Raw genomic sequence first — 144,179 nt, forward strand, 5'->3', positions numbered from 1 at the left:
GTGTGGCTCCTCCACAAAATACCGACTTCTGCGGTTTCAATCGCACTGTACATGTGCACCCACACGTGGTATTTTGTGGAGGAGCCACACTCAAGGGGCCCAAGAGCCACATGTGGCTCGTGAGCCTCAGTTTTCCGACCACTGGACTAGACAAAGGCAGTTGGGTTGCAAGCCCAGTAAGGTCTGAGTGAATCCTGCCTCCTCAACTTTCTAGCTGTGTTAGCTTGGGCAAGTCACTTAACTTTTCTATAACCTGTTTTCTTGTTTGCAACATGGGGAAGGATAATAATGATCTCCAGGGTGGTTGGGGAAATTAAGACAGTACATTTAAAATGTTAGAATCATATCTGACACCCAGTAGGTGCTCATCAGCTTCACCTTCCTTTCCTATGCTCTCTTCTTACCATTTCTTGCTCATTATACCTGATTATCGACACCTCTCTGGGGCCTTGGGAGAGATGATCCCTAACAGCCATTAGCTGTTGTGAGTCTGTAAGAAAGTGTCCTTGGGGAAACTTTAATCAATACTCCTAAACTGAAACTCTTGCTTGAAGCGTTTACAAACACTTGGGGCTTTGGAATATCTCAATAAAAACAATACATGCCTGTTGAATATACTTGCTAGTTGAGCATTTGAAAGTGTATATGTGTGAGAGAGAGTGTGAGGTGGAGAGGAGGAGGGAGAGAGGGCAAGCCCTTGGGTATCGCAGAGTATCTCTAGTGTATGAACAAAAAACTGGTAACTGTACACTCTTTTCTCATTTCTTTTTGTATATTTTCTTTTAAGTTTGCACGTATTACCTATTCAAATATTACTTCAAAATTTCAGTGAGGTTGGAATAAGTTCTTGATTTTTATCAGTAAATACTCTAGAAAGTTCTCCAATGCCTTGAAGGTTAATAGAGCCTCCAAAACTTTCTAATATATGGGCAAGGGAAACTGTGGCTCTTGAAGAAAACCGCTGTCTATTACTGGCCAGAAGAAAAGAGTCTAATCCTGTGGCCTCCTTGCCGTAGAATATGCTGGAACCTCTCTCCTCAAGATTTGCAAAGTAGCCAAGCACTGTTCAAGGTACATTTCACACATCAACTCAGGTTAGTTTTCACAACAATCTTATGAGGTGAGTCATTATTATTCATAATTTACATATTATAAAATTGGGCCTCACAGAGTGTCCTAACTAGCAAGTGAGAGCTGAGATTGAAACCTGTTATACTCTTTTGTTTCTTTTTTATTTATTGAACTAGAGACCCAGTGCATGAAATTTGTGCACTCGGGGGGTGGGGGAGGGCATCCCTCAGCCCATCCTGCACCCTCTGGCAGTCTGGGAGCCCTCAGGGGGTGTTCGACTGATGGCTTAAGCTGTCAGTCTGACATCCTTAGCGTTGCTGCGGAAGCAGGAGCTACCACTGCACTTGCCAGCCATGAGCCCGGCTCAGGGCTTCTGGCTGAGCGGTGCTCCCCCTGTGGGAGCTCACTGACCACCAGGGGGCAGCTCCTGCATGGAGCGTCTGCCCCCTGGTTGTCAGTGTGCATCATAGTGACCAGTCGTTCCACTGTTTGGTGGATATGCATATTAGCCTTTTATTATATAGGATAATTAAAAATATTTTGAAAAGTTTGGCATGGAACATTGTATAAATTTAAGGTGTATAGCATGTCACTTTGATACATTTATATACTGTTATATGACTGCCATTGCAGTGATATTTATCATGTCACACAGTCACAGTATAAAATTGTCTATATTCATTATACTGTACATTAGATATCCATGGCTTATTTACTACTTGATATGAATCTGTCCCCTTAAATACCATTAATCTTATCCCTCCACCCCACCCCCTGGTTACCACCACTTTACTCTCTGGTAGGTTGGGATATTTTGTTTTGTTTTATTTTATTTATTTTATTTTATTTTATTTTTTATTTTATTTTATTATTTTATTTTATTTCATTTCCAGCCCAACCCTGTTATAGGTTTGTTATAAGGATCATAGAACTGTCATAAGGCTAAAATACATTAATGCATTTAAAGGGCTTAGACCCAGTATTGTGTGCAGTAACCCTCCCCACAAAGGGCCAACATTAATATTCTGGAGTCAGGGAGGAATTTTGTAAGTTAGAAACATGATCAAGTCAGCAAAAGCATGGAATTCATTTTAATCATCTGAAATGTAAGGTAAGGCCCCGCTTATTCTGTGCCTAGGAGCTCTGCTTTTGCAGATAGCTTCCCTTTGTCGTTCCTGTGTGTGCCATTCCCTCGAAGACCTCCTGCCACCAATTCTAAGTTGTGACCCCCACCCCACCCACCATTTTTATGCTTTTTCATCAGAGAAATTTTTAACATAAAATCAGAGAAAAGTAACATTTTAAAATGTAGCCATTCGGATTGACCACCTACCCAAGCCAAAGTTTTATTGGATCTTTCCTTTGTGGTTTTTACTGGGTTGTGTTTCTACCTGTGGGAGGTGAGAGCGGGTGAAGCAGGAGACTTGCAGGGCAATTTATCATTCCAAGTGCTCAGTGCACAAAGACAGTTTGAGGTCCTCTGTTCCCAACGTGTACAGGAATAGCAACCACATACCTGCTTGCTATATAAAGCACAGGAACCAGCAATATCTGAGCCTGACTGACTGAAAATACACCGTGTTTCTAGAGGTGAATGTCAGGCTCACAAAACCATAAAACAAGAGAATACCTCCTGATTGAAACCAGCATGCACTGCCCAGTATGATAGCCACTAGCCACGTGTGGCTATTCAGCTCTTGTAATGGGGCTACTTTATTCTATAGGTGTGAAATACAAAGAATTAGTTAAAAACACTACAATGTATCAATATTTTTATATTGATTACATGTTAAAAGGATAAAACTTTGGCTACATTGGGTTAAGTCATATAATTACAATCAATTTCATTGCCTTCTTTTTATTTTTTAAAATGTGGATACTAGAAAAATTAAAATTACCCATATGGCTTGCATTATATTTCCACTTGGTAGCACTGCTCTAAAGTCTTAACTCTACCTTGATCTGACATGTAAATCTCCAGTACCTTAGAAACAATAATATATAAAGTGACTAAATTCAAATCTAGAACTAAGTACATTTATTATGTACCCACTAAGAGTTCTTGTCCTTAAGAAAAAGAAAGGGAACTAAAATTTTTTGAGTTCTATATTGTGCCAGGCCCTGGGCATCCTTACCAGCTAGATATTATAATTTCTACTACACAACTAGGCTCCAGCTTCAAGCCTTCCATATAGTGGGGAAGAGGGAGGGAGTTTCTTGAAACTGATAAAAGCATAGGCATCTCTCCTCCATGATCTTCTCTACACCCTTATTCATAAACTAAAGGCCCCACCAATTCATGTACAGGTGGGGTCCCTCGGCCTGGCCAGCAATGAGGGCCATCATGCCCAGTCCCGATTGGGGCCAGCTGGCTGGGGGTGCAGGGGGAGAATGGGATGGGAGGGAGGGACCACAAGAGGTTAGCTGTTGGGATCACACTGACCACCAGGGGCAGCTCCTGCGTCTGCCCCCTGGTGGTCAGTGTGTGTCATAGCTACCAGCCAGTCATCCAGTTGTCAGTCATAACAGTCACTTAGGCTTTTATATATATGACTAGAGGCCTGGTGCACAAAAATTTGTGCACTCAATGGGGGGGTGGGGGGTCCCTCAGCCCAGCCTGTGCCCTCTCGCAGTCTGGGACCCCTCGGGGGATGATCACCTGCTGGCTTATCCACGGGAGGACCCGATGGTGGTGGGGCAGGCAGTGGGGCGGGTGGTGGCTTACGCTGTCCCGCCCCGCCGCCCAAGGTCACACATGGGAGGCCCAAATGGCAGCTTGCACTGTCCCGCCCCACCTGCAGTATGCAAATTTAATGGCCATCTTTGTTGGGTTAATTTGCATACTCTTCTGATTGGCTGGTGGGTGTAGCAAAGGTATGGTCAATTAGCATCTTTGTCTTTTATTAGTGTAGATGACCTCTTTCCAACTCTAATCTGTGTGTTTTAGTTCCTTCTAGCTGCTATAACAAAATACCATGGACTGGGTGGCTTATAAACAAATATTTATTTCTCACAGTCTGCAAGCTGGGAAGTCCAAGATCATGGTGCCAGCATGGGAGGGTTCTGGTGAAGGGCTTCTCCTGGGCTGCAGACTGTTGACTTCTCACTGGGTCCTCTCGTGGTGGTGGAGTAGCAGGGAGCTCTCTGGAGTCTCTTTTGTACGAGCACTAATCCCATCCATGAAGGCTCCACCCTCGTAACCTAACCACTTCCCAAAGGTCCACCTCCTAATACCATCACCTTGGGCATTAGGATTTCAACTTATAATTCCAGGGGAACACAAACATTCAGACGAAAGCACTGAATGTAAATGGGCAGGGGGATGTGTGTTTCTTTATTGTATGTTCCAGTGACAAGACCTTTCTTCACCTTTAAATTTGTTAACTTTGAAATCCTAGGAGATAATTAACTACAAGGAGATAATAATAATAATCCTAACTAATAATAGACAAACGTGGTAATTGACCATACCTCCGCTACACTTCCCATTGGCTAATCAGCAGGATATGCAAATTAACTGCCAACAAAGATGGTGGCCAGCAGCCACACAGCTGAAGCGAACATGAGGCTTGCTTGCTCCAGCAATGGAGGAAGCCAAGGTTCCCTGCCTGCTGCGGCCCAGCTCTGAGCTCCGGAAGCAACAATGTTTCAATTATAAAAGCTAAACAAACCCCAGATACCTGCTTTCAGCCAGCCGCGGCCTCAGAGCTGGAGCCGGGCCTCAGAGCTGGAGCCGGGCCTCAGAGCTGGAGCCGGCTCTCAGCTCCAGTGACAGCTATAGAAGGTAAATAAATCCCAGAATAAAAAAAAAAAAAAAAAAGGAGAGACTGGGAGCTTCAGTCGCCTGTCAGCCTGAAAACGGCCCTCAGCCCCTCACCCAGACTGGCCAGGCACCCCAGTGGGGACCCCCACCCTAAAGGGGGTGTGACCAGCTGCAAACAGCCATCAGCCCCTCACCCAGGCTGGCCAGGTACCCAAGCGGGACCCCCACCCTGATCCGGGACACCCTTTAGGGCAAACCAGCTGGCCCCCACCCGTGCACCAGGCCTCTATCCTATATAGTAAAAGGGTAATATGCAAACTGACCCTAACAGCAGAAAGACTGGGAATGACTGGTCACTATGACACACACTGACTCTCAGCGGGCAGACGCTCAATGCAGGAGCTGCCCTCTGGTGGTCAGGGCACTCTCACAGGGGGGAGCTCTGCTCAGCCACAAGCCAGGCTGATGGCTGCCAGTACAGCGGTGGTGGTGGGAGCCTCTCCTGCCTCCTCAGCAGCGCTAAGGATGTCCAACTGCAGCTTAGGTCTGCTCCCCGCTGGCAAGTGGACATCCCCCGAGGGCTGCCAGGCTGCCAGAGGGATGTCTGACTGCCAGCGTAGGCCCAATCCCCTGGGGAGCAGGCCTAAGCCAGCAAGTGGTCATCCTCCGAGGGGTCCCAGACTGCGAGAGGGCACAGGCCAGGCTGAGGAACCCCCTCCCCTTGAGTGTACAAATTTTTGTGCACCGGGCCTCTAGTAATAATAATAATAATAATAATAATAATAATAATAATGATGCTAGAAAAGCATAGAAACCAATTTATTTACTTCTCAGTCATCTTGGCTTCTCATAACATAGCATCAGCAGTGATTACTCTTATTTTTCTTGAAGAAAAAAAGCAATTGTTCTTTTAGATTCATTTCATTTGGTGAGTATTGTTTGATAAGTAGTATATTTTCATCTTACCCATTTGCATTGTAAATGGCATCTCAAAGTTAGCATGTTGAAAACTGATTTCCAGATTTGCCATTCCTCCCCCCCTACCCCACCCCACCCCTCGCCATTCCCCTTCTACTATTCACCATCTCAGAGAACGGGCACTCCATTCTTCCTGGTAATCAGACCAAAAGCCTTGGAGTAATCTTTCACTCCACTTATCCTTCCATCCAACCTGGCAGCCTGGCAGTTCTACCTTCAAAATAGTGTTATTAGCTAGCATTTAACCACTTTTCACCATCAAATGCCAATTCCCCTAGTCCAAACCATCACAAGGCCTCCCTTCAATGACCACAGATGTCTGTGTCCCCCCCACCGCCCCTTCAGTCTACTCTCAGCACAGCAGCCAGAGTAACCCTAACACAACTTTAATCATGTCTTCTCTGCTCAAAACCCTCCAATATAAGGATGACCACAATCAAACTCTCTCTGGTGGTTCCCAAAGCCCCATAGTCATGGACTTCAGTCATGTTGGACTTCTTGCTATTCCTCAAAACAGCAAGTCCTCTCCAACTTCAGGGCCTCCGTCCAAAATGCTCTTCTTCCACCATCTGCTCGGCTGAGCTCTCTTACCTCTTTCAGGCCTTGTCTCACCTGCCTCCTCTTCAGCAAGAATTCCTTGGCCAGTGTACTTTATTTTTTTAAAAAAAAATATTTTTATTGATTTCAGAGAGGAAGGGAGAGAGAGAAACATCGATGAGAGAGAGAATCATTGATCAGCTGCCTCCTGCACACCCCCTACTGGGGATCAAGCCCACAACCTGGGCATGTGCCCTGACCAAGAATCTGTGACCTTCTGGTTCATAGGTCGATGCTCAACCACTGAGCCATGCCGTCTGGGTGGCCAGTGTATTTTAAATTTGTCATTGCCCTGCCCACATACTCCCTTCCCCTGCTTTATTTTTCTCCATAATCTTGATCACCACTGAACGCCACTGAACATATTATGCCTCCTACTCATCTGTTTTATTTATTTCCCTAAAATAGGATCTAACTCCACAAAGGTGAAGATCCTATTTTATTCACTGCTATTATCTCAGTTTTTAGAATGGGGCCTGCCACAAAATAGATGTCCAATGAATGGTGTTAAAGATTCAATAAAGTTTTCAGATGAGGATAATGAGGCACAGAGAAGCTCAGTTTTAGGCCAAGGTCACGGACTAGGCAATACAAGGGTCAGGATTAGAACTCAGCCTGTGTTCATTTCCCTCCCTCTGTTGCTTCAGGAGATAAGAAGGGCTCCTTATCCAACCACGGGAGCTGGCCGGCTGGGCTGTGCTGTGGGGGAAGCACACCCAGGTTCAGGTGTAAGTCCTGTTAGACGTCCTAAGCTGACACAGAAACCGCTCTTTTGGTGGCATCGAGGACAGTCTCCGAGATTACGGAAAGTAATTTGAAGGCACATGATGACGCTTGCCAGTTTTAAGACTGGCTTTAACTATTTTTCTTGCAGCTGTAGCTTTCTGGGATAATGAATGTACCACATGTCTGTATCTCCAGGTTCCCATACAAATTAGGAAACTAAAACTGCCGGATGATGAAAACAGATTTCTGCTTGTTTCCATGGGAAGTCAACTGCCATGAAACCTCAGGCGATGCGGGGGTGGGGTGGGGGGAGCGTTCAGCTCTAGGTGTTCTCTGGCAAGCGGAGGCACTCTGCTGCCCAGGCTCCTGCCCACAGCTGTTCAAAATGTCAGGGTGCCCACCCTGCTGGTGGCCAAGAAACACTGCAAAGGTCAGCATGTCTTATCCAGCTCTTTTCAGTGTCCACCCCCAGGGGTCTGGGCTCCATATCGCGGGCCCTGGGAGGTTAGGTGTGAGGAAAAGCCCCTTACTAATGACAAATAGACACTTAGTAATGTGGGGCTCAGCCTCACCCAGCGTGCTTTCAGCACATTCTGAAACTTCTAGGCGATCTCCTGGTAGACAGAGAGATGCACAATAAAGGACTCCTGCTGGAAGAGTCTCTGCAGGCTACCAAAAACTAGACAGAGTTCATTCAGGGGAGTGAGGGATCGTTCTGTAAACACAGCCAAACGTGCCCTGGGCAGCTGCCCTGAGGATGTCTCCAGGAAGCTGTGATGATTACTTATTCCCACTTGCCCCATAATTAGCACCAATTTGCCTAACAGAGGGAATGCCAAGGGAAAAGGCTACAAAAAGATGTCAGGGTTGCCTTGCCAGTGGCAATCTCTGACTTGTCTTGGGAAATGGGTTCAGTAGCTTACTCTACCCTAAATTGAGGGTTGATTAACACAGGCCACCGAAAAAAATTAAGGGGGAAAGAGAACTCTTCTCTGCTTTCTGAACCCAGACCATGATTGGGGCCTGCCAGGGCAAGGCCCAAACCTAGACATGCAGCAGTAAAGTTGAGCGTAGAGTTTCAATTTGGAATGAGATGACCCTCAATGCTAATGCTTGTTCTCTAACTTACTAGCTTTGAGGCCTCAGGGAACTCAGAGCCATGGTTTGAGTGTCTGCTGGGTACAAAGACAACCTCCTCCTCAGGAAGGCAATGAGGATGAAATAAGCTAACAAGTTAAAGCTCTCATACCAAGCCTGGTGGACAATAAGTACTCAGATCCTTGTGGACTCCTTTTCTTACTCTCTGTTGCTATGTTTTACTGACAAAATTGGAAAATAGACAGGTTGGGGAGCATAACCAGTATTACCAGCACTAGTAGCTCAATTCTTCTCAGAATTGCTACCAAGGATGCAGACAGTGCACACAACATACCCATTTACTTGTAACTCTTTAGTTAGAATTAGTTGCCTTGCTTAGGTGGAATGTTTTTCAAAGAAATTAAGTGGAGAAGGACACATATTATCTTTTGCCAAAATAAACTATTGGTAGAGCCTTCTGGAATTAAGACCATGGGTCACAATGCATTCCAAATGCCTTGCCTGAGCTAGTCAAAATATTTTGACTTCTCTTGTCTTCAAATGACACACAGGCATGATTCTTTAGCATGAGGCCATCATGATAGGTTGCATGTAAGCCAGATTAGAGGAAGTGATATTATCATTTTACTAAAGGCCCAGTGCATGAATTTTGTGCACAGGTAAGGTCCCTAGTGGCTGCTGGCTGGGGCCTCCCTTCCCCCAGCTGCCCACCCCCTGGTGGTCAGAGCACATGTAACTCCCGGTCGGTCAAACTCCCACCCATGGGGACAATTTGGATATTAGCCTTTTATTATATAGGATGGTGCTGGGGAGACTTATAGTAAATCAGTCTGTTACAGTTATAATATATGAAATCATGCTTTTGTGACTTGATCTATATCTGTAGATTCCAGTAATAACTACTCAATATGTGTCTGCTGTTTTTACCCCAGCCCAATTCTGACACTATCTAGGGTTGGTGCAGACTCCACAGGTTAAGGGCAAAGAGCTCCACAGGACCATCCTGCTTCAGATGCTAGCCACACATCTTGGGAGGCCACTCACATTTCTGGCCAACTGGCTACAAATTTGAGGGTTCCACGGTGCCCTCAGATTTAATAATTTACTAGAATGACTCACAGAGCTCAAGAAAATGCTATACTTGTGATCATGGCTTTATTATAAATGATGCCATTCACGAGCAGCCAAATGGGATACCTAGGGCCAGGTCGAAAAAGGGCACAGAGCTTCTGCACCCTCTCCCAGTGGCTCAGGGCATATTACACGATGCCCACGTTTACGAGTTCACCAACCAAGAAGCTCCACTGAGCCTCACTATCCAGAGTTTTTATTGGCGTTTCATTACACAGGCATGGTTGATTAAATCGTTGGCCACATGATTGAACTCAATCTCCAGCCCCCCAACCCTTCTTCCTCACAGTCAGGTTGACCCAAAGTTCCAACACTCTACTCACGGGTTTGGTCTTTCTAATGTCCAGATCCCCTCCTGAAGTTATCAAGAGGTCCACTTGAGTCACCTCATTAACTTAACAAAGACACCACCATCAGTCGGGAAATTCCAAACATTGTTAGAGCTCTGGACCAGAAATCAGGACAAAGATATTTTTTACTGCACCATGGTCTCCTATTATTTAAAAATCATCAGGGATTTTAACTTTAAGCTTTATCCTTTGGGCGGGGATCGGGGGTGTCACTTAAAACAAGCTGAAATGATCATTTATTGAGCACTGCTGTGGGCCAGCCATTTATAATGTATGTGCTGACAGCAGTACTTTTGGGGGATAAATTAGAGGGTTGTCTGGAGGAAGGGTGGTCTGGATTAAGCTAAGCCAGAGGAAGATTAGGAAGAAGCAGTAACACTATGTAACCACAAAGTGAGAGCTAAACTAGGGGAGCAGAAGTGGAAATGGAAAAGGAGGATTTGAGCCGAAACCGGTTTGGCTCAGTGGATAGAGCGTCGGCCTGCGGACTGAAAGGTCCCAGGTTCGATTCCGGTCAAGGGCATGTACCTGGGTTGCGGGCATATCCCCAGTAGGAGATGTGCAGGAGGCAGCTGATCGATGTTTCTCGCTCATCGATGTTTCTAACTCTCTATCTCTCTCCCTTCCTCTCTGTAAAATATCAATAAAATATATTTAAAAAAAAAAAAAAGAAAAGGAGGATTTGAGAGAGATTTTAAAGGAAGAATTCAACTTATTTAAAGTGTTGTGTCAAATACAAAATACTACACAATGGGTCAAGAAGTTAAAACTACTTGAAGAGTTCAACTACTTTCTAAAAATATCTAAGTGATATTGATAAAGTGGCTCCTCTGTGATTAATAGAACTTGTGTTTTAAAAATTAAAAACTCAACTAACATTAAAGTTCTTAATATTTTACCTCTTGAACAAACTTTGGGACTCTTGTCCTGATTGCATGCCATATTCCCATTGGTTCTTCTGAACAAAAAATGTTGGCTCCCTTGTATTCAAATAGAAGACCTGCTTCTGTTTGAAAATTAATATTGTTTTTTGTTTTGTTTTTGTACCTTTCAAATAGCCTTTTGAAATTTGTTCACTTTTGAGCACAAGTTCCTTTCTCCCCTGTAGATCACAGACTGGTGAAGGGGCTGGCGTGTGTGGAAAGTACCCAATGTAAAAGAGAACTTGTAATACTGCAGTGTTAAAACTGGCTATTTCTTCCTGCAAGCAGATTTCAGTTAATAATAAAAGTAATTTCAGAATTCTCAATGTGTACCCTTTTCTTCATGATAGTAACTTAAACAGAGAACCACTCATATCCATAGAGGTCTTGCAATATGACTGATACTTTAGATAAGGTTTTAAGAAATAATTTAGTGGGTTTAAATTTGTTTGGTGGGGGAGATAAGGATTATTTTAATGTATTATGTATATACTAGTAGCCCGGTGCACGAAATTCGTGCACTGGGGTGGGGGGGGTGGGGAGGAAAGGGGCCCCTCAGTCTGGCCTTCACCCTCTCCAATCTGAGACCCCTCAGGGAATGTCCAACTACCTGTTTGTGCCTACACTTTTAACAGATAACAGCTCCATTGTTGTTTCTTTCTTATGCTTAAAACCATTGGAATTAGTAGGTATTCAAAGTGTGTATACATTTTGGGGGGACACCCTGTATATCTCTAGTCAGCGGTGAAAGAAACCAACAGCAGATTTGGAACCCCCAGACAGGGAACCTCGCTCACTGCCCATGTCTCCCCACTTCACTTTCCACCTTCGTGGGCAGCAGGAGAATCAACGTTTTCTCTCATTAATTCAGAAAAGCACGTCCTGTCACCCGCTCCCTGGCAGGAGTGCGCTAGGCCCCAAGCAAGCGAGGCTCAGTCAGGGCAGCCTTCGCTCATGGGTGCTGGCACCCAAAGTGCACATTCCTTCTCTACAGTCGCCCCGACTATCCCACTGTTTCACTGAGAGGACGGAATTCCTCTCAGCCTCTGGGTTCTTGATCTTGAACACTGACCAAAGGCACCTCAGCGAGGGCCATCCGTGCCCACCAGGTGTGTCTGTCTGCATCTGCTCCTGCCTCAGCACCTGCATTAATCCCCCCCAGAGGTGGTCTCATAGCTGCACTGGCCTCCGTGGGAACAGGGCATCACCACTCCGCCCTCTCACTGTCATCTCACAGGCGCCCACTCTCAGCACCCAGACACTCAGACACTCTCCAAAGGACGTGAGCGCATCAGAGGGGATGCGTGCACATCCTGTGGGGGTGTTAGGCATGCTGGGTTGATGGAAGTGCAGTGGAGAGGCGGGGGGAACTTGTGCACGCCTTGGTTTGCAACTGTTGCAGGCGCGGGAGGGTGACAGTGTGCTGGGGGATGTTCGCATGCCAGGGGGGAGGTGCACACCGGAGGCCTCTGGCTTTGCAGATCCGCAAACCCCCGTGGTGCGGCCAGGAGGACGTCAGTCTGGCCCGCCACGGTGGCTGTCCCTGTGATCCTGCACCTTCTGGGCCAGGAGGTGGATCTTGTGCAGCCACTCCTGGGCGCTGATGGCCTGCAGGCGCTACTTCAGCTCAGCCTGCAGGCTCCGCTTGGCCCCCTCACAGCTGTCACCACCGCCATGTGGGGAGTACAGGCCGCCCTCCGCCGGCCTGCCTCCCCTGTCCAGAGGCTCTCTGCACTGCTCACCTGCCCAGAGTGACTGGGGCTGGGCAGAAGCCAGGCGTCCTGCCCTGCCCAACCCCGGCTGATCCACCCCTGTGCGAGCTGCAGCCCCGCACAGCAAGGGTCACGGATCCGGGTCCCAGGACTGCGGACAGTCTCAAACGCTACCCCACCCCCCCCACCCCCCCCCGCAGGGTCACAGATCCGTGTCTTGGTCCCGTGGATAGCCTCAAGCACTGCTCCCCGCCCGGCAGGGTCACAGATCCGGGTCCTGGGACCACGGACAGCCTCAAGCACTGCCCCCTGCCCGCCAGGACATGGATCTGGGTCCCAGACCACCAACAGCCTCAAGCGCTCCTCGCCGCCCGGCAGGTCACGGATCCAGGTCCGGACTGCGGACAGCTTCAAGCACTTTCCCCTGCCCAGCAGGGTCACAGATCTGGGTCCCGGACTGCAGACAGCCTCAAGCACTGCCCCCCGCCCAGCAGGGTCACAGATCCGGGTCCCGGACCTGCTGCTGCCTGCCTTCAGTATTCAAATTAGCCACCATCTTGTTGCTTCAGGGTGGGGGTCCCCACTGGGGTGCCTGGCCAGTCTGGGTGAGGGGATGATGGCTATTTTCAGGCTGGCGGGCAACTGAGGCCCCCAACCTCTTTTTTTTTCTTTTTATTTTTTTTATTCTGGGATTTATTTACCTTCTATGGCTCTCACTGGAGCTGAGAGCTGGTTTTAGCTCTGAGGCTCAGCTCCAGCTATGAGACCTCTGCTGCTGAAAGAAGGGATCTGGGTTTGTTTGGGTTCTATATTGTAACACTGTTGCGATCCTGCTGGCTGAAGCCCAGCTGGCTGAAAGCAGGTTTCTGGGGAATGTTTACCTTCTATATTTGCAACAATGTTTCTTAGAGTTGCAGCTCAGAGGCCGGCAGCAGCAGGCGGGGAACCTTGGCTTCCTCCGTCACTGGAGCAAGCAAGCCTCTTGTTCGCTTCAGGTGCCTGGCTGCCAGCCGCCATCTTGGTTGGCAGTTAATTTGCATATCTCCCTGATTAGCCAATGGGAAGCATTCGGGGCTACAGTCAATTTGCATCTTTCTCTTTCATTAGATAGGATTAAATTGAAATAGAAATGAAATAGTAAAAAATTATATACAGTTTATTCAGGCAATAAGAACTCATTATGTTTACTTAAAATTATTATATATCAAGTTATAAGATATTGATTTTTAAGAAAATTGGCAACTGGCAACCCTTCATGTTTGTCAATATCCTTAAAAAAAATCTTGAAGAATGGACTCCTCCTTTGACATTATATTAAAATAATTAAATCAACAAATAATTTTTTAACCTTCAGTATGTGAGAAATAAGAAAAAAATGTAAAGTGTTAAGAAGTAGATAGAGCTGAAGATGGCAGTGTAGTTAAACACCAGTACTTGCCGCCTCCCACATCAAAATAACAACTAAAATAGAGAACAACCATCATTCAAAAGTGCCTGCAATCTGGCTGAATGGAAGTCCTAATTGTTAGGAGGGCAGAGGCACGAACCGGCTAGTCCAACACCCACATGTGGCGTGTTTTTACCAGGAGGGATATCTCGGCTGTGGAGGCCTCCCATGAGGAGCAAGAGGTCCAAGCCCCACACTAGACCCCAGCCCAGGGTTCCAGTACTGGGAAGAGAATTCCCTATAACTTCAGGCTGTAAAAACCAGTAGGGATTGTGGCTTAGTGTCACAGAGGCTGCTGGAGACCAGGGAGTTCCTCTTAAAGGGCCAGTACACGGACTTACTCAGACTCAATCCCTCTGGGCTCCAATGCGGGGGCAGCGGTTTGAAAGGAACTTGGGACATTTGGGGATGAACTGGATTGTCTGGCATTGGGGCAGGAACTTAGGGGCAGCTTTCTCCCAGACAGGGTGCTTGAGGGGGTCATTGTTCCTTTGCTAGGACCTCCCTATTCAAGAGCTGACTGGCAGCTATATCTGAGTTTCCATCAGCCTGGCCCACACTGTTTGCTCCACCCTGATGACTCTCCAAGAGTCACCCAATTTGCAGTCCCACCCAAGCTGTTTGTAGTGGCTTTTCCATATGAATGGCTCAGGCTTCAGACTTTCCTAAAATCTCTTAAATAAGTAGCATCTGACATCAGCATGTACCATAGCTACCAAAAAGAGGCCCGAGATCCAGCACTAGCACCATCCTGCCTTGCTTCACAGCTGGGCCTGCCTGGGCACTTCCAAGCCCAATACAAGTAACAGACATCTTCAGATCTCTCTGTGGCTCCTGCCAGGTGGCCCTAGGCAGTGGCTAACTTTGCACCTCCTGGGAGGCCCCAGAGCCATTGACCCAGTGGCTAGCTTCAGACAATGCCAGATTACAACTCTTCACATCCACAAGTGACACACTCAAGAGACAGACTCAGTAAGCATCAAAGTCCCACTAAAGAAAGTCCTGCTCCATAGGGGTGTCTCCTGCACAGCAGTTCTCCCACGGTAGCCAGTCCTGCCCCAAACTGGCCTGGAGGTCAATTCCTCCCAGTGATGCCAACAGCAATCAAGGCTCAACTACAAGACTGTGCACACAGTCCACACAGGGGTGTACCTAGAGTGCCCAGCTCAGGTGACTGGGGAGACTAAGCCATTGGGCCCTACAGGACACCTACTACACAATGGCACTCTACCAATTCTGGGAGATATAGCAGCTCTACTTAATACATAGAAACAAACACAGGGAAGTAGCCAAATTATGGAGACAAAGAAACGTCACAAATGAAAGAAATTGAAGCAAGCAAACTACTGGATACAGAGTTCAAAACAATGGCTATGAGGTTGTTCAAGGGTCTTAATAAGAGCTTTAAGGGACTTAGACTTTCAAGGATCTTAGTAAGAATTTAAAAAACATGAAAAGGGACCAGTCAGAAATTAAGCATACACTAACTGAAATAAAGAATCATTTACAGGGATTAAACAGTAGAGTAGAGGATTCTGAGAATCAAATCAATGATTTGGAATATGAGGAAGCAAAAAACACCCAATCAGAAAAATAAAAAAAATAATCCAAAAATATGAAGATAGTGTAAGGAGACTCCAGGACAACATCAAGAATACCAACATTAACATTATGGGGGTGCCAGAAGAAGAGGAGAGACAGCAAGATGTTGAAAACCTATTTGAAGAAATAATGACAGAAAACTTTCTCTACCTGGTGAAAGAAATAGACTTACAAGTCCAGGAAGCACAGAGAGTCCCAAACAAGAGGAACCTAGAGAGGCCCACACCAAGACAAATAATAATTAAAATGCCAAGGATTAAAGACAAAGAGAGAATCTTAAAAGCAACAAGAGAAAAGCAGTTAGTTACCCACAAGGGAGCACCCATACAACTGTCAACTGATTTCTCAACAGAAACTTTGCAGGCCAGAAGGGAGTGGCAAGAAATAGTCAAAGTGATGAATAGCAAGGACCTACAAACGAGATTACTCTACCTAGCAAAGCTATCATTTAGAATTGAAGGTCAGATAAAGAGCTTCACATACAAGAAAAAGCTAAAGGAGGTAATCACCACCAAACCAGTATTATATGAAATGTTGAAGAGTATTCTTTAAGAAGAGGAAGAAAATGAAGAGGAAGAAGAAAAGAAAAAAATATGAACAATAAAATGGCAATAAATCCTTATCTATTAACAATTGAATCTAAAAGACAAAATCCAATGAACAAAAGAAACTGGTGAATAAAATAGAATCAGAGACATGGAAACATGGAACAAACTGACGAATCTCAGAGGGAAGGGGCGAGGGGAAGAGATTAACCAAAGATCTTACATGCATATATGCATTACCTATGGACACAGACAATACGACGGTGAAGGCCTGGGGTGGGGCAGGAACAGGGTGAAGGAGAGCTATGGGGGGAAAATGGGTGGCATCTGTAATACTCTCAACAAAAAAGATTTTTTTAAAAAATAAATGAGATAAATGAAAAAAAAGATACAAGTAGCTATTTAATATAAATTAAAATTTATTGCATGTTTATAATGTTATCAGTCACTGTACTAAGGTACATGTATTAAAAGATATAATTCTCAAGACCACACTATAAAGTAGGTACTATAATTTTCTCATTTACCTGTGGAGAAACTGAGGCTCATAGAGGTTAAGTAACTTATGTAAGTTCTCACAGTTACGGAAGATAAAAAGATGATTAATTACTGTAGGAGTTTACAGTAATGAAAGTATCAGAAAAATTTCATGGAGATAGGCTTTGAATGAGACATTTAAAGACTGAAGCAAGCTAGAGGAGAGTGGAGAGATGAGAAAAGAGAAGTAAGGGAAATTGGACAGTGGCATGAAGTATGCACAAAATTAAGGAGGTAGGAAAGAGCAACAAGCCACCAAAGGCAGGTGCAAATTTGGTTAGAGTGTCCCCTCAGTAAACAAGTCCAACATTTAGAAAAGTGGGGGGGGGAAACCAACAAAAACCTTGGGTACATAGGCATTCAGTTATCATAAAAATTATAAAAACATGCAATAAGGTTAAAATCCAGATAAATGCAAATCCTTTTAGCTAGGAAATTACGATATTCTGTGCAGCTACTTGAGGTCTCATGAAGAGTAGGAGATGGATTCATACTTGCTTCTCTTAAACCTCTAGATTCACTCTAGATTTGAGATGCGGAGAGGCAAAACGTCCCACTCAATATGTTCCTGGGTTCTTCAAGGCCTTGACAGGAAGAGAAAAAAATACTCACCAATCTCCACAAAAGTTGCTCAGCAAAGACCATGCCCATTCACCATTTTCTTGTGAATGTTGACAGCAGATGTAGAAGTGCATCCTGCCCTTGCATCCGAAACTTGTCCCATCCATTTGTCTTCAGTGGCCAGAACACTGAACCGATCTAGCATTACATAGTTTTACATGAAACCTTCCTATCACTAGTTTTCAGAAATCATTTTGGAGTTTCAGGGGCTGGGCATCAATCTACAAATTCTGTATATTAAATTATTTCCTCATCATTCTAAGTAATAGTCAAGCCAAGATTTTAAAGTTCCTTTCCCTTGAAAGCCCTCAGAATTCCCACCTGGATGCTCCTTGGGAGATTGGCTTGGACAAGCTGCCAGTCTGATCAGAGGAAAAGCATTGTGATGTGATTGTTCGTCTAGACAGGTCACAAAGTGGCCATTTGGGGACTGGCAATTGTGGGTGATTTGGAGAACTGATAATAACACCACTCTTGAGCATGAAAACTTAAAGCTTGCCCAAGGAAAGAACTAATAACATTAAAAATATTGTTGCTTTTTCCTCCTTCTCTGGATACAGACTTAAAGATAAATACCAAGCATCATTATTTATTTTAGACTAGAGGCCCAGTGCATGAAATTCGTGCACTGGAGGGTAGGGTCCCTCGGCCCAGCCTGCGCTCTCTCGCAGTCCAGGGTCCCTTGGGGGATGTATGCCTGCTGGCTTTGGCCTGTAAACTGGCAGTCAGACATCTCTCTCGCAGTCTAGGGCTCTCGCAGTCCAGGACCCCTTGCTCCTTACTGCCCACCTGCAGTGGAGGCGGGAGAGGCTCCTGCCACCACTGCTTTGCTTGCCAGCTGTGAGCCCAGCTTCTGGCTGAGCGGCACTCTCCCTGTGGGAGCGCACTGACCAACAGGGGGCAGCTCCTGCGTTGAGTGTCTGCCCCCTGGTGCTCAGTGCACATCATAGTGACTGGTTATTCCGTTGGTCATTCCACCTTTTAGTCGATTTGCATATTAGGGTTTTATTATATAGGATTAGTTAATAATTTTTCAAGTGCATTTTATGTTAGAAATTTGAGATACATCAAAACCTTATGTGGATAATGAACAACATAAACTGATGAACAAAAATAGATCCAGAGACATAGAAGCATCGAACAGACCATCAAACCTCAGAGGGAAGGCGGGGAATGGGGGATGGAGGGGTGGAGGGGAGAGAGATCAACCAAAGGGCTAGTATGCATGTATATAAGCATAACCCACGGACACAGGCAGTAGGGGGGTGAGGGCATGTGCTGGGGATGGGAGTGGCTGGGGAGAGGCCAACGGGGGGAAAAGGAGACATATGTAATACTTTAAACAATAAAGTATTAAAACTGTTCCAAAAATAAAGTCTATTTATAAAACAAAAACAAAAACCCTTATGTGGAATATTTCAAGGTGGAAATTTGATTACAGTGTCCTTAATTGGAGTGTCTCACTACTCAAAACGAGCTGCGCAATATTCACCTTCTCAGTCAACAGGAGTTGGTGATCAACATAATTCATACTTAACGGTCCCGAAATAGATTCCTTATAAGGAAATGAAGAACAGAACATTATATCTTAGAAGATAATAGTCTAGAGATAAAATTCCAAAGAAGCAAGAAAATTGAAGTTTATTTCTCTTAAACATTCCAGGGGGAAAAATCACTCACATTTTCTAGCAGTTTAAAAAATTCTGATGTTATAAGGCAGACAGATAGTGGTAAGTGGGCTGTGGAACCAGATCGCCTGCATTCCATTCCTGGCTCTGCCACTTACTAGCAGCATGACCTTGGGGAAATCACATGACCATCCTGTGCCTCAAGCTCCTCACCTGTGAAATGGAGACAGTGGTATGCTTACTTCATAGGGCTGTTACAAGGGTTTACCGAAATAATACAAGTAAAATGCTTTCAACCACTCCTTGCATAGAGTACTCAACAAATGTTAATTTACTACCCTATTGTGACTGTCGCAAGTTAGCAGTCTACCTCTTCAAATCTCCAGACCAGGATGCTCCCAACCTGCTTACTGCTATATTCTAAAGTCCCTGAAAACCTTTCAAGCAGAAAATGTCTGTTTCAAAGCAATTGATCCATAGCATAATTACAGAAAGCATAATTCTGAGTTTGGGGTGAGCCCATGAAATCCGTTAATATGAAATGACATCATATCAGATGTAAATAGACTGCTGTCAGGAGCATTTTACAAGCAGGAGAATATTGTTGACATTTGAGAAATCTGGATGTTTTGATTCTTCTAAATGTAACCACAGTTGTTTTCATTTTGTGGTAAAATGATTCTCCCTTTGGTCACATGAAGCAATTTATCTTATCTGAACTCTAGTCTTTTCCTCTTTCTACATTGTTTTTGGAAGCAATCAGTATAATTAACTCAGAAGTACTTCCCCCACTCCCACATACCCATTCTTTACTGTAAGATGTTACTTCATTTCCATTGAGGATTAATGTTTAAATTCCTTTGGGGAAAAAAGGATAATTGTATAATATAGGGTGTCCCAAAATTCACACAAGAAGTAATTTTGATAGAAAACACAGGTTTATAATTAAAAATTGTAAATTTTTTATTGATTCATAAAGTATACAGTATAGGGTTATGTATGGAATAGCACATTGGGTAAATGGCCTCCACAACTTTGCTGGCACATACGCAAAGCTGTGGTCTTCATTGGTCTTCATTGTCCCTGCTCCTGGGCCATAATTGGTACTTGGTAATGCTTATCAAATTGAAGGGATTGAAATCAAAGGGCAATAGATGTTAGAATCTGATGCAATAAACCAAGTAAAATTAAGCTTTTATTTTTTGTTGTTGTTGTTAATGCTCATGCAAAATTCAAATCTTGCGTGAATTTTGGGACACCCTGCGCACACCCCACCCCCACCGGGGACTGAGCCGAAGCCTGAGCATGTGCCCTGACTGGGAATTGAACCGTGACCTCTTGGTTCATGGGTCAATGCTCAACCACTGAGCCACACTCGCTGGGCTATTTTGTAATCATTTTAATGAAATGCTATCATGCTGGGTAGAAATTCATAGTGCCTTTCCTTGATATTCCACAATCAAAGTGCATCACTAAGACTACGCCTCCATTGAATGTTCCTCAGAAACAGGGGAACATTGAATGTTCCTACAAGCCCAGAGGAGCATTTGTAGGAGGGAATACTCACAAGACCAGGAATGATCCAGGAAGGGAGAACACCTGAATATATAAAGTTATCCTACCAACATTCAATTCACAGGGAGGAAAAGGCAAGTTATTATCAAGAACTGTGAAAAGTCTAAGACTTTATTCCTTGCAAGCTACAAGACTAGCCTGTTACAGTTCCTTGGATGCTGGCAGAAGGCATAAAACCCCTGAATCAGAGATGAAAGAAAGTGTATTACTCACAGCAATAGCAGTAGCCAGAGGATCAGCATTTTTTGTGTCAGTTCTCGGAGCCCCAACACAGTAGCAGTAGCTGTATTATAGACAAGGGACCATGAGCTTAGGGAATGTGACCTTTTTATGAGTGTAAGTATGCTGTGCTTTGTCCTGGAGAGAAACATTATTATACTGGACAGCAAATATGCTTGCCCTTTGCTCACAAGACCTGTAGTGCCTGCTCGCTGTGTGTGAGAAATAAGATGTGCAGAAATACTAGACCTGTGGAGTAGTGTCTCCCGACAGCCACTAATAAATAAACTATGCTATGCCAGCCCTTTGAGTGCTAAGGTATGTTTGTCTTACATTAGTTTTAACTATTTCTAAAAGGATGACAAAGAACCTAGAGGCTAATAAGAATATGTAAATGCAATATTCTTTAGTGTAAAAAAAATAGTGCTACACTAACACAGTGAGAATGGATGCTATTGTCCTATTAAAAATGACAGGCACTCCATTATGACCAATGTGTGTAAGGAAAATAGCTGCAGAAAACATCTTCCAAGAGGGCTTATCTTGGGACATCTTCATTAAATGAGTTAATAGGGCATATCATTTCCTTCTCTTTACAAAAAGTATCTTATGAAAGTTTTGTGGTTTTTAACTCTAGAATAACAATTCAGGCATTCTATTCTGAGTTCTATCACCAAATGAGGTTAGAAAAATGCTACGTTCAACAAAGTGAACAAGTATTTTTAAATATATATATATATATATTTCTTTATTGATTTCAGAGAGGAAGGAAGAGAGAGAGATAGAACCATCAATGATGAGAATCATTGACCAGCTGCCTCCTGCACGCCCCCTACTGGGGATCGAGCCCGCAACTCGAGCTTGTGCCCTTGGCCAAAATCAAACCTGGGACCCTTCAGTCCAAAGGCCGACTCTATTCACTGGCCAGGCGTGAACAAGTATTTTTAACGCAGGACTTCTCAGAGCACTAAGCATGTTAATATGCACTGTGGATCTCTAAAAGGGTATAGCATTCCCCAAATGAATTTGACCACAGGACCCCTACTTTTCAGGGTTTCAAAAGGTAGAGTTCTACGGAAAGCTGCTTGGAAATGTCTCAGTGGAGGAATGGCTCCATCTCCCTGGCAACGGAAGGCAGAAGACCAAGGTGCTTTGGCAAGATGTTGCCTGACTAGTCTGCCCTGCGTTAGACAGAGTTCCCATAGATAGCAGGAATGGGTGCCTTCCTGCTTCTTTGATTACATGTAGGTGAATATATCCATTACTGATTGAAATCTAGGAAAGATCAATATGGATCATTTTCAGATTGATGTGGAAAGTCTTAGCACTGAACGAGTCCTAAGAAATCGCCCATTTAAACCCCTTCATTTCAGATAAGGAGACTGAGGATCCAAAGATCTTAAGAGACTTGTCCTAAGTTCCAACGTTAGCCAATGGCAGAGCCACACCTGGAATCCAGGTCTCATTAATCCCAGTATATGATCTTTTCACAAATAGCAATAAAAGTGACCATTACTGATCATTGTGATTGATACTGAGAAGGCAAACCAGGCCTTCTTCTTGGTTGCCCCACACTCCCCAGAGGTAAACAATGTGAGTAAATTTAGGAAATTAATAAATGAGCTCCAAAAGGGCTCCAGAAAATGCGTCTTGTGTCACTATGGGGTGGTATCTTTACGAAGAGAACCTCTAGGCATGGTGATAGCATTTTCTAAGTATACAAAGCACCGTCCATGATACTTTTCCAAAGTGAGTCATGTGAGTAACAATAGCATCTTCAATTTCACTACTATGATAAGGTTTCTTGAGCCATCGTCGACCTGTATGCCTCAGAAAAAGAGCAGTTTCTTAGTCAAAGGAAAACGGCAATTCCTTAGAGTTGAAATTATGTGCTTTGTCAGGGCTGATGTCACTGAAATTTGAAGCGAGTCAATGTTAAAGTGGATCTGAAATGTTCTATGATACATTATGCACAATATGATATGGTGTTAAGAAGTGGCTGGAAATTTTGAGTCCTGTGAAAAATGAGTTACCTTCCTTGGGAGATGTATTTTAATTTATTTTTTTAATAAATAAGCAAGTTCTAAGTCCCTTAAGAGTATTTCATTATCATCAGAATAATTCAGTTCATGGCTAGAGCCAGTCATTTGTAGATTTAATTAATGAGTTTAATAATACATGAAAGTTCTTAATTCAGTAACTATGCATGCTTAATGGCAGCAAGGAAATATTATTTAGTAATACAGTGATAGCAGTGGCATTTGCTGAGAATGTCAAGCTCATTTTTTATTTCAAATTTATACTGCATATATCTATAATGTGACTTATTTATCATTAGACCATATAAACAATAATTCTAAGAACAAAGCTTTCTGCCTGGTATACTTCATGTTGCCTAAAGTCAGAGCCACAGACATTTCATGATCTTTCATTAAGAAGTTTGTTTTTAGTCATAAAATGCTTTTCAGTTAAAGCTGAGCTGTCAAATCACCTTATGAAGGCACACTTAGGGTGTGGCCACTCTATTGGGGAAAGTATGAATGAATGCAATTTGAAAAACTACTGAAAAAAATCATGCACCTTACTGAATATACTTGATGGATTCGATTTAAAAATAAATATACCTTTGCCATGTGATTGAGTAGTAGTTAAGCATGAGAACTCTAAAATTAGAGTTACCTGGGCCCAAATTCTAACTCTTTCACTCATTGGTCACATGACCTTTGGCTAGATACTTGATTAGTATGTGCCTCGGTTTTCTCCTCTGTCGATAGGAGAGACTAGCACTGCCTATGGTGATTAAACAAGACATATACAGCTAGAACATACTTAGCACACATGTGTACCTAATAAGTGCTTACTCATTATTATTTCCAAAGAATATCTCACAAGTTAGTGGGACCAACTACTTCTAGTGTGTGTGTGTGTGTGTGTGTGTGTGTGTTGCAGGGGGAGGGAGGGTATATAATATCAATGTCTGATTTTAGAAGAATTTGACCTAAAGTTTTGTAGTATCCTATTTTTAGGTTCTCAGCACCACACCACCTCTTGGGCAACTGTCTCACAGAACATTTTCTAAGGGAGGTTGAATTCTCCTTGCCCTAGCATTTTTGATGGCATAGAGTTAAGGATTTCAAAATTATTGCCAACGGTGGTTTTATCTTGCCGCTCTTAATTCAGAAAGTACTAATGGCTGCAACAGTGTTAACAGCAACAATACTTTGTTAGCTCGGGATCCTTCCCACAGAGCTCAGAAATGGTCTGGGGAGCAGATGTGCATAGGGTGGACCGAGAATGCTGGTGGTTTGGGTTTAGAATTTACACTTTACTTTCACTATTACTAGGCAGGATCAACTGAAATCAAATGCAAAACAAAGCAGGAAGGCAGTGGTCTTAAAGAAGAAGCCCAGCACGGAGAAATCAAGGCTTAAGCAGATACATGTACATACTCATTCATTTTAATATAAACTCTTTATGAGCTAAAGGATTCATGTGGGTTCTAGAGCCTTTCGTCAATACAAGTTATACTGAAATCAGAATCAATACACTTTAAAACTCATTCTTTCAACATTTAACCAGGCTCTATGCTAGGTGTGGACACTGAGATGAATAAAAACACAGCAGTAAAGCGAAAGTGTAGCAATAAAGGGCAGCGCACCATGGTGTCAAAATAGAGGTTCAAGCAAGCGCTGTGGGAGCACAGGGAAGGGAAATTACACTGGTCTGGAGCCTGCAGAGGCTTCACAGGAAAGGCTACTTTTGAAATATGCCTTCAAGGAATGATACAACCCAACCTGCATTGTAGCTAACAAACAATGTAATACAATGACCATTTCCACAGGACCCTCTAAAGGGGCTGCAGAAATTTTTTCTAGAATCTTAAAAAGTAGGTACCAATGTTCCAATAGATAGACGGAGAACTGGGATTCTAAGATTAGGAAGCTCAGCGTCACATACCTAGTGAGTTGTAGACCCAGGATTTGAGCCCAGATCTGTCTGTATCGTTCTAAGTCCCTTACCATTGCCCTGCACTGCCCAGAAAAATCTACTTATTCCCTATTGCCAGTCAGGACATGGCTGACTTGTAACTATGTGGAGTCTAAGTGTGGGAAGTCATTCTGGAAGCCCATCTACAATGTCAAACTTGGGCCTGAAGAGTTTAGTAGTCAGTGGAAGGTCAAGGTGGTGGTGGCTCTATATAGACACCTAGCCCAAGTGCTCTCTCATTTCTTTAAATTTCAATGATACTTCGTTTGAAATGGTTTATGTGATTCATGTGCATGCCAGGTCCCCTCTGCTATGCTTTGTGAACACCTTGAAGTCAGGGAATAAGCTTTATGCTTTGAGACTTTCAGGGTCCAGCATTCACAGAAGTTGGCTGATTGACTGATGATTCGCCTGGTGCCTCACTGGGGGCTTGATAAGTGTGAATGTTGACTTGAGTTAGGCTGACTGAGGTGAGGTGACTAGACTTAAGGTTTACATGCTACAGTTGTTTTTTTAAAGCGACCTAAGCAGTATTACATAGTGGTTTTCAGACTGGTGCCCCTCAGACTTTAGTGTGTATGTGAATCACTTGACTTCATGTAGAACTATCCAGCTCACCCTATTAGAAAGCAGGCACAGAGTAGACAAAAGTGTTACAATTAAGCAAGTGAAGAGGGAAAGTAGGGAGACTTCAGTTGTGGGGTTCACATCCCATTTCCAAACCTTGTTGCTGTTCCCAGCTCCTTTGCTTTCGGGGCAATGAAGAGTAGTAATGAATGGTACATAACAGCTACCTTGGTTGAGTACTTATAGTGTGTGTGGCACTGTTCTTGCTGCTTTAAGTATGTTATCTAATTCTCATAATACCCTATAGTCGTATCTAACTGATGATTTAAAAAAAAAAGTAGCAGTTACTTCTTCACATCGACACAGGAAGAGTAGTATTCCTAGTTCACCTGAGTCCAAAGTCTCAGGTTGAAAGGTTCCTTGATACTGGGTAGAGATGGAACAATTCAGGGATGCTTAAGCTTGGGGTCTGGGTGCCCGTGGTACAAGAAGGACAGAGGTGCGCTTTGGCCGCACTTGCAGGATAAGACCCACCACACGAGGTCCATGCTCTTAGTGCTTGCTTGGCGGAGTTTTTAAACACATTTAAGAGCTGATCCTACCTCAGATAGTACCCATGGCTTGCAAGGTATTCGAAATTTTTAGCAAATTTCTAAACTCAGCCTCTGCCTTTTCCCTAGGAACTCTCCAGGAACCTTCCCACCTGCTATTTAGGAAGAAGGTCCCACCCTAGATTTTTGTCTTGATCTAGGTTCACTCAGGCTGGTGTGGAGCCATCTCCTAGGGGCTAAAAGGATTTAAGGTAGTCTTCTGAGAGGGGAAACCCCAAAACAGTACTGGAATTGTAAACGTGTAGGAGTTTGCCAGGTTAGCTGTGGGGAAGCAGATAAAGCCCATGAGAACAATTTTGGACAAATGTCCATTCTGCCTTGGAAATGGAAAGGGGGTAAAAGGAGGTGCCTACTTTCTTAAGGTTTGCTATGTAAGAAGAAACCAACCAGTGAAAGACTATTAGTTGTCTATTAATTTTTCTATTCGCATACATCGGTCTTTTCCTGCTGCTGGGACAGAGCGATTGTTTAATTTGGGGTGCTTGTAGAATAGCGGGTATTGATAAAGCATCCCAGAAGACTACATTACTTAGCAATCTTGTCTGCACATTTTTTCATTGGGCAGATTTTCCGTACAGAAGACAGAGTTTGCGTTTTCATCCTGAAATTGGGTAAGGGAGTGTGTGTGTGTGGGTGGGGGGAAGCATGGTGCAGATCAATAAGAAACAAACCCTCCCCCCATACTCTCAAACAACAGGTGGTTTTGACCAGACAGGTCAACCCCTTTATGCACCGCATGAAATTGTAGGCGGCGCATTCAGTGCCAGCGTCCCTGGAATCTGCTACTGGGAGATGGGGGAGGTTGGGGGTTACAGGGCGGGGCTGGGGGGGGGGAGGGAAGGGGGCTGTCAGCGTCCCGCAACATGGGGGTTCCTGCGAGAGAGGAGACTCGAGTGTCAAAGGGCTGATGGGCTTCCTGGTCCAGGGAAATTAGCTTCCTCTTTCGGCGTCTACCTCCATGCGTTCCACGACCACTCCCATCCGTGGGTTCAGGTGGGGGGAGGGAAATAAGGGGATGGGGTTACCTCTACCGTGACCCGGTCCTTCCCCGGAGTTCCCATTAGGGCGATTTTCAGTGGTGGCTGCCGCCTCTAACTTAGCGGGGAGGCGCTGCGGTGTGGAGCGGAGGCTGCACGCAGAGAAGGCCGGGGGTTTCCGCGCATTGTTGGGGACTGGGGGGGATTGGGGGGAAGGGGGAGTCGCTAGCCCCAGCCGATTCCTGGGGCAGAGCCGCCAGGTGGGCGGATCAGGGGCGCGCGAGGCCGGGCTGGGGAGCGGCCAGAAGGAGGTGCCCGCAGCGGCGGGCAGCCCCCTGGCGGGCCGCGGGCGCGGGGTGGTCTCCGCAGGGGAGGAAGTTCCCGGGCGGCACGGCGGCCTGCGTCACAGGGGGGCTGGGACCGCGGGGGCGGGAGGAGGGGGGCGGGCGGCGGCGGCGGCGACCCCGGGGCCGGGCGCTGGGCGGCGCTGGCTGCCGCTGGCCCGGCTGCGCGCGGGGCGGCGCTGGAGGCGGCTCGGTCCGCGCCGAGGAGGCGGGGAGGCGGGGAGGCGGGAGGAGGAGGACTGCGGGGCAGGGGCGTTAGCTGCGTCCCGGCTCGGAGCCCGCGAAGAGGACGAGGAGGAAGGCGCCGCCGTGGCCGCGGCCGCAGTGCTCCGGGCGCGACAAGCCATGAGCAGCGGCCTCGCGGGCGACCCCGCCGTCGCTGGCCGCCGCTGAGCCCGGCCCGGGGCCACCTCGCGGCTCCCCAGCACCCTCCGCACCGGCACCCCCACGCGCGGAGGTAAGGGCGGGGCGCGGAGGATGGAGAGGGGCGGCCGCAGGGGACCGCGGCTCGGTCCGCTAGGTGCGCGGGCGCCAGCACTCCCCCGCCTGCTCCCTGCCTGCTCCGGCTCCCGGCTCCCGGCTCCCGGCTCCCGGGCGGGCAGAGCGCGGACGCTTGCCCCTGTGTGGTCCCTGGAGCCCTACGCTGCTGGGGCGCAGGGACCCGCCAACCCAGCCTACCCCACCCATCCCGGCTTCCGGGCGCGGGTCCCCAGCCTGGCGCTAAGCGCGGCGCGGCCGCTTCAGGTTCTGCGGACTGGGGTGGGGGTGAGGGGGGGTGGGGACAGGAGGAAACGGGGCCACGCCGGGGGCGGTCGTGGTTCTTTGCTACCTTCAAAATCCCGGAGACCCCAGGGCCTGTCCTTCCTGGTCTGCTGTCCCCTTGCCACCCCCGCGCCCCTGAAGTTCACACTTTGGGCGCAGAGGAATGTGAAGGTCCCCGAAGGGGCCGACAGCGTGACTCCGCCCCCTTGCAGGACCCGAGGGGAGAGAGGGATGAGCCGGGTCGCGTGAGCCCCACAAGCCAGGTGTCGGTCTAGGCCCGCGGTTGAGGCCAGGATGGCTGCCTTGAACCTAAACTCCTGCTCATTGGGTTTCCCCTTTCCAGCTGGTTCCCAGAAACGAGGTAGCTGGGGATGGAGTGAGCAACTCAGGAACCGTAGTGTAGGGTGTGCTCTGTAGACGCTCATTTCTTTCTTTTCTCCCCGCCCCCCCCCTCCGCCCCGCCAGTTCTTCCCTCCCCCACCCCGCGCCGGCCGGTGTACATCAGATCCCAGTTCCTTCAGATCATAGACACCCAGCCCACATCCGAGGACGGATAGCTCAGTGTTAGGGCCACACTTCACTTGGTTTCAAATTCTTTTAACGCATTTAAAACTCCCAGCAAACCATTTAGGAGACACTTTCAAGTTCCTATCGCCCGTAAAGGGGAAAAAAAAAAATCAATCTTTATGAGAGTGCTGGCATTGGGCAGAGGAAGGCTTGAATGACCCTATTTAACGAAGCCTGATGGGGGAGGAATAGGTAAAGAAAATGGCAGCCCTATTTTAGACACACACACTTCTCACAAGCCCCTGGTAATGTAGGAAATGTAGCCGTAAGCGCATTCGGGACTGGTATGCAGTAGTTTCCTAAGGCATGCGTGAGACTTCATAGACAAGTCATTCAAAATGCCATCGAGAGCCCTACCGGTTTGGCTCAGTGGATAGAGCGTTGCCTGTGGACTAAAGGGTCCCAGGTTCGATTCTGGTCAAGGGCATGTACCTTGGTTGTGGACACATCCCCAGCAGGAGGCAGCTGATCAATGTTTCTCTCTTATCGATGTTTCTCTCTCATCGATGTTTCTAACTATCCCTCTCTGTAAAAAAATCAATAAAATATATATTTTTTTAAAAAATGCCATCGAGATGCTAGAGGAGGAAGCGTGGCAGTGACCCTTTCGGTGGGCACAACACTGAGAAATCGCCAGGACCAATGAGCTTTTTAGGTGTATACATTCTCTATATTTTTTAAATGATTTGTGTAAAACCAAAATGAAAGCTGAACTTCACAAAATTTGCTCAGATTCATAAGCCTTGTGTTGGATGTATAGGCATAGATAACAGATGTATACAAGGAATCTGTGATGTTTGCATTTCTGTGACTTGGTTAAATGGGGAAGGCCAAGGGTGTAACCCTGATTTGCTTTACTTTGGAGTCATTAACTTAAACACTCTCTAGGATAGGTTGTTTGCTTTCGGGGAGAAGGTGGGAAGTAGCTGCAAGGATGGATATTTTTTAAGGTTCACAGAAGAGATGTTGACCACAGATAGGGCCCACTAACACAACCATCATATCAGCGTGTTGAACAGTTTCCTTATTAATAGAATTATCCAAGCCTTTGTTAATGGTACTAATTTCTTATTTCTCAGATCAACTAAGCACTTCAATTTGCTTAATGAAATGTGTTTTTAGAAGGGAATGCTTTTAGTGAAAAAAATGTAAGAGACTGTAAGAGAAAAGAATGAATCATTTTCCACTTAATGAAGCTTATCAGTTTATTGTTTAAAAAGAATACAAAGTTAGCAATATTTTAAGTTCTACGGTACCCAGTTTTTATATGCTTTTTATTTCCTGAAAATTATTAATGCCTGAATAATTATTAATGCCTGAAGACTATTAATGCCTGAATAAGGCCAAGCCCTTTTAGCCTAATGATGGACTTTTCCATTATCCAAAACTCCCTCTTTTTTTCCCTTCATAAATGTATTGTGACTGTATGAAAAAACCGGTCAAGGAAGTAAAGTCACCTGTCCAGGGTTTTTCATGTAACTACTATATAGCGGAATTCAAATTTGGAATCAGGGCCATGTGTTTCCCAAACTCCTGTTCTTGCCACTGATCTCTATTAAATGACTAATTAAGAGCTCAACCTAATGGACATTTTACTTCCGCCCATCAGCTGTTCTCATCCACAAAATGATGGTGGCCATGGGCTACATATATCACACTTCCAAAGACTGGCTGTATCTCCAGCCCTGGATCGCTTATGAAAGCATATTGCAACCAACAAGGGTAAAAATCACTGTAGAGGTATCCTTGAATTCATTTAATTTATCTTAAAATATAAATCATCCTAGATTGGGATGGGGTAAAGAGCCTAGCCTCAATATAGGAAAAGCTGAACCTGGCCAGTGTGCTTGAGTGTTGATCTATGAACCAGGAGGTCACGGTTTGATTCCCCGTCAGGGCACATGCCAGAGTTGCAGGGTAGATCCCCATTTGTGGGCATGCAGGAGGCAGTTGATGGATGATTCTTTCTCATTGTTGATATTTCTATCTCTCCCTTTCTGTCTGAAATCAACAAAGATACATGTTTTTTTAAAAGATAGGAAAAGCTGTATCAAATTCTGGCTCTTCACAGTAGGAATACCAACTGATCGACATTATTCAGTTTCTCTGAGCTGGTTTCCTCATATGTAAGGGAGTTCATAAAGCCTACCTAGAGGGATCATTGTTCCGATTAGATGTAGCAATGCATACACAGGGCAGCTGCTGTCACCTAGTATGTGCTTAGTAAGTGGGATGGGTGAATGCTCTGTATCCTGGCTAGCACTAATTGAAAGTTCTGCTGTATTTCACTTTTTGTGTATTTTGCATGTATATAGTGATTAGTCACTGTTATCTGTGATTCATTTTTCATATGGCTACACAAAATTCTAATCCAGTTTTTAGCATCTCCAACTTTTGAGTCACATCCTTTTTTTGTAGTCCTGACTTACACATATTTACTCACCTCACATAGTTTTTCCTTTGTTCCACTCTGCACATTTTTTTACAACTTTACTAGCCACATTTTGGTTGGAATGTATTTTTTGGCAAAAACACTTTCCTGTTTTCTGCCTCTCCTGATTTCTCAGCCTTGCTTATCGCTCACGGAAGGCACCATGACAAATCCAGGATCTCCCCCCCATACACCTTACCCTAACTGAGCGTCTACCCACTGAAATTCTGCATCTCCTTCAAGGCTCAGCCTGAATGCTACATCTAGCTGAGCTCATGTACCTTGTATTTTAAATCTTTTTCCCATTCACTTACAATTCAGACATGTAGCCCTAATGCTGTAAATAATATTATGTTTTACTTTCTTAGTTATTTGTCCAAGTAATATCCTATAAAAGACTATAATCTCTTTGAGGACAGGGACATTTTTCTATTTCTTATTAATTTTTTATATTTTATTGATTTCAGAGAGAGGAAGGGGGAAGGAGAGAGAGAGAAACATCAATGATAAGAGAGAACCCTAGCTGATTTGGCTTAGTGGATAGAGCATCAGCCCACAGACTGAAGGGTCCCGGGTTTGATTCCAGTCAAGGGCACGTACCTCCATTGCAGGCTCAATCCCCAGCCTTGGTCAGGGCATGTGTGAGAGGCAACCAATTGATGTCTCTCTCTCACATCAATGTTTCTCTCTCTGTGTCTCTCCCCCTCCCTTCCTCTCTTTCTAAAAATCAATGGAAAAAGTATCCTTGGGTGAAGATTAACAACAACAACAACAAAATTATGAGAGAGAATCATCCATCAGCTGCTTTCTACTCACCGCCTACTGGGGACTGAGCCTGCAACCCGGTATAAACCTTGACCAGTTCATGGGTCAACCACTGAGCCACACTGGACAGGCCATTTTTCTGTTTCTTAACGTTTGCTTTATATAAAACTTATATGCTTTTTATTTCCTGAATGAAAGATGAGTCAGAAATTCTGAGAGAGATTCCTACAGTAATTAGGACAGACACCCAAATTATTTGTCTCTGTCACATGATTGTTAGTAGCGCCTTCCTCTTTATTTTGAGACGCTCATCCCAGCCTTCTCCACCAATTTAACTGGCATTCCATTTACTGGAAAGGCATCATTCTTAAACAAAGCCTTGGCCACTAGGTGCCATGTAAGATAGTGCATTTTCATTAATAAATTGCTCCTGTGGGGGGATGATAAACTCCTTAGTTGTAGGGATATTGAGCATGCCCCCAGTGTTTGAGTAGTTTGGCATTTTAGATGGGGTAACAGTCCAGATGGATTTCTTTCATTAGGAATCGGATTTACCTGAGGGAAAGGATCCCTTGCCTTAGAGAGAAGGTTGAGATAATAAGCAAGGAGGATTTCAACCCCCTTAGCTTGGAAATAAGACTCATCGTGGCAGTGTATTGGCTACCACTGGAAGTGACCTTCATGAGATAATTAGCACAGAGAAAAGACCCAGACAATCTCACCACAAATATGAGAGGTGGAAAAAATAAAAAGGAGGAGGTAAAAGCAAAGCACGACTATACTAACATATGAATGAGGCCTGTTAGATATCACTCAATGCTGGACTATACTAGTAGAATTAGGAAAGAGACTGCGGGGTCAGGGTGAGCAAGAGAAACTAGTGTGGCCTTGAACTTCTAGTATATTAATATACTCCCATTGATTCCAGGGCTGGCACAGAAGGGCAATAGAGTAATTTCAGAACTTTCCTTAAAATAGATAGTTTGGTAAAAACATATTGAAATGTTTCTAAGCATTAAAAAGGAAAAGAATAACCGAACTCTTTCCTAATATCAGGCATGAAACAAATAAATAACCCAGGCTATCTACATAGAAGTATAACACACTGTCATAAATTCTAGGAGTGAACTTAAGATCATTTTTTGGTGTTGGATGGGTGTCCTTTTAAAATACCGTTCTGGCCCTAGCCGGTTTTGCTCAATGGATAGAGTGTCACCCTGCAGACTGAAGGGTCCTGGGTTCGATTCCGGTCAAGGGCACATGCCTGGGTTGTGGGCTTGGTCCCCGGTGGGGGGCGTGCAGGAGGCAGCCAATCAATGATTCTCATCATTGATTTTCTCTCTCTCTCTCCCTCTCCCTTCCTCTCTCAAATCAATAAAAATATATAAAATAAATAAATAAATAAATAAAATGCAGTTCTGTAGTCTACAGTGTATCTAACTATGAATGGTGGTTGGTAGAGAAATGACAATATGGGTTCAGAAACTGAATAGAGTTCAGAAAAGAAAAGGGAGAATTGAAAAAATTAAAAAATTAATTTTAAGCAAATTGTTTGAAAGCTTAGGGAAGTAACTGAAGGGGTTCAGATGACTGAAGTATTTTGAATCAAAGGAATCCAGGAGAACTCTATGTTCTTTAAAGAACCTCTCTCAGGACTCGGAAGAAGCAAAGCTATTCCCATACTGAAGAAGGGTGGGAAGGTAGAGCCAAGAGGAAAGTTCGTGGGGCTAAAGCAAAACAACTGTCCCAAGGGCTTGCAACCTTAGAGAAAATAGAAGGACACTCAGAGAAAAGTGTTCCTCAACCTTTCTTTCATTATTACTCTCCCTCCCCAGGCCTATTTCAGATAAATTATACTATCATAGGTACACTGTTTATCTGCTTATGTAATGTGGCCTTTTCGCAGGCTGTAAAACATTACTTAAGACTTTTTTACCCTGCTCCCCAGAACCAATTTTCAACACAGGCAAGATCGCACCCCTATTGAGAATACATGATGTAGCATGATTCTGTATTATGTTAGAAACTCACGAAAGATCCATATGCAACTAAAATACATGAAGAATAGAATATATATATGTGTATATATATATATATATATATATGTATATATATATATACACACCCACATATATAAATATATATTTGTATGAATGCATTTGATACATTAATGAACAAGTTCTCTGGAATTAGATTGCTTTTTCTTTGCCTTATAAAAAAAGCATGTACTATTATATTGGCTTTTAAACTTAGATACTTATGTAAAAAATATAAGGCTTTTTGTTGTCCAGATTGCACCTTGGCAAAATTATTAAATTTCACAGAGTTATCTTCTCAAGCCTCCTTTACCCACATTCTTATTTTTCCAGGATGGGAAAGCTTTTCCCAAACTTTAAATGCTCAACATCCTTTATTTACTTTTGTTATGCTGGTAAGAGTCTGATATTAGACCTAACCGGTTTGGCTCAGTGGATGGAGTGTTGGCCTGTGGACTGAAGGGTCCCAGGTTCTATTCTGGCCAAGGGCACATGCCCGGGTTGCAAGCTCAATCCCCAGTGTGGGGTGTGCAGGATGCAGCCGATCAATGATTCTCTCTTATCATTGATGTTTCTATCTTTTTCTCCCTCTTCCTTCCTCTCTGAAATCAATAAAGAAATATATTTTTTTTAAAAAAGATTCTGATATTAGCCATTCATGTGGCTGGTCAATTATCCTATATAATAGAGAGGTAATATGCAAATTGACCATCACACCCTTACAAGATGGCTGCCTACGACCAGGCCAGCAGGGGTATTAGTGAGGGATGACCGAACAACTGAACAGCAGGCTGTGTGGGGCGACCAGGCCGGTGGGGGGGCTGTGACCAGGCTGGCAGAGGGGGTAGTTGGGGGCAATCAGGCTGACATGCAGAGGCAGTGAGGGGTGATCAGGCCAGCAGGGGAGAGGGGCAGTTAGGGGTGACCAGGCAGGCAGGGGGGAGGGGCAGTTAGGGGTGACCAGGTGCCGGAAGCCGGTCCATCCTTGCTGCTTGACACAGTCGCTGCAGGATAGAAACATCTGCACAGCATATGTTTCAAGGGACCTGGAGTATATAGCATACTGTTCTTAATATGTTTGCTCCCCTTAGCGCTGTGTGTTTTAACCAAGGTCACCTCTCTGAGAAAGGTTGTTTCCCCAGGTAGGAATTTTTCCCTGAAGTCAGGGAGAGGATGCCTCTCCTAGAAAGGTTGTTTCCCCAGGTAGGAATTTTTCCCTGAAGTCAGGGAGGGGATGAAACTCCTTAACTAAGTGCCAGGAGGGCAGTTAATCACTACAAACAATCATGCTTAAGCTACATAATCTTTACTCCCTGGAATGGAGATAAGAAACGCCCTAACCTTTGTAATAGAAATTGACAGGATTAAAATCAACTGGGATAAATACGGATGTAACAAGACAATAAACAGCAGAACTTCGCTGGAGATCCAGACCAGAACTTGGCTGGAGATCCTGGCTAAAGATCCTGGCTAGGCTGCTGATCAACTGAACGCTATCTCTGTGTCATTCCTTCTTCGCCGACTCCATCCACACCTTTGGGGACCCCTGGACCTGCTGGGGTTGGACCCCGGCAACCAGGCAGGCAGGCAGGTGAGCAACTAGGAGCCAGCAGTCCAGGATTAGAGAGGGTGCAGGCTGGGCTGAGGGGACACCCCCCTCCCGTGCACGAATTTCATGCACTGGGCCTCTAGTATAAATATAAATGAGTTTGTCCTTATTAGAGCATTTGTATTTTAAGCTACTTATTTATAAACATGAAACACTATGTTTCCTATCAAAGGGATTTCAGCTCACAACAAGTAGATATTTGGAGAAGTCATTCTTAGCTTTCTCATTTTTGGTTCGTGCTTTAGTTCCCTGGGGAGCATAAGCCCGGGCTTCTGATGTCTAATCTGGGTGCTATAGGGATAGAGGAGCTTGGTTTTTTTATACTCTACTGGCTCCTTTCAGCGTTTGGAACCTATTGGCTCTTGCTTCTGCCCTTAACCCAAAACAAGTCATCTTCTTATCCTCCAGGTTTCATCTTAACCAAATTGATCTTTTCCCTTTCCTTTACCCCCAAACTTCAGAAGTATCTTTGTTTTTCAGCACTTTTGTCTGTTTGATTTTTAGAGCTGCAGTGAACATCCATGAGGGCAGAGACCATATAGGCCATAGCTGTTTTATTTACGTCTGTATCCACAGCACCTGCGTGGTGCCTGGGACATTGCTACTCAAGAAATAGTCCTGGATTAAGTATTAATGATATATTTTAAAGTTCCGTTTCTAATTTACCCTCTTGCATTGTATCCTTTTCCATTTCTCTTATTTTTAATTCTGGTACTGAAATTTGATAGTGTAATTTAGAAGTTATCCTTCTCAATAGAGTTATGAAATATGTACACAAAAATATTTCTAGCCATGGCCAGTGTTCTCAGTGGATAGAGCACCGGCCCTGGCACAGAAGTGTCGTGAGTTTGATTTCTGGTCAAGGGCAGATACCTGGTTGCAGGCTTAATTCCCAGCCCTGGTCAGGGCATGCCTGCAGGAGGCAACCAATCAGTGTGTCTCTCTCACATTGATGTTTCTCTCTCTCTCTCTCTCTCTTCCCCCTCCCCCTCCTCTCCCTCCCTCCACTCTCTAAAAATCTGTGGAAAAAATATCCTCAGGTGAAGATTAACAAAAAAATATTTCTATATATGATTGGAAATGAGGAACAAGTATTGAAAGATGAAGTCAGGACATCAAAATAAACCCTAGGGAAAAGTCACTAAGTAAGCTAAATATACGAAAACTCATGGGTCCTGTGAGCTCTCCCCGTGTACATGAAGAACTTGTCATATCAATAAAAATTACTAACTAGTCTTTTTCAAATATTTTAGAAATTTATGAAAATTAGAAATGGGTTCAAATATCTTTTTGAAAAAATGGGAAAGATATAACCTATAAATCCCACTTGTGGAAAATACTATAGAAAATTATTTAGCTAATAACATCTTGTATTTTAAAAATAAATGAGGTTAGTTTCATTAAGAAAACACTGTCAGGCTAATTTGTATTATCTCCCTTGACATTAGCAAAGTCATTATCCTTAATGTTCTTATCAGCAAAGTTAGGGAATACTGTCCTGCACACACAACTTTCTAGTTAATGCACAATTATGTGGATCCCTAGAACCAGAAAGTAGTTAAAGTTGAGGAGCTAGCATCTAGAGGTGTGTCTAGGGCAGTGATGGCGAATCTATGACACGCGTGTCAGAGGTGACACACGAACTCATTTTTTTTGGTTGATTTTTCTTTGTTAAATGGCATTTAAATATATAAATATCAAAAAATGTCTTTGTTTTACTATGGTTGCAAATATCAAAAAAATTTCTATATATGACATGGCACCAGAGTTAAGTTAGGGTTTTTCAAAATGCTGACACTCCGAGCTCAAAAGGTTCACCATCACTGGTCTAGGGTTTGGGTCTGAGTTGAGTTTTCAGCATTTCATTTAATGATCTGGTGGCAGAATAGAAAACATGTATCTGGTATTTCTGTGCCTGGCTCCATGGTGGAGAGAGCAGCATGGTGTTGAAGCAAGGATTAGAAATGAGCTTGGCAAAATGAAATAAAGGAAATACTAAAAACTAAGCAGTGAGATTCACTTAAGGAAAGTAGAGGGTTATATCTTAAAGAAAAATGAGTAAACCAACCATACAAACATATTACATTTTTGTTTGTTTTGTTATATTCATTTCTGTATCACTAATATTTATACTAATACCTAGTATGTAACAAAGAATCAGTGAATATTTATTTAATGAATAAATGAATGAAACACAAGTTAGAGAAAGGCTAACTATATGCCATGAAGACAAAAGTAAAATTATTCCTAAGAATCAGCAAAGTTAGGGAATGATGAGATGGTGGTAAAAACTAGTAGACTGAATTGACTGTTAGAAAAAACTTTGGGAGAGCATACGTTAAAGTTTTATTTCAGCCCTACATAAAAGAGAAAGGTTTCTCATAGGCCAGTTCAAAGATTCATTCTTACTAGGAGCACTTTATTAGAATAGTGGATAGTTAGATATCATTAGACTAGATAAAAAATGTGGGTTCAAGGTCAACAGTTAGACTCGACTAACTGTTGACAGCTAACTGGGTGGTTCTTTAGCTGGTTTCCATGGACAAGTCTTATCCCCAATAAACATTATACAGGAGGCTAGCCAGTGCAGTAAGGATGAAAAAAATCTATCTATATTAAAACCCTAATATGCAAATCGACCGAATGATGGAACAACCAGTTGAATGACTGGCTGCTATGATGTGCACTGACCACCAGGGGGCAGATGTTCAATGCATGAGATGCCCCCAGCCCGCAGGCCCCAACCAGCAGTTGCAGCGGTCGGGGCTGGTGAGTGGACAGTGCCAGGCCAGCCAAGGCGGGTGCGAGCAGGAGCCCTCCTGATTGTCCCACTGGTCACCCTGCAGAGGGAGGTGACCAGTGGCGAGGGGAGGGGGGGCAGGGCTGACAAGTGGGCGGCACCAGGTCATCCAAGGCGAGTGCAAGCGGGGGCCCCGATCAACTTGCCGGTTGCCTCACAGATTGGCCCTGATTGCCGGCCAGGCCCAGGGACTTACCCGTGCAGGAATTTCGTGCACCAGGCCTCTAGTAACAATAAAGTCATAAATGTTGGGAAGGAAGAAGTAAAAATATCTCTTTTTACAAACTTATGATTAGAAATTAGGATTCCTCATCCTAAGGACAGTGAAGAAGACTGACAGGAAAAATAAACTGATTTATTTGAAACATGGTGTTGAAAGAGACCTCTGCCATTGACCACCAGGAAAACAAACAAGTGCGTCCCAGAGTAGATTAAGCCTGAAACTTCACTGGAGGCAAAGATGACAAAACTGAAGCTGTCCTTAGGGCACATTGTGAGAAGGCAGCATTCCTTAGAAAAAGCAATAATGCTGGGAAAAATAGAAGGCAACAGGAAAAGAGAAAAACCAAATAGGAGATGGATTGACTCCATAAAAGAAGCTATAAGCATTTGTCTACAGGAGCTGAGCAGGGCTGTTTAGGACAGGACTTTGAGGACATCATTCATTGATTGAATCACTGGAAGTTAGAGCCAACATAATGACACATACCACACATCCTAAGGAATCTACAAAGCAACCACTAAAAATAAGTGTCACCCTTATCTTTGACTGGCATGCAGCTACTTAAAATTTATGAGCAAAATCTTAGAAGTAAGTCTGTTTCAGTCTGCCCTGGTACACAAATGTGAAGATGACTTTACTTCTCTTGAAAAGGTATCTAATAATATAATCACATAAATAACATTTTACCTTTTAACTTTTTTAACTTGACATCTTTCCCCATAAGTGGATTGCAATGAACAGAACAGCCTACTGTTGCTCTAATTAAGGAATTATGAGCAAATCAATTAAAACTAATTATTCCCAGCATCCCTTTTACTTGATAGTGCCACATCCTGGCTTATAGTCGGGGGAGCAGACATATGATGCTACCTAGAGGCTGTCGAGTGTGTATTAAACATGTTTTGAATATTAAACTCCTTTTGTTATTGCTCCAAATCTGGAACATAAAGCAACATTTTAAAATATTGTTGGGGAGAACCAAGATGGCGGCATAGGTTAACGCCGGAGTTTGCTGCTTTGAACAACTACTTCAAAAGTGAAACCAAAAAACGGAAGGGACATCACCCAGAACCACAGGAACGCTGGCTGAGTGGAAGTCCTACAACTAGGAGGAAAGAGAAACGCATACGGACACTCAGAGGAGGCGCAGTGCTGAAGTCAAATTCTGAGGTGCGGAGTGCGCGGAGCAGGCTGGCGGCGGAGGGCGCGGTTGGCGTTTTCAATCGGGAGGGAGTCGCAGAATCTGAGCTCCAGATACAGGCGAGTCTTTAGGGACCCAGACTCAAACGGGAGAAGCGGGACTGTCTGGCTTCGGTCAGAGCGAGTGCAGCTTTCTCTCTGAGCTTTGCAGCGGGTGCTGGGACTCAGAGAGGCAGAGCCCCTGGGGACAGGACTGAGAGCCGCCATAACTGCTCTCTCCGGCCCACCCTGTTGATCCTGTGCGACCCGCCCCGCCCAAGCCCTGCACACAGGCATTTGCCGGATAGCCTCAGGCAAAGGCTAGATTAGCACCTCCCTAGAGGACAGAAGTTCTCTCACTGCTGACACAGCTGATTCTCATAGCCACTTGGCCTGGAGGTCAAACCCTCCCTGGAATTAGCTACAATAATCAAGATTTAACTATAAGACTGCGAACAAAGACCACTAGGGGGTGCACCAAGGGAGCATAACAAAATGCGGAAACAAAGAAACAGGACAAAATTGTCAATGGAAGATATAGAGTTCAGAACCACACTTTTAAGGTCTCTCAAGAACTGTTTAGAAGCCGCCGATAAACTTAATGAGATCTACAAGAAAACTAATGAGACCCTCGATCTTATATTGGGGAACCAACTAGAAATTAAGCATACACGGACTGAAATAAAGAATATTATACAGACTCCCGACAGCAGACCAGAGGAGCGCAAGAATCAAGTCAATGATTTGAAATGCGAGGAAGCAAAAAACACCCAACCAGAAAAGCAAAATGAAAAAAGAATCCAAAAATGCGAGGATAGTGTAAGGAGCCTCTGGGACAGCTTCAAGCGTACCAACATCAGAATTATAGGGGTGCCAGAAGATGAGAGAGAGCAAGATATTGAAAACCTATTTGAAGAAATAATGACAGAAAACTTCCCCCACCTGGTGAAAGAAATGGACTTACAGGTCCAAGAAGCGCGGAGAACCCCAAACAAAAGGAATCCAAAGAGGACCACACCAAGACACATCATAATTAAAATGCCAAGAGCAAAAGATAAAGAGAGAATCTTAAAAACAGCAAGAGAAAGAAACTCAGTTACCTACAAGGGAATACCCATAGGACTGTCAGCTGATTTCTCAACAGAAACTTTGCAGGCCAGAAGGGAGTGGCAAGAAATATTCAAAGTGATGAATACCAAGAACCTACAACCAAGATTACTTTATCCAGCAAAGCTATCATTCAGAATTGAAGGTCAGATAAAGAGCTTCACAGATAAGGAAAAGCTAAAGGAGTTCATCACCACCAAACCAGGATTATATGAAATGCTGAAAGGTATCCTTTAAGAAGAGGAAGAGGAAGAAAAAGGTAAAGATACAAATTATGAACAACAAATATGCATCTATCAACAAGTGAATCTAAGAATCAAGTGAATAAATAATCTGATGAGCAGAATGAACTGTTGATTATAATAGAATCAGGGACATAGAAAGGGAATGGACTGACTATTCCTGGGGGGGAAAGGGGTGTGGGAGATGCGGGAAGAGACTGGACAAAAATCGTGCACCTATGGATGAGGACAGTGGGTGGGGAGTGAGGGCAGAGGGTGGGGCGGGAACTGGGAGGAGGGGAGTTATGGGGGGAAAAAAGAGGAACAAATGTAATAATCTGAACAATAAAGATTTAATTAAAAAATAAAAAATAAAAAAATAAAATATTGTTGGATAGCAATGTAGATGCCCAGTAATAAGAAAAGGTAATATTGGTGGCTGACATAGTAACTAGTAACAGCTAAATCAGATGAAATCTCAGAATTTTAATTTCTCTAGAGGCCAAGAATCTCATTCTGTTTTGGGGTTTTTTTTTCTTTAAGTTATATATAAATTTGAAATATCAAAAAGTAGCACAAAAACAAGGAAGCTAATTGTCCCGTCTGAAAGAACACATTTGGATTGGGTGAGGAGAAAAATAACTTTTGTATCTGGGTAGAATATATAGTAAGTAAATAATTTTATAGCCTCATATTGAGAAAAGGTCATCTCAAAAATAGCTTTTCTTTTTGAGTTATCAGTTATCTATTCTAATAAGCTGCTTTAAGTTTTAATTTTATCTCAGTATATGTTACTTATATAAATCACAACCTAAAAATGATGGGTGATAATAGTGTTAATGTTTAGTTTTTAAGATAACATTAATTTTATAAAGTATGTTATAAAATAATGATTATAGTCTTAATATTTGAGTGTTACGAAGAATCTATACTAATAAATGGGTAATATGCTAATTAGACTGGGAAACCTTCTGGGAGACCTTCCAGACGTCCTTCCGGACAAAACCATGGTGGCGAGGCTGAAGCAGAGGCGGTTAGGAATGATCAGGCCAGGAAGGGAGGGCAATTGGGAGCGAGCAGGCAGGGAGGGGGGAGCAGGTTGGCAGGGAGGGCAGTTGGGGGCGAGCAGGCTGGCAGGGGGGAACAGTTGGGGAAGAGCAGACCGGCAGGGGGGGCAGTTAGGGGTGAGCAGGCTGGCAGGGGGCGGAGGCAGTTGAGGGGGAGCAGGCCTAAACCGGCAGTTGGACATCCCCCGAGGGTGCCCAGATTGCAGGCCGGGCTGAGGGACACCCCCCCCCCCGCACGAATTTTGTGCACTAGGCCACTAGTAAATTATATTTATGTATAAAGAAATGATACATAGCCTTAACTCATATGATATTATTTTGCCAGATTATTCATAATTACTTAATTTTAATATTGTCCCAGATGTGACAATAATTAGTCTTATTATTTGAGTACCAGTATTAAAAAGAGTAAATTATGTATAGCGATATAATACATAGCTTTAAACTATCACTTGGTCGTATTTGGCCAAAGATTACTCACAATTGCTTAGTTCTAATGTTAGTCCAGGTCTTAAAATTAATTATTTTGAATTACAATTCACATTACCACTTAAAAATCATGTATCACAGTTCATATTAAAAACTTATCAGATAGCTATGACATTTATGGTTTTACATTACTGCAGCAATGCCTAAAATTTACAACCATTAAAGAAACAGACTAGTTATAATTAGTTACAATTCAATGTTGTTGAACATATCTACAAAGACAAATTTTTAGTGTAATGATCTGACTTAGACAAATATAAGGAATTTAGTAACTTCCCATTTAATAGGCATCCTATTAGAGAACAGATTAGTCTTGCATGAACGAAAATACATTTAACAGCTTTATTGAGATATAATATACATACTATAACACTGATTTGTTTAAAGTGTACAATTAAATGCTTTTTAGTATAATTACAGAATTGTGTAATCATTACCATAATCCAATTTTGAAACATTTTTATCACCCTAAAAAGAAGGCTGTACCCATTAGCTGTCAGTCTTCACCATACCTTCCACTTCGCTCAAACTTTGGACAGCCACTAATCTATATTCTGAATCTATAGATTTGTCTATTCTGGACATTTCACATAAATGGTATCATACAGTATGTGATATTTGCAACTCGCTTCTTTCAAAGTTCATCCATGTATCAAGTTATATACCGTGTATCAATGTGCTAGTCCTTTTCACTGCTAGATTAATATTCCATTACATGGATATACCATGTTTTCTGTATCCATTCACCAATTGGTGGACACTTAGGTTGTTTCCACTTTGGGGCTCTGAGGAATAGTGCCCCTAATAATATTCAGATACAAATTTTTGTGTGGATATATTTTTTCATTTCTTTTGGGTAAATATGTATAGAAGTGAAATTGCCAGATCATATGGTATCTATGTGTTTATCATTTTGATGTAAATGAGGTATAATTTTTGTATCATCTCCACAACTAGAGTAAAGTCAAGACTAAGACATTGAGCAAAATAGTTTAATTTGTCCAAGTATTCCTCATTATCAGAAATATCAATTGAACATTGAATTTTATATAATTCAACCGTAGTTTGCAAAGTACTATTAAAGCACTATTAAATTACTTTGCATTAAAAGTTCTGGTTAAGAACTCTAGCAAGGGTGGATGAAGGCTGACCAGATAGCAATTTGCATATTTTTCGGTTCCTTATCCTTAATGATCTGAATACCACCCATTAAGTCCAAATTTCCCTTTTGTGTAATTTTCCCCCTCTTTTTGTTATGAGCACTGGGGCAATAACTATTTTTCATATTCCCTTATTCTAGGTATTTGTGTTTATTAGCTTCTTCCTGGAATATATGACCTCCATTCATTTGAGGATTTAGAGTCTCTCTGGAAAGAGGCAAAGGCAACTTTAAAAGTAAAACACTTTTAATTGGTTAACATTCTTTCACTGTTCTGTTGCTGGGGTGGTGATGGAGGGATTATCTTGATAAATCGTAGATTTCTATCTGTTTTGGCCCATTTAGAACTATTCCTTTCATTCACTGTCAGACCAAGACCTGGCAGAAATTTCCCTTAACTCTTCTTCTTTTCACACCCAGGCAGATTTCCCCTTATTTTCTCATTTCAATGTGAACCTATTTGTGTAAGGAGGTGTTCCCCTAGCACACAAAGGACAAATTCCTGTGACCACTTAGCCTTCATTCTTAAAGGTGTTCTAAGCCAATAGGAAGCTGTGGGTCTAGGAGGTGGAGGTGCCCGAAGAACTCACTGACCACAAAAGCACACTATAAATAACTGCTGTCAGACACAGGCAAATAGAAAACTTCTGAGCCAATTCCTACACACTACTTTAACTGTTGGGGTAATGCAAATACAAATATATACACAAGCTCAATGCAAGCAAAACACAAAATAACTTGAGACTTTTGTGAATGTTATCAAAGGATAATTTTCAGAAAGTTAAGCATGACTCTTAGATATAAAATGAACATGTCAAAGACTTATTCAACTCCTTGATGAAGGAGCTGGCAGAATGGCAGAGTGGATTCAAAGAGCATTCAAGAATTATTTGGGGAAAAAAAAGAGACTTAGAATAACATTGCGAGCTTAGATACAAAACTAGGCAATGTCCTTCAGGGCAATAAAACACATAATGTTTTGGGTTTTCTTACTCACTGGACAAAAATCTACAAGTCTGAGCTTTGATCAGTAGTAATTAACAAGTCAAAGAAAGTTATATTTCCCTAAACAGTTATTCAATATTACAATGAAAGAATAGTCTGCCCTCCCTTTGCCTCATTTCCAAGATTTAGATACTTTTTTCTTAACAATGCATACTTTCTCATTCTAAACTTTCCTTTTAAGGGCTTTGGTTGTTTCTTAGTAATATAGCAGACATTTAGCACGGAATGTGTCAAATACAAAGCACTGGCCATGGAAGTTCTCAAACATAAGACATGGGACAGAAACTTTGGGGTCTGCGCTTGACTTTCCTTTCTGGGTGACCCTTATGTCACTCAATTATCAAAATACCTCTTTAGTCTCCTCCTGGAAAGGAGTTTTGTTTTAACTCCAACCCCAAGTTTATTCCATTTTAGGGCCCAAACTGCTCCCCAAGCTCTCCACTTAGATGGTAAGTCGTCTTAAGCCTCGAAGAACAAGTCCTGTCAGATGGCCATTAGACTTTGACACTCAAGTACTCAAATAGCCGTAGAACAGCGAAAAATCCAGGATTAGAAGAGATACACAAAGGATCTCAATAGCTTAAATGCCGTGAACTTCCTTGACCCAGAGGCTGCCAACAGCTCGGTTCCTTTTGAGATGAGTAACTCCCACTGGACTTCCAAGAACCACTACAACAGGAATTGACCAACTGTGGTCCAGGTAGTTTGGGTCTGCAACCTGTTTTTGTATGTCCCACTTGCTGAAATTGGCTTTAAAATTTTTTAAGGGTTTAAAATGTTTTTAAAAGACTATGCCACATAGACCAGATGTGACCTGTAAGGCCCAAAGGTTTACTGTCTCTCCCTGTATAGAACAAGCTCGCTGACCCTGCATTATAAAACAACATTGACAGCAGTGCTGTTAGCATGTATCCAAGTTTTATAACAAATTTCCTGTAAGGCAAAAGCTCTCTAGTAGACCAATTCAAAGATTTGCTCTTGTTAAGAACATTTCATAGGAAAAGAGACTGGTTAGAAAAATGTTAGATTTGACATCAAAAGAAAATAATATTTGGTTGGTTGACAGCTGGTCAACTATGTGGGTGGTAACCAATTTCCCAGTTTGTTCATGTCATTAAGGTTCATGAGAATCACTTACTTAAGGATTGTATCAGGAACACTGATTTCTTTCTTGGAGGAAGTTGAGTTATGCAAACGGATTTGGGACAGTTTGCCTTTTGTAAGGCAGTCTGTTCGCATATTTTGAAAGCGTACACTGGAATGTGAGAAAAGAAAAGCAGACCCTAGGGATCTGTTGATGCCACACTAACTCTTATGGTTTAAGGCTACATAGCTAACAGGAAGATGAAAACCTTGGGGGGGAGAGAGAAGACCATCACCAAGAGGATCCAAGCATTTTAAAGTTGAATCTGGCCCTAGCCGGTTTGGCTTAGTGGGTAGAGCGTCAACCTGCAGACCAAAGGGTTCCAGGTTCGATTCCGGTCAAGGGCACATGCCCGGGTTGCGGGCTCGGTCCCCAGTGGGGAGTGTGCAGGAGGCAGTCGATCAATGAATCTCTCTCATCATTGATGTTTCTATCTCTCTCTCCCTCTTCTATCCTCTCTGAAATGAATAAAAAAATGTTTAAAAAAGAAATAAAAACAGAAAAGTTGAATCTGTGTGGGACAGATGAAAAGCATTGGCATGTTCCAGCTCAGATGATGACAAGAAGGGTAATTTAGTAATTACTTTCAGGGGTATGAGGGGATCTCCAACTGAATATGGAGAATGTTTGTACATCTCTTCTGAAAAGAGATAGAAGTTTTACCTGTAGCATAAGGATTTAAAATGAACAATTTTCTGACATCAAGCCATCAGCCTTTCCACAAATTTTTTTAGAGGCTGGGTCTCGGGCAGATTTTAAAGCTACAGTTGAGTTCCTACTCTCTGCCATGGGTTAAGTATAGTCTTACCTACAGGTTTAGACAGATAACCCTTTGAGATCAGCCATGTGTTTTTAATTCAAGACCACACAGGATCAGTGCACCATCAGAGGGGCTGTCCTTTGAGATTAGAAACCAACCGCTGTCCCTGGGACTTACTCTGTGACAGAGGGGTTAGAGTAAACAGACAGACAGGTGGCAAAGATAAGGAGGAGAACAGGGAAAATATGTGCACGTATTTAACTATCTGGAGAAGGAAACAATTAAAACTATGGCTCATAAGGCAAAGACCTGGAGGAGGAGAGGGAGCCATTTATATCTGAGGAAAGAGAGAGCCATGCAAAGGGAACAGCAAATAAAAAGGCATGTCCCTGGCGTGGTGGAGGAACAGCAAGAAGACCAGTGTGGGGGGAGGGCCCTGAGCGAGGAGTAGTAGTTATTTAAAGAGGGTGTTGTAGGCTCATTAAGTGTTTTGTCCACCTCTATTCTGAGAGAGGAGGAGCCATTAGAGGATTCTGAACAAGTGAGATTCATAATCTAACTTGAGTTTTCAAAGGATCACTCTGGCTGCAGTGTAGAGAAGCCATTGGCCAAATTTTAGGCTTCAGGGCTTTTGCACTCTTTTTTTTTAAAATTTCTATTTATTGATTTGTCGAAGAGAGAGAGAAAAAGATCAATTTATTGTCTACTTATGTATGCATTCATTGGTTACTTCTGATCTTTGTGCTCATTGGGATTGAACCCGCAACCTTGGTGTATTGGGGTAATGTTTTAACCTACTGAGCTATCTGGCCAGGGTCTTTGCAGTCTTAAGAAATGATTGAAGACCCCAAAAACCTTTATGTGGGGTACTTTTAGGCACTTTCCATGAGTAATAGATATAGAGAACATACAATAAATGGGGTTTTTCAGAATCCAAAAGCTTGCTAGGAGAGAAGCCTCGCTCATATTTTCTTAATTACATAATGAGCCTGACAACTGTCATATACTGCCAGGTACTTTTCTAAGTGTGTATCACTTAAAGAGGTGGGCACAGAGCTAGATTCCAAACCTAGGTCTTTCTGGCTGTAAAATTTGCACTATAACTACCACTTTATGTTGAACAAAATGGTGAGTAGAAGTGACTTTCAGTTGTATTTTTTTACAGCATTTTTTAATCCTCACCCGAGTATATTTTTCCATTGATTTTTTTTTTTTTAAAGAAAGTGGGAGAGAAAGGGAAAGACAGAGAAAAATATCAATGTGAGAGAAACACATCAATTGGTTGCCTCCTGCTCGCATCCCAACCAGGGCCCGGGCCAGGGAGGAGCTGGCAACTGAGATACGTGCCCTGACTGGAATCGAACCTAGGACCCTTTAGTCTGCAGGCCAGTGCTCTATCCACTGAGCCAAACCAGCTAAGGCTAGTTTTATTTTTTAGATTAATGTTGCTGCTTATGACTACACTTAGAGTTCAGATGTTCAATGAGGTAATATATACATATAGAGTAATAACAGGAGTATTTTTATTTTACTTGCCATATAGTGTTTTAGACTAAGGACTTCATCTAGATGTACAAAACAATTGTAATTACTTCATAAAGAAGGTTATTTGCACAAATTACCTTTGAATTTTGTAGTAAAATGCAATGAGCCCTGACTAGTGTGGCTCAGTTGGTTGGAGTGTTACCCTGTATACTGAAAGACTGCCAGTTCAATTCCCTGTCAGGGTTTGAGCTCTGGTTGGGGCATGTATGGAAAGCAACCAATTGATGTCTCATATTGATCTTTCTCTCTTTCTCTCTCTCTCTCCTTCCTCCCTCCATCCTTCCATCCTTTCCCCTCTCTAGAAGAATCAATACGCATATCCTTGGGTGAGAATTTAAAAAAAAAATTTAATATATTTTTTTATTAATTTCAGAGAGGAAGGGAAAGGGAGAGAGAGGTAGAAACATCAATGATCAGAGAGAATCATTGATTGGCTGCCTCCTGTACGCCCCCCACTGGGGATTAAGCCTGCAACCCAGGCATGTGCCCCGGCCGGAATCGAACCTGGGACCCTTCAGTCTGTAGGCCGACGCTCCATCCGCTGAACCAAACTGGCCAGGGCTTTAAAATTTTTTTAAGCAATTAGTATTATGTCCATGCCCTAAGTGGGAGCATTACCCATCTTTATGAATAGTCCACCTACGTGTAATAGTGGCCTCAGTAAGCAGTGGGCATTGTGGTTTAGCAGAAAGATGCTTAGTATGATGACAGTCTGTTTCTGCAGAATGTTCAGGGGACCTGTTCTTCAGCAGAAGTGAAAAATATTTTAGACCCAAACTGGAACTATGCACATAGGACCATATCGCATTTTGAGAATTTTATACAATAATAAAAATGTTTTAGGTGAGGCAGTAAAGTGTGTTATTAATTTTAAGCAGCAGATGCATTTATAGAAAATTCAGGGATCTAAGTGTATGACCAAGAACATCTCTATGTTTACTCAGCTGTAATGAGATGCTTCTTTTAATTGAAATATACCATGCTGTCAAAAAGCCCCCTTGTGCCAGATCCAAATAAGAGCAGAATAGGTCCCTTATAAGAGGAAACCACAGATCTTGAAAACAGTGGTGTTCCTTGGTGTTCTTTGGCCACACTACTGTTTGGCTTAACTAACGTTTCTGGTAATGGAGTTGCTTGAGTCTCAGAATTAGTTTGCTTAGAATTTTTATGTTTCTGCCAGACCTCTTCCTGTTGACATATTCAAAATGAATAAAAATTACTTGTGTGACATCATAAGCAGTGTAAGTATAGCATTTGAAAGTATAGCATTTGAAACCAGTCTAAGGCTCTGATATATTAACTAATCTATTTGGGTGTGTGTGCTTGGGAACCTGGAATGAACCTGTTTTAGAATACATTTGTTTTTAGAATATAATCTGAAAAATGAATTAGAAAATATTTAACCTCCATAACATTTTAAAAAAGTCATTCCGCATCTCTTACCATCTCATACTCCAACTAAGGCATTTATTTAATGGAAGTGGAAAAGGCAGCAGGAACACAGTACTTTAAAAATGGACAGCTATGTCCTCATTTTTAGAAAGATTATACCAAAGCACCATCACTGTTTTTATATTGGAATCACCTATGAACCAGAAATCCTTATTACCTTTCTAAAACTAAACTGTTGATATAAAAACTGAACCTGTGTATCACCAGGTGCCAAACTATAAAATATTAATTAAGAATGTGAATGTATAGTATACTGAAAATGGGCACTCAAATAAGGAAATGGAGTATCTGTACTCTCACTTAGCTCTTGGATGAAGTAGATTTTATCCTTTAAATTCTTTAAAGTTATTGACCAAGAAAATGAAGAGCTAAGATATTTAAACCCAAAGAGTTAGGAGGCACTAACAGAAAGTTAAAAGAAAACAACTCTAATATAATTACACTGTGAATATAATATAAATTTAAAAGAAAGCATCTCTGATATTATAAATTAATAGGAAATTTTAAGTAGTATCACTCTCAGTTCCTAAGAAATCCTTCTGTAAAGGAAAATACTCTTTCCCTCTAATTCCTAGATTAAATCAATAAGGAGTTCAGTTTTCAATTCTGTTCTTACTGTTGTCCATGAAATTATTAGAAGTTTAGAATTATTAGAAGTTTAGTCTAATAATTGGCTCTAAAACAGGTTACCTGGGTTGTACTTGGGCTTCTCTACTTGCCACTGTGTAACCCCAGGCAGGAGATTTAACCTTCTGAAGCCTCCATTTCTTTTGTAAGAGTGAGTTAATAGGCCTAGAATCTAGGAATCGATGCTTGGAGTTTGAATAATAGGATACATGTGAAGTGACTGACACTGTCTAAGTACAGAGTAAACCTTAGCTTACATTGTGATGGAGGTGGGGTTTTCCTTCATCTGTAAGGCGATCTTTGCTGGGTAAGATTAATACTGCTATTCTACCAAAAAAGCACCTATAACATAAAGATGGACCCCTCCAGAACTACACTTGTAATGTTCAGAGCATTTTCTACATTCAGGAAACTCTGGAGGGGTAAGTCATTGCTATACCTGTGGAGCTCCTTGTCACATAAAACCATTACTGCTCAGACAACTAGGCCGGAGGCTGGGAGTGCCCAAATGAGCAAGGCAGCCTCTGCCCCTACAGAGTTCAGAGTGGGGGAAGGGAGACAGATGAGTATATAAATAACCCAGGGGCGTGAAGGAGTGAACAGAGCAGGTAGGGAAAGTGTTGATCTTGGACTGCATATGAAAATACACAGCCGTAGGCTTCAAAAATAGAACACTGAAGTTATAGTCTAAGACCCTTTCAAATGTTATCCTAGTAGCATGCTCTTCCCATGGGAGAGCCTGTTGGTCTTGATGGGGTGATCTGGGAAGACGAGAGGTGGAGTCTGAGGTACATATTAACTAAAGATATGAATAGCTTATTCCTTGTACTTATTAAACTGTAAATTCATCAAGTACTGAAATCATTTTAACTATATGAGCTCTACATTGGGAGGTCCAGATAAAGCTCTAGTTTTTCTTCAAGACCTCGTCGGGCGTTTTTTTTGTTTGTTTGTTTTTTAATCACAAGAAGAGGAAATAAGATGTTTCTAGGGAAATGGGTCTCAACCCCACCTGCATGTTGGAATTACTTGGGAACCTTTAAAAACAAACCTCACCCCAGGCATTCTGATTTAACTGGACCCAAGCATTTCTAGCTGATTCTAACGTGCAGCCAATCACCATTCTACCTACACACTGTTTTGTTTCCTCCAAGATGTCCTAATAAATTTCAAGAGACTGGCTCAGCCCAGATTCTGTCAACAGGTTTTCCAATTGGCATTTCCTAGTTCAATATCAGTCCATGTGTTCTCCCTTTGGAAACACATGTCATTTTCTGCCACTTCAATAAGTGATTTGACTCCTGGAGAAACACTCAAGAGGCTCTGAGCAGAGCAGGGGGGAAGGGGCTCCCCTAGCAGTGTGCCTTCAGAGAGCAACTCTCACCCTCAAAACATAATTCACTGTCCTATTTTATCATATCACTATAGCATGACCAATCCATAGGTTTTGTTCTAGAATCTTCTATTCAGTCATTTAACAGGTCTTCCTGTATACCCTGAATCTCTCATGCAGCAGTTTGAAGCCTGTTTTTATATATGAATTTGTAGCATTCTATACTTGGTATGTCAGTCTATCCATATACTTCCATGCTCTTGACTCATCACTTAGATTTACCTATGTCCTTTGCTTATCTCAATTTATGTATCATTTCTGTATAGATTCTGTTTCTATAGAGAAATGTTACAGGTATTATGCATAGTAATTAAAATATGTATTATGAAGGAATTGCAGGGTCTTCCACAGGAAGAGGCTGCAGGGAGTGACCCTGCCCCAGTGCCCCTAGGCCACAGATGGATGCCCATGACCACACTGCTAGGAGCTAAAGCCTCTAGACACACAAACCAGACGTAGCAACTCAGTGCTCCTAAACTGTGGGCCGTGGAGTACCAGCCGGCTGCTTTGACTAGCAGTATGCAGGGCCTGTCTCACCATATTAGTGAGTGGAGTGCCTGCCCTGCCATCACCTTGAGTGGAGCACCCCACCTCCTCCACCAGCTGAGCAGCACCTGGCCCACTCTGCTCCCCCCACCAGTGGACCACCCAGCCTACCCTGTCACCTTGACATGTGGCCCGCCTGTACACAGGGGACCTGCTGTCCTGATTTGGCTCCCCTGGACGACTGGCCCCACTGCCTTGACGTGGTGTGCCCAGTTCTGTCATCGTGATGCAATGTACCCAGACGCACAGACCTGCCACTACCACCTACGTTGCCTGACTCAGCACCTCTGGACAAATGGCTCCACCGCCTGACACCACCAATAGATGTGACCTGATGCCCCTAGACACACAGACCTGCCACAGCAACCCAGTGTGCTTAACCCAGTACCACCAGAAGATCAGACCCACAGCTGGTACCCTGTGAGACCAGTCACCTTTGGACACATTGACCTGCCCCCACAACCCAACCCACCTCACCTGGCACTCTGGACTACTGGACTGTTAAAATGGGGAGACAAGGAAACAACCCACAGATGAGAGAAAAGGAGGAAGCGCCAGGAAAGGAACTAAATGAAATGGAGACAAGCAACTTGTCAGATAAAGAATTCAAAATAATGGTTATAAGGGTACTCAAACAACTTAGTGAGAACTAAGCAACTTAATAATTATTATAAGGAACTTAATGAGAACTACACCAACATGAAAAAGAAGTTGAAACAATGAATAAGAATCTATTGGAAATGAAGAATGACATAGCTGAAATAAAGAATACACTGGAAGGCCCTAGCTGGTTTGGCTCAGTGGATAGAGGAGTGAAGGGTCCTGGGTTTGATTCTGATCAAAGGCATGTATGTACCTGGGTTGTGGGCTCAATCCCCAGTTGGGGGCATGCAGGAGGCAACTGATCAATGATTCTCTCTCATCATTGACGTTTCTCTCTCTCTCTTCCCTTCCTCTCTGAAATAAATAAAAAATATATTTAAAAACAAAAAGAATACACTGGAAGGATTCAACAGTAGACTAGAAGAAGCTGAGGATCAAATAGGTGAATTAAAAGACAAGGTAGAAAAAAACACCCATTCAGATAAGCAATTGGGAAAAAAATTAAAAAGCAGGAGGAGAGTTTAAGGGAGTTCTGGGATGACATAAAACTAAGAGCATACACATAATAGGGGTACCAGAAGAAGAATCTGAGCAAGGAATAGAGAATCTATTTAAAGAAATAATGACAGGAAACTCCCCTGACCTGGTAAAGAAAAAATAATCACACAAGTCCAGGAAACACAGAAAATTCCAATCAAGATGAACCAAAAAGACACACCAAGACACATTATAATTAAAATGGAAAATGTTAAAGACAAAGAAAGAATCTTAAAGGCTGAGAGAGAGAGAGAGAGAGAGAGAGAGAGAGAGAAAATTACCTATGGAGCTCCCATTAAACTATCATCTGATTTCTCAATAGAAACACTTCAGGCCTGAAGTATACAAAGTAATGAAAAGCAATGGACTGAATCTAAGACCACTCTGTCCAGCAAGGATATCATTCAAAATTGAAGGTGAAATTAGGAGCTTCACAGACAAAAACACACACACACACACACACACACACACACACACACCAAAAATGGCTAAAGGAGTTTATTACCATCAAACCAGCAAAGCAAGAAATGCTAGTAGGACTGTTGTAAGAAGAAGAAATAGAGAGAAAGGGAGGAATACGGGCATAAAGAATTAAAATGGCAACAAATAAGTACCTGTCAATAATAGACTTAAATGTAAATGGATTAAATGCACCAATAAAAAGACATAGCATAGTTGAATGGATAAGAAAACAAGACCCATATATATGCTGTCTGCAAGAGACCCACCTCAGAACAAAAAAAAATAATGCAGGGTGAAAGTGAAGGGATGGAAAAGAATATTCCATGCAAATGGAAATGAAAAGAAAAGCTGGGGTAGGAATACTCATATCTGACAAAATAGACTTCAAAATGAAGGCCATAACAAGAGATAATGAAGGCCACTTCATAATACTAAAGGGATTGATACAACAAGATGATGTAACCCTGGCAAAAATCTTTATATATAAAAGGCCAATATGCTAAGTGTCCTTCCCACTGTCCAACCAGTCGCTATGACACTCACTGACCACCAGGGGCAGACACTCAATGCAGGAGCGGCTGTGATATGCACAGAGAAATGGCACCACGGACCTGGCACCCACAAAGCAACACTTGGCTTCCCCCAAGTGGGACACAGGCCCTGCCACCACCCCGGAGCAACAGCCCACCAAGTCACAGCCATGCTGCCATGGTGCAAAATGTGGCCCACAGCCCATCCCAGCCCACAAATGGTGGCTTTGGGTGCCGGACAGTGACGTTACGTTTTTGTTGACATTCTGAAGCCAAAATTGTTGACAGAATATGTCTGAAGACCAGCTATTGCCACAATGTTTCTCTGAAGCCAAAAGAAGCTGGCATCATCTACAGAATGTATCTGAAGACCAACTATTGGCACAGTGTACCTCTGAGGCTGAAAGAAAGTGACAATGTCGACAGAATATGTCAGAAGAACAATTTTTGGCACAACGTATCTCTGAAGCCAAAAGAAAGCAACGTTGTCAACAGAACATGTCTGAAGAACTGTCATAGACAAGTAATACCAATACTGGTAGGAACTGCCTTCCTAGCGAAAAATGAGGTAAATGAGGATGCAATTATCGAACACAGTTGTGGTGGAATGACTTACATGTCAATTTTGCCTATCCCTAAATTTCTCTGATGAAAAACCATATGATGGAGAATTTACTCAATGTTGTAGCAAAGGCAGAGTTTGTCCAAATGATATAAGTTTTCCAGAATACCTGGCATATTTTTAAAAAATTAATGATAAACAAAGATTCTGACAGTAAAAATTTCATGGAAAATATTTGTTGTTATATCATGCTATTGTTTTTTATTAATCAATTTATATATTATTTTCATGTACATTTTACTAATTTTCTTTCATCTCTGACACTTCTATCATAGAGAAAGGGCGAACAGTGATATTAAAGTATTTCTTCTAATTAATTTCCTTTCAATGTGCATGAATTCGTGCACCGGGCCACTAGTATATGCATAATATAAGAGCACCTAAATATCTGAAAAAAGCTCTTGGAGAACTTTAAGGGGGAGATCAGAAGCAATTCAGTCACACTACCACTTACATCACTGAATAGATATTCCAGATAAAAAATCAACAAGGAAACAGCGCCTTTAAATGACACATTAGATTAGATAGATTTAACTAATATTTACAGAACATTTCACCCCAAAACAGCAGAATATACATTCTTCTCACATGCACATGGGTCATTCTCAAAGATAGACCACATGTTACAACACAAACTAAGTCTCTAGATATTCAAGTGGATTGAAATCATATCAAGCATCTTCTTGGATCACAATGGCATGCAACTAGAGATCAACTACAATGAAAAAATTCCAAAACATTCAAACACATGGAGGCTAAATAGCATGTTATTAAACAATGAAGGGGTTATCAATGAAATCAAGGAAGAAATAAAAAACTTCCTGGGAACAAATGAAAATGAACACACAACAAATCAAAATCTGTGGGACTAAGTGAAAGCAGTCCTGAGAGAGAAGTTCATAGCACTACAGGCCTAACTCAGTTGAATGGTTGCTTAGGTTTTTACATATATAGATAGTACTGGAAGTCCTAGCCACAGTGATCAGACAAGAAGAAGTGATAAAAGGCATCCAAATTGGAAAGGAGGATGTAAACTGTCATTATTCACAGATGACATAATATTGTACATAGAAAACACTAAAGATTCCCCCAAAACTACTAGGTTTAATAAATGATTTTGGCAATGCAGCAAGATACAAAATTAGCAGCCAAGCCCTAGCCGATTTGGCTCAGTGGATAGAGCGTTAGCCTGCAGACTAAAGGGTCCCAGATTTGATTCCAGTCAAGGTCACATGCCTGGGATGCAGGCTCAATCCCCAGTAGCGGGTGTGCAAGATGCAGCTGATCAATGATTCTCTCTCATCATTGTGTTTCTATCTCTCCCTCTCCCTTCCTCTCTGAAATCAATAAAAATATATTTTAAAAAATTAACACCCAGAAATCGTTGGCATTTTCATACTCCAATAATGAACTCTCAGAAAGAGAAATTTTTAAAAAAATCCTATTTACCATTGTAACAACAACAATAAAAATAAGATACTTAGGAATAAACTTAACCAAGGAGGTAAAAGACCTGTACTCGGGAAACCATGGAATGCTAAAAAAAAAAATAGATAGAAGAAGATATAAACAAGTGGAAGAATATATCCTGTTCATGGATTGGTAGAATCAGCATCATTAAAATGTTCATACTACCCAAAGCAATCTACAGATTCAACTCAATCCCATTAAAATATCAAAGCATATTTCACAGATCTAGAACAAACACTCCAAACGTTTATATGGAACCAAAAAAAGATACCCCACATAGCTGCAGCAATCTTGAGAAAAAAGAACAAAGTTGGAGGGATCACAATACCAGATATCAAGTTATACTACAAAGCCACTATAATCAAAACAGCCTGGTACTGGCACAAGAACAGGCATGTAGATCAAAAGAACAGAACAGAGAACCCAGAAATTGACCCAAGACATTATGTTCAATTAATATTTTTCATTAGAGGCAAGAGCATAGAGTAAAGATAGTTTCTTCAATAAATGGTGTTGGGTTAATTGGAAAGTACATGTAAAAAAAAATGAAACTAGACCACTAATTAACATCATACAGGAGAATAAACTCAAAAATGGATAAAAAACTTAAATGTAAATCATGAAACTATAAAAGTCCTTGAAGAAAATGTAGCCAGCAAAATTTCAGACATCTTATGTAGCAAATTTTCACTGATAAGATGCCTATGCAAGACTAACAATGAAAAAAATAAACAAATGGGACTACATCAAAATAAAAAGCTTCTGCACAGCAAAAGAAATCAAAATGAAAAGGAAACCCACTGTATGGGAGAACATATTTGCCAATGATACATCTGATAAGGGGTTAATTTCCAAAAGATATAAAGTACTCAGACAACTCAACAAAAGAAGATAAGCAACCCAATAAAAAATGGGCAGAGTACCTAAATAACACTTCTCCAAAGTGCACATAGAAATGGCCAAGAGACATCTGAAAAAATGCTCAATGTCACTAATCATCAGAGAAATGCAAATTAAAACAGCAATGCAAATTAGAACACCTCACACCTGCCAGATAGGCTACTATCAATTAAGTCAACAAATGACAATTGCCAGCAAGCATGTGGAAAAAAAGGAACCCTAGTACTCCGTTGGTGGAAATGCAGACTGGTACAGCCACTGTTGTAAAAAGTGTGGAGTTGCCTCAAAAAATTAAAAATGAAACTGCCATTTGACCCAGTGATCCCACTTCTAGTAATATATCTTAAGAATCCTAAAACACCAATCCGAAAGAATATATGCACCTCTATGTTCATAGCAGTGTTATTTATAATAGCTAAGATCTGGAAAAAGCCCGAGTACCCATCAGTAGATGAGTGGATAAAAAACAAGAACACTGTGATACATTTACACAATGGAATACTATGCAGCTGTAAAAAAGAAGGATCTCTTACCCTTTGAGACAGCATGGAGGGACCTGGAGAGTATTATGCTAAGTGAAATAAGCCAGTCACAGAAAGACAAGTATCATATGATCTCACTTTTATGTGGAATCTAAAGAACAAAATAAACTGATCAAAAAAATAGATCCAGAGACAAAGGAGGATACAGCAGACAGAGGGAAGGGGTGAGGGCAGGAAGAGATCAACCAAAGTACTTATATGTATATATGCATAACCTATGGACACAGATAACAGTGAGGCAAAAGCCTGGTGAGGAGATGGACGCGGGGAGGAGGGGCTCAATGGGGGGAAAGGGGAGATCTGTAATACTTTCAACAATAAAGATCAATTTTAAAAAATGTACTATGTTCAGAGATACTAAATGCTCTGGAGAAAACTAAGGCAGGGCAGGAGGACTGAGTGCTGGGTCTGTGGGTGGGGTTGTAATTTTACATCGACTTTGCAGTATTATCCAAACAAGGGCTGGTAAAGGCTTGGACCAGAGTGACAGTGACAGAGATGGTGAAGTGTGGTTGGAATCTGGATAAGTTTCAGCAAGTCCTGAAGAAGGTCAGGGGTTGGGCCACGCAGATAACAACAAGAGGAGAATTCCAGACAAAGGATACTGGAAATGCAAAGCCCTGAGGAAGGAGTGAACCTGTTGTTCAAGAAGTTCCAATGTGGCTGGAGCAAAGCAAGAATGAAGGAGAAGGCTATGCCACTGGTATTGGGGTTGGAGGAGTGCCGAGTATGAAGGGCCTTGTGAGATTTTTGTACAGATTTTGGCTTTTCCTCTAAGTGAGAAATAATTTTGAGCAAAGGAGAAACTCAATAATTTAATACATCATTCTGGCTGCTCAGTTGAGACTTATCTGTATGAGTCAATGGTAGAAGCAGGGAGACCAATTATGAGGCTACTGCAATAATGCATTTGAAAGATGATGATGACATGGACCAGGGTGATAGCAATGGAGATGAGTCAGAAATGATTACCATCTGGATACGTTTTTGATAATTTGTTGCTTTTAAATAAATGTCTATCTAATATTTTCCCAATTCCTCTTAAAAGATAGAGCCTCAAAGTCTAGTAAGGGACCCAAATGATGCTTGTTATAGCAAACGATTACCTTTCTGGCTCTTGAATACTACAAGTTCGGTATCTTTTTTTTTTTAAAGAATGACGGTATTGTTCATTTGTTGCACTTCTGAGTCACCATAACTTCCCACAGTCCTCACTTTCCCATTTTTCTGCACTTGTGTGTTGCTGGTCATTTGCCGTTGAGTTTCTTGACCCCAGTCATCAATGGTCACTACTGCACTGCCATTGCTTAGCACACACCTGTTCTTCTCTTCTTGTGGTCTTTACCTTATTCCATAGCCAGGCGAGTGTCACTGAGGCAGTCAATGAGAGTAAAGGAAAGAATATGATTCTGCTAATGTTATAAAGGAGCCCAAGGTTCCAAAGCAATCAGGCTGAGAACACCTCTTTTCTCATTCTTATCTTCCCTCTTCCAACTCACTGAACAAGGCAAAGAAAGATTTTCCTTTTCAACCTCCATATAAATCTCCTAAGAGGCCTTTTATGCCTTCTTTGCCTAAGCATAATGTAGGTGTCATGAAAAAGTGCAGAGTTGCAAAAGAAATCTAGTGGTTCTTTTCCCCAAAACCAAGTGCACCTAACCCTAAATTCTGGTATTCACAGAAAGGTTTCTGTTATATATGTTTCACAAGTGGGAGAATTCTAGAATAGATATGCACTCATTTTTTCATTCACTCATTCATCAACTATTCAGTATTTTGTTTGTTTGTTTCTGTTCCAGGCACTGTTCTGCATACTGGGAGATAAGAGTGAACAAAACAAAGCCCCCTTTTCTAATGGAATTTACCTTGTAAGGCGGGAGACAGAACAAAACACAAGTAAGCACATGTGTAATATATCAATTAACATAATGCTGTTGAGAAAAGTAACTTGGAGGATGAAAAAGGGAATGCTGGGATGGTGTGCTACTGGTGTTGGCAAGTTAGTATTAATATTGTAAATATGATGATCAGAGAATGTGTCTCTGATAAGACATTTGTGCAGAAAAATACAGGAAGCAAGAGAGTGATCCAATCCCACATCTGGTTGGAAAATGCCCCTTGCTGCTGGAAATCCTTAGGTAGTTTTCTTCTCTCTATATACTTCCTACGTGACTCCATTCTCTCCCGTGGCTTTAACTACTTCCGATACCCTAATCATTCCCAAATGTACATCCTCAGGCCAGATCTTTCAACGCTAGCCTAATACATCCAACTGTTAATGGAGCCCCTCCACCTGGACGGCTGACATCTCGGGTTTAACATGTCTCTGGCAAAACTCCTCCCCACCCCTTCCCCACAGCTGCTCCTCTGTAGCTTCCCCCTCCCTTTAGTAAATGGCAATCCCATCCTTTCTGATTTTCAAAGTCAGAAATGTTGGTGTCATCTCCCTGTCTCAACCCCCCACATCGATCCATCAGGTAGATCATGCGTTCCTTAAATCGGGGAAGACTTGAGAAGGAAGAATTTGGGAAGCTGGGATGAAGAAATTTAGGTAAAATAGAAAGCAGGGCAGTAACAGAAATATCTGCAAGGTGGCCTCTGATGATATGAAGAAAACTGAGGCTGAGGGAACGTGAGCTGGGGAACTCAGGTGGATGTGAAATCACCTCAAAGTCAGATTCCTCTAACAGAGCTGCAACTTCTGAGGTGTCCAATATGTTTGGATATGTCTTCACGTCAAAAATTAGTTGGCAGAACTAAGGCTGTGGCGCCATGGATTGGACAGAGACATTAGGTACCCTTGGGAATTCTCTGGAAACATTGTGGGGCCTGAATGGGAAAGGCAAAATGCAGAGTCATAATTTTTAAAGAGCAGTGAACATTTGAACCATTTTTTAAAAGGAAAACTAATCCTCTCTGTGGGCGCATCTGCAATAAAGCAAAACACTTCACTGAAACACCAGGGAAGGGAGATTCTAATCATTTTCTAGAGACAAGAGGTGGTTAATAATTGTCTTGCCCAAATTAATTGGAACAAGAACAATGAAAAGGAAGTAAGTAGTCACTGTCCTTCTATTTTAATTTGGTGTACATTTCCCAGTATTCAAATTCCCGGTACAGAGGGTTCTTGTTGCTTTGCTGCACTGAGTTCCTAGAAATCACACACTTTTCCCACTAAAGGGTTGGAACTGCGTGGAATTTGGGGATTGCGTTCTCCACCCAAGGGATTAGCACCAGACAAAAGAAATTGGTGTAATCAAGAGTACAGCATAGAGGCCTCCTGTGACTGCGGTAAAATTCTGTTTTTCTAGAAGAGTAAGTCCCATACCAGTAATTCCTTTACAGAGAGAAGCTGAGTCCTTTCTAACCTTTAAAGAAATCTTTCCTCAGACTGGACTTCTCTCCCAGCACCAGATTTTAGGCTAGAGTGTGCAAATCGCAAATATGCCCTGAATTCAGTCCTCAGATAGCGAACTGCCCAAATAGATGTTTTTGCCTATAGATGACAGGGCTAAATTTCCAATAAAGAAGGTTGTTAGAGACGAAAACATTTCTCTCATGAAGTCGAATGAGCTTGTGCATTGGCATCTGACAGACCTGAGTGGGAGTTTTGCTGCGCCATTCACAGGCTTTGCAACCATGGAGAAATTATTTAGTCTCTGCACATTTCCTTCATCATAGAGCCAAGATAATACCTACCTCATGGTTTTAACATGGAAGTTAAAAAGAAAGCTCAACAGATAACATTAATGCTGGGCAATTGAGAGGCACAAAAATATTACAAGTTCATGGTTATACTTTTTCTTTCCCATTTAACATAAATGTTTCTTTCAAAGTTTGTTTCTTATATTTTTATAAATAATTATTTTTTAGTGTGATACCTCAAGTTAGAACTAGAGTGTTTGCCACAATTATCCCTTACATACTTTACAACCCTGTGAAAGAAGCTATACCCTTTTTCCCATTTTAAATATGAGGAAACAGAAGGATTTAGTGACCTGCTCATGGTCACCCAGCATACAAGTGGCAGAGCCAGGATTGAGAATGAGACACTTGGACTTCAGTGCTGTGCCCCCAGCCACTATAATGCTATATTGATATGAATGTCCAGTCTGGTCTTAATTACCAGAGATTATCACCTCCAAAAAAAGTACAGATTGAGCATAGAAAATATAACCTATTCCTTATGTTTGTTTGTTTTTTCTTTTGCCTTTTCTTGTTAATAAAGCCAGAGCTCTAGAATGAGTAGAAGTTCTGTACCATTTGGTGAAAAGTGAGTGGGTGGAAATAATACAAAAGCTGAACATTTAAAATCATTTAAGATCACATGTCACTGAAGAAAGTCTAATTTGATCGCTGCAGACACTTTGCTCTCCCCTGTTTAATAATGTGAGTTAAAGAAAAGAAAGGTACAGGATATTTATTAGTTCAGCTTAATCCTTATTACTATGCTTCTCCTCCCTTGGATATTTTCTTTCTTTAATCCGTTTATGTTTTCTTCCTGTCGCCATGGTAAAGCTCATTCCATGATGTGAGGGACCTTATGCTGAAGAAAGTTTTCTTAAATGTCAAGTCTCACATTTTCATTTCCACATTTTATCTTGGTGTTACTAGGACAACCCAAATAATTTCATTTTTTCTTTGAAGTTGATACCTTTAAAGCTGTTATACCCTCCTGCTGACTCACTCATGTTCTTCTGATTTTTTTTCTCATTTAATTCCAGTAGCTGCTTTCTTTACACAGCTATTTCTATAGTCATAATAGCTGATGTACTGTTGGTGTAGTGTTTACGTATTTGGGGGGATTATAAATCCCACTGAGGATTTAAAAAGTGCTGTGGACCTTCTCACCAGGAAAAATAAAAAAAGCCAGTTTAAGAAATAATGGATAAACATAACAATGGGGAGAGATTGTCTTTTCAATAAACAGTGTTGGGAAAACTGGACAGCCACATGCAAAAGAATGAAACGGGACCACTATCTTACCATACACAAAAATCAACTCAAAATGTGTTAAAGACGAATTTAAGACCTGAAACCATAAAACTCCTAGAAGAAAAACATAAGGTGTCAGATTCTTGACATCAGTCTTGACAATATTTTTTGGATTTGACACCAAATCAAAGGCAACAAGAGCAAAAAGAAATAAGTGGGATTACAGCAAACTAAAAAGCTTCTGTGCAGCAAAGAAGCCATTAACAAGGAGAAAAGGCAACCTATCGAATGGGAAAAATATTCTTAAATAATATATCTGCTAAGGGGTTAATATTCAAAATATATAAAGAACTCATATAACTCAATAGAAAAAAAAAACTAACCTGCTTTAAAAAAAGGCAGAGGACCTACATAGACATTTTTCCAAAGAAGACATACAAATGGCCAACAAGTACATGAAAAGGTGCTCAGCATTGCTAATCAGGGAAATGCAAATCAAAACCACAAGGAAATATCACCTTATACTTGTTAGAATGTTTATTATAAAAAAAAAAAAGAAAGAAAGAAATAGTAAGTGTTGGGAAGGATGTGGAGAAAAGGTTGGTGGGAATGTATGTTGGTGCAGCCACTATAGAAAACAGCATGAAGGTTCCTCAAAAGACAAAAATAAAACTACCATATGATCCAGAAATTCTGCTTTTGAGTATTTATCCAAAGGAAACGAAAACACTAACTTAAAAAGATACCTGCACCCCTTGTTCATTGCAGCATTATTACAATAGCCAAGACATGGAAACAACCTACGTGTTCATCAATAGATAACACAAATGTGATAAATATGTATGCATATTATGTCTATAATTTAGCCATAAAAAGACAGGGATCTTACCATTTGCAACAACATGGATGGACCTTAGGCAACAAGAAAACTTTATGGTAAATGAAGTTAGTGAGACAAAGAAAGATAAGCACTATGTGATCTCACGGGTATGTGGATCCTAAAAATAATTAAAAAAAAACAAAAAACTGAACTCATAGATATAGAGACCAGATTGGTAGTTACCAGAGGCAGGGAGCAGGTATGAAATGGGTAAGGTGGTTAAAAGGTACAAATTTCCATTTATAAGATAAATAAATCCCAGAGATATAATGTACAGCATGGTGACTATAGTTAACTGTACTGTACTGTATTTTTCAAAATTGCTAAGAGAGTGGATTTAAAAGGTTCTCATCATAAGAAAAACAAATTGTAACTGTGTTGTGATGGATGTTAACTAAACTTATTCTGGTAATCATTTCACAATATATACATATATCAAATCATTGTTATTAATATGTACCTAAAACTAATGTAGTATTGTATGTCATTTGAAAAATAAATAATGGATAGAAATATTTAATAAATAGCATCTCTAATAGTACCTCTTTTTAAAAAACATATTTTTATTGACTTCAGAGAGGATGGGAGAGGGAGAGAGAGAGACAGAAACATCAGTGATGAGAAAGAATCATTGATCAGCTGTCTCCTGCATGGCCCCTGCTCACGATCAAGCCCACAATCCGGGCATGTGCTCCAACAAGGAACAAACTGTGACTTCCCGGTTCATAGGTCGACGCTCATCCACTGAGCCACGCAGGCCAGGCTCATAGTACCTCTTATTATCCAAATCTATTTGGTTCTTGAGTTTTGAATATCAAGTTACAACAATTCATATAGCAGGGGATTTATATTAAAAAATATCTATCCCAAACTATTCTGCTTCTAAGTTCAGATTGTAAAAGTTAAGGTAGCTGTTTATTTCCATTTTCATTTTTACTTCATCCCAGGGCAATCTCGTGCTAGGTTTTATATCTCTGACCTTTTGGCAAACTACCTGTAAGGGTTAAATGGCCATGTGGCGTGTATCTTTTTTAATGCTGGTCTGGTTCACACAAACCCTTGGGGTTTGAATCCATACAAAGTGCTGAGGAGCAGAGAGAAGGGATAACACGTTTTGAGTCTCCTTGTTTACAGATCTATTCCCCACATATTCGACTACAGCTTCTTATTTATCTTTTATCCCTAATACTTGACACATAGTAATTGGATAACGAATGGTGAAAGAAGGCGGGAGGAAGGAAAGGGGGAGGACAGGAGGAAAGAAATAAAAGGAAGAAAAAACGATATATCAAAGGGAACAAAGAAGAAAATTTAAAAACAGCCCAAAGGAGACTATCCTCCAGCCAGAGACTGAATATCCTCAGAAGTCCATTCCTAAGCAGGAACTGGAACTTAAGTGTGTTGTCTACGCTGCAGGCTGGACCATGTTTGGGCAGATGCAGGGGAGAGCAGCCGCCTTTGGCCCTCATAGTTGCCACTTGTGTTCAGTCCCAGGAAATTACTGAGCAGCCCCCTCACTGGTATGACTGGCCCACTGAGGTTCTAGAACGATGCTCACTATTTTGTAAATTCAGTGCAAGCGTGGGCTACTCAACCAGAACTTTGGGCATCTTCACACTGCATTAACAAGAGTTGAGGCGTCACGTGGAGGATGACCCAGGAGACCCAGTGGAGTTTGGTCCACGTGTTTTAGAAGACAGTTTAGCAGCAGGGAAAACTGTTTCAGTCTACAGGCTTCTACAAAAAGGTTGCTTGGGGTAGATTTGCATAAATGCCTTAGATAAAGACTTGGTGAGTCTTGGTGGCTTTTTGCCATTTTAGTCTGAGAACATGTAACTTACTGCTCCCTTGGTCTCACGGAATCAGGACCAGCTCAGGCTACCCTGTGTCTCCAGAGACAGAAAACATGAGTTCCACCCTAATTCAAAATAATCAAAAACAAAATATTTATAGTGAGTGATGGAGGGCAAAATGATACATCTCAGAGTGGGGACAAAAAGCCATTACACTGCAGACCTTTCATCCTGCCCGGCCCGGCATGTTCTCCTGGCCCTCGCCTCCAACTGTCCCTAGATAACCATTCTCACCTGTCCTTCATGTTTCCATGCAGCATCACTTCTAACCCCCAGTAGCTCAGGCGCCTTAGAGTACTATCTATCAGAGTATCCTAAACTCCCACTTCCTCACACCTATCCCAATTTTGACTAAATGGTTTTGTGTAATTATTTATTACCTGTTTTCCCAACGTAATGTAAGGTTCATAAGGTCAGTGGTTATGTCTCTCTTACTCACTGTATATCCACATTACTGAGCTTAATGTCTTGCAGATGAAAGCTACTCTAGTACTCAGAGAAAGAATGAATAATGCTTCCAGGCCCTGTAGTAGGCGCTACTAGGGAGATAAAGATTTTCAAAGTCATTCACTGCTTTTATCCTTGGGAAACTCTCCTCCTGGAGTAGCAATATCCAATGGTACTTCTTCATCCCTCTCTCAGCCTCCAGAAGGAGCCCAGGGTGAATTAAGGTCTGATGGTTCTCTCCGTCTCATTCTCCCAAACCCCACTTCTTTCCCACAAGAATCCTGACGCTGACCCTGTTTTAACAAAGGACATTGAGTAGACGTGAACCAACGTGTCTTCCCACCATTTCTATTTCTCTGTTGAATGCAAATGTATTTTGTTTTTAAACAATTTTAATTTATGTTTGTGTAACCATTTTTTAGGCCCCTAAAACATTGGTCTGTTAAGTTTTTAACATGGAAAAAAAAGTTTTTAACATGGGTCATCTGAAAAATAGTATCAACATTAAACAACAACCAAAAGCAAACAAATCCCACAGTTGTTCCATAAACGTTCTCTTTTCCCTTGACCCTACGCCACCCAAAAGATCATCCACTCATTCCGAAATCCCACTTTACTTCTGAACTTCCAACAAAGGTTTTGATATGTTTGGCTTTTAAAAGTAAGTTTCTTTTTGCTTCTTTCTTAGCTTTTTCTACTAAAGCTAATGTTTTAAATAAATTTTTGTGACCTTGCTACACGATTTTTTTTTACTTTTTAGGATTTGTGATTAATACTTAAAACCTCCAATTTAACAACTCTTGAACTAGTTTTGCTCCTTTTAAGCATCCCATATCCACCTTTTCATCCCATTGATGAAGTTACTGGATAAAACCACTTCTGAAACTGTCTTAAGATAACTAGGTGTCACCATGCCAGTTGGTATATTGCTCAGCTTCAGTATCTTGTCTTCTAGGTCTCTCAGCCGCTTTAAATTGGGCAGGGTTCTCAATGTCTTTGAGATAGTTTTCTCAGGGAGACTTTATCTGGTCCCAAGCCATCTTTCTGATTAACAATAGCAACGGCAAGTAAATAGTTTCCAAATACTATACAGTTTGTTTATAAAGATGGTATTGAGTTGGGTCTTATTCCAAACTGCTGACAAAGTATTCAAATGAATAAGTCTGAGCTCTCACACTTACACTATTCTCATGACTTTGTTTTTAATCCATTATTCTTTTATTTGATGGATAAATGTTGAGCACCTATTATGTGCCAAAGACTCTTTGGTGCTGGGAAAACAGTGGAGACTGACATTAATCCAAGAACCACACAGATGAATGGAGAATGGTGTCTGTGACAGGGGCCCGCCATCGAGGGAAGTCCACTGTGCCGTGGCGGCCTCTGGTGCTGGATTTGACCTGGTCAGGGATGGCTTCCATGCGCAGATGGTGTTAGAGCTGAGCTCTGCAGATTGTCTCAGAGTCTGCAAAGCAAGGGGGATTGAAAGAACATTCCAGCTACAGTATTAGCACCACAAGGCCCTGCTACTATTGCTTGTATCTCCTTTTAGTGACCTTTGAGAGCCACGTGTATCACTTGACAATTGCAATCACCTAGTTTCACTGTTTCCTTTGCGATAGTTTTTGTTGTTCTTCTTTGTTGTTGTTTTTAACTAAATAAATTGCTTCAAAAACAGATGTATTTTCCTGAGTGATTCATATAATCCAAGCATTTCTTCTGTTTAGATTTTTGTCAAAGTCTAGGTCTGAGAGGCAAGTGGCCTTTGACCTCTTCTCCTAGAGCAGTGGTTCTCAACCTTCTGTCCCTTTATATACAGTTCCTCATGTTGTGACCCAACTATAAAATTATTTTTGTTGCTACTTCATAACTGTAATGTTGCTACTGTTATGAACCGTAATGTAAATATCTCATATGCAGGATGGTCTTAGGTGACCCCAGTGAAAGGGTCGTTCGACCGCCAAAGGGGTTGCGACCCACAGGTTGAGAACCGCTGTCCTAGAGCCTTGTATGCCTCCCTCAGATTCTAGGCTCTGAGACTCTAGGACTATCGAATATCATCACATTAGATTTTATTTAGCTTTGCTGTGAGAAATAATGTCATACTTGGAAAAGATGGCCATTAAATCAATATGTTAAATTTAGAGCCAAACTCAAAAAAATATTTTTCTTGTAGGCACGCAGTCTTGAATTAAATATTTATTGGTTGGATGGACAGAAACCAAATATTCTAATGCTCAGGTACACTCATGGCAGTTTTAATATTCTGACAGTGAACGTCTGGTAGTTGCTGATTTCCTCCTACAGCGTTGGGTTTTTATTTCTTCCCTGGAGGCTGGAGACCCAAACATCTTCCTTCCATCACTTTACGGAGCACATCCAGGGGGAAAGACAATGAGCTGACTTCCTGAGAACCCTCTTGAAAAGCCCCAAGCAGAATTACTCAGCAGTTAGTTTTTCTGCTATTAGGAATCCTTCTAAGATCCCTGATCTTAAAAAGGAAATTTTGGATGGTAGGTTCCAGGAAAGATGAGTTTAATAATAAAAAGAGCAATAAAAATGATCAGACTATAAATCCATTCGTCTTTTAATCTCTCACTTTAAACACCAATCTCTTGTTTCCTGAGCAATGTTTACTGTTTCCTACTTGTTGTATTTAACGTCTGGAAATTTAAAAATTTTATCCCATTAAAAACAAAAAGCTTAGTGGGAAAGTTTTGATAACAAGTTGCTTTAACTTCCCTGGCACACTTTTGGTTGACTGTTTTTATAAGTACCAGTCTATCTGTATTTGTGAAAAGGTATTTGTAAAACACACCAAGCTTCCTGTTGGAACAAAAAAGACGCCGAAGCCGGTTTGGCTCAGTGGATGGAGCGTCGGCCTGCGGACTGAAAGGTCCCAGGTTCGGTTCCGGTCAAGGGCATGTACCTGGGTTGCGGGCACATCCCCAGTGGGAGGTGTGCAGGAGGCAGCTGATCGATGTTTCTCTCTCATCGATGTTTCTGGCTCTCTGTCTCTCTCCCTTCCTCTCTGTGAAAAATCAATAAAATATATTTAAAAAAAAAAAAAAAAAAGACAACTCCCCCCTCCCCCCCCCCCCCCCCCCCAGAATCATTTGGAATTTAACTCAACAAACTATTGAGCATTTTAGGCTATGGAGTTAGCAATATGAACTAAAAGGTGACCCTTGCCTTTTCAGATTATTGTACACTCCACAGGGTGAAAAATAAACAAAAAACATTAGTTTGAATGTTCTGAAGGGCAGGACTTTTACTGTATTCTCCTCCACCTTTCTCTCCTTGGATCCCTTCATCAGGAAAAAAAAGGCGCCCTCCTCATAGACTCTCCAAACTTGTTTGGTTTGCATCTTCTGGCCTGTACATACATGTATGTTCATGTTATGTCTGCTGCTTACAGCTATTGGACTTTCTTTGCTCCAGGGGAAGAGTGGATTGGAGATAAACCTCAGTCTCTTTTTTTCCTTTGGAAGAAGACATACCAGTAGTCTTCGAAAACAATCATTACAAACTACAGAAAAAAAATTCTAGGCTTCATTTTTTAATGTTGAGACTGATAAAAAGAACTGAAACCTTGTCTAAATCACATTTGAATGATATCAAGAGTCTGAGGGGAAACACTTAGTCTTTTCAAGGATTTGAGATCCTATAGGGGGAGGGGTGGGCAAGTATACACTCTGCCTTTTGGAAAATTGTACCTGATTTAAAGGAGATAGAGACAACATGGAATGAAGAGGTGACCAAGAAGACCAGTAGGATGCAGAGAGAGAGCTGAAGCCATATTTCTCAGAGAAGCTCTAGGTATATTCAGAATAACAGAGATGAGGGAGGGAATGAGTAACATCTGGTGATAATCTTTTCTGGTCCAATTTTTTAAAGACTATTAGATTACACATTAGCCTCATTTCAGAAAAGAAAAAAATTTCTGAATTTAAATTTACTTAAAATATACAGAATAAGCATTAAATAATTATTATTGTCATACTGATGTATAAACGAAGTATTCCAAACCAATATATTATAGACAAGACTTTTATGTTTGGATTTATTTTCTGTCACTTGTTTCTTAACAGTGTAATGTTTTGATAAGAAAGTCCAAAAATTCAGCCATTGGGTACAAGCTGAGACCTAAGAAGTCATTGGTCGAACATCCTGTTTATAACAAATGACAGAACATTGTGCATTAAAATTTCGGTGAACCTTATAAATTATAAATTATTCCTGACTCTTTTCCTCTTCTTCAGCATTCTCTTTGGTAGTGGATGTTCTTTGAATAATCATTACTTATAATGTGAAGCTACATAATAATAGTCACTCTTTTATTTATCATAGTGTCAAAGTTTATAACAAGATCTATACTAATAAAAGTGGTCGGGACACCCTCACACATAACGACCTATCAGCTGGAGCCTGTGTGCGCAGCAGGTGCGGGTGGGAGGGAACTTGCAGTGTTTGGGGCGGGGCCTCCCCTGGCTCTGGCCTACCTCTTTGGGGCAATCCATCAAGGAGGCCTGAATGGGTGGGCAGGGCCTACCTCTTTGGGGTGATGGATCGCAGGCCTCCCGCGCTGTGACAGAGCACAGGCCAGGCTGGGGGAGCCTCCCCACCCCCCCGAGTGCACAAATTTCATGCACTGGGCCACTAGCCCTATATAATAAAAGCCTAATATGCTAAGTGTCTGACTGTTTGACCATTCGACCAGTCACTATGACACACACTGACCACCAGGTGGCAGATGCTCTGACTGGTAGGTTAGCTTGCTGCTGGTGTCCGGCTGATTGGGACTGGGCAAGATGGGCTGGACACGCCCTGGAACCCTCTTATGGTCTCTCCCTGGCCCCGATTGTGCACCGGTGAGGTCCCTCGGCCTGGCCTGCACCCTCTTCGCAATCCAGGACCCCCTGGGGGATGTCAGAGAGCCAGTTTCGGCCCGATCCCCACAGGCCAGGCCGAGGGACCCCCCACCAGAGCACAAATCCATGCACTGGGCCTCTAGTAATAACATAATAGAAGAGTCTGGTCTTTACTACAAAATGCTTAATAGTGTGTGTGTATTTGTTTGTGAGTGTCTGTGTATGTTTAGGTCTAATTTAATTTAGCAAATATTTATTTAAGGTCTATTCAAAGGGATTGTGCCGTATTCTAGAAGATGCAGAGATAAACAAGATATAAACCCTATTCTCAGTGAAATAAAAACAACCACCTCTTAAAGTGCACCATTGGCACAGGAAACAATAACCACATGTACAAAGATCAGTCACAACAATAAAAAATTTAAATTAAAAATCATCAGTTACAAATCATGCTTTTACAGAAATCACTTTAATGCGCATTCTCCCATGAGGATACACGTGAGTGAAGGTAGGCACTTTGTCTGCTTTGTTCATTTTCATTTCCCCAGGATCTAGCACAGTGCCTGACATATCTTATATCCATAATTAGTTAGAGCACTTGCACAAGTAAATGAGGGTAATCTATGCTTGTGAGAGAAAAATCAGCTGCTGATCATATGTAACAAATTGTTAGTGGATTCAAAGGCTTATGAATACGATAAACATAACTGTGGAAACTGTCATGTAAAGCAGAGCCCTTGAGATGGACGGCTTGAAGTAGAGTGATTAAAGGGATTTTTCTTTAAATATGTGCAGAGTATAAGGAGGAAGAGTTATAACATCTTCTGTTATGAGAGAGAATAAGAATTGCTAGGGAAGAGTCATGTGGCTCCTGACCACCACTACCCTTAGGAAAACAAGCTCAATTGGAATATTTTCCAAATAATGTGATGGGGCCATTAATTTAATGTATGACATCATCGAAATATCGAAGGGGATGATAATACAGAAGTATATTGGGTTGCAAGTTCAACCTGCCTCTTACTATTCCTTTTGAGTCTGAAGTTCTCATTTATGGGACTATAAGAGCACGATAGCTTAAGAATCATTTAAATGTATTCATAAAATTTTATTTAAAAATATATATTGTCAAATAGGAGCATGAAAAGAGAAATTGAGTATGGGAGATATTCTATTTAAACTCTTTGTTTCTTAGTATATGATAGATTCATTACATCCGAATCAGCATGATGTAGTATTAACTAAGAACAGTAGAGTGAGGAGTAAGATTTGGTTAGAAGTCAGGACTCACCATTAGCTGTGGCCCTTGGGCAAGTCACCTAATCTCTCTTGACTCAAGCTTTTCACTCCTAAAATGAGAGTTATGGACTAGATGACCTCTGAAGTGCCTTTCGGGTTTTATAATTTTATAACCCACTTGTAATTTTTAAATTAAATATATTTCTATAGAGCCATATAATTACGGTCTTCTTCAGTGGATTTTTCTAGAAATAGTTTGTTTCATGTACCACAGCTGCAGAGTAAAATACAATCTAGAGTCATGCTCTCCCAAGAGAGAAAGATATCATTTTTTATGAAATTGGAAAACTTGGCTTTTTCTCCTGATTTTTATTTACATCTGTGCAAGCTAAAGGAAAAGCAGTTGTTTCATAATTGAGCATATCCTGATGACTTTATTTTGATTTATGGAGCCTTTGGGTACAACTGAGAAGAACCATAAATGAATCGTGGCGTTTCTGGCCTGTTCCTTTTTTGCATTCTTTGTCCTACTGGCCTCAAATGTGCAAATGTCCTGGCCCTGTGCTGCAGGATTGTCCTCCCCTGACATTACTCAGACACACACTTGGCCTTTCCAATTATTATTTCTAAAATGAAAGGCAATTACACCACTTTTCTTAATTATAGTTACTACATCTTCACTAATTTATTCAGCAAATATTGAGTGCCTACCATATGCCAAGTGGTATTTTCTAGGTAGTTGGGATACATCACTCTACAAAACAAAACTGGCAAAGTCCCTGCCTTCATGAAACTTATATTCTTGTTGGAGGAGACAGACAATATATTAAGGAACATATAATAAGTATTTGTTGACAGGTTGGATTGGGGGTGTAAGAGACAGAGCAGAGCCAGGGATGACTCCAAGACATATGGCCTCAGCAGCTGGAAAGAGGAGTTGCCATCAACTATGACAGGAAAGTTCCGAGAGAAGAGCTTTGGTGGGCATACAGGAGGTAGGGAGAAGGGAATGGAGCTAGAGTTGGTTTGGAACATAATGAATTTCATGTGTCTAGTGGCTCTCCAGATGGAGATGTCAAGTAGGCAGCTGGTTCCATGAGTCAATACTGGTATAAATTTGTGTTTAGTACAGATGCTAATTAAAGCATTGTGACTAGATGTATCTCCAGGAGAATGAGTGAGTTAGGGAAAAGAAAAGCCCTAAGACTAAGCACTGAGCACTCCCGAGACAGACCAGGGAGAAGAGAAGGGAACAGCAAAGAAGTTAAGAAGTTAAGCAGGAACAGCCAAGGAAGCAGGAGGAAAATTTAATGGCTGATGTCCTGCAAGTCACGTAAAGAATGGTCATGCCCTAGCCAATTTGGCTCAGTAGATAGAGCATCGGCCTAGAGACCGAAGGGGCCCAGGTTTGATTCCGGTCAAGGGCTCATACCTTGGTTGGAGGCTCCTCCCTGGCCCAGGCCCTGGTTGGGGCTCGTGTAGGAGGCAACCAATTTGATGTGTTTTTCTCACGTTGATGTTTTTGTCTTTCCCTCTCTCTTCCACTCTCCCTAAAAATCAATAGAAAAATACTTCGGGTGAGGATTAACTAAAAATTTTTTTTTAAAAAAAGAAAAATATGGTCATATTGTGCCAGTGCTGCTGATAGAGCAGGTAGGCGAGGGCTAAGAATTGACTGTTAGATTTAGCATCATAGGTGAATAATATATGTAGTGGGGGAGGGGGGAGGTTCTGTAGAATTCATATTTTACATGCTCAGGAATTATTGAATTGTTTAATTTCACTTTTAAGGAGCCACTCACCATGTTACTGATATGATAGAATGGGCCCTTGTTTCCTTGAACCGTGTATAATTGTACTGTCTAAAGATGATTCCAGAAAAAAATCTGGAACAAAGCATGAGTTAGCTGTATCCACCTGATAGCCATAGAGGAACAATGTTAACAGTCAAGTTTGAATTAAAGTAGAATAAGTTTGATATTCTTCAAGACATGGGTTAAAAGAGTAGAATTTGTTCTGTGTTATTAATTCTGGAAAATATAATACTAAAATTCTCCTGAGAGGAATGAAGATAATTTCAGGAAGAGTCAAATAAATGAAAGCAATAAAAAACTCTGGATTTGCAACCACTTTACCAATATTCATTAACAAAGAATTATATGCCATGATAAATTTGAGAGGTAAAGGTTTTTGGCTAATGAAGCCTTTAAGATTACTTTTGATAATAAATGTTTTTAATAAAGGAAGTGCACATTGATTTCTGCAATAGGACACAGAGCAGAAAAATTTAAAACTTTATATATATTTTAATTTAAAAATACCAGAATATCTTGATTGAAGTTGAAATGCCATATTTCCAAAGACATTACTTAATTAGACAAACTAAAATCTTACATAACAAGTTGGAGATTGGAGTTTAAAAAATATATAAAGATATCATTTGCATTTCTACTAGTAAAACAAACAAAAAATTTAGTAAAATAAAATTATGCTGATTGAGCTTCTGGGGGAAAAAACTATTTTATCCCAGCAGTTTATTCAGAAATGACTGCTACAGCTTAAGATGTTAGTTCTTGAAATGGTTCACAAATCACATGGAAACTATAATAATAATGAAAGAAATCAAGTGTGGTTGTCACTGTAATGTATGACTTTCAGAGGTGCTGAAATTTGTGTAAGAAGAATACTAAACAGTTTTTAGTTAAGAAAGCAAAAGGTCTATCATCCTCTTTTCAGTTTTGGAGTTTTTTATTCAACACTCTCCCCTTTTGTTGCATTAAAACTTATTCCAAAGATTACTGCTGTGCTAGATATTGATTTTGAGCCTTGTGATATGTTAAAACAATAAAGTCTGTATGTACTTACATCTGTGTGTATATTATACATCTAACTACATTTATATGTAGTATTTATGTACATACATATATGAGCATGTACATACAAGGTGCACATAAACACACACACACACACACACACACAAGAGGTTATGTACATTGAGTTCAGTGATAACACTAAAAGGCTATGTCATTTTGACCAGCTGTTTCTCTAACAAGTCTTGTAATCCATCTTAACTAGGCTGTGCCAATATTAGGAAGCAGTAGATAACCCTTAAGTTTCTTAGATTCTTCGTCTATTTTCCATGTTAGGAGAATAATGCCTGTGAAGACAATTCAGACAAAGCCTTGGGGCACCTCACCTGTAATGACTACCCAGGATTTTTTCAAGGAGAGCCATAGATAAAGGAACATGAGCCTCTACCTTAGTGGTTCTCAAAGTGTGGTTCATGGAACCCTGGTAGCCTAAACCTTTTTAAGGGGTCCACAAGGTCAAAATTATTATTTTTTAATTCTCATCTGAGGATATGTTTTATTGATTTTTAGAGAGAGAGGAAGGGAGAGAAAGAAACATTGATGTAAGAAAGAAACATTGATTGGTTCTTCCCCCTCAACCTAGGTATGTGCCCTGACTGGGAATCAAACCCACAACTCTTTGGGGTATGGGATGATGTTCTAACCAACTGAACCACGCAGGCGGGGCCCAAATTATTTTTTAATGCTAAGATGTTTTTTGCCTTTTTCACTGGTGGTACAAAAGTGGTGGTGGGTGAGGTGTCTTAGCATGGATCAAAATAGAGGCACCAGACTGTACTATAGAGACTATATTCTTCATTTGCACACACTGCTTTAAAAAAAATGGCCAGTTTTATGTAATGTCCTCATTGAAGCAGTAAAATTACGATTTTAATAACTCTCAACCCTTAGCTGCATATTGTATTAATACATTGTGGTGAGGGTAAAGAACATATAAAATAAGTATAATGGGTGTCTCAAGAGGAAGTCCTTACTTGAGTTGAAAGTTGAATTAGCTCCTTTATCATATTACACCATTTTTACTTGAATGAAACAAATGATTATTCAGACTTCAGTATGTGGAAGACATTTTTTTCAAAATGAACAAAATGACACTTTAAAAAGAACAACTGATATATCAGTTATACGTGCTGCCAGAAATGAAATTCAGACTTGCAAATGATAATTAAAATTTTGGAAATCTTGTACTCACCACTATGAGTTTGACAGCTTTGCATTACTTAAAAGCGTTTCTGATGAAAGTAGTGGTGATATTAATGAATATGATTTTTTTTAATCCTCACCCAATGATATTTTTTCCATTGATTTTTTTTTTTTAAAGAGAGAGTGGAGGGGATGTAGGAAGGGAAAAGAGAGACAAACATCAATGTGAGAGAGACACATCAATTGGTTCCCTCTCACACGCTCCCCTACCAGGAACAGGGATCAAACCTGCGCGCGAGGGAAGGGGGTGGCGCCTGAGGACGCGGCTGTCTTTTTGGAATCACAAGCTCCCCACGGCTCTGAACTCCGGTTCCGGGAAGTCTCTGGGGACCCAGGACTCATACGGGGAGAGGCTGGTCTGTCCGGCAGCGGGCGAACTTGAGGGCGGCTTTCCCTCAGAGGTGCTTGCAGCCGTTACCGGGACACTGAGACGCGCGACTCCGGGCGGAGAATCGGCCATAGCTGCTTTCTCCGCCCTTTGATTCCTGAGAACCCGCCCCACCCAGGCTGCGGCAGAGGCTTTTGCATGTGAATGTACTTAACTGCAGCCTAGCCAGGCAGACCCGGAACTTCCAAGAGAAGGCCCAAGGCCCCGCAGCGGCTTGCATTGCTTCACAGCTGAGCCTCTTCGTGGCTCCTGCTGTGTGGTCTCAGGCAGAGGCTGAATTAGCACCTCCTTAGATCCAGGAGCCACTGTACCCAGTGGTCAGAGGGGGACCATCCAGACTGCAACTCCTCAGATCCATAAGGGACACACTCAGGGAGCAGACTCAGTGAGCACCAAAGCCCCACTGAAGCAAGTCTTGCCCCAGAAGGGTGTCTTCAGCACAGAAGTTCTCCTACTTTAGACACAGCTGATTCTCACAGCCAATTGGCCTGGAGGTCAATTCCTCCCAGTGATTCTACAACAACCAAGGCACCGAGAGTGCACCAAGAGTGTCCACCCCAGGTAACTGGGGAGGCTGAGCTACTGGGCCCTACAGGACACCTGGCGCACAGGGCCACTCTATCAACACAGGGAAGCTGCCAAAATGCGGAGACAAAGAAACAGGTCACAAATGGCAGAAATGGAGGAAAGCAAACGATTGGATATAGAGTTCAAGGCCACGTTTATAAGGTTTTTCAAGAATTTTATGGAAACCGCCGATAAATTTAATGAATCCCTCAATAAGTATAGTGAGACTATGGAGGACATGAAAAAGGACCAACTAGAAATTAAGCATACACTGACTGAAATAAAGAATAATTTACAGAGATCCAGCAGTAGACAAGAGGATCCCAAGAATCAAGTCAAAGATTTGAAATACAAAGAAACAAAAAATACCCAACCGAAAAAGAAAAAAGAAAAGAGATTCCAAGAATATGAAGATAGTGTAAGGAACCTCTGGGACAACTTCAAGCGTACCAACATCAGAATTATAGGGGTACCAGAAGGAGAGAGAGGGCAAGATATTGAAAACCTTTTTGAAGAAATAATGACAGAAAACTTCCCCTACCTGGTGAAAGAAATGGACTTACAAGTCCAGGAAGCGCAGAGAACCCCAAACAAAAGGAATCCAAGGAGGACCACACCAAGACACATCATAATTAAAATGCCAAGAGCAAAAGATAAAGAGAGAATCTTAAAAGCAGCAAGAGAAAGACAGTCAGTTACCTACAAGGGCATACCCATACGACTGTCAGCTGATTTCTCAACAGAAACCATGCAGGCCAGAAGAGACTGGCAAGAAATATTCAAAGTGATGAATAGCAAGAACCTGCGACCAAGATTACTTTATCCAGCAAAGCTATCATTCAGAATAGAAGGTCAGATAAAGAGCTTCACGGATAAGAAAAAGCTAAAGGAGTTCATCACCACCAAACCAGCATTATCTGAAATGCTGAAAGGTATTCTTTAAGAAGGGGAAGAAGAAAAAGGAACTCTTACCATTTGCCACAGCATGGATGGAACTGGAGAGCGGATAAATACCACATGATCTCACTCATTTGTGGAATATAATGAACAACATAAGCTGATGAACAAGGACTGATCCAGAGACGGAGAGGCATTGATTGGACTGTCGGGACTTGGAGGGAAGGTAGGGGAGGGTGGGGGTAAGGGGGAAAGATCAACCAAAGGACTTATATGCAAGCATATAGGCCTAATCAATGGACATGGACAACGGGGGGGTGAGGGTATGAGCGGGGGTGGGGGGGGTGGGTGGGGGGTAGAGGGTAACGTGGGGACAAGGACACATATGTAATGTCTTAATCAATAAAAAATATATTTAAAAAAAATTAATATCCACAATTATATGAAAAGGCTAGGAAGGTACTTCTCCCTTTTCCAAACACGTATCTGGTTCATAAATTTTAATCAAGAAACATATTTCAACAGATTGAATGCAGAAGCAGATATGAGGACCCAGTTATCTTCTATTAAGCCAGATGTTAAAGAGATTCACAAAAATGTAAAACAAGCCCTAACCGGTTTGGCTCAGTGGATAGAGCGTTGGCCTGCGGACTGAACGGTCCTGGGTTCGATTCCGGTCAAGGGCATGTACCTTGGTTGTGGGTACATCCCCAGTGGGTGTGTGCAGGAGGCAGCTGATCGATGTTTCTCTCTCATCGGTGTTTCTGATTCTCTATCTCTCTTCCTTCCTCTCTGTAAAAATCAATAAAATATATATATATTTTAAAAAATGTAAGACAATGCCATTCTTATTTTTTGTTTTATAGAATATAATTATTTTTATAGCATATTTTATGTTACCATGAAATGGGCTTATTATTTTAAATGAGTTAATACATATTTTTTAATTTCTTGGTTTTAACTTCTAATATGGTAAATGTTGATAAGCACAGCCCACATTTTAAAAAATGTTCTTTGAGCACCCCATCTATTTTAGAATGTGAAGGAGTCTTGAGATCAAAAAGTTTTGGGGTTTTTTTGTTTTGTTTTGTTTTTGTTATTTCTCACCCAAGGATATTTTTTCCATTGATTTTTAAAAGAGTGGAAGAGAGGGATGGAGGGGGAAAGTGAGAGAAACATCATCGATTGATTGCCTCCTGCAAAAGTCCCAACCAGGCTGGGTACTGAACCTGAAACCCAGGTACATGCCCTTGACCAGGAATTGAACCTGTGACCCTTGGTGTGATAGCCGACACTCTTACCACCAGCCAGGACAAGATTAAAAAGTTTGAGAACCAGTTCTTTACATAGGTGCATTTTATTCCTGAAATTGCTCCCCACTTCAAAGAGCAAGCCCAAATCCTTCCAAGGTGTTCAGCAACCTATCATGAAGGACACAACCATCAAATCTATCAAAGAAGGTGGACTAGAGCACAGGTACTGAACTTGTCACTGCAGCAGAGTAGGGCACCCCAGATCTGATTTGGACAAGCGTTGCTCCATGAACAAGCATCCGAATTCACTCATTTATTTACTCAACAGATAGTGTTAAGGGCTTCTTGTTCGCAGACGTTGCAGTGAGTGATGGGGATGTGAAATAGAAGAAGATGATAGCTTCTGAAGCAAGCTTAGAAATTAAGATGAGTTGGTGTCTGTGACTACTGCTGGAACAACCATGACTTGAAAACATTCGCGGCAGTGAGATTGCAATGATTCATTGAGAAAAGAGGTCATGAAGTGTCAGAAAAATTAAACTTTGAGCTAGTTTGGAATTTTAATGGCACTAAGAATACACATTTATTTAGCTTGCGTGGCTTACGTACAACATGGTTTTGATAATGAATGTGTGTAACATAGGTTCTACCTTCAAATAGCTTGCAACCTAGTGTTAGTAACAAAATGGAGTTAAGAAAGTTGTGTTTTGGTAATATAAGGAAGTCATATCAAATGCTGCACAGATGCCAAGTAGATAGGTCATAGGTGAGAGCTGCACCAAGCAGTTGAATTTTCAACACTATATTAAGAAACAAATCCAAGAGGAAGACATATTACTGCTTAAGAAAAGGTCAGATAAAGCAGCAAGACAGAATGGATAACATTATAATGGTTTCCAAAGATAACCACCAGTAAATTCAAAGAACAGTGGCTTTTCTTTGCACTGTTTATTGTACAGCCTTTAATTCGGCATTAGGGAAAAGAGATCCAGGAAACAGAAGGCTTGGGAGAATAAGCACTAAATGTAGCCTTTCCCCTGTCTTAATTAGACTCTTTAATAACCAGGATAAATGTAGTAGTGAGCTAGATTATTGGATCCAACGATGGCAAAATGGTGAGAAATTTCCTTTTAGTCCTCCTTGGCCACTCTTTCTCATTGCCATAAGGTAAGGAAAGAATATTCCTTCTCACAGTAGCAGGGTGAGTAGTTTTAAGTCCTGGATCTTAATAAAAGCAGTGGGGGGAGAAAACCAAGATGGCGGCATAGGTAAACACCGGAGATTGCTGCCTCGCACAGCCACTTCAAAAATACAACTAAAAGACGGAACGAACATCATCCAGAACCACAGGAAGGCTGGCTGAGTGGAAATTCTACAACTAGAAGGAAAGAGAATAGCATACTGAGACTCAGAGGAGGTGCAGTGCGGAAGTAAAATACAAAGGTGCAGAGGTGCATGCGGAGAGGGCTGGCAGCTGAGGTCACGATTGCCTGTTTCATCGGGAGAAAGTTGAGGGCTCTGAGCTCCAGTTCCGGGCGAGTCTCTGAGGACCCAGACTCATACGGGAGAACTGGGACTGTCTGGCATCGGTCGGAATTAGAGGGCAGCTTTCTCTCGGAGGCACACACAGCGATTGCCAGGGCCTCTGAGGACAGGACTGAGAGCACCCATACTGCTCACTCCGCCCACCCAGTTGATCCCCTGGGGCTCCGCCCCACCCAAGCAGTGCAAGGAGGCCTTTGCATATGAAAGGCCCGGCCCTTAGTAATCTGAAAATTACTAAACAAACTGCAGCTGCCCAAGGCCCCCAGGGCAACTTGCATTGCTTTACAGCTGGCTTCTGCAGGGTAGCCTCAGGCAGAGGCTAGATTAGCACCTCCTTAGATCCAAGAGCCAGTGTACCCAGTGGTCAGAGTGGGACCATCCAATTATAACTCTGCAGATCCATAAGGGACACACTCAGGGGGCAGACTCAGTGAGCACCAAAGCCCCACTGAAGCAAGTCTTGCCCCAGAAGGGTGTCTTCAGCACAGAAGTTTTCCCACCTTAGACACAGCTGATTCTCACAGCCAATTGGCCTGGAGGTCAAATCCTCCCAGTGATGCCTACAACAATCAAAGCTTAACTACAACAAGACTGTGCACAAAGCCCACAAGGGGGTGCAACCAAGAGTGTCTACTTCAGGTAATTGGGGAGGCTGAGCCACCAGGCCCTATAGGACACTTAGCACAGAAAGCCACTCTATCGACACAGCAAAGCATAAAAAATGCCGAGACAAACAGGACACAAATGACAGAAATGGAGGAAAGCAAACTACTGGACATAGAGTTCAAAACCACACTTTCAAGGTTTTTCAAGAACTTTCTAGAAACCGCTGATAAATGTAGTGAGATCCTCAAGAAATCTAGTGAGACCCTCGAATTTGTGATAAAGGACCAACTAGAAATTAAGCATACACTGACTAAAATAAAGAATATTATACGGACTCCCAACAGCAGACCAGAGGAGCGCAAGAATCAAGTCAATGATTTGAAATACGAAGAAGCAAAAAACACCCAACTGGAAAAGCAAAATGAAAAAAGAATCCAAAAATACAAAGATAGTGTAAGGAGCCTCTGGGACAGCTTCAAGCATACCAACATCCAAATTATAGGGGTGCCAGAAGAAGAGAGCGAGCAAGATATTGAAAACCTATTTGAAGAAATCATGACAGAAAACTTCCCCTACCTGGTGAAAGAAATAGACTTCCAAGTCCAGAAAGCGCAGAGAACCCCAAACAAAAGGAATCCAAAGAGGACCATACCAAGACACATCATAATTAAAATGCCAAGAACAAAAGACAAAGAGAGGATCTTACAAGCAGCAAGAGAAAGAAAGTCAGTTACCTACAAGGGAATACCCATACGACTGTCAGCTGATTTCTCAACAGAAACTTTGCAGGCCAGAAGAGAGTGGCAAGAAATATTCAAAGTGATGAATACCAAGAACCTACAACCAAGATTACTTTATCCAGCAAAGCTATCATTCAGAATTGAAGGTCAGATAAGGAAAAGCTAAAGGAGTTCATCACCACCAAACCAGTATTATATGAAATGCTGAAAGGTATCCTTTAAGAAGAGGAAGAAGAAAAAGGTAAAGATACAAATTATGAACAACAAGTACACATCTATCAACAAGTGAATCTGAAAATCAAGTGAATAAATAATCTGATGAACAGAATGAACTGGTGATTATAATAGAATCAAGGACATAGAAAGGGAATGGACTGACTATTCTTGGGCGGGAAAGGGGTGTGGGGGATGCGGGAAGAGACTGGACAAAAATCGTACACCTATGGATGAGGACAGTGGGTAGGGAATGAGGGCGGAGGGTGGGGTGGGAACTGGGAGGAGGGGAGTTATGGGGGAAAAAAAGAGGAACAAATGTAATAATCTGAACAATAAAGATTTAATTTAAAAAAAAATAAAAGCAGTGAGACTGAGCACTGAAAAAGGGGAATACAGACTAAGAAAAGGATGCGGCCGATTCCCCTTTTCCCAGAGTCTCCAGTGCAGCCTATTCATTCATCTTCTGTCATTTAGATAGAGGTAAGTGTTTTCAGGACCAACTGATTTCTCAGAAGAGATAAAGGATAAGTTTGAGGCTCACAGTAAAATGTGATAAGTACAGGAAATAGAAAAAGATATCAAGTCAAAAGAACAGGGACCAAAAAGGGGAGGGGGTGCAACAAAATGATGATCACCCCAGTCCCCCTCTGCCCCAACCACCACCATAATGAAAATCTTCCCTCTTACAAGACAAGGACCACATGGCAAAGTTGTTTGCCTTCCCCAAGGAACAATCAAAATACTTTACATGTAGGGTGCAGTAGAGAATGAACACAAACCAATGCTGAGATGACACTTATAAAATAGTTTAAAGCAACAGCCCAAAATGGTAAGATTAATAGCAAAAATATCTCTAAGGCTAGGCTCTGCTTTTTCTGGTGCCCTCTTGTTCTGTTTAAGAGAGAATCCAGGAAATAATGGATTCTGAGACTGCTCTGCCATGGACTGTCTGGTCCATGTGGAGCCAAAGGGAGCCAGCTTATTGGACAGTAGTGAGTGAAGGAACTTGTCTTTTTCCTGTGAGGCCCCTTATTTTAGTCAATGACTTATGACAACACCAATGTGCCGTGATCACTACTATTGTAACTCAGATCACTATTTCTGGAGGGTTGAAGCAGCATCTCGAATGTTGTTAACAATGGAGTATGTTGTGCATGCAGATCAATGAGTTCACCAGTAATCTCTCCTTTCTCAGAAACATGATTCCCGTGACAGAGTTCCGGCAGTTCTCTGAGCAGCAGCCTGCCTTCCGGGTGCTGAAGCCGTGGTGGGATGTGTTCACCGATTACCTCTCCGTGGCCATGCTGATGATCGGGGTGTTTGGTTGTACTTTACAGGTAGGTGCCTAGACTCATGTCAGATGGAGTCACAGTAAGATGGTCATTGAAACCCTTACAAGAGCTGGCTCTGTGATTTTCACCAAGTAACTGTTAGTTGCTCTTCAGTCTTTGTGGATGATGCTTATAATCATGGCAGGGAGCCTGAAGCCCTGATTTACTGGACTTGCCTAATAAGGTAAATATGGTACTCGTAAGGTTTCACTGGGCCCAAACAGAAGTAAGGGGAGTCAAATAGTATTTGATGTCACTAACATTAAAGGAAGTCCCTTACCTTTCAAAGTTGGCTTTATAGTAAAATATAGCATGTATAGCCACAGCGCCATTTATATTGCCAAAATGGAACTCTCTTCTTTACCTCTTCACTAACCCCTGATAATATTTTCTGGAAGAACATTTTTATGAGCTATCATTCTTAATTTTATCCCTTGTTTAGTTTTGAATTAAAAAGTAGCCCAATGAAAATTTATTCTATATAGATGCTATGTATTCATATATTGAATCCAGGTAATTTTTGTATGCCTACTATGTGCCAGGCACTGTACTTTGAGGGTATATATATATATATATATGTGCGCATATATATATATATATATATATATATATATATAGAGAGAGAGAGAGAGAGAGAGAGAGAGAGAGTGTTTATTTGAGGGGAAAAACTGAACAAACCGGCAATCAGGAAAGGTTGTGTTATACTACGATGGATGTATCCATAAGCAATAAGGGAGTGCAGAGGAGGGGTGCTTGGCTTGGGAACAAGAGAAAAGGGGATGGTTGTATTAAAATTTAGACAACCAGCTGAAGTTAGGGAGAGGGAGATGAGGGTGGAAAGGGTGCCAGGAAGAGGAAGGGAAGTTCTAAGTCATGGACGTGAGAAAGAACAGGGCAACTTCAGGAAATTCAGTGAGTGTCATCAGTGTGAGAGTTGAAGCCATGCCCGTGAATGGAATCACTCAAGGGGAACTGGCCAGTGAGATGATGTTAGGGATAGCATTAAAGAGTGACTGAAGGAAAAAAAGGTGCATCTGAAGAAGACTAAGAAGGGGCAGCTGTAAGAACAGGTGGAAACGGGAAGAGGGGGTCAGAAGTCAAAGGCAGGTGTGGTTAATGATGGCAGGCAGTACAACTAGTTCATGGACTACGGAGAGAAAAGTAGCAACTAGGCCATTAGAAATCTTAGTTTCAGTGGGTGGATGGAAGTTAAAGTAAAGGCTGGGGCGAGGTACTTCAGAATCCCTTCACCGTTTGCACCCAGAAGTACAACTTGGCAGTTACAGAATAGTCACAGGGATGTAGATTACAGCATAGGAAATATTGTCAGTAATACTGTAATAACCATGTACAGTGCCAGTTGGGTACTTGAAATATCAGGGGGAACACTTTTGTCAAGTATACGATTGCCTAACCCCTCTGCTGTACACCTGAAACCAGTACAAAATAGTATTGAATGTAAACTGTAATTGAAAACAAAAGGCTGTGGGGTAGATGTGACTTTCAGGTAAAACAGCTGAGAGGAAGAGAGGTTTGGAAGAGAAAAATAGAAGTGGTGCAGAGTAAAAATAAAGGCCTTTTTAAAGCTGATTTTAACTCTAGTTAACACGTAGTACTTCCTCTGTGTCAGGCATTATTCTGAACATGTTACATATATTTAAACTCATTCATCCTCATGGCAACCCTAAGACAGAGGTACTGTTATTATCCCCATTTACAAATGAGACAGCTCAGGCACAGAGCATTTGGGGCATCCTCCCAAGGTGGGTGGCAAAGCCCTTATCAAACCCAGACAGTTTGGCCCCAACTTTCCTGTTCTTAATCCCTAACACCATGCTACCTTTTACTTGGCTGAAAAAATGTTGCCCTTTCCCTTTCTCCAAAAACAAAAAAAAAAGAGAGAGAGAGCAATGAAAACCTAGAGTTTGAAAGAGAGGAAAGGCATAAATTCATCTATAAATAAAACAAATAGTTGTTGAAGAACCTACTGTGTGCCAGGCACTGTTCTAGGAGCCAAGAATTATCAATACAGGCAGAAAAAAAATAAAAGAATTAATGTCCCAACCTTAGGGAACTTACATTCTATGGAAAAAAAAAACAAAAACAGCAGCAGAAGGAAAATCAATTAGTAAATTACATATGTTAGAAGGTAATAAGGGCAATGGGGAAAAAAAATCAAACATACGAGGACTGTAGGAGGTCCCAGCAGCTGAGGTTAGGTGTTGCAATTCTCAAATAGGCTGACCTGAAGGGGACTTAGACCAAGGAATTGCAGGAGGTGCAGGAGCAGGCCATGCAGATGTCCGGGGAGGAGCCTTCCAGGCAGAGGGAACAGCAAGAGCAAGGAACACATAGGCAGAGGGTTCACACAGGACCCTTCTGTGGGAGAATTTGACATGTACTTTCTCAGCTTGCTAACACTGTGTTTCTGGAGACCTGATAAAGGTAGAATGTTAGTGTTACTAGGCAACATTGTTTATGATGTAAGTGACTGCTGATTGGTCAACGGCATCTGGGCTGGTAGGAAGCCATAGCATAGAACTTCCGTGATTGTGGTGACATTAGTAACTAGGCATGTCCTTTGACACGTGGAAGAGGTATCTATTGAGTTACAAGCGATATGGGCTCCTTTGGAACATAAGGCTTTTAAGCCAGGGTAAATCCAGACTCTGCCTACAGTGGATGTATTTTCCTTGCACCTGGGATGATCCAGGAAGGAGAGGCTCAGGAAGAGCCTAGCTCCTGGGCAGCAGCGTGGACCACTATACAGACAGTGACAAGATCCCCCAAAGGGGGAAGCCTGATGTCACCTTGCTGGCAAGCTGTGACTCCATCCTCTACCTTTCTAAGTGATTCTGGTGCTGAGGGAGGTTTGTGATAGTCTTGTAAGTCTGAATGTGGAGATGAACCTAGAAAGACCCCAGGTGATGCCCTGAAGCAGGGGCATCCCTGACATGTTGAAGGAAAAGCCAGGAGGCCAGAGAAGAGTGCGTGAGTGGAGGAGGAGAATGAAGTCCGGAGAAGCCTTGGAGTCTTTATAAAGGTTTTGGCTTTGCCCTAAGTGAGATGGAACATGTTTGGAGGAGTCTGAGCAGAGGGTAGTCAGTATGTGACTTAGGTTTGAACAAGACCCTTCTAGGTGCTGAGAGTACCGTGCGGCGGCAAGGACAGAAGCAGGGGATTATTTAGAAGGCCACCACAATAAACCAGGCAAGACATGAAGCAGATGGCTTGGACCAGGATTAAAGTAGTGGTTCTGGATATATTTGAAAAGAAAATCACTAAGATTTGTTGAAAGATGGAATGTGAGGTATGAGAGAAAACGAGAAATAAAAAATGACTCTAACAGTGGTTAGGTCTGAGCAACTGGAAAAAGTTTTAAGCATGTTAAGTTAGAGATATGTGTTAGCTCCCCAAGTAGAAATATTAAATAGGCAGTTGGATACAAGACGCAGGAGATCAGGGAAGTGAGGAGCGATCATCTCAGGAGGAAGGAGGTGATGGAACCAGGCTGGAGGATCATCCTTGACTTGGTCGAGGGCGCACCTTCCACCAACATGGGAATGGTGGGTATAGGTGCATTTTATTGAGGCAGAGGGAGGAAAGAGGCAGAGAGAGATAGGCATGTATGCCTCATGGCTTCTGTGGAGTAGAAAGTGGCACATGTGCTGAGAGATTGAGGGTAAGGAAGATAGGACGTGGCAACAAGGAAGCGAGCAGAGTAGGATCCTTAAGGAGAAGGGCAAAGATTTGGAATGGCCAGTTTGGGAAACAGGGAGGTGACACGGAGCAGCAGGAAGACTGCACATCCGCCTTCCTTTGTCATTGTACCCAGCACCCAGCACCGCCACAAGCATGAGGTTCACTTCTGTGTACATAGTCCGTGGCAGGAGGAAATGCAGAAAAGAGAAACCTCACAGGAAATCTTTAAGAGCTAGTAGTGAACTTGGAAAAAATGAACAGAGGAGAGCATGTGCCTATGAAAATACCTGTAATGAACATCATTTGGGAGGTGTGCCGCAGTGACTGCAGGAGGGGATTCCAGCACAACTTCAGCATCTTTCCTGGCCCACGGTCAGAATCACCTCCCCAGGCCCAGTCCCCATTGTGGGTCTCTGCTGTACAGAAGCTCTTTTCTCGCTCCACTTAGCACCCTACTCTGCACCACCACCACCACCACCCACATTCTTTGCCCACTCCTCAGGCACATAACCCAACCTGGGCCCATCACACATAGGCCTATTTCATCCTTCCAGCCTTTCAAAAGAAAATGGAGGCAGTTGACTGTGTATAGGAAATATAGTCTGAGATGTCAGGGTTCTGAAAAGAGACTGAGATGCCCCAAAGGAATGTTGCATCAGAATATGGAGTGGACCATCTTATTCAACATATCTCTGAGCACCAGTGATATAGCAGGCATTGTGTGGGGCTATAGACACAAAGAGAAATACCGTGCAGCCCCTGCCATCAGGTTACTAATAGTCTAAAGAGCATAGAAATACATAAGCAATGTCATTCGGTGTATAAGCGCCTTTAGAACCTTAAATGTGACGCTATCATCTCAGCTACTGGGAGTTAGAGACTTGAGGAGGTAAAAATTGAGCCTAGTCTCAAAGAATGAGTATACAAAATTAAATGTATATTTTACAAATCATATTTCTTTTATTTTTAAATATTTTTATTGATTTCAGAGATAAAGGGAGAGAGAGAGAGAGAGAGAAACATCAATGATGAGAGATAATCATTGATTGGCTGCCTCCTGCACACCCCACACTGGGGATCGAGCCCGCAACCCGGCATGTGCCCTGACCAGGAATTGAACCGTGACCTCCTGGTTCATAGGTAAATGCTCAGCCACTGAGCCATGCCGGCCGGGCTTAAATATATATTTTAGAAAGAGGAATGGAAGGAAAAAGTCAGTGGAATCGTGTCACAAAGCCCTGTAGTGTGATTGTGTCACAAAGCCCTCATTAATTGGCGCAGATGGCATTTAGGGGCATTTCCTCACACATCCCATCCTATCTAGAGTGCTAATAGCACTTTCATTGAGTGGCATTGGTAAAGACCCTGTGTGTGCTAGGACCTATATGTGCTTTAGCTCCCAGAATGAACCTGTGGAAGTAGAAGATATTTCTGAAGCATAAAAGGTTCCGTAACTTGCCCCAGAGCCAAGAGGGAAGCAGTAAGGGTTCAGATTTCAGGATGATTTTGTAGCATGTGTCTTTCACCCCTGTGCTCGCTGGTATGGAATACAGTGGGGCCTTGACTTACGAGTGTCCTGACTAACGAGTTTTTCGAGATACGAACCGTCTCTCGGCTGAGTTTTTGCTTTGAGTTGCGAGCTAAAATTCGGGTTACGAGCCAGCTTCAGATACCCCACCGCTAGTTGGCGCAGCGAACGTAACAGTGAATGCCACAACATCAGCCCAGCATCACGTGTGTCTCTCGTTCACTTTTTGATTTGACATACAAATAATTTGAGTTACGAGCTCTGTCTCAGAACGAATTAAACACGTAAGGCAAGGCCCCACTGTATTATGGAACTATTACAGTTGTACAGGTTGTGTGGCCAACTGTGGGCTTGTAAAACAGGATTTTAAATATAAAAACAAATGCAAATGATGAAGGGTTTAAAATAGAAAGTTATAAAAAGAGTGACTTTTCTATTTGACAGTTTAGATTTTTTTAAAAAATTATTTACCTGCTATAAAAAATAACTTTCAAACTATATAAACATATTTTTAAAAAATGAAATATGTTGCAAATTACTAAAGGAAGTAAAACCAACCAGTTTCCATATAACAAATGAATGTTCCTTAGGAAAATGTAAGTTCTTATTTTAGCCCTAGTGTGATAATTGACTTATGACTGATAACTTCATAAATAAAGGTTCTCTGATGCTCAAATACTTTTCCTGTTTACAAGGTGATATTACAATCTAGCTATATAAAAGCCTAAGCAACCATTATGACCAGTCAACCGCTCAACTGGTCACTATGATGCGCACTGACCACCAGGGGGCAGTCGCTCAATGCAGGAGCTGCCCCTGATGGTAAACGCTCTCCCATAGTGGGAGCCCAGCCCAGCCAGAAGCCAGTGGCAGGCGCAGGGGGCCCGGGCGCTGCAGGAGCAGCCAGGCTTGGGCTCCTTCCCGGCCGCCTGCCGCTTCAGGCCCTGCTATATCCCTCGGGGATCAGGCCAAAACCAGCAGTCTGACATCCCCCAAGGGGTCCCGGGTTATGAGAGGATGCAGGCCAGGCTGAGGGACCCCACCGGTGCACGAATTTGATTTTCCCTTTATAAAATGAAAATGCAATCATTCTTTCTGATCTTATTTATACAACAAATTAATTCTTGGGGTTTGAAAACAGGACAAATCAAATCTCAGGTAGGGTGAGAAGAGCATAGATTGGTGATAAAATAGTAATCCAATAACTTTTTGATTGTTTTCTAAATCAGCAGTCGCCAACCGGTTGTCCTCGGGCCACTGGTGGTCCATGAGGTCCGAAAGGTTGGCGACCACTGTTCTAAATGACTTCTTCCAATGGCAAATAATAGTTGATTCTCTCTCTGTTTACTCCTAAAAGATTATGTTCCTAAAGATTTAACACTACACAGCTTTGGAAATACTGGGGGAAAGAGGAAGTTATTATTTGCCAATACAGTGTTGATTTTTTTCTTGCCCTGATGTAAAAGAATTAGAATCCACACTCTTGTCTCACTCATCTGACAAGTATTTGTTCATTTCTGAGCAAGTAGCTATTTTCAAGGCTGCCATGGAATAAGAGCACATACTCTAAAGAGCACTGCTTAGATTACATCTGCCCACATAAGAAACAAATATAAACTCATTGTAAAGCAGGCGAGTGCTTGTAGTATCCTATTCCGGTATAGTCATACACCTTCAAGGACCAATCATGTAAACACCCAACGCTGTGCTATAAACAACACTATTCAAAAACTCAACACTCTTAATAAAATAGACCAAATCCTCAAAGGTCAACACGTTGCCTCCTGGAAAAATAAGATTGCTTTAGATCTCTGCTCAGTGACTCAGGTTATCTTATTAATACCAAATCCAAAACAGCCCACAGGCAGGCAGGCCATTACCAAATATAGAGTTAGCAGTTAGAAACCAGAAACAGGAACTGGAAGATACAAGCCCCCTGGAAGCCCTAGGGCACTGCTCTGTGACTATTACACAGGAAAGACATTTCCTGCTTTCTGAATTGAGTGTGTGTGTGTGTGAGGGGGGGGAGGAGGGGTGGCGGGGGGGCAGGGGGAGTGTTGAAGGGAGGTGGAGAGAATGATTTCAATGGCTTGAAACCATCTACAAAAAGTCCCTGCAGACTTAACCCAATCACCAGGAGCAATCTGGCTGAAGTTAACTTCTGCTTCTCTGACTTGGAGCCAGTAGTGCCAACTCCATGGCCAATGGCCTTCAGGAGAAAATGCTCACAAACAGTTCACTGGAAACTATAGTTGGTAAATAATAGACACACCAGAGTGATTTCAGAGGAGCTCACTTTGATAATGTGCCCTGAACTTTTGCTTCTGTCTCCCTCCCCCTCCTCTGTCCCACACTGTCTGGATTTCTAGTATATCTTTCTCTTTTGTTCAATCTCAATTTAGAGATCGAAGCCCAGAAAGTCATACTTAGATTGGCCTATTGTTAAAGGTGAAACTCAGAGCACAGATGAAATCGCTGATAGCACTAATGGGTAGCCTTATAATGAAGACCTCCTCTATTTTAGAGTATCTATGTAACCATATGTCACCCACCATTCTACTTGGGTGTTTGGAGAATATGAAACAAAAGTCATTTGTTGGTGAAAATAATTTTAAAAAACAGCCTTTCTCACATCTGTAGGGATAGTGGTGGATATTTTAAGAGAAAAATACTGTTTCGAATCCCTGTTACATCTAGAAACAAAAATATGCCTTAGTTAGGAAGTCTTGTCATGGTGGTTTATTCAAACTGATACTTTTCATTCGCCCTAGAACTTTACCTCTTGTCATCTGTCACCTTGACAATTTAATGTGCAGTGCATGCCTGGCCACAAGAATAATATACGAGTGCCTTTCACCTCACCCTCTTGGGTTTAACACAGGGCATGAATCTAAATGCCTTTTTTAGATCTTCTGATGCCACCCAATGCCAATCAGTGGATGAGGGGCATTTCCTTTGATCTCACTGTTATGGATGGTTATGATCATGTTGCCTATTGATTAATGATACATCTTTCCCCTCAACAAATTACTGACAGAGCACTGGGTTTTTCCTATAAGAAGCAAGTGAGATTTACCGTATACTGTGGGGCCTTGACTTACGAGTTTAATTCGTTCTGAGACCGAGCTCGTTAAGGAGCTCGTTAACTCAAATTACTCTATCAACTCAATGCAAAAAATGGGCGGAGAGAGAGCTGGTATCTCAAAAAACTCTTTAGTCGGGACACTCGTAAGTCAAGACCCCACTGTATTTACTCTCTGTAGTTGATCTGTGGGTGTAAATCACCGAAACCTGTGTTTAAAGGTCTCTATTAAGTGGGTTTGCTGTGATATGGACGAGATGATCTTGTGTTTCAAATCTGGGCCCTGGACTTGGTGGTGCTCCCCAACCCCCGGACCCTGTCAGGCAAACAGATCCACGCTTCCTCTTCTGCCCTCACTCAGTTCCTCTCACAGTCCTCTCTTTCTCATTTCACTGAGAACATCTGACTCCTCTCAGCCACCACGCAAAGGCCCTGTGGTAAGGATTCGGCCAACATCGGGACAACATTTTTATTGCAAAGCTGGGAAGTTTCTAGGTTATGTCTGGAGTCTTCTCTTTAACATAAAGAGTGCTATTCCTTCTTCCCCTATGCTACTATTTTCCTTTATAAACGCCTGCATTTTTATATTTATTTTATAACTAGAGGCCTGTTGCACGAATCTCTTCGTGCAATAGGCCTTCCCTTCTCCTGGCTGCCGGCATCGATTTTCCTCTGGCACCCAGGATCCAGGCCTTCACTCCGGCCGGAACCACCTTCTGTCCTCTGTCTTCACGGCTCTGGCTCACCCTCAGTCTTTGCTCTGCCACTTGGAGCCTACATATGCAAATTAACCGCCATCTTTGTTGGCAGTTAATTTGCATATCGCACTGATTAGCCAATGGGAGGCTTAGCAAAGGTACGGTCAATTACCCTGTTTGTCTATTATTAGATATAGGATGACTACTGTTGTGGAACACCCAGTTTTATATAATAAAAACAAAATTAATTCAGTGTTTTTGTATCCACTTTTCAAAATATGAAATAAAATACTCCCAATGAGAAAAATACATGACAACTAAGATATGTAACAAAAAATAAGATACCATTCAAAATAACAATAAAAATGATTGAGTATCTAGATATTAAGCTAACCAAGAATACATAAGAACTCCATAGAAAACTTTTAAAATGTCTAATAAATGGCATGTAAAACAATTTGGATAAATGGAAAGATATTGTATGTCCTTGGATGGCACAGACTTGATATTATAAAGATGTCCAATCCTCACAAATTATATTATGAATTAAAAGCAATATTTACAAAATTCAGACTTGATTTTTTGAGAAATTTTATAATCATATCAAAATTTATATGAAGAGTGCTCACTTATGGTAGTGGGGAATAGAATGGCATAAGGGGATGGATGAAAAGGGGCGAGGAGGGGGGAGGAAAAAAGGAGAGGGAGAAAGGAACTGATTTACTATGCATTGAGTAACATAGATAATTCAACCCTCCACCTTTGAGGTCCCCCTCTCCCTACCCACCCCCCACACACACACACATACACACACACCACCCTGACTATATAAACTAATTTCTTCAAGTTTTGTTTACAGACTCTGAGTCAGATGCTCCATCTAAATCCTATTCGTTTCTTCAACTGTAAACTTCTAAATCTCTATGCAAATATTTCTTTTGTATTTCATAAGAGGGAAATTTAACTCTAAATTTCATAATTGTGGAAAATCATTAGCTTTAAGATATCTCATCCTTTTGTTTCAAAAACAAAAATTTGTTGGCAGATTACCTCTAATTGATATAAAGTCCATAAGGCTAAGCTTTATCAGTAGGATTTACTCCTGTATTCCCAGAACCAAGAACAGTATCAGGCACAGATAGGAGCTCACCAGAATTTGTTCTGTGGAATAAAGGGGGTGAGGGAGTGGGAAGTGTAGATGAGACATTTTTGCCATGTGCTAATGTACAGTGACCATCTAGTGGCCTTAGAAGGGGGCTGAGACCTTTGAATTACTATGTGCATTTTTTAGTGTTTTACACCATAACTGAAGTCATTGTGAGCAGTAGAAGAGAGAGACCAAAGACCCTTACAAGAGGCCTGGGTGAAGGTATTCTTAGCCTAAAATTGAGAAGATTGAAGGGAACATGAGAACAGACAGCAGATATCTGAAGGGCTGTCACTGGAGATGCCCTTTCAGAGACTGAATGCCCTGGTGAGGGGGAGGCTGCAAGGAGAATCCATGTGTCATGAGAACCATGTTCATTTGTTCTTTACATATAATAAAGTTTTTGGCAGTGCAGTTAGGCCATGATAAAAATGGCAAGATCCTGCCAAAAAAATAACCAACTACAATGTCAGATATAAGTGCTTTGAGAAAAATAAAGCCATGTAAGGGAGAGAGTGACAGAGGTCCTACTTTAAATAGAGGGTCAAGGAAGTTCTCTTGGAAGAGGTGACATTTGAGCAGAACTAAAGGACCTGAGAGAGGGGGGGTCTGTGAGTACATGGAAGAAGAACATTCCAGGCAAAGGAAACAGAAGAGGCCAGTGTGGCAGGTACAGAAGGAACACGGCGGGGGGGGGGGGGGGGGGGTGAGTGGCCCCTTTCAGTTTTTTGCTTGGGTCTACTTTGTTAGGCTTAACATCATCATTGACCCAAACTGAGTATCACCACTAATGCTTTGGAGCACTTGTGCTTCCACAAATATCAGGTGTCTTAGATTTAAGCTTCCAGCTTTCAATTTTATGACTTGTCAAAGTCAGGACAAAAGACTTAATCCTACAGTGTTTGGAACCTGGGACCTAGGGACTGCCAACGCAATTAGCATTACCTCTTTGTTGACAGTTAATTGGCCACAGTGTGGCAGAAAATGTTAAGAGCATATATCATTGCCACTACAGGACGTTAAGCTGCCAAAAAGGCGGGATTTGTGTCTGGTTCATCTTTATTCGCCTGCTTGTCTTAGACTGAACATGCACCCAACAAATGCGTTGAGTGAATTAATATGCTCCAGCATCTCAAAGAAACCGTCTTAATAAAAATAATTATGCTGCCTTTATTGGGTGACTCATTAGGTTGGAGCATCGCCATACACAAAAAAGGTTGCCGGTTCAATCCTCGGTCTGGGAGTGCACAGGAGACAATTGATAAAGGTTTCTCTTTCCCCCTTCCTCTCTCTCTCAAATCAATAAAAACATATCCTCGAGTGAGGATTAAAAATAATTACCATGCAAATGCAGTTTAAAACTGCATTGTAAACGGATGGAGGAAAGTTTTATGTGAGGTAATTATAAAAGTCTAAAAAGCAGCTAGTAGCAAAATGATTTTTCTTTGATTAACCATAGCCTTCTGCAGATCATCATCCTTAGAATAATTAGCATAAATCCAGTGCCAAAGAAATGAGACAGGGCCTTATGTTTGTGCAGTAAACTTAGAGGAAAAGCCCTTTGAGGATGTACTGTAATAGTGTGCTAATAAGAGATAAATCCTGATTTATATATGGTTATATGCCCTTATATGTTGGAAAACCATAGCTAAAATTTGTATAAAAAAAAGAAATCATGCTGTTATGGCAAAGAAACTTAAAACACTACAGAAGTTGAGGCACCTCATAAACCAAGTCAGTTTTCTCAGTAAGACCTATGGGAGTATACTGGGTGAGGCAAAAGTAGGTTTACAGTTCATACGACAAATAATACAATAATTTATAAATAATAATACAAGAATAAACTCTGTTTCGTGTACTCACAACTATAAACCTACTTTTGCCCTACCCAGTATTTTACAGAACTGAGAATTTGTTATGTTTTGGCTATATGTAGTTGTTTCATAATAAAATTTTAGTCGACTGCCATGATGAGAAGCAGGTTGCCCTTACCCGATGACTGCCCTTTCATACGGATGCTGTGTGAAGCATATTGCCAGCATCCTGCAGTAAACTCCATGATGAGCGATGAAAAAGGTCTATAACAGTGTTAGTGCTTGACTTTGTACCCGGGGTTGGACTTTAGGAGCTGCCCTGACAATCTGAAAACCTCCATGTTGTTTTGTGGGAAAATGCTTCCTTCATTCTAAACAACCAATTTTCAAGTGAACTTTTGAGGGCTTGCTTATGTTTATCAACTATTTCATATACTTCAGTCTTTAAGGGATTTTTAAAAATGTATTTAAGTTTAGTGGTTTTTTAGTAATGTTGATATTTTCATGATAATGGTTTATGCTAATCCATAAAGGTTGTAGTCTTGTGCTAGTTACATTTCTTTTAAAATATAAAAATAACAATTTCAAAAGTGGAAGAGAATTTAGAGGTGATCATGTTTAAGTTCCCATTCAATGTAAAAATCTCTTTTATAACATTCTTGACAGATTACTCTCTAGCTTCTGTGTGTGTGTGTGTGTGTGTGTGTGTGTGTGTGTGTGTGTGTATATATATATATATATATATATATATATGAAGTGTTATGCTTAACTGCAAATTAATCAGTGCATATTTATTGAATTTGACTAGGTTCCCAGCACTGTGTTAGGCAATATAGGAATACAAAATAATTTAAGGTTTCATCTATGTTTCAAGGGAGCTTAAGAAACAGTTGGAGGGGCAAAATGATGAAAAGTCACTGGGTATATCCTTCTAAAACATAAGATAATTGCTGCAGGTGTGTGTGTGTGTGTGTGTGAGAGAGAGAGAGAGAGAGAGAGAGAGAGAGGTCATATTGTAATAACCAGATATTGCAATGGCTGCAAAAGAGGAAGAACAGTTAGAGGTCTACCTGGGGAAATCAATTTTCTCTATATTCTGTATAGGGTGGTTTAAATATATTCGGGGGCTGGGGGAGGGCGCATAATATGGTGTATTACAAAGAATAAAAACTTATTTTTTTAAAAAATCAGACTTGTGAGGTAAGGTAAAATTTAAAAAATGTCCATTTGGAAGTTTCTAGCAAATAAAGACTTTCAATTTCTTTGATGTAATAGCACTTCCTATTTCTAGGAATAAAAGAATAAAAGCTTTTAAATGTACCCAGTGACTTTTCGTCATGTAATAGCAAATTCAAAACATTAGCTTCCCTAAGAAGTAAACTATGCTGAGTGGCAGTGTTAGGGTAAGCTATTTTATAAATTGAGCTGACATCTCCCTACTCAAGGTAAGGTAGTCCTTCAGAGCTGGTGAGATTCTTTGCATTGATATCTAAAACTAAGGGTATGTAACCTTAAGTTCAAATATGTTAGCTTATGTTTTGGGATATTGATATTAACCTTTAAAATGTAGGTGTTAGATATTGGACTCAGAAAACACATAATGCATGATCAAAAAAATTTCCTTCTAGGTTACATTGTGCATGATTATATTGATTAGTCGCTTAATTTTATATTTTTAGAAATTCTGGACTATAAGCCACAAATTTTTTATCTAACAAATACACCATCAACTACATCATCATTTTACCTCGTAAGAGACCTCAGATGCTCACTGGAAATACAAAATCTGGGTTGATTTTTATAATTTTAATTAGATCAAATAAGTTTAAAGAGAAAAGCTAAATTTTTTCTCCAAAACTTCACACAGAAAACATGGAGATATTACAATCATATTAGAGTTCAAGTGGCTGGGGCTCTCTGATATGATTGTAAGTAAAACACATGAATTTTTCCTGAGCTTCAGTTTTATTAAGTGAGCAGGATAGGCATTTCCGTTTCACAGATTGGTTGTGAAAAATAGGATGGCAAAGTATGACTTTTAGTCTCTTTAACTATATACACTTCAAATGTCTTGTCCTCGTTTGGGGCATTTCCAGTATAGTCGTCATTGTGATTAGTTGGCAAACAGAGTGAGAGAAGTCTAAGATCAAGGACCAGATGCCCCAGTTCTTCCTGCCCATCACTCCCTGCTTCCTTCTCTCAGAGGAATTTGTAGGAGCTATATAGACAGAGGACAAGAACATTTAACAACAGCTAAGCTGTGGCCCCAGACTTTGCTATCAATCTTCTGGTGACTCAGCCAGACCAGGTAAGCACTGAAGGCCTATGTGACCTGGACCAGAAGAAGGTCGAGGGCAGCTCAAGAAGCCTCCTCATCCTCCACGCCTTCCCCCCCCCCCCCCCCCCCCCCTCCCACTTGAGAGCAAACAAAGGGGAATCCAGGCAAGGAAGAGTCAGAGGGAGGAGGGGAAAGGGAAGAGACAAGAGAGGAGGAGATTATTGACTGTCCCTAAGGCCAGGAGTAGAGCTTGTCTGAGCTGTTCTTATAGGGTATGATCCACTTCTAAGAGGCAGCTTCAGACCCAACATATCACACCAGCTTCCAGCCTCCAGGAATAAGAGAAATTTCACATTGATGACTCCCAAGAGAAGCTCTGAAGAGAGAGTTCAACAGAGAGCCCCAGCCACTTGAACTCTAAACCTTAAACCCTATCAGCACCAAGGTTCCGTACTTTTCCTTTGACATTACCATCTCTACCAGCCCACTTTCTCCTAGAAAGAAGGAGGAACAAAGAATAGTGTTGAGTTCTAACCAGAGATAAGTCAGGTAAAAGAAACAATCCATAACTGAAGTTCGATCTATTTGCCTGGAATGTGTGGAACCTTTCTTATCCAAATTAATGGTATTCCTGGAGTCCAGAGAGCTTAACTTCCACAAAGCACATAACTGAAAAATGAAACTGTCCTACCATCCAACGCAGCTAAATGACTAAGAATTGTAATGACTCTTGTTTTACCTGCAATCCTTCTATGATGTCACAAGGTACAGCTCCTTCTCTCTCATAAATGATACCATCTATTCCTTCACATAGATTGGACCACAGCCTGGCAGTTGACATCATTCATTGCTGAGCACTATTCAAATTATTCTTTTGATTATTATAGTAAATTTCTAAAATAAATGATCGTTTTTAAAAATATGCTTTCAGTCCAGTTATGTATTGTTGTTGTTGTTATTTGGATTCTTCCGGTGTTTAGAATTCTGTAACTTTGTGCTGTTTGACATTGTGTGTGGATAGTCTGAAGGATTTATGTTTCTGTTTGGACTCTCCCAATTTTTTTTTTTAATCTTCCTCCTACTCACAGATCTGTCAGTGAACTGCAGGGTGTCCCGATTTTAGTCAGTTGAGTACAGAACTAAGAGTTCAGTTCCTGATGATGGATTCAAAAAGAGCTTTTCCTTCATTATCTCAAGAGCATAATTATAAATACTTCAAAATTTTCAAACAACTGAAACAAGTTGTCTCTCATGAATCATAAATTGTATGTTCCTAATGTTTATCTATAGTTCTTGTATATCTACTGAATTTTCTCACATGGTTTTGATTTTGAAATGAGTGCTTTGCACTTAAGTCTTAGATTGCCATGGGTTAGGTAATTCACTAGTCTACTTGGCTTATGGAAAACTGCTATGAAGCAAAATGAAAACAGTTCTGAATTGCATTCACTCCCTCATTTTTGATAATTTTTTTTTCTAATTGCTTTTGTGTCATAGAGCAGCTTTCCTCAAAAAAAAAAAAAAAAAGAAAGCAAATGCAACTAAGATGCAACTACAGAAATGAGAGCATCTTTGATGGCTGGAAAGTCTCGGGCTCTCAAGGGTTTAAAATATTAACATTCAGGTGTGGCTCAGTGGTTGAGCGGCAACTTATGAACTAGGAGGGCATAGTTTAATTCCCTGTCAGGGCACAGGCCCGGGTTGCAGGCTTGATCCCCAGTGAGGGGCATACAGGAGGCAGCCAATCAATGATTCTCTCTCATCATTGATGTTTCTATCTCTCTCTCCTCTCCCTTCCTCTCTGAAATCAATAAAAATATATGTTTATTTTTTAAATTAACATACATAGTATGTATAGTGATCTTTACCCATGGAAAACTCAGTTTTTCTATATTTATAGTGATAGTAGAATTGCCTTTATGGAATTATCAAAATGTAGACATGATCCTAATGTAGATTTGATGGTTTTTCACTTAGGAATAAATGGGTAGTGCCTCCCAAATCTGGCACCGTTTGTGTTTCTTAAATGAGTCAGCACTTCGCTCTGGCTTTAGGAATCACTAGGCTGACATCACTTGCCCATTTGGAGGATGTGTGAAATGAATTGTTTCATCTCAGAGGAAAGTAGCTAGCAGGCGACTAACTCCAGATGTCCCCTGGCATCTGAGTTTATAATGTGTGTACTTGCTATTGTTGTGCTTTGTTTTCCTTTGAGTTGGCGGGGCACAGTGTTCGTTTATTGTATATCTAATTTGTGCCAGTCAATGTCAAGAAGGATGAAGCCTACTTTTAAGGAGTTTAAAGGTCTAGGAAGTAAAATGATAAGAAAAAAACAAGTAATTTTACACTATGTTTTCTTTGGTGCTCTGATAGAGGGAGAATCAGAAGGTAAAAACACTGGTCCAATTTTGTTTAACTATATATTCTTGTTCTGTATAGTAATGACTCAGGAAATTATGGTGTATGTTTTTCGGTGTTTAATTCTTCTACCAGACTAGTGTCATTTACTGGTCCTCAAGCACAGAAATCTCTGACAATGCTTAACCTGAGAAGATGTGCTTCATGTCTGGTTTTTAATCATGTACAGATGAACCCTATAGCAAGTGTACTGTTGTTATACCTTACTACGGAGAGAATGCATAACTTCAGAAATTCAAGTTTTAATCAGCTCAGCCCTCCAATCCCTTAGATATTTTTCTAAGAACATCAACTCCATGCCAGGCTATGATTTTTCTTCTCCTTTTTCTGTTGCTCTTGGAGAAATGAGCAACCAATAAAAACAGCAGCCCTTGGATCTATTAATAAATAAACACTTTCAAATTTGGCAGGTTGCTTAGACCTTTTTTCTCTCTCTTTACTATCTGGATCTAATCTTTGTCCATACACAATGTGTTGCTTCCTGTTGATCATATACGTTTTAAATATCATTAACAAGGAAGAGAACATGTGCACAGTGGGCAGGAAATGACGGGGCCACACCCTTGCAGTTATGCTTTGCCATCTCGACAAGGACCTGGCTGTGCTGGAGAGAGTGAGGCAGTGTCTGTGGTGCCCATGGGTGTGTTTTTGTGCTCCAGTGGCGATGGCCCCCAAGTATTCACGGATTGGATTTGGAGAATAGCAAGACTAAGGAATAAGACACTTACTGGAAATGAAAGCATGCAGATGTTCTCCCCTCTGGAACCATGTTCTCTGCCTTCTCAGTTCCTTTTCTTTCCCACCAAGGTATTTTTTGGACTTAAAATATTTTCAGGACGTAGTTAGCCTTGATACTAAATTTGCATCTTCAGAGTTAATTCTGCACTGATAAGGGTGACTCTCATGCCTCTGGAAGATAGAGGCTTTGTCCTCCAGCACCTCGTTTCTGGGAGAACAAGATTAACTAAGATTGTACATTAACTGATAACTTAGTGACGTAAAAATTAATTCTCTTCCCTTATATCTCCATCCCTTTTGCCAGGAGAAATGGGTCTACCTTAGAAAGGAAGAGCAACAGTCCATCTTCTTTAGCTTTTCCCTTGCTCTTCCTAAGTGCACACCTTTGGTGCTGTCTGTGGAACCCACAAGGTTCTGACCTTACACTTCCCCAGGGACCTGTCCAAGCCCAGGAGCTTTGAGGTCCCAGGGAAGCTGCTCCTATTCCATCAAGCCTTCCCTGCTCACTCCAAGCCTGAGCTTTTACTGTACTTACCACACTATTCACGACGTGTATGTATTGCCTCGTTCGCACTCCTGTTTGACTTTTCATATGGCTATTTATGTTTCTCCAGCGAGATTTTAAGTCAGGGGTCCTCAAACTACGGCCCGTGGGCCACATGCAAATACAAATATTGTATTTGTTCCCGTTTTGTTTTTTTACTTCAAAATAAGATATGTGCAGTGTGCATAGGAATTTGTTCATAGTTTTTTTTTAAACTATAGTCTGGCCCTCCAACGGTCTGAGGGACAGTGAACTGGCCCCGTGTTTAAAAAGTTTGAGGACCCCTGTTCTAAGTGCTTTCAGAATAGTGAACATTGGTTCTGACTCCTTGATTTTCTTGTGGTGCTTCGCAAATAGTAGATATTCACTACGTTTTAGCTGATAAAGGACAGTCTGTCCTTGGTAAGGATGAACAAATCCAGTGGAGTAGGTCTTTGCAATCTGTTTTCTAGGTCATTCTTTGGTCAGCAGGAGATAACTTGGTTTGTTAACAGAATGGGGACAAATCTGGGTGATCAGCTTTAGGGTAGAACCATCAGGAACCAGCTGTATTTGAGTCTATGGAGCAGAGAGGGGGTAAAAGATAAAATAAATCACCTTTATATTGACCAATGGCCCTTTCTGTGGCTCCAGTCTTCCTGTTTTTATCACACTTGCCATAGCAATATGAAAGCACTGCCTAAAGACTAAACCACAATGTGAAGAATACCCCTGGATGACAAGTTAACGTATAATAACACCAGTTGTTTTATCATACGCAGCAAATTGTCTCACTTCTTTCAGTGATAATATAGTCATAATTATGATTTCAAGTCTAAACTGGGGAAATAGTTGTTGGGGGATTGTTCATAGAAAAATAGTAATGGACTTAATTGTTGAAGTTGTAGGAAGATAAGTGCTTCATCTGCTGCTAGTGGGAGATGTGTAAAGACATTCGGCCTCTTTTTCGTGGGGAGGGGAATTTGGCATTACAGGGTTTGCCCTGTTTGGCGCTACCCAAAGAATGCAGAATGCTGATTTTCCATGTGAGTCTGGACACTAATTTTTATTGAAAACACCCACACCCACACTGTGTCTTCTGGAGAAGAAGATAAAGCAAGTCTTATACTTCAAAATACTCCCTCTGTTCAATGACTCTAGCCATGATAGATAAAGTATAGAGAGATAACAAAAATTCAGACATGGACTCAAAAGCAAGATACGCATTTCTGTCGAGTACAAATGAAAGCCTGAGTGGGGCTAAACAACTGCTGGGCTCTCGTCCAAAAGGAGGTAGTAGCAGCCAGGGCCTTAGCTCCTGCCAGTAAAGGGAACTAAAAATGCACGGGCCTGATAAGAGCCTGGAGCCTGGTCACTGTTGGAAGCCAGCGGCCCCCATTCCCAAAAGGAAGCTGAGAAGAATGGCGATTGACTGGATGCTGGATCTGGTGCCTCAGAGGAAGCTGTGCATCGGGGTGCCTCCCAACCAGGAACTGAGTCAGCCTGCCACGGGCTTCGGGAATGGATTCGTGAGATCCTGACATTACGGTGGAACATCAAAATACCATGAGAAGACCTACTGGTGGATTCGGGGCCTGGGGGTTGGGTGCAGGAAACCACAAAAGAGCATGTGAGAGGTGGTGGAAAACAGTTTTCTTCTCAGAACAAGCCTAACGCCCAGAACACATGAAGGAAACGATGCTAGGAAAGGCTCTCAGCAAAATTAGCAGTTGAAACATTGATTCCCGGAGGGTTGGGGTGCAGGAGCGGGGGGGGGGGGGGGGAGTAAGAGATCGACCGAAGGACTTGTATGCATGCATATAAGCATAACCAATGGACATAAGACACTGGGGAGTAGGAGACATATGTAATACTCTTTGCAATACTTTAAGCAATAAAACAATTAAAATAAATAAATAAAATAAAATAACCTCTGTTACCTATGAAAAAAAAAAAGAAACATTGATTCCCTTACAATGAAACTAAGCTTTGAAACAAACAATGAAGTTAAAATAGGTATATTTACAATGGCTAAAAGGATGAAGACATAACATAAAAAAGGAGGCAGATAAGACATAAGAGCAAATGGATATAAAAAAAAGTTAAAAATCTTGGAAATAAAAAAGTCACCGAATTTAAAAATATCAGCAGGTGGAAAAACTAAATTGCGCTTAGTTGCTGAAAGAAGTGATGAATCGGATAAGAGTTCTGAGCTCCCTCCTTCCACTCTCTCTAAAAATCAATGGGAAAAAATATCCTCAGGAGGGGATTAACAAAAAATAAATAAGAATGCACTCTTTATCAAATCAAAATATATATTTGAGTTTTAAAACATGTACAAATTCTTGTAACCACCACCACAAAAATGCTACAAAAGAATCTCAACACCACAAGGAATTCCCTGGTGCTGAGCCTTTGCAGTGAACCTCTGGCAACCGCTGATCTGGTTTCGGTTCTACTTTATAGAATGTCATGTAAAATCAGACAGCATGTAATTTTTTGAGACTGGTACTTCTTTCAGTAGAAAAATTGCCTAAATGCACATCATCATGGGAATGTGATTAATAAATTACGTAGTGCCTCCACGCTGTGATTCTGTGGCCCTTAGAATGAATTAGATCCCTGTGTGCCAGTGTGTTAAGGTCTCCAAGACATGCTGTGAGAATGGAAAACTCCAGGTGCAGGAATACACATAATGAGGTCCCATGTGTTTATATATCATACAGATGTGAATGCACAGGTTTAGATCTGGAAGAGCATGCAACAGACTCATCAGGGTTTACTCAGAATCAGCTTGGGCATGTGGAAAGGTGAAGAGAGGACTCTGCCTTTTGTTAAAAGTGTTTTTTAAGAAAAATAGATTTATGAGAGCAAAAAAAAATATTTAAGCATAACTTAATAAATATCCAAAATCTATGTGAGGAAAGTAATAAAACACTCCCGAAAAACACAAAATTAGATGTGAACAAATGGAAACCCACACCATGGAGAGGAATAATCAACACCATAAAGATGTTATTCATAAATTAATTTATAAATGTAGTCTAATCTCAATAAAAATAACATCAATGAGGTGTTGTTGTTTTTTCTGTATCTAGAGAAGTTGATTATAAAGATCATTGTGATAGACTAGCCTGAATTTGAGCACTTATCACACTAATTGCAGATGTGGTTGTCTCTCTCCTGTGCTTGACCTTGAGGGCTAATCTTTCTTGGTATCCCTAACATAATAGCTGACCTATAGCAGATCCTCCAAAATGGTTAACTTTTCCTGAGGGCGCCACTCAGGACTACTCAGTATTTATGTTCTACATGGTCCTACACCACTCCCATTCGTGTCATTTATATCTCTGGCAGCTCATAACTAAGCTTGGTCCTTATGTTGCTCTATCTTTGTTATTTCAAGCTGTTGTACTGAAGCTAAGTGGTTTTGTTTTGTTTTTGTCTTGTTTTGTTTTAACTTCAGCCCTCTGGTTTCTCATTCATGCAAATATGGTACTTTTTCAACTTGTTATCCTGCAGGGTTCTGCTTTCATTGCAGTGCTTTTCTGGAAACTGCCTAAATTAAGATCTTACTCTTTTCCATTGTAATGGTGTATGATTCTAACAAAGGACTGAGAATCAAATAACAGTCATCAAAAGTATATCATACAGTCAAAGATTATGAACATTCATGATTTAAAATTGTGAAAATTACTATTAAAAGGCCCTAATATTTTATTGTCTATGCAAGATAATTCTGTATGAAATAAAGTTTGCACAAGCGCCACTTAAAATGAATCTCCTGCGCGGCCGGTGTGGCTCAGTGGTTGAGAGTCGACCCTGGAACCAAGAGGTTATGGTTCAATTCCTGGTCAGGGCACATGCCCAAGTTGCAGGCTTGATCCCCAGGGTGGGGTATGCAGGAGGCAGCCAATCGGTGATGTTTCTCTCTCATCTGTGTTTCTATCTCTCTATCCTTTTCCCTTCTTCTCTCTCTAAAAATCAATAAAAACATTTTTTTAAAACCCTTAAAAAATGCATCTCCTTGCTGGTGTAAAATTTACAATTACAATTTTAAATATTTGAGTTCTTTTCCTAGAACTGAGCAGCATTTCAGGGCATGGTTTCAATGGGTTGTTTCCTTCTTTAAGGAAACTTGAATTTTTACCCTATTTTTCTTGAAAACCTCTCCCTATAAAAAACAAAAACGAAATTTAGTTTATTTAATTTACCTTGATCTCCTAGTTCATGGGTTGACGCTCAACTACTGAGCCACACCAGCTGGTCCTTTTTTTCTTTTTTTCAAGAATCCTGTCTAACTTATTCTTTTATCTTCCTTCTCCTTACTATACTTTTGAAAATACTGATCCTTCTCCCAGTTCTTCTCCAAGTTGTAGTGTTCAGAAATACAGTTTCCATTAAACATGGAGGATAACTGGAACACTTCCTCTCTTTTTAAATTATGTTATTGTTTAAATCTCCACACTCTTTACTAGTGAGCTCCATTAACTGCCTTGTTCCTTTTCATAGTTTTGGTTTAGACAGCTTGCCATCGCCTTCCTTGTGAAGTCTACTCTGAGCTGTGTCTCTGCTGGAGTCTTCTTAGCATATTTTCTCTTAGCAGCACAAGCAGTTATTGTTCTTTGTGACTCAAGTCTAGTATTTTTTTCTACTCTGTGCTCAGTTCTCAGAATTTAACGGCTTCTGGAAAATAGGCCACTGTCTTTACCTTTCTGGGATTTAAGTAGGCACATTTTAAAATTTATATCTTTGTGAAGATTGAAAGAGAAATAGATGCCAAAGGCTGAGAGGAGTTTCTGGAGACCATCTATGTATTAATTACCCTCCTACCCTGGGCCGTTCTCTATAAAGGCATCCTAGCAGAAGCTTGGTGAGTTGGTGAGACTGTGTGGAGTGGTGGAAGGACAGTAGGTTGTGGAAAAGATGGGTTCAAATTCCTGCTTTATCATTTTCTAGCTATGTGAACTTGGGCAAGTATGTTACCTTGGTCGATTTCTTTTGTAGAATGGGGAGAATATGACCTGCCTCCCTAGCATGGCAGAGGCACTGATCAGGTGCCTTTGTTCAGAATAAATAAAAGGACCCCCTACTATGTGGCCATAGCCAAGCGAGGTGCCCCTTAGCTGGGCACCTTGGTGCAGTGCATAACCTGAAACCTACCCAACCACGGTGCAGAGGTCTATCACCTTCCATCATTAGGAGCGAGCCTGGGGAAGGGCTGGGCAGGGGGACAGAAATGGGGCTGCCTGGTTGCTTGGCAGGGATTTAGCACCTTAGGAAGGTGCCTGCCTTTTTACCTTCTAACTGCTTTCACACCAGTTTTCATCACACCACTAGCGATGTCATATTAGCATGTTAGCGTAAAGGTGTCACTCTTAGAGAAGGTGCTCAGGGAAGCAATCCCTTTTCCCTGCTGGTCTCAGGCCCCCACCTTCTGCCTCCTCCACAGACTGTTGAAGTCCTTCTGAGACCACGAATAGGAAAACATTCAGAACATAACACAAACACTGACTTTCTTACTCGTTCTCTTTTGTATTCCTCCAAGGTAGTCTGGCATTTGTTTAGGCTTTCTCCTACTGTTTTCAGTTCCTGGGATTCCATAGTATAGTGCTTGACCCCAAGATAAATGAAGGACGCTCCACTTAGATATCAGATAAAAATTAAAAGTTTTACTTATATTTACCTTAAAGGGAAAAGAACTAAGCTTTTCTATTATTTGACATAGAGATTGACAGTACTTTATGGATATACTTATGAATACACATAGGTATACTGAATGGGCATGCTCAACATTTTTTCTCTAGCATGGGTAAGTGATAATATTCTATGAAGACCACTGTTCAGTTCTCACACCTCTGTAGCCACTGAATCCCTGAATGCAATTACGTTTGTTATTCTTCTTTTGATTTATATAAGTATTGGCCCCCTGGTTTACATTCTAGGACAGAGCTTTTATAAATCCTGTGGTGAAACTTGCCCTCCCCCACTTCCTCTAACCTCTCTTTTTACATTGTTATCTGCTTAGGATATGGGAAAATTTAAGCTTTTCCCCCAAAACAGGAATAACTCATATAAGGTAATTTTTAAATTACTATCAGGTTGGGATCCTTTTGGTTTAATCCTAGAAATTCAGTAAAATAAAACAAGAATGTTGACTCTGGGTCCTGGTGGGCTGGGCTAGATGACATGAGCAAGTGACGTAACCTCTCTGTGTTTTGGTCTCCTCATCTGTGAAATGGGAATAATAGGAGTGCCTGCCTCATCAGGTTAAGGTGACAATTAAAAGAATTAATACCCATGGCATTTTTAAAATAAGTCAGTTGCATGTTAAATACAACATAAGCTTGCTGCTGCATTACTATAATAACCATCCTTTTCTTCATTTCTAGAAGAGATGTGGTCCACACACAGACCTATGGCAACTCTGAATTGGAAGGACTAGTGTCAGTTCTGGGTTCATTCACTTTCTCAGCAAATGTAGGCTGGTGGTCTTCTGTGTACCAGGCATTCTACTCTGTTGGCTGCTCCACCTCATTGTCAGACCTTGTAATTCTGTCTGGTGGGCTGTATCTCCCATGTCACCAGTTTGTGGCCTTAACAGTCCGCTTTGCAGTGGATTCAGTTTCTACTTCTCTAGTAAATATAAAGGACTTAGCTGTTGCCAAATTACTAAACATTTGCTGTTGCAGAATTACTGAACACTATGGATTTCTAGTCATTTGATATTTTAAGGTTCAAGGAGACTTTCCCTGCATTATTAATTCCACATATTATTGCTGTCAATTCCTTGGTTATTACTCCTCTGAACTGTTTGCTTATTGTTCACCGAGTCCCAGTTCCGTGTGTTTCTCTCTGGGGGTGACTCCTCCAGATCGATTCAAGCTGTATTCTGCCTCATACTACCTAATCTTCTCAAAGGATACATTCTCTCTTACCCAAATTGCAATCTTATGAGACTGCTAGACATTCTTATGCTGGCTTAATTTTTTTTTCAACAAATTGCAGTATTTATAGAAGGAGAGAAGTTCTCAATGTAATACTTTGAAAAGCGAGCAAGATTAAACATACTTGTTTCACTCTTGAACACCTGTGTATTCTTTCCCCTCTCTCTGAAGATACGGTTTTTATAAAAGCTTGGGAAATTCCCATCCTATTAGAACCATTCACTTTCATCTGTGCATGTCGTCCAGGGTATGGCTAGAAGGAGAAGAGGAAATTGTAAAGACAGGCATTTCTTCCATATTTTCTCCTTTCAATCCTTTCACTTCTCATACACAAGTGAATCTAAATCTTGGGAGCCATCCAGCTCAAGACTGAGCCTGATAAAGGGATGTACTTCCCAGACCAATGACTGGTTCTCCCAGGCCCCAGCGAGAGAGAGAAAATGCAACATTTTAAAAATACATGACAGTTATTTAAAGATTTATTTTGTTATGAATCTTTCTGTGTCAACAAAACTGCCGTGTTTTATGTCATAACTTAGACGTGATTAACAAAGTCATAAATTTTCATTTTTCCAACATGCGGGTTAAGAATAAAACATTGTGCAGGAATTGAACATTGTATTCTCCAGACAAAGGAAATGGACATTTATTGGATGTTATTGCTGCTTTCTTTGCACTAATGACATTATGAAAGCTCTTTGAATAATATAATTTGAAAATATTATTTCTGTTTTTCAGGTCATGCAAGACAAGATCATTTGCCTTCCGAAAAGAGTTCAGCCGTCTGAGAACCACTCTTCCGTTCTGAATGTCTCTCAAGCAGTTGCCGGAACCACCCCACTGCCTCCACCTAACCCATCTTCGACTAACCCGGTCACTGTGGAAATGAAAGGCCTGAAGACAGATCTGGACCTTCAGCAGTACAGCTTTATAAACCAGATGTGCTATGAGCGAGCCCTCCACTGGTATGCCAAGTACTTCCCTTACCTTGTCCTCATCCACACCCTGATCTTCATGCTGTGCAGCAACTTTTGGTTCAAGTTCCCTGGTTCCAGCTCCAAAATAGAACATTTCATCTCCATCCTGGGGAAGTGTTTTGACTCTCCCTGGACCACACGGGCTTTATCGGAAGTGTCCGGGGAGGACTCAGAAGAGAAGGACAACAGGAAGAACAACATGAGCAGGTCCAACACCACCCAGTCTGGTCCAGAAGGCACCCTGGTCAACTCTCAGTCATTAAAGTCAATTCCTGAGAAGTTTGTGGTTGACAAATCCACTGCAGGGGCTCTGGATAAGAAGGAAGGGGAGCAAGCGAAGGCCTTATTTGAGAAGGTGAAGAAGTTCAGGCTGCATGTAGAAGAAGGTGATATACTATATGCTATGTATGTTCGCCAGACTGTACTTAAGGTTATAAAATTCCTAATCATCATTGCATACAACAGCGCCCTGGTTTCCAAGGTCCAGTTTACAGTGGACTGTAATGTTGACATCCAGGACATGACTGGGTATAAGAACTTTTCTTGCAATCATACCATGGCACACTTGTTCTCAAAACTCTCCTTTTGCTACCTGTGCTTCGTAAGCATCTACGGGCTGACGTGCCTTTACACCTTATACTGGCTGTTCTACCGCTCTCTGAAGGAATACTCTTTTGAGTATGTCCGGCAGGAGACTGGAATCGATGATATTCCAGACGTGAAAAATGACTTTGCTTTTATGCTTCATATGATAGATCAGTATGACCCTCTGTATTCCAAGCGATTTGCAGTGTTCCTGTCTGAAGTGAGTGAAAACAAATTAAAGCAGCTGAACTTAAATAACGAGTGGACTCCCGACAAGCTGAGGCAGAAGCTACAGACGAATGCCCACAACCGCCTGGAATTGCCTCTCATCATGCTCTCTGGCCTTCCAGACACTGTGTTTGAAATTACAGAGTTGCAGTCGCTAAAGCTTGAGATCATTAAGAACGTGATGATACCAGCCACCGTTGCGCAGCTAGACAATCTCCAAGAGCTCTCTCTCCACCAGTGCTCGGTCAAAATCCACAGCGCGGCGCTCTCCTTCCTGAAGGAAAACCTCAAGGTCCTGAGCGTCAAGTTTGATGACATGAGGGAGCTGCCCCCCTGGATGTATGGACTCCGGAATCTGGAAGAGCTCTACCTGGTTGGCTCTCTAAGTCACGATATTTCCAAAAACGTCGCCCTGGAGTCTTTGAGGGACCTCAAAAGCCTTAAAATCCTCTCTATCAAAAGCAACCTTTCCAAGATCCCCCAGGCAGTGGTTGATGTGTCCAGCCATCTCCAGAAGATGTGCATACACAACGATGGCACCAAGCTGGTGATGCTCAACAATTTAAAGAAGATGACCAACCTGACCGAGCTGGAGCTGGTGCACTGTGACCTGGAGCGCATTCCTCATGCCGTGTTCAGCCTGCTCAGCCTCCAGGAATTGGACCTCAAGGAGAATAATCTGAAATCTATAGAAGAGATCGTTAGCTTCCAGCACCTGAGGAAGCTGACAGTGTTAAAACTGTGGCATAACAGCATCGCCTATATCCCAGAGCATATAAAGAAACTCACCAGCCTGGAGCGTCTGTCTTTCAGTCACAACAAAATAGAGGTGCTGCCTTCCCACCTCTTCCTATGCAACAAAATCCGATATTTGGACCTGTCCTACAATGACATTCGTTTTATCCCCCCTGAAGTCGGAGTTCTACAAAGTTTACAGTATTTTTCCATCACTTGTAACAAAGTGGAGAACCTTCCAGACGAACTCTACTTCTGCAAGAAACTTAAAACTCTGAAGATTGGGAAAAACAGCCTATCAATACTTTCACCAAAAATTGGAAATTTACAGTTCCTTTCCTACTTAGATCTTAAAGGCAATCACTTTGAAACCCTTCCTCCCGAACTAGGTGACTGTCGAGCTCTGAAGAGAGCTGGTTTAGTTGTGGAAGATGCCCTGTTTGACACTCTGCCTTCTGATGTCCGGGAGCAAATGAAAACAGAATAACTTATTTTTGTTTAAAGTTTGACTGAAACATGCTTCTACCAAATACAGTATAAATAATTAGGTAGTGTTAATGCCTTTCCAGTTTTTCTTTTCACACAAAACAAAATGTACACAAAGATCAAGTCAGGAGTATGTATTTTTTAATAAAAATTTAATTGTATTTTTTCAATATTAATATTTTAAAGTTTTATTTGTCTTGGAACCTAATGTACCTATTATTGTTTTTTACTAACAGAAACTGGTGGTTCCATCTGTTTTTTGTTCTGTTTTTGTTGATGTTGTTGTCGTTGTTTTTCAGTTAATTCTTGTGAAAGGGAAAGCATTTTAAGTTGCATGCTTCTGGGTGTTTTTTTAAATAGATGAAGATATTTTGCCAAGGTCATTGTTAGCTTGTTTACACCTGTACAGTTCCTTGCTCTTTCTGTCATTGTGTGTATACCAAGGAACCTGTGCTAGTTATTTTAATACCAGCTGCCTTCTCCATTGACCAAGTCCTTCATTCTATAAAACACTCTTTTCTGGAGTTTAAATTCGCGTAAGTGCATTGACACAAACTATTATCTTTAAATTCCACCCCCCACACACACCTCCAAGAGATTCCTAGATTACGTTATTTCATATACCTGACAGCTAAAGTTATCCTTAGGCAAGGATTTTTTTAAAGTGAGTGATGACAATAATTTCTCATAGTTGGCATGCTTGAATTCGTCATTTATAATTTAATCAATTTCCATTTTTTACCAACATTTAAAAATATTTAAAAGCTAAATACAGAGGCTCCTCCCATTAATCTCAATATAGCTAAGTAGTACTGGTGAGCAACCTTAGAGAAGCTAGATTTATTTTCATTAAAACAGGTAATTAAATTTAAAAATCATAGAATTAGAAGCCTGGTTTTTTGAGTAATTTAATCATCTTTGATATCTTGATAGGTAGATACATCAGATGGAAAAATATTTCACTACTAAAGCATTCGGTTAAGGAGCTGTTACACGCCAGTCAGGCCCACTGGTTCCTCCGGGCAGTGTGGCAGTGGAATCTATTCAAATTCTTCCTGCTGCACAAAATAATCCACATATTTATATATATAATCAATTCCCCTCAAGTCTGCCCTTGCTGTAACGCTAGTGATTCAAGCACAGGAACCCTGTATGTTCTCTTTGGCTTAAAATAAGTATATCAGGTAGAATGGTTCTGTTACATTTTTCTGAAATTGCTAAGTGGATATCACTTAGCAATTTTGCCTGATGATCAGTAGAGCTTTCATGTCTTTGTACTTAAAAATCCAACATTTTCTAGGTTGTGGGCAAAATTTTTCGCTAACTGTAGAAGTGTTTGGAACAGAAAATGAAAACACTGTTTGTACCCACAATCCAGGACCAGTACTATTGATCATGGAATTCTGTTCTGTTGACCAAATCACCTGGACCATTTGCCAAGCCCTAGTCTCCTCTACGAAAGTTCTGTGGCTTAACAATGAGAGAAAGTAGGAAGATGCTGTGGGGTTTCAAAATGCTGCCTTTAAAATTTGCCCCTTGATCTGGTGACGTTGCTCAGTGCTACTTTGAGTCATATGAAACACAGCCACAGGAACTACTCAGCAGATACATGTGCCTCAGTCGTGTGTTTAATGTACAGCATGGGGTGAAGAATTGGGGAAAGATGCTTTTTATTTACTTAATAATCTAATCCTGTAGGCCAAAGTGCTTCACATTTCTGCTCTATATCCAAGGGTTAGAATGGTTAGAATGATTAATGTAACTGATTTATTTCTACCTGTTATTGAAACAATAGGCTCAAAATAGTAACATGGTTATATTTCTTGTAGGGTAAAGTATTCAATTCCAGAATATTGTTAGGATCCTGATTATGAACAATGTGCTGCTGCACAAAATAATCCACATAATCTCTCATATTAATGTGCTATATTTAGAAACATAGGCCTGTTTTAAACAAACAAAAAACCTGGAAGATTGTCCACAGCTGAGGATGACAAAAATACCCCCTTGAAAGGTAAACTTCAAGAGCTACTGTTATGACACTGGGTGCACTATTTTTCTGTATAAAATTTATGGTTATTTTCTATATCACTCTTCAAAAGGGATCTATTCAGGTTCAAAATCATATTGATGCTAAAGTCTTTATCTGGTGTTAACTCATAATCTCACATGGGTTCATAACTGAAGTAAGTCACTAGTAATTATTTTATCACTTATAACAACTTGCTCAAAATTCCAAAAAAACTTGATTTGCTTTCTTAAAGAGTCCGCAGGCTGACCCTTCACCTAAGTTCTAAATAACATCCAATAAATCAGCATAGTTCCATGACTTTCTGTTTTCACTAAAAAGGAAAATTCATAGATGTTTCTATTAGCTTTTATAAAAATTCAAAATTCTCAAACTCTATCTTGAGTCGAAATTTTCTAACGCTCGCCCATTTTAATATTATAGATTTTTGTTCACATTCTTAAGTAAAAAAGCATTCAAGTATTTAGCCTTTAAAAGAGAAACTCAGGTAACTAATCTGCTCACTTTTCTAAAGTCCTTTAATAGATCCACTTCATATAAAAGGGATGTTTACCTAACCTTTTCCCATATTTTATAAGTGTTCTTGCTAAAAAAAACACACAAAACTTCTATCTATAGGATCCATGGGAAACTGCTTGTATAAATATATAAACACCATATATACTCTAACTCCTTTGGGTGCTTGAAGCCCATAACAGCTACTCTTTTTGGTCTGTTTTAATGGTTAAGTATAGATAGCCTGACTGATGGGCTGGTTGAAACGGAGCGTATTAAGTATATCCCAATGGAACTCGCCTAAGATCACACCTCAGAAAACTAGTTATGTGTTGGGTTTTCATTTCATTTGTTTTTAAGCGCACTTTTAATATAAAGGTTCTTGATACAGTAAAATCTGTTATTTACAATTTTTTATTGTTCACCCACCCTTTTTCCTGCCACACATTCCCCGTATAGCTAATCGTAGTGAGTTCTAACAGTTTACATGGCATCATCCTGCTTTTTCATAACGGTATGGGAAATATGCCTGCTGTCAGTATTTTGTTCATTTAGAGGTGACTCCTTATCTGTCTCTCAAGGCCTTGAGTTACTTGGGATGAGGAAAGTTTAAGTTCCTGCAATATGATCTCTGATATTAAGGAAGAGAAGGCAAAATCTTCACATCTCTTATTGCCGTTTCCCCCAAGAGGAGTTTTGCTATTATTTATTTTTCTCATTCTACTGTAATAAAAGTTCATTTTTAAGTAGTTTATTTTACTCTCTAATTTCATACCTGATTAATAGTAATGACATATTTACTTAAACAGTGGGCATTCATGATCCATCTGTATGCAAACTGTCAGTAGTACTTAGTAATGAATAGACAAATTTCAATATAATTTCAATTTTTTAGAGACTAAATTAAGATTCAGTTCACATTCTCCTATTAATACGGAATGTGATCATGTTATTCATACAGTTCACATTTGGGTAGGAGCTCAATAACTCAGGGTCCGGTTCCCTACTAACCCTAAATTAGCAAAACAACACCGTTGTTAGTGAAGGTGATGTCTCGAAGGTCTAAGCTTTTCTCATCTTCCCTTATCTATTTAGACACATTGTAAGAAAATCTGGACAGTCTCAGCCAGACCTGCCACTGGCTTTTCAGATTTACGCTTCAGTGACATGCTTCTAATACAATTTCAAATTAGGGATCCACTCTTATTTCATGTTCCCAAGCCAGTCACTGACACAGGTAACATCCCTAGGTTCATTTTGGGTAGAAGGAAAAAGGACCTCCTCCCACCCCAAGGAAATTTTTTTTACTTAGAAGACCTTGAAAGGGGGTATATAAATTTGAACTTAATTTCTTGACCATATTAAAAAGTTATGCATGGTTTTTAATGTGACATAAATTTGCTTTCTGCTAATTACCATTCCCCCTCCCACCTGATTCTGTCTCTTTAATGACTATTTTACTAAGTTTGAAATCCAACGCCTTACGTGCTCACTCAGTTTTCCCTCTGCCTCGTGTTTTCTCTCCCTGTCTGTATGTGTTCACATTGTGTCGGATGCTGGCAAAACCTCTAAGACTGACAAGAAAATGCTTGAAATTTGATTTGTCGTTGTGCAAATTCATGGTAAAATGTCTTAATGTTATTTGGCTATGTAGTACGTAGGAACAGAAAATAACTTAAATAAAGTCATTTTTGTAATGTAAAATTGGGATTTGTCCCTTTCTTACTCATTTGAAGAACTCCTGTTTACCTTTGGCATTTCTGTTGTGTTTTTGCATATTCTGTTACTAAGGCTCCCTGTACTCTGCAGGAAATGGGCTGCATACATTCTTTCACTTTGTGTTTAGCCGGTTTCTGCAATTGTGACTAATTATTTCCTTCCTTAATTCACTGTACTGCATCTACCCAAGGTGCCCCTGGAGTTTCATTTGGGTAATTAGTGCCATAATGTGTAATATGCAATTTCTGTACATGTGCCAGATCAGATTGTACAATTGCTGTCCAGCCAGCCCAGCTTTCTGTAAATACTTGGTAAATGACTGTGGTTACTTAAAGGGATCAGAATGGTTCTGCACAGCTAGGAGGACTCCCCTGGTTAACCACATATGCTCCAGGAGTAAGAAAGCCTTTCATAAGAACACTTGTACCACTTATACATAAAAGTTTGTGATTGGTAACTTTTGAAACTAAATCATGACTTTGCATATTTTTCTATGGTCACTTATGGCTCAGTTATTTTACTGATAAGCAACTGACAGTCCTTTAGAGAAGGACTATTGAGATGAAGGACTGCGTGTGGCGGAAGGGGCCATGTGAATGTGTGCATCAGACACTTAGAAGGCATTGTGTGAGAGTTCTGGAGGAATTTTGGACAAGAACTGAGAAATGCAACATATGTAAATCTTTGAATACGGGTTATACTTTAAATTTCATACTTGAACGTATTTGAACAAAGCAAGGTGCAAAAATGATCAGGATGCCATAAGTGAAAGAGTGTTTTCAGAATTTGAATATTTTGCATAAAAGACACAGCATTAGGCAAAGATATTAACACCAAACATCTAAACAAATTGGCCATTCTATTTACTATGATTCATGGATTCTTCTATTATAATTATACTAGAGGCCCGGTGCATGAAAATCCATGCACTGGAGGGGGGTCCCTCAGCCTGGCCTGCCCCCTCTCACAGTCCAGGAACCCTCAGGGGAAGGAGGCGACCCAGTGATCAGGGGAAGGCGACGCCCCATCACACCTATGCTGCTGCCACTGCCAGCAGCGCAAGCCTCGGCTGGCCCTGGTTACCTGCGCCTCGGGTGGCCCTGGGCAGCTGGGGGGCTAAGGGGACTGGGGGACTCTGGAGGCAGATGCATGGAGCCACCGGGCCCACCTGGGGGCTGGGGGGACTGGGTGCCACCATCTTGTGGCTGTGGGCACTGCCATCTTTGAGAGTGTGTCAGTCAATTAGCATTTTCCCTCCTTATTGGCTGTGAGCGCTGCCATCTTTGAGGGCAGGCAGTCAATTAGCATATTCCCTCCTTATTGGCTGTGGGCGCTGCTATCTTTGCGATGGTGTGAGGGTCAATTAGCATATTCCCTCTTTATTAGATAGGAAAGTTTGGGAACAAGTGGAAGATGGACTTTCTCTTCAGTTTAATTCTTTAAGGAATTAATTTCATTTCAACTCAAGTTACATCTAGATATCACCATTTTTAAAAAGGTGTTTTTGTTCCATCTTCTTAGTAGTCTCAGGCAACATAGATCTTGGGAAAAGTGACATAAAAGAAGCAACATATAAGTTTTGCATTTTATCTCTCTTCCATAGTTCTTGTAAAAAAAAAAAAATCAACTTCCTAGCAGTGATTTTGATAAAGAAAACATTATAACATTTCTTCTATTTGATATGCAAAGATTCTTGAGGTTCCCTTATAATTTTACATAAACTATGTGGCGTAATTTTGTTAAAATAATACTCCAAGTAACATTTGGACAGCTTTGAACATACCATGTTAACTTAATCAAATAATAATTAAAACCAATGCAAAACATTAAGGAATACTCATTGTAGATTTGAAGACTAAATGTCCACAAATTTATGCAATAGTTGATGAGTTCCATTTGTGCCTATTGAGTTATATGTATAAATTATAATTCTTCGTGATTGAAATTGCTTTATGAAAAATACTTTGTAACATAGCCAATCTCAGCAAAAACTTGAAAGCTCATGTATATCAATGATCTCTAAGTGATGTTAGGTTAGGTGGCTCAGGAGGCGGCGCAAGAAATAGAGTCCAGTGAATCAGAAAAGAAAGGAAAGGAAAAGGTTTATTCTGCATCCCCGGGAGACCCACGTACCCCAAGGACAGGGCACGTGGATTCACACCAACAGGGAGGGTGGCGCTTTTTTTATACTGTGGTTGGGTGAGGGGCGGGGACATGAGCTGAGGGATTCTCTGCTGCAGGGGATGGGTGGGGGTATGTGGATTAAGGGAGAAGAAGCCTGTATCTGTGTCTGGCACCTTGATCTGTGAGAAATTCCAGGGGAAGTCCATTATCTCATCACATGCCTGCATGCATCCGAACCTGGGCTCTCTCCGACCTAACAGTGTTAAAGAAAAAATTATTCTGACATTTGTTAAAATGTTAAGGAAGACTTTATTCGGGATTTTTTCTTAACTCTCCCCAGGTCCCAGCCTTCAGTGGTGTGACTCAGACTTTCTGGGTGGTCACATTCCGAGCCTTAAGAGCCTTAAGGTCAGCACGCTAACAGATTTAGTTGTTCTATGCACCCAGAAACAAAGACAGGATGTTGACAGCCTTTATTTAATGAGAAAATGTTTAAAATAAGTTTATGCTTGGGCAACTGAAAGCTAGAGATTTAGCTTCAACCAGAAATTCTCAGTCTAACCATTTAGCTACATAAATATTTTGTCAGGTCCAGATAACCTGTGTCAAATGGCAAATATAAAGAATGCCACAGGATTACATACCTGATTTACATTACATAAGACTTGTTTATGGAGGGGAGGAGGAAATGGAAGTGTGGGGGCAGAAAAGTAATTTTCTACGCTCCTAAATTCTTCTGGCTGGACTAATAATCAAATTGACATGAGACAGATTAGCAGAAGAAAATGACCAAATTTATTATGTATGTACATACAGGGGTTCTATAAGACTGTGAGACCTGAGGACATATTGGATAGTTGAGGCTTCCATGCCATTCTGGACTAACGAGAGGGAAGGAGGAGTCTGGAATTTCAAAAGGAGCCAGGTGATTCACAGGTAGATAAGAAAGAGCAAACATGTGGCAAATTTTTATTTGGCCAACTAAAAACAATGGGACACAACAATGGGAATCTAACAAACAGACTTTGCTGGTTCCTCCCTGTCTGCCGCATTTAATTCATACATTCTAAGGGCAATACACCAAGGCTCCCTTCCCAAAGCAGCTTGTCCTATTTGAATTTCTTTGGCTGGTAAGGAGGGGCAGGGGTAAAAACAAAACAGAAAACTCATCTTCCCTTTGCTGGGCTTTCATTGTTTTTAACTTGAAATAATCTACATGCCACTGTGGCACTTTCTGGAGAAACTAGTCCTGGACCCTACAGTGAACTGGGAGCCTCCTGATAAAAGATGCTCAATACACTTTCTAAAATCCAGGCTGATTTGCCCTACAAATTCTACCAACAACAATGTTAAAACAATCAAATCCCAGTATGCCAAACCAGCTAGACAATTATTTTTAGATAGCTTTCCCTAACTCACTAAATATAAAACTGCTAAAATATATTAGTAGATAAATAAAAGTTTTCTTAAAAAGAAACTTCTAGTGACTTTTGAGGGCTTTAATTATAAATCTGATCAAGAACTTGCATCAAAAATGTCTGAAAGTTGACTCCAAAACCTTAGGTAAAGGCATTCTTTTTAAAATCCTCACCCAAAGATATTTTTTTCCATTGATTTTTAGAGAGAGTGGAAGAGAGAGGGAAAGACAGAGAGAAATATCGATGTGAGAGAAACACATCAATTGTTTGCCTCCTGCGCATGCCCCAACTAGGGCCCGGGCCAGGGAGCAGCCTGCAATTGAGGTATGTGCCCTTGACTGGAATTGAACCTGGGACTCTTCTGTTTGCAGACCAACACTCTATCCACTGAGCCAAACCAGCTAAGGCTGATAATGGCATTCTTAATAGCACTGACTTTACCATAGTAAACAATGGTAAGACAGAGTTGCATTCTGGGTTGTTTTAAAATGTTTAGGATCATAAACGTTTTTTTATGTATACTGGGAGGGGAAAAAATTACACAGAATTTTATCTGGGACTGTATAATGCTTTAAATAGGCCAGGCAATAAAGGATTTACAGTTTATCTGTGTTACTTGAATTGATTAAACAGGAACGATACAGTATTAGATATCCATAGAAATGTCCCTTCTATCTTTAGTTCTGCCCATCCAAATATAATTTTGGCTCTTATATTAAGATCCTTAAGACTTCTTTAGAATTCCTCTAAAGCTGTCTACCTGCCTATGTGTTTAGGGCACATATCACTTGTACTATGCTTATTTTAGGACCTATCATATCTCTCAGAGTTAGAGGCCCAATAAGTGCAGAAACCAAAACTTATTTATCTTTATACTTCACCAAAGTGCTTCCCCTTGTGACTCATACAAAATGGGCCCTGAAAAAATACTGCTGAATTAGTCAGGAGATCTAACTCTATTAACTGAGGGTCTTGGAACTGTGAATGGCCATTGTTCCTGTCCAAATTGGGTTCTGGATATAGTATTCTCCTAGGGCTTCTATAACAATGTACCACACACTGGGTGACTTACAAACAGAACAAACAGAAATGTATTGTCTCGGTTCTAGAGCAAGGTGTCAGCGGGGTTCATTCCTTCTGAGGGCTGAGAATCTGTTCCAGAACACTCTCCTGTCTTTCGGTGGTTTGTTAGCAATCCTAGGTGATTCTTGGCTTGTAGGTGCATCACCCCAGATCTCTGTCTTCATGTTCATATGGCGTTCTCCCTGTGTGTCTTTCTCTGTGTCCAAACTTCCCCATTTTATAAGTACACAGTCATATTGGACTAGGGCCCACCCTAATGACCTCATCTTAACTTGATAATCTGCAAAAACCTTATCCTATACTAGAGGCCGAATGCATGAAAATTCATGCAAGAGTAGGCCTTCCTTCCCCTGGCTGCCAGCAGGCACCCAGGACCTGGGCTGGCTTCCCTCAGGCCCTGGCTTTGTCAAGAAGGATGTCCGGAAGATGTCCAGTTAATTAGCATATTACCCTTCTGTTGTTATTATCTACACTAATAAAAGACAAACATGCAAATTGACTGTACCTTTGCTACACCTTAAGCCATGCCCGCCAGCCAATCAGAGCGACTATATGCAAGTTAACCCAACCAAGATGGTGGCCGGCAGCCACGGAGCTGGAGCGAGCAGGAGCGAGCAGGAGGCTTGTTTGCTCCAGTGATGGAGGAAGCCAAGCTTCCCACGGCCGGCTGTAGCCTCCACAAAAGGCAACAAAGTTTCAATTATAGAAGGTAAATAAATCCCAGAATAAAAAAATAAAAAAAAGGAAAGGGTGGGAGCTTCTGTCCCCGGGGGGGCTTGGCCAGCCTGAAAACAGCCATCAGCCTCTCACCCAGACTGGCCAGGCACCCCAGTGTGGACCCCCACCCTGAAGGGGGTGTGACCAGCCTGCAAACACCCATCAGCCCCTTCACCCAGGCTGGCCAGGCACTCCAGCGGGACCCCCACCCTGATCCGGGACACCCTACAGGGCAAAACAGCTGGCCCCCACCTATGTACCAGGCCTCTATCCTATATAATAAAAGGGTAATATGCAAACTGACCCTAACAGCAGAATGACTGGGAATGACTGGTCACTATGACACACACTGACCACCAGGGGGCAGACGCTCAATGCAGGAGCTGTCCCCTGGTGGTCAGTGCGCTCCCACAGGGGGAGCTCTGCTCAGCCACAAGCCAGGCTGTCGGCTGCCAGCACAACGGTGGTGGCGGGAGCCTCTCCGCCTTCTCAGCAGCTTAGGTCTGCTTCCTGATGGTAAGTGGACATCCCCCAAGGCTTCCGGGCTGCCAGAGGAATGTCTGACTGCCCGCTTGGGCCTGATCCCCTAAGGAGTGGGCCTAACCCAGAGGTGGACATCCTCCGAGGGGTCCCTGACTGCAAGAGGGCACAGACTGGGCTGAGGGACCCCCCGAGTGCACAAATTTTTGTGCACCGGGCCTCTAGTAGATAATAAAAGCCTAATATGCTAAGTGTCTGGCCATCTGGCTGTTCATTCAACCAATCAAAGCATAATATGCTAATGATATGCTAAGGCCGCTCAACTGCTCGCTATGACATTCACTGACCACCAGGTGGCAGATGCTCTGACTAGAAGGTTAGCTTGCTACTGGGGTCCGGCTGATTGGGACTGAGCAAGACAGGCCAGACATGCCCTGGAGCCCTCCCGCGGTCCCTCCTTGGCTGGCCAACCTCCCATATCCTTCCCCAGCCCTGATCATTCACCAGTGGGGGTCCCTCAGCCTGGCCTGTGCCCTCTCACAATCCGGGCTGATGGGACACCTCCCCCACTCCCCCCGTGGAGTGCAAGAATTTTGTGCACCAGGCCTCCAGTTTCAAAATAAGGGTACATTCACAGATATTGGGGGTTAGTACTTCAACACCTTTGTGGCGGGACACAATTCAATTCATAACACTAGGTAAGGTACTTCTCTTTTTTGATGAACTATTACATTCCAGGTTTATTGGAAACATAGACTTTCTAGCCCTGGAATATTGGCTAGTCCGGAGGTTTTCAAATAGTGTTCCAAGGAGCTCTAACTCTCCAACAAAGTATCTCAGGAGGACTCAGGGACTGAATAGGGCTCCTATCTGTTCCAATGACAATTACCATGTACTAGTAACAAACCATCCCAAAACTTAGTAAGGTAAAACTCCTTCATTATACTCTCAGCATCTGTGGGTAAGGAACTTAGACAGGACACCACAAAGACAGCTTATCATCTCTGCTGCACAATGTCTGGGAACCTCAGTCGGGAAGACTCAATGGCTGGGAGCTCAAATAATCTGCAGGCATCTTTACTCCTACGTCTGGCACTTGTTCCTGACTGTCGGCTGGATCCTCAGCTGGACATCTCTGTACAGCCTCGGCTTTGTGACAGCAGGGTGGTTTCCAGAGTCAGAGATTTTACATGATAATTTACAGTTTTAAAGCAACTATTCCTACCGACAGAGAGGATGCTGCGTCACCTTTTGACCTGGCCTTGAAAGTCACATACATCATACTCTATTTGTTGAAGCAGTCATAAAGCTTACGCAGTTCAGGGCTGCAGGAGAGGGGACACAGACCTCACCTTTTAATGGGAGGAGGGCCAATGCTACATTGTAAGAAGAACGTGTGGAACAGAAAATATTGTTGCGGTCATCTGTGAAAAGTACAATCTGCCACACTACCCACACCAACCTCTTCAACCATTGGGCAGCATCTCTCCCTGACTCTTTAATATTTACTAGCAATTGTAGGCAAGAAATACAGGATCCCTGTGGATTCTCAGAGGAAAGGTGGAGGTGGGTGGGTGGAGATCAACCAAAGAACTTGTATGCGTGTATGCATAACCCATGGACACAGACAATAGTGTGGTGAAGGCCTGGGGCGGGAACAAGGGATGGGCTAGAAGAGGCTAATTGGGGGAGGAAGGGGACATATGTAATATTTTCAACAATAAAAATTTAATTTTTTAAAAAAGATATACCAGGCCCTAACCGGTTTGGCTCAGTGGATAGAGCGTCGGCCTGTGGACTGAAGGGTCCCAGGTTCGATTCCAGTCAAGGGCATGTACCTTGGTTGCGGGCACATCCCAGTGGGGAGTGTGCAGGAGGCAGCTGATCGATGTTTCTCTCTCATCGATGTTTCTAACTCTCTATCCCTCTCCCTTCCTCTCTGTAAAAAATCAATAAAATATATTTAAAAAAAAAAAAAAAGATATACCGGATCCATGGAGGCCAAGTAACACATAAATTCCACATAATCTGTTAGCCTATCCAGTGATTATTGTAGAAAACCAGAAAATTGAAAAAGCTAGTAGTTTTCTTCACCTAGTTTTTAAAATTTTTTTGCTTCTAATTTCCTTGGACAAACTGGGAGAGTTTTGTAGAACTTCTATTATGAAATAACTGGAAGAAAGCCATCATTTTGTTTTACTGAATCGCATTTGCAACATCATCAACTTTTTGACAGGGTTCAAAGTAGTGCTTTCACAAATTTTATTTGCCTATCGTATGCTTCTCCCAATGTCGGCCAAAACTTCCTGAGTTGCTCAGAGACGCATGTGGACACACGCCTACACACAGCTTGGTCTGTGACTCACATCCTATATAATAAAGAGCTAATGTGCTAATTAGACCGAACAGCAGAACGGCCGTCCGGATGACCTTCCAGAAGAAGCCGGGGTTGTGAGGGGCTGTGAGGGTCAGAGCCCCTTGCATGAATTTCATTCATCAGGCCTCTAAACTAATAAGAGGAAAGGTCTCATCCTGTCTGTGGTGGAAAGTGAAGAGACTTGGGGGGGGGGGGGGGGGCTTAGCCAGGTCCCTTGGCCTCTGTTCTAATCCAGGCTCAGGGTCTGCCCATGCCCCAGCTCCCTGTGCCCTCCCCAGCCTCACCACCCCTCCCCGACTGGAGGAGAGGCAGCAAGAGCAGGTCTCAGAAGCCTCCCACTCCTGGCTTTGCAGCAGCCTCTCTGGTAGGTTCCATCCTTCTAGTTCAGGAGGAACATTGTGGGGTTGGGAAAAGTTTTCTAGGAAACAATTACTCACAAACAAAGGGACCAGAAAAGTTTAAATGAATGACTCGCAGCTGGGCAGCCTGCCCTAGGGCGGCTCATGTGAACTGAATCTGTGTAATGCTGCGTTAGGATCCGTGTTCTCCCTCCAGCCTCATAAATCTTCAAACCCATTTATTGAGGGCTCCCCCCCTCGGGTTCACTCTTATAAAATCCACCCACATATTAAGCTCATTCGGAAAGAATAAGGATTGAATAGCAGGTCTTCCATCATCAGATTTTACCGCAGATGTCAGCTGGAGTCTGGGTGTCTCTTTAGATTTAAATGGCATTGGCCACACTCCCATCCATGTCCTTTGGAAGTCCAGTACCCGCCCAAGCTTTCCCGATTTCTGGTGTGTTCGTGATTTCAGGCTGCAGGCTGTTGGTTCTGAGACTCTGTTTCTACGAAACGTCTTCCACTCATCACCTCACCATTTCACGTGTTCAGTCCCTGTCTATAGCTGAAAGACGAGTCCACCCTGTTCCTTGGTTTCCCCCAACACTCACACCAGGCTTTTGTGCCTGTTAGAGACTTTAAGGAAGGTTTGGAGAGACAGCCGAGCATTCACGATTGCCATGCAGGCTTTTTAAAGGCCCCATATGGTACAAGCCCTTCAGCCCTGGAGTTACTCAGCCACCCCCTCTTGGCTCTCCCAGCCCTGTTCGACAACCTCCATCTCAAATTCCTCACCCCCAGTGCAGGGCAGTGTAACTCCCTCTCTCATCTCCTGGCCTCTGCTCTGACCTCCTCACTCTTACCCTTGTCCCCTGGGGAGCTTATCAAAGTTTTTCTCAACACACTTCCATCCCTAAGAGGAATTTTGACGTCTGCTGCTGCTTTATCAGCCTATTTGTTCCAAGTTGTCGCTCTGAGCTGCATTTCTCTGCCTGTTCCTCCTGTCTTCTCCCAAATTCCCCACCTTTCCCCTCTGCAAATGCCAAATCTGCACATGTCATCCTCAGCCCTGTCCTCCCTTGTCCCTACCCTGCCCGTAGTGACCTCGTTTATTTTCAGAGCTATGTCTGCAGCCTTTCTATAGTAACTCCCAGCTCTCTACCTCTAATTACACTCCTCTACCTCTCACCACCAGCTGTCTTCTGTCCAGTCCCACCTTTCTGTCATCTCAAGCGTAATGTGCTGAGAGGAAACTTCATCTCAGCATAACTACTATAAAGGCAACAGCCTCCTAGCCTACATGGTCTCCCCACAAGCCTCTCGTCCCTCCGCCCTCGCTCCTGCCTCGTTCCATTGCTCGGCCAGTTCTCCGACGTGTAACTCGTGTAGCTCAGATTTTACTGCAACTCTGCTCAGAACCCTCCCCTGTCTTCATTTTTTTTTCATAGAAACATAGGTTTATTTCTTTTTTTTATTGCTTAAAATATTACAAAGAGTTACATATGTCTCCTCCCCCCCCCCCCCCCCCCGTCTTCTTAATACAGCCTGTGGGCCTCAGCCTGCCTTTCTTTTTTTTTCTTTTCTTTTTTTTAAAATATATTTTATTGATTTTTTACAGAGAGGAAGGGAGAGAGATAGAGAGTTAGAAACATCGATGAGAGAGAAACATCGATTAGCCGCCTCCTGCACATCTCCCACTGGGGATGTGCCCTCAACCCAGGTACATGTCCTTGACCGGAATCGAACCTAGGACCTTTCAGTCCGCAGGCCGACGCTCTATCCACTGAGCCAAACTGGTTTCGGCTCAGCCTGCCTTTCAAGACCCACCACAACCCAGACCTGACCTGAGTGTCCAGCCCAGGCCTGGAATCCAGAGTGAATTCCAATCCTCACTTTCCATGCACCTGATGTACGACCTTGGGACGCTTAATGTAAACTCTCTTGCCTCTGCTTATGTTAAAGACATCCGGATTTTGGCAACTTCCCAGGAAGTACTAAAGGGTTAAGTATTCTAATGCTGGCACCACCCCAATTCTGTCCTCCCTAAGCTGTAAGTGTCTTGTTTATCAGCAGTCCTGGTTCTAATCAAGGTAAAGATTACCTGCATCCTAGCCACAGTCATAGCTATTTGCAAGGTCTGGGGGATGTAACCTACGGGTTGACAGCAGAAAGTAAAATAAAGTGACAGTGTAATACTATATACAGTCAGCCAAGTAGATGCTTAGTTATGTTGGGAAGCCATTAGTGGGGGCCGTGAGGAGAAGGGGGAAGAGTTAAGGAAGGATGGCTTGTTCCCTTTCCCTCAAACTTCAAATGCTGCCTGGTAACTGGAGATACAGGCATCAAGGGCCAGTGCCAAACACTGGCTGCCTGAGAGCATCTGAATCCAACCAGAGTATATATCCCGGCTCTGCCACTGTCTAGGTGTGTGTTGTGTAACGAATCACTTAGCTCCTTCAGTCATAGTCTCCTTGTCTATAAAATGTCTGGGAAGACCCATCAAAAGGCTGTTGTGAGGGGCAGTGGTGTGATGTATATGACATGCCTAGCTCAGTGCTTGCACTCAAGAAATTTACCAGTAAACTCATGGATACAGAAAACAAACTGATGGTTGACAGACCAGAGGAGATGAGGGAGCTGGGTGAACAAGGTGAAGGGATTGAGAAATACAAATTGCAGTTACAAAATAGTCACAGGGATGTGAAGTACAACTTAGGGAATAAATCAGTAACATGGCAATAATTATGTACGTGGGGTGCCAGGTGGGTGCAAGACTTATCACTTTGTAAGTTATATAAATGTTTAACCACTATGCTGTACACCTGAAACTAACAGAATATTGAATGTCAGTTGTAATTGAAACATAAAAACGGAGAAAAAGTAATTTGTTAGTATCATGATGACTATGACTGAGTGCTGGATAATTTAACATGTAGCCTAAAATATTGCACATATTTCTAAGGACAACATTTATGAACACTGAGAATGTGCTTGGCATTGCTTTAAAGGCTGTAAGCGTGCCCTAACCAGTTTGGCTCAGTGCATAGAGCATCGGCCTGCGGACTGAAGGGTCCCAGGTTCAATTCCGGTCAAGGGCATGTACCTTGGCTGCAGGCACATCCCCCGTGGGGGTATGCAGGAGGCAGCTGATCAATGTTTCTCGCTCATTGATGTTTCTAACTCTCTATCCCTCTCCCTTCTTCTCTGTAAAAAATCAGCCACTATGGAAGACAGTATGGAGTTTCCTTAAAAAACTGAAAATGGAACTCCCATTTGACCCTGTGATCCCACTTCTAGGAATATATCCCAAGAAACCAGAAACACCAATCAGAAAGGATATATGCACCCCTATGTTCATAGCAGCACAATTCACCATAGCTAAGATCTGGAAACAGCCTAAGTGCCCATCAGTAGATGAATGGATTAGAAAACTGTGGTACATCTACACGATGGAATACTATGCTGCTCTAAAAAGGAAGGAACTCTTACCATTTGCAACGTCATGGATGGAACTGGAGAGCATTATGCTAAGTGAAATAAGCCAGTCAATGAAGGAAAAATACCACATGATCTCACTCATTCATGGATAATAGAGACCATTATAAACTTTTGAACAATAATAGATACAGGGGCAGAGCTGCCTCAAACAGATTGTCAAACTGCAGCAGGAAGGCCGGGGAGGGTTGGGGGGCAGGAGGTAGGGGGGTAAGAGATCAACTAAAGGACTTGTATGCATGCATATAAGCATAACCAGTGGACATAAAACATTGGGGGATAGGGGAGGCTAGGGGACTGTCTAGGGCAGGGGGATAAAATGGACACATATGTAATACCCTTTGTAATACTTTAAGCAATAAATTTAAAAAAAATGTAAAAAAAAAGAAAGAAATAACTAGATAATCTTACATATATACAAAAAAATATATATTTTTTTTTAAAAAAAAAAAAAAATAAAGGCTGTAAGCGTGTGCCTTTGCCCAGGAGGAGGTGGAGCACCCCAGGGGAGTCGCAGGGGAGCATTTACCGTTGGGAAGTGAGATGAGTGGGATAGCAAGTGCTTTCTCCCCCAGCCAGCATTTTCTGAGCACATTCCAGGTAACAGACACTGTTCTAGGTGCTGAGGAACTAAAAATGAATAGGATGTGTGTTTTTAAGCAGTTCATAATCTAATAGGAAAAGACAGCCATGTATTTATTCAAAGGTACACCCAGACGTCTGTTCACACCTGAGCACAAGGTGGGCTTTGGTCGGATTCACCTGGCAATGGGCAAGGTTTCAGGAGGTGAACCTGAGCTACGTCTGATGCAGGTGAACCCCAGACCGAAATGAGGGGACTGTGGGGAATGAGCACTGAGGCCTGAGTGACCACGTGGTGTCATTGGAGGCTTGGGTCAGGCAAGGAGCAGGGGCCACTGTGATGGAGGTGAAGATGGAAAGACATAATAGGTCAGCTTGAGCGTGTCCTGTACGTGCCACCCACCTCAGAGAGCTCTTTAGTTTACCCTTCAGGCTGTGGGAACGGGAAGGAATTTAAACCCATCCTCAGTTACATGCAAGCAAAGCCTGGATCATCTGAAAGAATTTGTTTATGACCTTCCTTTCAGTTTTCAAATCATTGTAAAAAGAAAGAAAGGAAAACACACACACACACACACACACACACACACACACACACACAAACACACACACACACCCTTATCTGGCCTTGCCAGAAAACCAAAGGCTGCAGAGAGAAGGCCAGAGTAGGCAGATTGGCAATGCCCAGAGCAACCTTGGCCGTGCAGAAAGAGACTCACAGACACGAGTGTGCTGCTTGAACTTGTCCTTGGCATTCGGGAGACTCAGGGAAGCCATCCAGCAGACTCATTCTCCTTTGTGCCTGCCTCTCCCTCTTTTTTAAACACCCTAGTTTCTTTCTTTGCTTTGCTGCCATTTTTATTTTTTTAATAGTCCAGCTGATTGTGGGAAATTTGCCCTGTGTAGAGTCTGGAAAGTTATAAAGGAAACCACTCAATTAAACAGAATTCTGAGTGTCTTTCAGGGCAAACCTCTCCTCCTCCCTCTGGCCCTGCCCCTTGCGGTGCTGGGGTGCTCATGTGGTGGTGCCAGGGTCTCAGGGCACAGGAGGATGTCCGTGGTTTGTAGCTGCCCTCCTCTCTGAAGCCTGCTCCCGGGTGAGCCCAGGCTGCCCGCTTGAGTCACTGGGCTGCTTGGTTCAGGCCAGAAGGTGCGGAGGAGGATGTCGCTCAGCTCAGCCAAGTGTCCCTGCCTGACCTCTTGCTCTTTTTCTGTCCCCATAGGAAAGGTGGAGCTTTCCTGCCACAGAACTTCTCTTCCCTTTTCCTCTCTTTATAACACTGCAACCCTGTCCTACCTCCGGGGAGAATGGCACGCGGTGTTTCCTATGAACAGCACTCTGCAGAATCCCTTTGATCTCAAAGCCAAGGGCTGTGATGGACCTGCTGGGAAAAACACAGCCTGAAAAGCCAGGGCCAACCCTTCCCCTGATGGTGCCATTTCTTAATGTATTTTGCACTCCCTGCCTTCCCCAGGGTGAGGCTTAGGTTCTGGCAGGACAACAGCGAGCTAGCTATGGTGGGAGCATCTCTGTCCCCCGAGTTCACCCTGACTAGACCCAGGGACCCTCACTCTTCCAACCACCTTCAGACGTTAAGCAAGCACTGCCCCTCCGAGCTGGAGACAGCCCCCATATTGGCTGTCAAGAGGGACCAGGTAACACAACCTGGAAGTGAAGGGAAGTTCATGCCCCATAGAGTGAACCTGGACCAAAGAGGGAAAGGAGACCCAAGGGTGTTGGCCAATAAATTCTACCCAGCTCCTCCCTCCTGTGGTCATTGGCGTGGTATGCCCTGCCAGAGATGTCCCATGCCACCAAGAAGCCATCTGTGTTTTAGCGTGAGGCTCTGTCCAATTTGTTAACAAGTATTCCCTTGGTTGTCCTTCTGTCTCATTTTTCCAACCCTGCCATTGCACTTTCCAAAGAAGCATTAGCAGATAAGCTTTGCCATAGACTGTCTTCTAGGGAATCCAGCCACAGTGACCCACTGACCTCAGAATAACACTCAGGACCCATTAATGTGATTGGTTTGTTCATGAGTTGGCCTAAGCAGGTATATATAACTGCCTATCCCCACACCTTCTAAAACCCCAGAGGTCAGCCCTTGTTTCTGCCTTGAAGGAGAACAGTTTCAGACCTATAGATCTATGGAAAACATTTATTCAAAAGGGAGCCATCACAGCACTACTAACAAGAGGAACTAAAAAAGACGGAAACAATCTAAGCTTCAAAAACAATGGAGCATTTTTTTAAAATAAATGATATGTTTTTATAATAAAATCTAGATACATATTAACAATGTTATAGACATATTTATTGGCATAAACTTATTAATAATGTGTAATTGAAAAAAATAAAAATAAATACAGCATGATCTCACTTTTGCAAGAAAGAAATACCTATGTGTTCCCCAGAGTAAGTGGCATTTGAGCTATATGTTGAAGGATGTGTGAGAATTAGCCAAATATATATATATATATATATATATATATATATATATAAAACTTTGTATAGAAAAATGGGAGGAGGTTACACACCAAATGCAAACAGAGGTTGCCATTTGGTGATAAGGTTATGAGTGAGTTCTCCTTTATTCTTTTTTTTATTATTGATTTTTTTTAAGAGAGAGAGAAACATTGATGTAAGTAACATATATCAGCCGCCTCCCTCACATACCCTGACCAGGGATTGAATCCGTAATTCTTTATACATATTAGTGTTTAACTTTTTTCTTCTATAAAATATATATTAATTGTGATTTTTTTTTAATTTAAAAGGTAAAAGTATCCTGGACCTGGTGCTCACAAATGCTCTTTCTGGTAGCAACATGCTGTCACTCCCCAGGGAGACTCTGGAAGACTAAAGATAACAGAAACTTATATAGGCTTTTATTTGAGGTGAGAATTATTAAGAGGATCTGGTTTGTAATTGTTCAACAAATCATTATATTTGTTGAAGGACAAGGGAATATGTCTATATCTCTAAGAAGAAAGAGTTTATAGTATTACTGTTGTAACTAACTTCTGTGAGGCAGCTCATCCAGCATGCCCATATATTCCATTACTTTATTGCAGTTAATAATTGTACTACACTGTATTCTGAAAATAAATATGTTGCCTCTTGAATACTTCTTTTTTTTTTATTGCTGAAAGTATTACAAAGGGTATTACATATGTGTCCATTTTATCCCCCCGCCCTAGACAGTCCCCTAGCCTCCCCTATCCCCCAGTGTCTTATGTCCATTGGTTATGCTTATATGCATGCATACAAGTCCTTTAGTTGATCTCTTACCCCCCTACCTCCTGCCCCCCAACCCTCCCCGGCCTTCCCGCTGCAGTTTGACAATCTGTTTGAGGCAGCTCTGCCTCTGTATCTATTTTTGTTCAAAAGTTTATAATGGTCTCTATTATCCATGAATGAGTGAGATCATGTGGTATTTTTCCTTCATTGACTGGCTTATTTCACTTAGCATAATGCTCTCCAGTTCCATCCATGACGTTACAAATGGTAAGAGTTCCTTCCTTTTTAGAGCAGCATAGTATTCCATTGTGTAGATGTACCACAGTTTTCTAATCCATTCATCTACTGATGGGCACTTAGGCTGTTTCCAGATCTTAGCTATGGTGAATTGTGCTGCTATGAACATAGGGGTGCATATATCCTTTCTGATTGGTGTTTCTGGTTTCTTGGGATATATTCCTAGAAGTGGGATCACAGGGTCAAATGGGAGTTCCATTTTCAGTTTTTTGAGGAAACTCCATACTGTCTTCCATAGTGGCTGCACCAGTCTGCATTCCCACCAGCAGTGCACAAGTGTTCCTTTTTCTCCACATCCTCTCCAGCACCTGTCGTTTGTTGATTTGTTGATGATAGCCAGTCTGACAGGTGTGAGATGGTACCTCATTGTTGTTTTGATTTGCATCTCTCGGATGATTAGTGACTTTGAGCATGTTTTCATATGTCTCTTGGCTTTCTGAATGTCCTCTTTTGAAAGGTGTCTATTTAGATCCTTTGCCCATTTTTTGATTGGATTGTTTATCTTCCTTTTGTTAAGTTGTATGAGTTCCCTATAAATTTTGGAGATTAGGCCCTTATCAGATATGACATTGGCAAATATGTTTTCCCACACAGTGGGTTTTCTTGTTGTTTTGTTGATGGTTTCTTTTGCTGTGCAGAAGCTTTTTATTTTGAAGTAGTCCCATTTGTTCATTTTTTCTTTAGTTTCAAGTGCCCTAGGAGCTATAGCAGTGAAGAAATTGCTTCAGCATATGTCTGAGATTTTGTTGCCTTTGGATTCTTCTAGAATTTTTATGGTTTCCTGTCGTACATTTAAGTCCTTTATCCATTTTGAGTTTATTTTTGTGTATGGTGTAAGTTGGTGGTCTAGTTTCATTTTCTTGCATATATCTGTCCCATTTTCCCAACACCATTTATTGAAGAGACTATCTTGGCTCCATTGTATGTTCTTGCCTCCTTTGTCAAATATTAATTGAGCATATTGGTTCAGGCCGACCTCTTGAATACTTCTTTTGATATGCTTTTCAGTTCTTGAGAATTTTTCAGAATAAATCATTGCATTGAATTTTTAAGAATAAATCATTACACAGGATGAGGCAAACAGTGGGTAGTTCACTTATTCAACGTACACTAAGCTTTGTCTATTTTTCAGGAACTAAGCTGGGTCCTGGGGAATCAGAAGTTGAAGACACCAACTCCTCCTTCAGAGAGTTGGTAGGTGACAAGGACCAGAGAACTGATGTCTGCAGTTGACTCTAGTGGACACTCTAAGCCCAGGGTTCTTCTGGGCCACGAGGGCATCAGGACAGTTTGAGGGACATGAATGGTCAGGAGATACCTCCCCAGAGTAAGTGGCATTTGAGCTATATGTTGAAGGAGGTGTGGGAATTAAACACAGGAAATGAGAAGGGCACTCCAAGCAGAGGCTAGGAGACAGAAGAACGCACATCCAAGGGTTAGAGAAAGATAAATCTGTGGATCCGTGCTGTCCAGAACTATCTGCAATGATGAAAAAGTACTGTCCAAAACAGTGGCTATTGAACAATCAAGAAACTGCAATCTTAATTTTATTTCATTTTTTAAGTTTCAATTTAAATAGCCACATCTGACTACCAGTTACTCTAGTTTTTTTAGACCACATATGATTGACATACAAAAAGCTGTACAAAACTGATCTATTCAACTTGATCAGTTTGGAGATAAGTATATTACCTGTGAAAGAATCACCACATCTATACCATAAACATCTCTATCAAAAGTTTCCTCCTGCCCTCTTTACTTATTATTATTTTGTGTGTGATAAGATCACCTGTGGCTACTGTATTGAACAGCACAGCTCTAGATGGGACCACTACTCTAGACGTTTTTCACTAGTGAGTTTCATGTTCATTTTTAAGTTAAAAAGGAGTCCGTGCAAAATTTCAAAACAGAGTAATTACATGAGTAGACTTAAAAGAAATATTACTGGCAAATTTGGAAGCAAAGTAATCTGGGCAGTTTTTAACATATGTTCACTTTCTGAGACCTTCTTAGAGAAGATGACGAAAAAGGAAGCATATAAAACAAACATGGCCATAAAAATCCCTTTGAAAATGATTTGATAGAGGAAATGACCAATTAGCTAACTACAGACCAATAAGTAAAAGGTACCTATCACAGTAGGAAATTGAGTAGTTGACATTAATGAACCATTCCCCAGAGCCACATACAAATGGCCAATTAAACACGTAAAACAGTGTTCAACTTCACCAGTATTCAAAGAAGTTTCAATGAAAATGAGTTTCCTACTTTTCAACTGCCTGGTTGGTTTTACTTTCAAGACAGTATATTGTTGAGGATATAGATAAAGTCACTCTCTTGAGTGTCTTTGGGAAAGTACATTGATACATCTTTTCTGGAGGCCAGTTTGGCAATATTTTAGCAAACCACTTAAAAATGGCTAAATCCTGTCAGCCAGCTATTCCATTTCTGGGAATTTGCCACAAAGGAGTAATTGGGGATTCTTGCAAAGATTCTTGCACAAGGTATTCATGTCTCTATTACATACAACATAGTTAAGAAAAAAAAAGAGGAGAGGAAGAAACTTTCTTCTACCCTCTAGGTGCTTTCGTCTGGTCTAATAATTAAATCTGCAAGAGACAGAGTAACAAGAGAAAAATAACCAAATGTAATCACATATGTAGGTACAGGAACCCCATATACATGAGAGATTCAGAGATCCCACATACATGAGAGGTTCAGAGCCAGAAAGGTTAAATGAGGTGTACATGACATCTTGAGCTAAGAAATGAGTTAAGGCAACTGTGGCTTCAGAGGGAAGGAGGGTAAGAAGAGCAGATGTTCAGTAATTAGGTGTTTGCCCTGCCATAAGTTATAAACAAAAGTTGACTCTGGTAATAACTCTTATCATGGGCAAGGCCCCTAATTTAAACTCTTCTAGGTAGCTGGTGGGGTGGATGCAGAAGCTTCTCTTGAGCCCACACCCACATACCAAAGTGGCACGTCTTGGGGAGGCCTGTTCTGAACCCCTTCCAGTGACAATAACCTAACTGTGGTTCCCAATAGATTTATTAAGTAAATTATGATACATCTATACAACTACCCAGCCTTTAAATGTCACAATGCATGTGATTACTTCACTGCATAATGGAAATAAATGTGTGATATATATATATATATATATATATATATATATATATATATATATATATATATATATATTAGTGGCAAAAAAAATCAAATCACTACTAGAATCTTTCAGTGGAATAGTAAAAAAATGGAGGAATGGAAAAAATAAAATACTTGAGGGATATTCACCAAAATGTTAATGGTGGTTATCATTGGTGGTTATCATTTAGTACTGTGATTTTCTTCTTTATGTTTCTCTGTATGTATAATTTTTCACAATGAAGATCTATGACATTTAAAAGAGAAAAGCATCTTTTTAAGTTGAAGTTGTTAATTATGTCAGTAGTGTTTAACTGTAACAGCAGTGATTGGAAGTATATAGAAGTACATAATTGCCACACTTCTGCTACATGACATACAATAATGAAAGTGGTGGCAGGCATAATCTAGGTTGCGGACAGTAGAGCTTTTAAAGAGGCTAAGTGTCTTTGTAGTTCTTTCCAGAAACTCTTCCCTGCTGTTGGTAGCAGCAGAAGTGCTTTCAGGAATCGAGATAAAGTGTTTTCAACCACAGGTAATTGTGTATATGAAGAGGACCTTGCAGCCAGATATGTAGATGGTTTATATAAGCAGGAGGAAGTTTCCCTTTGTTAGGTTCTTCCTAATATTTTAACTCAGATGTATCTGACAAAGAAGAGAGTAGAATGGCAAAGAGAGCTTTAACAAGAGACCAAATAATCAGAAACTTCAGCTAATCAGAAATTCTGCCTTTGATTCTTAGGAAACAATCAGAAATTTCAAGGAAGAGACTGAATTAAGTGCCGGAAGCCGGTCCATCCTTGCTGCTTGACACAGTCGCTGCAGGGAAGAAACATCTGCACAGCTTATGTTTCAAGGGACCTGGCGTATATGGCATACTGTTCTTAATATGTTTGCTCCCCTTCTTAAGTGCTATGTGTTTTAAACAAGGTCACCTCTCTGAGAAAGGTTGTTTCCCCAGGTGGGGATTTTTGTCAGTAAAACCCCTTAACTAAGTACCAGGCGGATAGTTAATCACTTTAACTATGAACAAACACGCTTAAACTACATAATCTTTACTCCCTGGAATCGAGATAAGAAACGCCCTAACCTTTGGAATAGAATGGATAGGATTAAAATCAACTGGTATAAATACAGATGTTACAGGAGAAATATAGACAGAACCCGGCTGGAGAACCTAGCGAGAGAACATGGCTACAGAACTTGGCTGGAGAACCTGGAGAGAGAACCTGGCTATGATGATCAACTGAATGCTGCCTCCGTGTCTTTCATTCTTCGCCGACTCCGTCCACACCTTTGGGAACTCCTGGACCTGCTGGGGTTGGACCCCAACAATTAGCAACATCTCTACGCCCAAAGGAAGGAAGCGGATCCTCACCCTCAGGAGACTGTTGCAGGAGCCAAGGTAGAATTGGGAGAGCTTCAGGAACAAAGAGGGTGACCGAGCTGCTGACAGGAAGTAAAGAAGCTCTGCTTCCACCACCCCCGTGAGGACCCGGGACCCGCCCTGCCAACCCAGGAAACCAGCCTTCCCCCGCGTGATGGACGAGGAGAGCCTCCAGACCGCGCTCCGGACCTACGGCGCCCAGCTGCAGCAGGTGGAGCTGGCCCTGGGTGCCGGCCTGGATCCCGCCGAGCTGGCCGACCTGCGCCAGCTCCACGGAGACCTGAAGGAGCTGATCCAGCTCACCGAGGCCAGCCTGGTGTCTGTCCTGAAGAGCAAGCTGCTGGCCACCCTGGACGGAGAGCGCCCAGAGCAGGACGACGCCGAGTACCTGGCTTTCCAGAAGGCTGTTGCTGAAGCAGTGGAGGCGCCAGTAGCCCCCAGGGCAGAACTGGACACTGTACCTGAAAGAAAGGCTGGGCCAGGACCCCGCCAGCCTGGACTAGAGGAGGATGAAGGGGAGGACATGGAGGATGAGGGAGAGCTGAGCGGGACGAAGGTGAACGCCCCCTACCACAGTTCCTGGGGCACCCTGGAGTATCACAACGCCATGATCGTGGGCACGGAAGAGGCAGAGGACGGCTCCGCAGGTGTGCGGGTGCTCTACCTGTACCCCACCCACAAGTCCCTGAAGCCCTGTCCCTTCTTCCTGGAGGGCAAGTGCCGCTTCCTGGACAACTGCAGGTTCTCCCATGGGCAGGTGGTCTCTGTGGATGAGCTGCGCCCCTTCCAGGACCCGGACCTGAGCTCCCTGCAGGCTGGTTCTGCATGTCTGGCCAAGCAACCAGATGGTCTCTGGTACCCAGCACAGATCACTGATATGGACAGCGGCTACTACACAGTCAAGTTTGACTCGCTGCTGTTGAAGGAGGCCGTTTTGGAGGGGGACAGCATCCTTCCCCCACTGCGCCCAGAGCCTGCAGTATCCTCTGACTCAGACAGTGGTGACCCGGACGATTCCAGCTATGCCAGAGTGGTGGAACCCAGCGCCACCGACCACGGGGCCTGCAGCTCTGCCTTTGCGGGCTGGGAGGTGCACACGCGGGGCATCGGCTCCAGGCTGCTCGCCAAGATGGGCTATGAGTTTGGCAAGGGTCTGGGCCGACACTCGGACGGCCGGGTGGAGCCCATCCACGCTGTGGTGCTGCCTCGAGGGAAGTCGCTGGACCAGTGTGCAGAAATCCTACAGAAGAGGACCAAGGGCAGCAAGGCTGGCACTAGTCAGGCCCCAAAATACCGGGGCAGAGGAGGCAGGCCTGGGGGCTGCCCGCCCCCTCGGAGAGTGTTTGACTTTCTGAATGAGAAGCTGCAGGGCCAGGCTCCTGGGACCCTGGAGGCAGGGGCTGCCACCCTTGGGAGGAGGAGAAGCAAGGAGCTGTACCATGCCAGCAAGGGCACCAAGAGGGCCCTGAGCCTGCGGCTCTTCCAGACCGAGGAGAAGATTGAGCAGGCCCAGCGGGACATCCGGGGCATCCAGGAGGCCCTTGCCCGCAACACTGGCCGGCACAGCGTGACCGTGGCCCAGCTGCAGGAGAAGCTGGCAAGAGCCCAGCGGCAGCTGGGGCAGCTCCAGGCCCAGGAAGCGGGCCTGCAGTGGGAGCAGAGGAAGGCGGACACCCACAAGAAGATGACAGAGTTCTAGAGCCCGGCATGTGCCAGGGATAGGGCTCGTCTCCAGCTCCCACAGCCTCTGGAAGACTTGTGTCCTCCAATAACTAGATGCCGACAGAAGAGGGGCCACCCCCAGACCAGACCCCACGGTCAGCCTATTGCCAGGCTGGGGTGTGCGGACATTGCTGAGTGGAGATTGGGTACAGGGGTCACGTCCATAAGGACACATATGTAATACCTTAATCAATAAATAAAGAAAAAAACAGATTAAAGTGTGTTCTATATACTCTACTTACCATGAAGAAGGAGTGAAGAATGGAGGAAGGGGGGGGGGGGGAATGAATGAAGGGAGGCAGGGAAAGTGACTGTATCCAAAGACACACATGTTGGCATCAGAGATCTGACTTCCCAGGGTCTGGCGCATCTTTGTGCAGTCTGGCCAAATGCCCAGTACAATAGTCCCCCCTTATCTCTGGGAGATACACTGCAAGACCCCCAGTGAGCAGCTGAAACTGCAGGTAGTACCAAGCCCTACATATACTATGTTTTTTCCTTTACATATATCTTATGATGGAGTTTAATTTATAAATTAGGCACAGTAGCTCTGGCCAGTGTGGCTCAGTTGGATGAATGTTGTCCCATGCACAGAAAGGAAGGTCGCCAGTTCAATCCCTGGCCAGGCACATGCCCAGGTTGTGAGTTCGATACCCAATCAGGGTGCATGAAGGAGGCAACGGATGGATGTTTCTCTCTCACGTCGATGTGTTTCTCTCTCCCTCTCTTTCTCTCTTCCTCTCTCTCTAAAATTAATAAAAACATATTTTTAAATAGGTACAGTAAGAAATTAACAATTAACAATAAAATAGAAAATTATAACAATATACTGTAATAAGTGTAATGTGAACGTGGCCTCTCTCTCTCTCTCTCTCTCTCTCTCTCTCTCTCTCATAACTGACCTGATAACTGAGATGGCTGCTAAGTGACTAACAGTAGGTGCACTGGATGATTTACAACCCAGGCCAGGACAGCACAAGATTTTATCATGCTACTCAGAACAGCATCCAGTTTAAAACCTATGAATTGTTTATTTCTTGAATTTTTCCTTTTAATATTTTCAGATTGAAGTTGAAGACAGGTAACTGAAACCACAGAAAGCGAACCCGTGGATAAGGGACGGGTTGGGGGGGGGGGGCCTGTATCTTGCTCTGTCTGGTATTTCCCTGGGGGAGTGAGAGGCCTACCGCAGGGCATCCCTCCTCTAGCTGCCTGGGAGGCCACTGGACATCCCAAGGCATTCTCATTCCTCCTCCTGTCAGTCACTTCCCCTATCCTAGCATCACAGCAGGAGACTGCCCCTGAATCTCCCCTCAATGCCCTTCTTCTTCTTCTTCTTCTTCTTCTTCTTCTTCTTCTTCTTCTTCTTCTTCTTCTTCTTCTTCTTCTTCTTCTTCATTGTTGTCGTCATCATCATCTTCATCATCATCGTTGTTGTCGTTGTGGTCGTCATGGTCGTCATCATCATCATTATCATTATCATTGCTACTGTTAATCCTCACCCAGAATTCTTTACCAGAGGTCTGGGCACAACTTAACTGATACTGTTATATGAAAAATAGATGTCTCCCCAAAACTTCAGTGACCCCCCTCATCTCTCTATCTGACTGTGGTGGTTTTCCCATACATCAGGGACCCCATCGCCTCACTTTTACACACTACCCCTCAAATAGACCAAGGTCCTGCCCTCCCTGCATTTCTAATATGGGCTCTTTTCTGATCCTTTTTGAACTCAACAGGTTTCTGAGATAATTGACCCTTAACTTTGCAAAAAGGGGATATACTTAACTTTACATGGTAAATACAGTCTGGGAAAACTTTTAGGAAATCAAATATCTGTTTGACATAAATAACTAGTGAGAGAGAGTAGGTAAGTGGAAAGATCGCAGGCTTTGGAATGAGTGAGAAGTGCTTTCCCTCCCACACTTGGGAACTGTGAGATCATGGCCTGGTTTCCTAACCTCTGTGAGCCTCCATTTCCTCATCCACCAAAGAGAAAAAGAATTGGAGCTTCCTAGGGTGGTCAGGAGGATCAAACGACTTAATGCCTGTCAAGTGCTGGCAGGTAATAGGTAACAAGGCTTCCAAAAATTTAATTCTGTTTTTTCCCTCCCCCTTTTCCTATCGGTGGCTATAAACAGATTCCCTGGAGAATTCAAATGTACAGTGTAGAATGTTTATGTAAGTTCCATGAAAGCCGGAACTTGTCTGTATCCTCAAGGCCTAGTGCTTAGCACACAGTTAATGTTTAACAAATATTTGTTGCATGAATGAATGAATGTGAATAATGTACTACTACCTTCTATTGTTTCTTTGACACTGGTTGATGACCTATGGCACTGTGTTTCCAAACAGTGCTCTCTCTGCCCTTGCCTGTGAAAACGACTGGTACCTGCTCTTGGATAAATTCCTTAGCCTAAGGGCACTTCACCTAAAGTAAGGCCTATTTTTTTAAAAAAAAAAATACATTTTTATTGATTTCAGAGAAGAAGGGAGAGGGATAGAAAGATAGAAACGTCAATGATGAGAGAGAATCATTGATCGGCTGCCTCCAGCATGCCCCCTACTGGGAATCGAGCCTGCAACCCGGGCATGTGCCTTGACTGGAATGGAACCTGGGACCCTTCAGTCCACAGGCTAACGCTCTATCCACTGAGCCAAACCAGCTAGGGCATGAAGTAAGTCCTATGAAGCAAGCTTGTTGCCTGGTGGACTGCCCTGCTTCTGCACAGTGCCCTCTGTCTGTGCAGGGAGGTGGGCCACAGCTCTGTGCCGCTCTCACAGCCCAGGCTCTGGCCAAGCATCCCAGGCAAAGTCATTCTGAAGGTGAGAACAGCCCTGGCCTCAAAGCCAATTAAGTCATCAAGCACAGAGGACCTCAGGCCCATGCTACTTTTGGAGGCCCACAACAATGTTTTAATCTTAGCTTCTTTTATTTATTTATGGAGCAAAGGTCCCATGAAGGGAAAAAAATGACCAGGGAGGGCACTGGAAAGTCATAGTGTGGTCCTGGGAGTCCCGAGCAGAAGAGCGCCACTAGCCATGCATGCTGCAGGCCTGGGCGGGGCTGCTCCTTCCAGCACCTTCCAGGAGAAAAGCAAGCTCTGCAGGGAGGAAGGCAAACCTCTGTTTGGAGGCAGAAGGGCTTCCTAACCTCGCTGGCCTCTTAGAAGGGCACATTCTAGTACAGTATACCTTCCTCCCGGGCCCAAAATAAGGGAACCGCAGCAGGCTCTCACTCTGTCTTCTCCCAAAGAAGGCAAACCCAGATGTGACCTCATCCCCTGAATCCCAAGTAGAGGGGGCTCATCAATGACTTCATTTCCTTTTCCCTCAAAAGTCAAGTCCAAAGGTGACCTCTCCTCAAATCTGGCAAGACTGGGCTTGATGTCACCGCCCTCTCCCTGCCAAGCCTCTCTTCCGCCTGCCTGGCTGATGATGACACATTTCCACCCAGACGGCTTCTCAGAAGCGGCTCTGCCTGTAGGTGTGGGAGCCTGGCTGGACGCTGCCTCCTCTTCGCCACCGGGCAAGCCCTGTAGCTGAAACGGCACTCCAGTCAGTGAGGGTGACAAACGGTGACTCAGCCCCGAGGCGGACATATTTATCCAAGGCCCCACAGTAAGGAAGGGGTTTTTAGACAGGCCTGGAGGGCAGGATGCGCCAACTCAGGATGATAAACTAAAAAGCAAAAGGGGAAGCCCAGAGCTGAGGAATTCCTCGAAAAGAATGTACTACCTTGGCCGGGAGGCGAAGGCTGCTAGAGCTGGCAGGGCTGCCAGGGCTGCCAGGCAGGGGCGGCCACACCCTGCAGCAGCTATGACCCTGCAAGCACTCTCTCAGCAGCCCGGCCACCTGTCTGCCCGGGTTTCCCGAGTGTCCTTTTGACCTTCTCTGCAGGTGCTGGGTCCGCCATCTGTAAGAGGGAGGGCGGCAGGCCCAGGTGTGCGTGGGGACTCAGCATCCAGTGAGCAATGCTATTTGCATCTACCGCCCAGATTGAATGCATGAGGAGGAGAGGACAGGAAAGAAGTTAACTTTGTAAACAGGAAGTTGAAGGGGATGTAATAGTGGGGGAAGCTGTACATAGGAACATAAAACTGCTCTAAAAAGTCTATATTTTTAAATTAAGTTTTTTTCCTAAGTCTGTCTCATGGCCACAAAACCCGCTTAGAATCATGAGGATGGTTCATTCTAGCTTAAGGGGGAGACCCGGTAAGCAGGCCTACTAACCATCACGATTGTAGGAGCCACAGCGAAGTCACCTCTCCTTTTCCTCATGCCTTTGGCACAGCCCAGGGTGTCACGATTCCTTCACTGTGTGCAATTGCTTCGAACGCTACAGCTAGGAAGAGAGAGCAAATAGCTCTGGGAGAGACCGATTGTAGCGTAGGAATAGGTAAGAGATCTATTCTTGAGAAAAGGTGTTTATATTCTAAGCCTCAGTTTCTTCATCTGTTAAAGTAGGATAACATTGTTACGTCTTACAGAGCGGTCACGTAGATCCATTTTCAGTGAAATCTTTGCCATCCAGCAGATTAAAAAATAGCTACACCCTCTCTTCCTCACACCATATATCCTAGCATTTCCTCAGTTAATTTTTCTACAACACATTTATCATCATCTCCACATCATATATTTTACTTTTAAAATTTTCTTTATCTCCCTTTCGGATGTAAGTCCCATGAAGGCAGGGATTTTTTTTGTCTACTTTATCCTAAATCCCCAACACCTGGAACACTGTCCAATATAGAATCAGTCCTAAGTAAGTATTTACTGGATAAATAATTCATGTAAAGTGCTCAGCACACTGGCTGGTATGTGCCAAGTACATAATACATATTAACTTGTATCATTTGTATTATTCCATGCTGCAAACTTCTTTAAAAAAAAGAAAAGAATGACGAAGTTCCAGAGAGGAGAGAAAAGCATGCAGAAAAGGAGAGTTAGTGAGGATCCAGGAACGTAAAAAGAGGCGTCCTAAATGCACAGCTTTCATTCCTCAAGGCTGAAGCATCTCTGAGGCTGGTGAGAAGCAGGGCTCTGGGCCACCCGTTCTCATCCCTCCCCCTGGGCTGGACCTCTTCGTGCAGGACACAAACTTCATGACTATACCTGGTGTCTGCTATGTGAGAAGGAGGTGGAGATCCAGGAGTGCCGGGCTGACCAGCACCCCCTGAACGAGGGATGAACAGATTACTCCGACAGAGTTTCACTGTGGGGGAGAGGGCTAAGGGACTTGCCCAACTGAAGAAGCCAGGCCGCCTCGATTGCCTGCCTCATTAGCCTTTTATTGCAGCTTTTATCTTTAGATACAATCAGTAGGGTGAGTAATCTTGGGAGGACACATGCGTTTACATTGTCCTCTGGGCAAGAGCATCCAGGGATTAAGCATAAGGATTCCAGTAAACACCCGGGGTCTGTATGTGCTCAGGCATGTTTAGAAAGGTCAAGGAATAATCAGGGGCACCACCTTCGACACTCCCCTAAGTCTCCCCTAAGTCAGAATTCTGAGAAACAGGGCAGGCAGCCTTCCACCCACTTCCCTTTTCTCAGAATGTCCTCCTTACAACTTTCCATCCAAGTCTCTTGTGCTCCCCAACAAAGGAGTACATGAAAAACAAATGCCTGACCCCTACTGTACACACCCCAAGGATGAGACCCTTTTCCTTTGCAGCTGGACTTTAACATTTCCTCTAGAACAGCGGTTCTCAACCTGTGGGTCGAGACCCCTTTGGGGATCGAATGACCCTTTCACAGGGGTCATCTAAGGCCATCGGAAAACACATATATAATTATATATTGTTTTTGTGGTTAATCACTATGCTTTAATTATGTTCAATTTGTAACAATGAATATACATCCTGCATATCAGATATTTACATTACGATTCATAACAGTAGCAAAATTACAGTTATGAAGTAGCAACGAAAGTAATTTTATGGTTGGGGGTCACCACAACATGAGGAACTGTATTAAAGGGTCGTGGCATTAAGAAGGTTGAGAACCACTGCTCTAGAAGATGCTAACCTCCTAGTCCTACTCCATGCTGCCCCCTAGCCATAGCCAGTTCTGCTGGAGGCCTGTGGCATTAAAACTTAAACTAGGTTGAACTCGGAAGAATGCCTTCTATGGATTTAAATTTTGAAAAACTAACTTAAAAGGCCATTTGCAGAGGGGCAATGTGGTGTCATGGAAAGGCCACAGGATATGACCTACAATGGTGGTTTGATAAG

The 144,179-nt window shown here is 42.2% G+C and overlaps 2 protein-coding genes across 6 annotated transcripts; both read left to right on the forward strand.

The window, feature by feature from the left end:
• Positions 1-27,248: 27,248 nt before the first annotated feature.
• LRRC8C (leucine rich repeat containing 8 VRAC subunit C) lies at positions 27,249-115,517 on the forward strand. Of its 5 annotated transcripts, none has more exons than XM_036348718.1 (4): positions 27,249-27,466; positions 59,362-59,458; positions 83,268-83,409; positions 109,017-115,517. In XM_036348718.1, exons 3-4 carry the CDS (start codon positions 83,272-83,274, stop codon positions 111,288-111,290), a joined length of 2,412 nt encoding a protein of 803 aa, XP_036204611.1. In that variant the 5' UTR covers positions 27,249-27,466; positions 59,362-59,458; positions 83,268-83,271; the 3' UTR covers positions 111,291-115,517. The 5 variants fall into 5 exon arrangements, with proteins under 5 accessions (XP_036204611.1, XP_036204613.1, XP_036204612.1 ...); XM_036348719.1 differs by lacking the exon at positions 27,249-27,466 and adding an exon at positions 43,642-43,660; XM_036348720.1 differs by lacking the exon at positions 59,362-59,458.
• Positions 115,518-136,358: 20,841 nt separating this feature from the next.
• LOC118676620 (zinc finger CCCH-type with G patch domain-containing protein-like) lies at positions 136,359-137,920 on the forward strand. The gene has a single exon (XM_036350805.1). The coding sequence runs from the start codon at positions 136,376-136,378 to the stop codon at positions 137,918-137,920; it is 1,545 nt and encodes a 514-aa protein (XP_036206698.1). The 5' UTR covers positions 136,359-136,375.
• The last annotated feature ends 6,259 nt before the right edge of the window (positions 137,921-144,179 follow it).

The sequence above is a fragment of the Myotis myotis genome, unplaced genomic scaffold (assembly GCF_014108235.1).
Source record: "Myotis myotis isolate mMyoMyo1 unplaced genomic scaffold, mMyoMyo1.p scaffold_m19_p_2, whole genome shotgun sequence".
Lineage (NCBI taxonomy): Eukaryota > Metazoa > Chordata > Mammalia > Chiroptera > Vespertilionidae > Myotis > Myotis myotis.

Excerpts from the sequence above, each read along its gene's own strand:
- LRRC8C (XM_036348718.1), top strand. The coding sequence starts at position 83,272 with ATGATTCCCGTGACAGAGTTCCGGCAGTTCTCTGAGCAGCAGCCTGCC. Across the intron at positions 83,410-109,016 it reads TGTTTGGTTGTACTTTACAG|GTCATGCAAGACAAGATCAT; the intron begins GTAGGTGCCTAG and ends TCTGTTTTTCAG.
- LOC118676620 (XM_036350805.1), top strand. The coding sequence starts at position 136,376 with ATGGACGAGGAGAGCCTCCAGACCGCGCTCCGGACCTACGGCGCCCAG.